General features: G+C 44.8%; 1 long non-coding RNA gene and 1 pseudogene across 3 annotated transcripts; both read right to left on the reverse strand.

Annotated features, from left to right (window-relative positions):
• Positions 1 to 8701: 8701 nt before the first annotated feature.
• On the reverse strand, positions 8702 to 19897 carry LOC129135401 (small ribosomal subunit protein eS24-like; annotated as a pseudogene).
• A 4711-nt stretch (positions 19898 to 24608) lies between these two features.
• Positions 24609 to 104448, reverse strand: LOC107974188 (uncharacterized). Of its 3 annotated transcripts, none has more exons than XR_008547432.2 (5): positions 103403 to 104448; positions 95854 to 96115; positions 86456 to 86571; positions 43860 to 43997; positions 24609 to 25009 (listed from the first exon to the last, which is right to left on the reverse strand). It is a non-coding gene; the product is annotated as an uncharacterized LOC107974188 (long non-coding RNA). The 3 variants fall into 3 exon arrangements; XR_010156457.1 differs by lacking the exon at positions 103403 to 104448 and adding an exon at positions 99063 to 103394; XR_008547431.2 differs by lacking the exons at positions 43860 to 43997; positions 103403 to 104448 and adding an exon at positions 99063 to 103394.
• Between the last annotated feature and the right edge of the window lie 7768 nt (positions 104449 to 112216).

Raw genomic sequence — 112216 nt, forward strand, 5'->3', positions numbered from 1 at the left:
AGCCCTTGACTCTGTAAGGCATATGGGTTTGTGCACGTGTGTGAGCACGGCCGTGGCTTCTCTGAGTTTCAAGCTCGAGGTTGTGTTTATGCAGGGTTAGGCTTGCCAGGTAAAATACAGGAGGTCCAATTAAACCTGAATTTCTTATTAACCTTTTTTTTTTTTTTTTTTTTTTTTTTTTTTTGGTGCAAATATATCCCATGCAATATTTGGGACCTGCTTACCCTAAAAAATGATTTGTTGTTTATCTGAAATTCAAGTTTAACTGGAATCCTGTCTTTTCACTTGCTACGTATGAGAGTTCCGTGTGGGGGTTATCAGTGTGCATTTGTGAGTTCCCATGTGAAGGACTCTCTCCAAGTGTCTGTAGATGCCAGGATGGAGATGGACAGAAAAGATCCTCTTGGGCTGCTTTAGTGGTACCTAGAGGCTGTGGGGTTGGACACTTCAGCCCCAGGGACCTGGGCAGCACTGTCCAGCACCTGCCTGCTCCTGTCTTCTTCACGGGGGCTGAATTCCCTGCCATGTTTCTCCAAATACGGTGGCAAGAGCTATCCCATCCACCCCCATCTGGAGCTCAGCTGCCCAGCCAGACAAGATGGCAAACAGTGTGCAGATGGCTTCAAAGCTTTCCCCAGCTCCTTCTGCAAGGGGCCTGCAGATGAAATGGAAGCCCTCATCCTCACTGCCTCCCCCTTCCAGAAAACCCAGGCAACAGCCACCTCTGAATGCTGCTTTAGAAGCTTCTCCCTCCTGGTGATTAAACCACTCCAGACAAATAAAAAACTGCGTTTCCACCATAGGCTTGTTCACATGCATGCAGCCAATTGTCTTGGATCCGCCTGTGTGCCTGATTCATCACGGGGAGGGGTTCTCCTCTGAGGTGCTTGCAAAGAGCTGCTTGCAAAGAGCTGCTTAATTTTCATCTGAAAGACTCTCTGTAGAAACCAGGCCCAGCTTTGGAAGGAAGCCCTTTCTCCCCCTTTAGCAAATTCTGTGTCATTCTTTTTTTCTTTCTTTCTTTTTTGAGACAGAGTTTCACTTTTGTTGCCCAGGCTGGAGTGCAATGGTGCAATCTCGGTTCACTGCAGTCTCTGCCTCCCGGGTTCAAGCGATTCTCCTGCCTCAGCCTCCTGAGTAGCTGGGACTACAGGCACCCACAACCATACCCGGCTAATTTTTTTGTGTTTTTAGTAGAGAGGGAGTTTCACCATGTTGGCCAGGCTGGTCTTGAACTCCTGACCTCAGGTGATCCACCTAGGCCTCCCAAAGTGCTGGGATTACAGATGTGAGCCACCATGCCTGGCTGGAATTCTGTGTCATTCTGGATACTTATCACGACTTCAAGCATCCAGGACTCTGTCCTGGGTATCCTGAGCCTGAGGGTGTATGTGTGTCCAGCTGGCTTGGAGGTTGTCTACAGGCAGGTTGAACTTGGCCTCTGTGTCCATGGCAGCCTCACATGGGAAATACCACCAAGGAGCCTCACGCTGCGCTTTTAGGAGATAGTTTCTATTTAGTCATTGCTGAATCTGTTACAGACAGGGTCTCAATTTCTTGCAAGTCCTGTATGAGGTGAGTGCTGTGATTATCCACATGTTCACTTGTTCTCTCTGGCCTCTTTCAGGCTCTTGCACTTCCTTTGCTCTTTTCCTGCCACAGGGCCTTTGCACATCCTGCTCTTTCTGCCTGAAAGATTTTCCCTCTCTCTGCCTCTTCACCTGGTCACAGTCTCATCTGACAGTGAAGTCACTACATCCTCAGGGACACCTGGCCACACTGAGTCAGTCACAGCAACCCCCTGTTATCTGCTTTCATGACACCAGGTGCCTTTCTGTGGTAGACAGTAGCTCAGCTACGGCTTCCTATTTCTGAGCATGTCATCCTTCTCCTTCAAGACTGTGGTCACCATGAGGGCCAGGGCCATGCCTGTTCCTGATTCTCACTTGTGTCTCTTGTGTTTAGTATATGCTCACCTAGAGTTTGATTAATGAATGACAGCATACCCATTTTACAGATGAGAAAGTTGAGGCTCAGGAACATTATGTAACTTGCTCAGTATTAGGTGGTGATGGTTTGAAGCCATCTGACTGGTCGCTGGGTGCACACTCTTAACCACTTCACCATGGTTCTTCTCTCATGGTAGCTCTCCAACAGCAGGAGTGAGAGACAACTTTAGGATAGGTGTAACCAGAATCTCAGGGCTTATCCTAGAAGGTGGTGTCAGGAACATGCTTGCCTATGGGCCTTCTTACTGTATTGCATAAAATACTCCATTTTTCTGACTCGCCTTTAGTAAAGACCTTAGCAATATTTGAAGCACAGTTGTCAATAGGAAAGGGTGGGTGTTTACACTTTTTTAAAAAGGAGTCTATATCATATTTATCTTGTGGTCTGCCATGCCCCCCGATCTTCTTCAGCTTCAGTTATGCAAAATTAACACTTCTTCTCTTGACAGCCTCTCTCTTACCTGTTCAGTTTCTTTTCTGTGTTCGAGATTGCTTAGAATTTTTCCCTATTACTACAGCCTGCTTCCCACCTGCATCCCCCACCCAGCTTGTTCTGGATTTTGTCAACAACAGTTCCAGCATTTAGTGAGGGCTGGATTGAAGGAAAAACTTGGAAAAGGATGTGTGATGAAAGATGAAGACACCTAATGGGCAGGCAGTCATCAGGGTTAATTCAAAGGCTGGAAGAAGGGCTGACCTGGAGGACTGGAAATGTCTTTGAGCTGAAGGTCATGTGCAGGTGGAGTGAAGAGTGTGAGCCTTTTGGGGTGAACTGCAAGTATTTGATAAGATCCCTGTCCCCATGGTTGGGGAAGTCTTGATAAGCATCCTTAATGTGATGCAGGGATTAAGGAACCCCTGGCTCTACCTGCCCAGCATGGCAGTAACATGACATGGCCAAATTATTAATTATTGGTTGTCCAGCTATCGTCAGATCAACATCTTCTGTTAGTTATAGCTGTAATTTGCATTAGTTGTCAATGCCAGTTTTGACTTTCCTGGTCAATAAAGTGTTCTGAGAGTGGTGACTAAGGCTGAGCACTACCCATTATCATGAGTATTACAGAGGCAAGCCCTCTTGCCCACCCACCTGCAGGTGATGAGACACCCTAGGGAAATCACTCAATTCTTTGAAGGACCCTGAATAAATGCTCAAGTCCATCTGTTCTTCTGTCCATCCATCCGTCCATCCTTCCTTCCATCCATCCATCCAACCATCCATCCATCCATCCATCCATCCAGACATCCATCCAGACATGTATACATCCATCCACCCACCTACCCATCTGTCCACCCACCCACCCATCTATCCATCCAGCCCACTCTCTTATGCACCCAGCTATCATCCATCTACCCACCTACCAACCCATCTATCCATCCACTCACCCATGCATCTATCCACCCATTCACTCATCTACCCATCTATCCACCCACCCGCCCATCCATTTATCTATCCCTCCACCCATTCACCCACTCATCCATTTCTCCACCCACTCAGCCATCCCTTCACCGACTCAACCATCCATTCATTCGTCCACCTCCCTGCCCACCCATCTTTCCATCCACCCATCTATCCACCCACCCACCTATGTATCCGTCCATCTGTTTGTCCTTCTGTTCATTTATTCCACAAAGACTCATTAACCACCTACGAGATTCTGGGGAGGTATCTGCTCTAGTAATTGAGAACACGGTCTCTGGAATGTGATTCCCTGGGCTCCAACTGAGCTGCCTCCTAGCTAGCTGCTTGGGTAAGTTATAGAAACTGTGCTTTGATTTTCTTATCTGAAAATTGGCTATTAATAGCTTCTACTCTTGCAGATATAGTGAGGATTAAATAAGATGTCACATTAAAAGTTCATCATCGACACTCAATAGAGATTAGGTTTTACCATTCATTATTCTTGGCAGATGCTGCAGATAACGTGGAGAGCATACGAAAGACATATGTTTGAACCAATACTGACATACAGGTGCTAAGTTCTGCAGTAGGGGAAGGGCAGAGAGCCATGGAGAGGGTCTGGCCCAATCCTGGAGCCTCAGAAAAAAGTTCCCGTTGAATTGCTGTTTTAGCTCAGACTTGTGGGATGGGTAGTAGTTGGAGATCCCAGAGAGGAGGTGACCTAGTTAGCCAGGGAAAAATTGGGTCCTGGCACCTCTGGCAGAGTTGAGCGATCCAGTACTTCTGTCTCCTCTGGCTGGAAGTCCACCAGATCTGGGAATGTCCGGTTGGGGGAGGGGGCTGACAATGATCATGACATTCACCTGTCCTCACATGTCCTCGGTGTGTCTGTAAAGCCTCTTCCTCAGTCTCCTGTTCTGGAAAGTGGGATTGGAAACCACATCTGCTTCTCTCCCAGGACTGCTAGGAAGACAAGATTAGATGGCAGGTGAGAGCTCTTTGAAAATGAAAACATTCTGCTATTTGAATGCAAAGTGTTCTTCTTTGCCTGTGATATTTCCTAATCAGTGAACTCATACTGGACCTCGAAGCTGTCTATTAACAAAAATAGCAAAGTGGCTGGTCAGGGTGGCTCATGCCTGTAGTCCTAGCACTTTGAGAAGCTGAGGGCGGTGGATCACTTGAGGCTAGGAGTTCGATATGAGCCTGGCCAATATGTGAAACCCCATCTCTACTAAAAATACAAAAATTAGCCAGGTGTGGTGGCGTCTGCCTGTAGTCCCAGCTACTCGGGAGGCTAAGGCACAAGAATCATTTGAGCTCAGGAGGCAGAGGTTGAAGTGAGCTGAGATGGCGCCACTGAACTCCAGCCTGGGCGACACAGCGAGGCTCCGTCTGAAAAAAGAAAGAAAAAAAAAAAAAAGGCAAAGTGAACACTTCCTCCATCTCTCCCCTGGGGGAGGCAATTTGTCAAAGATTGTTGTTGGATTTTACACACAGGGAAATCTAAGGAAGGTGTGGAAACCAGACCAGGACTCCAGACTCTGGTCTCCCTGTTTACAGGGTCTTAAATGGGGGAGACACTTTAGGTTCTTTCCACAAGATTGCTTTGTAAATAAAAACAAGAAACAAACAAACAAACAAACAAAAAACTCAAAAAAACAGCCCTGACCTAAATATTCACAAGGGACCTTAGGCAATATCTGCAAACAAAAGTGAGTGATGAGTGGAATCTGTCATCTTTACAACTAAGACAGCTCCAGAGTTGAAGCAAGTGGAAATATTTCTAGAGACAGAGATTTGGGCAGGTTTTGCCAGTTACAAAGTATGAGAACCTGGGCAGGTTTACCTCTCTGAGCTTCTGTGACCTTGTAAAATAGGCTGCATTGCGCCAAACGTGCAGGAGGAATCCCAGCATCCTCCTGTGCACAAGGCTGGTTTCTTCCCATCCTTTTCCTTGTTCTGCCTCTCTCCTCCTCTCCAAGAGATGAATACATGTGGACCCAGCAGGGGCCTATGTTTGCAAAAGCTTGCAGATGATTCTCATGCAGCCAGCCTGGCTCTGGCACTGAGTTCTTGGACACTTCTGGGGGCGCATTTACTAGTGAGGAAAGTCACTGTGTGTGAAAGGCATGATTCATCTTCCATTCCTTTCTTCCATGAAGCAAGGCGCATGGGTCGACTGAGCTGGGAGAGTCCACAGAGTCAGCCTCCCCCATGCTTCCCTCCCTCCTTATTCCTTGTGTGCTGTACTTTGTCTTGATTTCCTGTACTCTGCACCAAGCCAGGAGATGGTAAGATCTCAAAAAAAATCATTTTTTTGGGAAATGGGATCAAGAGGGTTTTTGTTTGCTTGTTTGTTTGTTTGAGACAGGGTCTGTCACCCAGGCTGGAGTGCAGTGGCATGACCTTGGCTCACTGTAGCCTTGACTTTCTGGGCTCAGGTGATCCTCCCACCTCAGCCTCCTGGGTAGCTGGGACTGCAGGTGCACACCACCATGCCTGAGTAATTTGTCTATTTTTTGTACAGAGGAGGTTTCACTATGTTGCCTAGGCTGGTCTCAAACTCCTGGGCTCAAGCAGTCCTCCATCCACCTCGGCCTCCCAAAGTGCCGGAATTACAGGCATGAGCTGCTGTGCCTGGCTAAGGTTTTTATTATTATTATTATGAAAAATTTTCAATATACATAAAAGTAGACTAGTTTAATGAGCTATCATATACCCATCACATAGGTTTAAAAACTATTAACATTTGCAATATTTACTCCATTTGTTTTTCTGAACTATTTAAAAAAGAGTTTACAGTAGTTATGTAATTGCATCATGATATTCACCCCTACGTAATTTACTTTCCCTCTAAAAACATGAGGGCATTTTTTATATGATCATTGTCATACCCAATCAAATTACCAGTAATTCCTTAATATCCTTTAAGATCAAGTTTACATTCAGATGTCTTGTCCTCAAAATGTCAATTGTGATAATTTTTTTCTTTGAGCAAAGATAATAAGATCTCAATATTTAATGACAGAGATTCCATGTTAGCCCTGATGTCTAAGCTCTGTGGTCCATTGTGGCTTTACTTGAAAGTCTCAGGCTAGGCGTGGTGGCTCACACCTGTAATCCCAGCACTTTGGGAAGCCAATGTAGGTGGATCGTGAGGTCAAGAGATCAAGACCATCCTGACCAACATGGTGAAACCCTGTCTCTATTAAAAATACAAAAATTAGCCAGGCGTGGTGGAGGGCGCCTATAGTCGCAGCTACTCAGGAGGCTGAGGCAGGAGAATTGCTTCAACCTGGGAGGCGGAAGTTGCAGTGAGCTGAGATTGCACCACTGCATGCCAGCCTAGGTGGCAAGAACGAGACTCTGGAAAAAAAAAAAAGTCTCTCACTGTGGTCTCATAATAAAAGGACACTCCATTTCCCATCTGGCCCCTGCTCCTTAATGTTAGCCCCCTCCTGTGGGGAGGAGGGGGTGACCTTCAGCGCAGGTTCAAGCATTCCCAGGGCTGGCTCTGTTCCCGATAAAGCCCATCGTCATGAATGAGTGTTTTCCTTGCAGGTTATTCTAAGTATTGTAAATAGTGCACATGGAGCATCCTCATGATGACTGGGATGGTAGTGAATATTTATAGGTTTCTTTTAGTACCTTTTTTTTTTAGCATTTTCCATAGTTCCATGTTTCTACAACCCATGGGAACATCAGAATCATGTGTGTGTGGGTGCTTATTAAATACACCAATTCCTGGGCTCACTCCCAGTGACTCCCAGTCTGATGATTGGGGGCTCAGCTAGGACCTATGTTTTCAAAAGCTCCCAGGTGATCTCATGCAGCCAGACTGGCTCTGGCTCTGGCTCTGGGAGCTGGGTTGGGAACTAGTCTTTGGTACTATTCTGCTGAAACTTCAAGTTGGGCTCTTTGACTCCATCTTGTATTGTCATCACTTGTATTCAGGTCTGTTCTTCCTCTGGATTGTAAACTCCTTGATGTATGGGTCATCTCAGCTCATGAGCTGAGCTTTCAGTGGGTGCTCAGTGGAACAGGTGCTGGATGCAGTCAGGCTCTAGGGAGGCCAGCGTGTGTTGATAAGTGAGTGAAAAAAATCATTTTAAAAAGAAACTTTTTGCCCTTCAGTTTTGTTTGCCTTGAGTTAATGTGATTTACTCTAGTGGAAGCCAGTGCAGCTTAAGTGGAGGTCTTGCCCTGAAATGGAGCCAGGTTATGGATCAGCAGAGCTGCCAAAAGCATTTTGGGGGAAATGTTTCTCTGTCACCCTCAGTTGACTGAACTCAAGTTTTCACTCCCGTTTAACACCACGTGGGGGCCATTCTGACTTCTGCGGAGTGAGTATGATCAGATCTTCTGTAAAAGTGTAAGTGAGGAGGCTGGGCGCGGTGGCTCACATCTGTAATCTTAGCACTTGGAAGGCTGAGGTGGTCAGATCACTTGAGGCCAGGAGTTTGAGACCAGCGTGGCCAACGTAGTGAAACCCTGTCTGTACTAAAAATACAAAAATTAGCCAGGCATGATGATGCATGCCTGTAATCCCAGCTACTAAGGAGGCTGAGGCAGGAGAATCGCTTGAACCTGGGAGGTGGAGGTTGCAGTGAGCTGAGGTTGCACCATTGCACTGCACTCCAGCCTGGGTGACAGAGCGAGACTCTGTCTCAAAAAAAAAAAAAAAAAAGTGTATGTGAGGAAACAGGGATAGAGTTTGAGGATGTTGGGGGATGGAGGTACTTCATCTACTGAACAACAGAAACCATGGGATACCAATGCTGGAGGAAGAGGCATCATCCTCAGTTTCTACTAACTCAACCACGCATGAGATGGGGACTTGGTGTCCAAGAGAAGAGCCTCTTTTTAGGTCTTCAGCCTTGATCAAACCATTTCTGAATTCCTTACACACATATAATCAGGTGCTATGAGTGGTACCGATTGGATAATCTTTCTGTCTTTTCCTGTGCTAGGAAGGAAAATACATGTACAGCCAACTTCCTTGAGGGTTCATTCTTTTGCATCAGGGTGTCTCAAACTCCTGCCCTTAAAACACCTGTAAGAGAATCATCCAGGCGGCTTGCTCACTCTGCATGCAGGCCCTTTAGAATCAGAGTCAGAATCCGTGGGGCTGGAGCCACAAAATGAAATGACATTTCAACAAGTTTGTCATCACATAAGAGAGAATAGGTGAATATTTGGATACCTAAAATACAAAGTAGATTCAAAAAGAATGACTTGATTATTTTAAATGTTGTGTTTTAAAAAATTTAATACAGAAAAGGCTGGGCATGTTGGCTCACACATGTAATCCTAGCACTTTGGGTGGCCAAGGCGGGTGGATCATTTGAGGTCAGGAGTTCAAGACCAGCCTGGCCAAGAAGGTGAAACCCCATCTGTACTAAAAATATAAAAATTAGCCAGGCGGTAGTGGTGCACGCCTGTAATCCCAGCTACAGGGGAAGCTGAGGCAGGAGAATCGCTTAAGCCTGGGAGGCGGAGGTTTGGTGAGCTGAGATCATACCACCGCACTCCAATGTGGGTGACGATTGTTTAACCACCACCAAAATGGGTTCTGAGTCCAAATATTAATATGAAGGACATTGGTGACATTGTCTCAAAAAATTACTGAATACAGAAAAGTACACAAAGGGAGAGAAATCACCCCAAATCTCACGACCCAAAGAAATAAACCTCCTAATATTAAATGAACAGCATTCCTTGCTATGCCCAAAGATGGCTAGAGACATGAACAGACACTTCTGATCACACAAAATGAGATTTTAAAAACAAGAAGTAGCAAATTGAATGCTGGGTAAATTTATCAGAAGAAAAAGAAATGGAAGTGAAACTGAAGGAACTGGTCAACTCAGATAAATGTAGTTTTTCCTACTAAAAATCAGTTTCTAGAACATCTAAGAAATCAAAGATGATGAAAAATGTTAAGATGTTTTATATATATGTAGAAGTCCTTACAGTTGAGTGATCATCTCATGAAAAATTTGTACAGTCACTGCAAATAAAGTCATTGCAAAATCTTTACTCCTTTTGCTTTTTGCCAGCACTGACATTGGCCTTTGCAGTCTCTGGACGTCATTCTGCCCTTGCATTCCTTTTGCTGTTTTCATGAGGTCATCTTCTTCTCATGCCAGCCGTGTCTTGCAAGTCTATGTTTGAGTTTATTTTTCTTTGCATAGTTCAAAGAACCAGATAGCATGCCAAAGCCCATTGTTTAACAACCACCAAAATGGGTTCTGAGTCCAACTATTAAAATGAAGATGACATCCATTGTGGTCTTGGACATTTTGTTGCCTTCCCGGGGTGAAGGACATTGGTGACCATTTGTTTCCTCTGGAGTGGTCGATTGGTCATGAACTTCCTGGTCCAGATAGTTACTGTGTCATTCATCATGGTGGTTGATCCTCAGGTAGTTAGGGAGGAAAATAAACAAGAAGTTATATATTTAAAACCACGTTTCAATTTTAGACCTGATTAATTGACTTAATAAAGGGCATTAGCACTTCTACTTCCTACAGTCCCTCCCTTTACCTCTGGAAACTAGTTATTTCTAGGTTGTTTTATATTGTTGAGGTTGACCACCTTTTCTTTCTGTTCTGCAATCATAGTCCTATTTTTAAATGGATTCACCTCTCATCACTAGCCTTTTGTCATGGTCATTCAATTCACAAGTTGCTTATTTTTTAATTTCCTGGCTGACTAAATTTTATTATGGAGACTTTTTTTAAAAAAAAGAGCTCAGAAATACTGTATTCTTTAAGTTCTTGAACATGTGATAGTGTCTTTTGCCTATTTTGATTGGGCAAAAATTTAGCTGGCTATAAAATTCTTGGATTATACTCTATTTCCCTTAGAAATTACAGGCACCCATCCACTGACATTTCATTGTGCTTTCTTTCTTTTTCTTTCTTTCTTTTTTTTTTTTTTGAGATGGAGTCTTTCTCTGTCACCCAGGCTTGAGTGCAGTGGTGTGATCTCGGCCCACTGCAAGCTCTGCTTCCTGGGTTCACACCATTCTCCTGCCTCAGCCTCCTGAGTAGCTGGGACTACAGGTGCCCACCTCCATGCCTCGCTAACTTTTTTGTATTTTCAGTAGAGACGGGGTTTCACCGTGTTAGCCAGGATGGTCTCGATCTCCTGACCTCGTGATCCGCTGACCTTGGCCTCCCAAAGTGCTGGGATTACAGGTGTGAGCCACTGTATGAGCCCAGCCTCATTGTGCTTTGTACTAACCCCCTTTCCCTGTCCTCTTCCAGCTTGTCTTCTTCTATCCCGGTAGTTTCTTCATGAAGAGGCCATGTGCTATATTCCATGAGATATTTCACACTCAAAGAAGACTTCTTTTATACTCTTTTGATAATTTGTCTGAGAATCACTGTCTTGATTTATAAGGGAGTTTGTAGTAAATACAGTAAAAGAGAAACACACAAAGTATTTTGAGACATCAGAGAAGGGAGAAACCAATTCTATTAATATTTGAGGCTAGCAGGGAAGGCTTAGTTAAGAGGTAACATTTGAACTAAGCCTTGAAATAAAGGAAGGATTTGGCCATGCAGTAATGGGGAGAGAGTAGAAGCAAGACATGATGGTTAGTGTTATATATCAATTTGACTGGGTTGTGGGGTGCCCAGATATTTGGCTAGACATTATTCTGGGTGTGTCTCTGTGGTATTCTGGATGAGGATAACATTTAATTGCTAGACTGAATAAAGCAGATTTTCCTCCCCAGTGTGGGTGAGCCTCATCCAATCCACTGAAGACCTGAACAAAACAAAAAGGTAGAGTCACGGAGAATTTGCTCTTTTTACCTGATTATATTTGAGGTGGGACATCAATCTTCTCCTGAGTGTAGATGTGGACTCGAGTTGGAACTATATCATTGGCTGTCCTGTGTCCCCAGCTTGCTGGCTGCAGACTCCAGGACTCCTTAGCCTCCATAACCATGTGAGCCATCCCTTACAACTAATCAATCTGTCTCTCTCTATGTGTATAGCTCTACCTCTATCTCTCTGCTCTTTCTCTGGAGAACCTGGAGTAATATACAAGGTTATATTAGAGAAGAGGATGACCCAAGGAAAAGCATGCAGGCAGAAAAATGCAAAGAGGGTTTGGGAAGACTGGGGTCCTGATGGGGAGTTTGGATTTCACTGTGTGTAGCATGGAGAATCCTTGAAAATATTCAAGAGGTGAAAATCGTATCTGTGGAAGAACACCAGGAGCATGTGAAAAGAAAAACACACAATTTTAACTCCACTGAAGGGGACATCAAAGGGATGCACTGGGGACATGGGTTGGAGGGTAATTGAGGCCATATCTGGAGGATCTTTACTTCTAGGTTGAGTCTGAAGTTATCTTTCTGGGAAGTGGGAGATTACAAATCTTTGAGCTCCACTCAAGAGATGGTTTTGCTAACAATGGCAGGGCGACGGTGATGGTGGTGGTGGTGGTGGTGGTGGTAAACTGGTAGCATGAATTCTAATTGGGCTTCTGTTATTCTAGCTGAGAAAGTTGGGGAATGGACTTTCAGTAGAATAATACAGATCTGGGAATCAACTGCATGGAGGAGGTAGTTATAGGTGAAGAGATGGATCAGGGACAAACTTTGTTAGAAGGAGAAAAGATACTAGGCTGGTACAAAAATAATTGCTGTTTTTGCCATTACTTTTAATGGCAAAATCCGCAATTACTTTTGCACCAAACTAATAGGATGCAAACTTCTGAGCCATCTGCATCAGAGGGATTGATGAAGATCAGCAAAGTTTGGGAACACAGGAAAGGAGCGGGGAGGGTAATGACTTGAGGGCATAGCAGGGTAATCAAGGTTTTTCTTGTTAGCATGTGGAGACTTAAGCGTGATTATGTGTTAAACGCCTGGCACATACAGGGTGAAAATATTTATAAGTGAAATGAGGAGTGTGAAGTTGGTGAGTCATGGGAGTTCCAAGGGAATGGGTGATAAAGGGAGGTCTCAAATGAGGCACAAGTGGAGAAGGTAGCTTGGGAAAGGAGAATGATGCTTCTCCTTATAAGATGGGAAAGGCAGAGGAAGAGGGTCAAGATACAGTGATCTAGGGGTGAGATGGAAGTGAGTTGAAAGAACTCAACTCTGGGCTCTGAAACCCCTAGGTTTGGGGGGCTTTGAGATACGGAAGAGGTTTAAAGTCAGTTGTTCTAGCAAATATGGTTTGGAATTTATTTGTGATGCTTAAAAATATTGCTGAAGAGAAGTGAAGTCTACCCTAGAGTTGGATGGTGAGATTATTTAGCGGAACTACCAGATCCATGTTGTGATTATTTCCAGTATCATTCAGCAGCCCTTGGGCAGTTGCGAGGCAAGTCATCAGTGGGGTATGGAGATTTTCCAGGTGGGTGTGGTTGAAGGAACGGAAGAACGAGTTCAGGAGCACATTACAAAAAGAAGGTGACTGTAAGGTCCAGGCTGAACAGGAACGTAAAGCAAGAAAGAAACATGAGGTTGTGAAGAGAAGTTTAGAGGGATGAGGAGGCAGGAGAGTTGAACAGTTGCAGGATGTAGCTAGAGTGGCGATGTTAGATCTTGGGGCCAGAGAGCTTTACAGTGATGATGAAGATCAAGTGGCATTAGAATCAAGCTATAAAGAGCCACTGTTTGATGTTGGGATGTGAGGATGCTGCAGGTGGATGTCTGCACATTGATGGTGAGAACATGGTCACCCTGGCCCTGCTGGGTCTTTGCTAAAGAGACTGTACTCTGTTCTTGGGGCCGTTTTCATCACCTGATTAGAGCAGTGGTCCCCACATGGTGTTCTTTGGACCATCTGTATAAAATGTTCGTAGGTCAAGGATAAAATGGAAAAACAGAGAAAATATCAGAGAAGTGTGCCCATTGGTGAGAGACCACCAGCTGTCCTTTTTGGAGGATTGTTCTTTATTCTAAAAATGTATATATTCTATTCTATTAAAACATATTTGTATTTGCATGTTTTCTCTTTTATGAAATGCCATGGGGTAGAAATTTGTGATGTATTCAATTCTCCTGACTTCATGCATTGCCCTGTGGTGGGGAAGGGGATGTGGCTAGTATTGGCCAAGAGGCTGGGGGCAGAGGTGCAGTGTGAGACTTCTAGCCTGGAGCATTTAATTCTTAGTACAGGGCTCTCTAGCATTCTTCTCCCTCTGTTCCCTGCTTGGTGATACTCGAGGTAATGCAACCCCCATTAGCCTTAGTCTTAGGGCAAGTTTGATGGAAAACAGAGCACCCCACACCTCCCTGCAGATGTAGCATGAGTGAGGAAAACAACTTCTGATGTTTGAAGTTGCCAAGACTTAGGAATTGTTTGTTATTGCAGCAAAACCTAACCTATTCTGACCAATCATGGTGTAATTTCTGTATGTGTGTGTCATGTTTGTGTGTGTGTGTGTGTGTGTACAAAACTGGTAGTTTAAAAAATTTCCTTCTTACAAAAAAAAAATAGCAACTTTATGTTGGTTCTCAAATTAAAAAAAATATTTTTACTGGTTTATAAAATAGAAAAATCTGAGAATCTGTAGCTTAGAGACCTACAGTGTGGGATGTCTGTAAAGACCAGGTTATTTTATCAGCTCCTAACACCCCTTGATAGAAGCTTAGCCAAGACTTGCACTATTTCAGTCTTTCCCATTCCACATTCCATGGAATCTTGAAGAGACATTCATAAAATGGTGCAGCCATGAACCAACCTAACTGAATCCTAGTGTCAGAATCCCCCTTTTACTGCAGAATGAGCTGCTTGCTACAGTGATACTTGAACCCCTTAGATATATTCTCTACTAATTGTATTAAAACACGGCCAATGCTTTTGCTTTGTTTTCCCCCAAATTAAACACCTTAATCATAAGAACCCAGAGAATTGGATTTAGTGTGACTGATTCCCAACTGTCAGTAAGAACATAATTAGATTATATTTTTCTCCAGTCCAAACAAAAGAAAATTGACAATAAAATGCTGATCAATATGTGTAGCTGAGGAGGTAGAGCCTGCTTTGAGATGCAGAAGTGTTTGTTTTTTTTAGATCTATATTCTTGAGTAAAGAAAAAATTCATCTCTCTTTCCTAGAGGGGAAGACTTTCAGAGCGGGCTTGGCAACAGCCTATCAGAGGCTGAATTAAACCAATAGTTACCTCCCTGGAGTGAATGGTGCATTTCTCCTTTTTGGGGGACTGTGCTTTTATGGTGGAGTTTGCTTTCTGTCTTGGTCTCCGAATGTGTGTATCTGTGGGGGGATGTCTGCATGTAAATGGCAGTGTATACCTGTGTGGGTGTGTACAAAATTCCCATGTGAATCTCAGCTTTGTGGGAATCTCTGGGTGTTGAGCCCAGCAGATGCCATTTGAAGAAAAATCACTTGAAAATGAGACAGAAGGAATGGAAACCAAATCCTAGCTCTAAAGGCACCAGGCTGATTAAAAAAAAAAAAAAAAAAAAAAAAAAAAAAAAAAAACTCTGGATTTTCTTTGTTTTGGACTCTACCTGCCTGCAAATGACATTTCTGTTTCCTATGAAATGATTAGAATGAAAGAGATCCTGAGCACGAAAGAGCAGATACTGTGTGATTCTGTGTATGTCAGGGTGTCAGCTGTGACGCTGCTGACATTTCGGCTCAGCAATTTCTCTGTTGTGTGTGTGGGGGTTCCCTGTGCATTTTAGGATGTTGAGCGGCATCCCTGGACTCACTGGACGCAGTAACACAACTCCCCCCAAGTAGACACAACCCCCAGTGTCTCCAGATATTGCCTAATGTCCCCAGGGGGCAGAATAGCCCCCATCTGAGAACTGCTGCTTTCATAAAGTACAATGGTCAGGTGAAATAGGTGGAGGCTGTTTGTAGTCAGGGGTTTGTAGAGATGGAGGAGATCCCAGGAATATCCTGGAAGGGGCTGTAATATTTTGTTTCTTGAATTGGTTCTCGGTAATATGGAGATGTGTTTTTGTTGTTGTTGTTGTTGTTGTTGTTGTTTTTGAGGCAGGATCTTGCTCTGTCACCCAGGCTGGAGCACAGTGGCACCGTCATGGCTCACTGCAGCCTCTACCTCCTGGGCTCAAGCAGTCCTCCCACCTCAGCCCTCCTGAGTAGCTGGAACTACAGGCATGTGCCATCACTGCTGCCTAATTTTTGTATTTATTTATTTTTTGTAGAGAAGGGGGGGGTCTCACTATGTTGCCCAGGCTGGTCTTGAGCTCCTGGGCTCAAGTAATCTGCTCACCTCAGCCTCCCAAAATGCTGGGATGACAGGCATGAGCCACTGCGCCTGGCCAGTATGTTCAGTTTGTAAGAAAAGTACTGTGTTGACCTCTTCTATGTGCACATTTCTTTAAGTAATAATTCAATAAAGCATTTAGAAAAATTGGTCATAATAGGAGTGATTTGTAGAGTGATTGGCATGAAAGCTGATCACCTTAATTTGAACTACTCTGAAATGAGCACCAGGGGCCACCAAGAGGACCCTTTCAAGGTGTCATAGCCAAGGAGAGGAGTGTGTTGTGTACATCTCTGCCTAAAGGATTTGCTGGTTACATGGAAGGATGAAGCCTCCTTCTGAGGACAGAGGCAGCAAAGCAAGTGGAAGCCCAAAGCATTGAGCTTTCTAAATGGACTTTGCTAAAATCTTGTGAATGACTCATGCCTTTAACATACACCCATGTACATATTGTCCATATAAATATTAATTCTGTAACAAGGCCCACACATAAGGGTTTTTTTTTTCTTTTGAGACAGTCTTGCTTTATTGCCCAGACTAGAGTACAGTGGCATAATCGTGACTCACTGCAACCTCCACCTCCTGGGTTCAAGCAATGCTTGTGCCTCAGCCACCCAAGTAGCTGGGACTACAGGTGCACACCACCATGCCTGGCTAATTTTTGTATTTTTAGTAGAGACGGGGTTTCACCATGTTGGCCAGGCTGGTCTTGAACTCCTGGTCTCAAGTGATCTGCCCACCTCAGCCTCCTAAAGTGTTGGGATTACAGGTGTGAGCCACTGCACCTGGGCCCACATGTTAGGTTTCAGTTGAGATAGAGAAACTCTGGCAGGACTGAGGAATTTGGCCACAGTCTCTGGGAAATATGCACAATTTCTGGAATCTTCTCTACTTCCAGAGTTCCCACTTTCTATATGTCTCCTATTTATTCAACAAACTTGTATGGAACCACAGTGTGTCTAGAACTTGCCAGGTGTGGAGGATAAAAAGATGACTAAGGTCGGGCATGGTGGCTCATGCCTGTAATCCCAGCACTTTGGGAGGCCAAGGCAGGTGGATCACTTGAGGTCAGGAGTTTGAGTACAGCCGGGCCAACATGATGAAACGTCTCTACTAAAAATACAAAAATTAGCCGGGCATGGTGACATGCACATGTAGTCCCAGCTACTTGTGAAGCTGAGGCAGGAGAATCGCTTAAACCCAGGAGGCAGATGTTGCAGTGAGCTGAGATCACACCGCTGCATTGCAGCCTGGGAGACAGAGCGAGATTCCATGTCAAAAAAAAAGATGACTGAGATACAGACTCCATCAGAGTTGACTCTAACACAAATTTGGTAAGAGCCCAAGGTCTGGCTGGGCAAGAACCTTGATTGGCTTCATCCTGCAGCGTCTACTAGAATGAAGAACACTTTTTTCTTTACCCATGAAAATGTTTTGTGCTTCGTACCTGCAAGTGCAATTTGTGTTAATTCTGCAAAATTTGCCGAATAACTGTGCCTGTATTCTTAGCACTTTTCCTTTGAGAGGTTTTTCAGCACATCATCTCTGGACTATGTGGAATTGGAAATTTACTTAGAGTCAAAAACAAGTACAGGAAAGTCAGTTCTTAGTCAAGAGTTAGGTTTTCAAAGACAGTGGATAAAATAAAAATCTAGTACAGTCAAGATTATACGTGCAAATCCCCTCATCACTCATACAGTTTAGCAGTCAGTCTTACCGTGGCTCACCAGGTCCAATCCACACTTCTTCCTCCACGATTGGAGCAGAGGGTGATTTTTTTTTATGAGCAACTGATGAAGTCACTTTGAGGCCATTTGCAGTAGGAGCCCTGTGTACTAGAGACCAATCAATGCGCCCTCATGGCAGCATTTCCACCTCTCTCCCTCTTTGTTCTTGCCAAGTACCCATAGTTCATTTTCCATAGATTGAAAGAGCCCAAGTTGGGCCTATACCTAGGAGTACAATTGCTGGGTCATTTGGTAACTCTATGTAGAATTGTTTGGGAAGTTGTTAAAGTGTTTCTCACAGTGGCTGCACCATTTTAATTCCCACCAGCAGTGTAGGAAGGTTCTAGTTTCTCTGCATCCTCACCAACACTTGTTATTTTCTGTTTTTTTTTTGTTTTGTTTTGTTTTGTTTTTTTTAAATGAAGTCTTGCTCTGTCGCCCAGGCTGGAGTGCAGTGGCACAATCTCGGCTCACTGCAACCTCTGCCTCCCAGATTCAACTTACTCTCCTGCCTCAGCCTCCTGAGTAGCTGGGATTATAGGCACCTGCCACCAGGCCTGGCTAATTTTTTTATTTTTTTATTAGAGACAGGGTTTCACCATGTTGGCCAGGCTGGTCTCAAACTCCTGGCCTCAGGTGATCCGCCCTCCTTGGTCTCCCAAAGTTCTGGGATTACAGGCATGAGCCACCGCACCAGGCCAATTTTCTGTATCTTCGATTCTAGCCAACCTTATGGGTATGATGTGGTATCTCATTGTGGTTTTGATTTCTGTTTCCCTGATGATGTATTTCATTGAGCATCTTTTCATGTGCTTATTGGCCACTTGTATGTCTTCCTTGGAAATGTGCCAGTTTTTCATATTCAAAAATGAAAGCACAGGTCCACCCAAAAACTTGTAAATGAATAATTACAGTAGCATCACTCCTAATAACCCAAAGAGGGAATTAATCCAAATGCCCATCACCAGATGAAGAGATACACCGAATGTTGTCTACCCACATGGTGAAATATTATTTGATCACAAAAAGTAGCAAAGCACATATGCTACAGCGTGGATGAACCTTCAAAACAGATGAAAGATCACATTCTACATGATTTCATTCAGATGGAACTCTATAGAAATAGGAAGTCGATTAGTGGTTGCTTAGGGCTGGTAGGAGCATGGGAGGATAGGGGGTGTGAGCTAAAGGGTATGAGGTTTCTTTTTGAGGTCATGAAATGTTCTAAAATTGAGTGGTAACGTTTGTGTATATCTCTGAATATATTAAAAACCATTGAAATGTAAAAAATGCAAAGATAAAACAGCCCAAGTTGCAATTTTATTCAACGCTTGATTGGCTTTAAAAATAGATTTCAGGCTGGGCATGGTGGCTCACACCTGAAATCCCAGTCCTTTGGAAGGCTGTGGTGGGAGGATTGCTTGAGGCCTGGAGTTCCAGGCCAGCCTTGGCAACATGGCAAGACCCTGTCTCTACAAAAAAAGAAAAAATAAATAGCAGCTGGGTGCAGTGGCTCACACCTGTAATCCCAGCACTTTGGGAGGCTGAGGCGAGCAGATCACCTGACGTCAGGAGTTGAAGACCAGCCTGGCCAACATGGTGAAGCCCTGTCTCTACCAAAAATACAAAATTTAGCCTTTTGGTACTCTGAGCAGCACCATGGCGGTTGTTAAGAACAAGTGCCTTATGAAAGGTGGCAAAAAGGGAGTTAAGAAGAAATTCATTGGTCCATTCTCTAAGAAAGATCAGTATGATGTGAAAGTACCTGCTGTGTTCAATATAAGAAATATTGGAAACACTTGGTCACCAGGACCCAAGGAACCCAAATTGCATCTGATGGTCTCAAGGGTCTTGCGTTTGAAGTGAGTCTTGCTGATTTGCAGAATGATGAAGTTGCATTTAGAAAATTCAAGCTGATTACTGAAGATGTTCAGGGCAAAAACTGTCTGACTAACTTCTATGCCATGGGTCTTACCTGTGACAAAATATGTTCCATGGTTGAAAAATGTTCAACAATGACTGAAGCTCATGTTGATGTCAAGACTACCGATGGTTACTTCTTTCATCTGTTTTGTGTTGGTTTTACTAAAAAACACAACAATCAGATACTGAAGACCTCTTATGCTCAGCACCAAGAGTCCCCCAAATCCAGAAGATGATGGAAATCATGACCTGAGAGGTGCGGCAAATGACTTGAAAGAAGTGGTCAATAAAATGATTCCAGACAATATTGGAAAAGATGTAGAAAAGGTTTGCCAATCTATCCTCTCCATGATGTCTTCATTAGAAAAGTAAAAATGCTGGAGAACCCTGGGTTTGAAAGGCATGGAGCTTCGTGGTGACGGTAGTAGTTCTGGAAAACCCCCTAGGGATGAGACACATGCTAAAGTTGAATGAGCTGATGGATATGAACCACCTGTCCAAGAATCTGTTTAAAGTTCAGACTTAAAACAGTGGCAAATAAAAAGTCCTATTTGTGAAAAACAAACAAGAAACAACAATGAAAAATGCAAAATTAGCCTGGTGTGGTGGCGCATGCCTGTAATCCTAGCTACTCAGGAGGCTGAGGCACGAGAATCACTTGAACCCGGGAGACAGAGGTTGCAGTGAGCCAAGAATGCACCATTGCACTCCAGCCTGGGCAACAGAGTGAGACTTTCCAAAAAGAAAAAAGAAAAAAAAAAGTACCGGGGCTTGGTGGCATGCGCCTGTAGTCTCAGCTACTCTGAAGGCTGAGGTGGGAGGATGGCTTGAGGCCAGGAGTAATTTGAGGCTGCAGTGAAGTATGATTGTGACACTGCACTCCAGCCTGGACTGCAGAGCAAGACCCTGTCTCTTATACATACATACCTACATACATGCACACACACACACACACACACACACACACACACACACACACACATACACATACACATACATACATACCCAGGCTCTACCTCTGGTGATTCTGACTCAGTAGGGCTGGGTATCCCCTAGGGATCCTGCTGTTCAGCCTGATCTGGGATCCACTTTTCACTGGGAACTGAGACACTGGCTGTGAGCCTTTCTGCCCTGTGATGTAGAGGTCATGGCAATGCAAGTTCAAGCTTAAGGAGACCTGACTGTGCGTTAGGTATTGTGCTGAACATCATCTCTTACTCTCACAGCAACATCCTTAGAAGGTTAATGATGTGTCCCTGCTCTACAGATGAGGAACTGAGCTTTCAGAGGAGTTTAGCTTGTTCAAAACTTATTCTTCCTATTGGAAACTTTGTACCCTTTGACCAGTGTCTCCTATCCCCTACCTTTCCTCCACCCCAGCCCCTGATAACCACTGTCCTACTCTCTATTTCTGTGAGTTCAACTTCTTTAGATTCCACATATAAGTAAAATCATGCAGTATTTGTCTTTCTGTGCCTGGCTTATTTCACTTAACACAAATGTCTTTCAAGTTCATCTATGTTGTTGAAAATGACAGGATTTCTTCCTTTTCTGAGGTTTAATAGTATTCCGTTGTGTGTATATAGTACATTTGCTTTATCCTTTCATCCACTGATGGACTCTTAGGTTGATTCTATATCTTGGGTATTGTGAATAGAGCTGCAGTGAACATAGGAATGTAGGGATCCCTTCGACATATTGACTTCGATCTTTTTTGGTCTACACCCAGAAGTTGGGTTGCTGGATTATATGCTTTGAAATCTATAGCACAGCCGCGTGACTATAGTCAATAATAATGTGTCTTTCAAAATAACTAAGTGGGTACATTTCAAATGTCTCATCATAAAAATTGTCAGTAAATTAGGGGATGGACGTGTTAATTAGTTTGATCTAATCATTCCATATTGTATACACATATCAAAACATCACATAAATGTGTACAATTATGATTTGTCAATTAAAATAATGTTAGTTAAAAAAATAAGTAACTTGTTCAAAGCCCCAGTTGGGATTGATGGAGCTGGGACATGCACCAAGGCTGTTGCTCTCAGGCCCGCAGAGTCCTTGGTCCACGAATGTTGAAGCCCTACCTGAGATTACTACTGAGATCAGTGTAGGGATTCAATGTCTCAGAATCATCCCAACCTCCAGGGCCCACAAGTCCATGACCGCTGCCTCTATCCCCAACCCTACTGACCTGAAATGTGGCCCCTGCTTTCATTTCCAGGAGCATACAACATTTACACCAAGCATTGATGGGTTTTGTTGACTTCATTTGAGATGTGGGGCCGTGGAGAGGGTCTCATGGTCCTTGCTTGGTGTTGGCCAACTCATTGACTTCTCTCCTTTGACTTCACCCTTCCCTTTTCTACTCACCTCCTCTGTCATGGATTGCTCTGGGAATTCTGAGCCCTGGTTCCTTTATTTTGCAGATATCTTTCACTCTTCTCTGAAACGAATGCCAAAAGTGTGTAGTTGAGCTGACTGCAAGGTGCTTGACACGCAAGAGACTCCACAAATGGGATTGGGCCTCTGGAAAGTGGTGGTAGTTCCAGATTTATGTGGATGTTACTTTGTTTTTCCCTATAAAATCTATTCTTTAATCTATCAAGCTCTTGGCTCCTGGCTGCAGTCCTTTGCTTGTGGCAGTGTGCTGGGTACTGCTACCAGGGAGAAATGCTGACCACTTAGAGAAAGAGAAACTGGTTCTCTTTAAGAGGCAGAGGGAGGTTTCCAGTGCCAGTTTGTTTGGGGGCAAAGTGGCTGTTGTATTAAAATTGCCCAGACTTGGGCTAGTGCCTTGTGTGTTTAGAGCTCAAAGCCACGATTGTTTTCACTTTTTTGTTGTTGTTGTTTTTGGTCAGTTTTCCATCCTTTTGCTTGGCAGGTTTCTGTTAATAGCTTCAACCTCAAGAGTCCCATTATACAGACACTAATAGCACCTACTATGTGTCAGTCTGTAGTGCCTACTATGTGCCAGGCATTGGAGATAATATAATGATGAACAAGATAAACATGGCACTTGGAAAAGAGAGTCTAGTTCCCACTCTCAGCCCACCCCAAAGAGAGGCCAGAATTGGGCTTCCAAAGATCTCAGATGCCCTTGCATCACCTCCCTGAAGAGGGCGGGTGAAGCTTTGGTGTCTGAAGAGAATTTGGCTGGACAATCCCCCAGGTTTGGAACGATGGGAAGGAGCTGCCATCTGTGTTTAAGGCGAGAAGTGGGGCAGTGGCTGGATATCAGAGGAAGCCAAGATGAAGAGAAGGTTTTTGTGAGTTCCTATGCATAGTGGAGACCTGTTCTAGTGAGGGTCCCTGGGGATGAGCCTGTGGGTCAGTGGAATGATGCTGTGAGGAGGGTCTTGTTATAGCAGATGGCCCAAAAAAGGCTGATGGATCATGAGCAGCTGGAAGAATGGAGAGTTTGGGGGACGTAGTTCCTACCTGGCTTTCCAAAAATGTGTAAGCCCGGAATTCTTACATAAGTCCATGGAGAAGGGAAAGGAATGCTGGTAACGACAAGACTGAATTCTCCACCTGCCAGGCATCCAGAGACTCAGAGCAGATTTAACTGAAGTTACAGAAATAGGAATGTGACATTTCCTACATCCGGGTGTGCTGGAGCAAAATGTATTCCGTCTCAGGTTTGTGGGGAAAGAGAATGCTAACAGACAAGACTCCAGGTTTTTGCTGTTAAACCTGGTGCCTAGAAATGCATTTTCTACTGGATGCAGATAGAAGCTCCATATAGACATATCCGTCGCTGCATCTCTCCTGCCTTGTGTTCTCCCTAATTTTCCCTTTTTAACCCACAGAGGAAGGAAGTTCCAGCATCACTTCTGGCCTCTCAAGAGTGAGTTAGGTGGCCAGGTGGAGTTCTTCATGCCTGTAATCTCATACTGAAGGGGTGGCCTGCCCCTCCACACCTGTGGGTATTTCTAGCCAGGTAGGATGAGAGACAGAAAAGAAATAAGACACAGAGATAAAGTATAGAGAAACAACAGTGGGCCCAGGGGTCCGGCGCATAGCATACCAAGGACCTGCACTGGCACCGGTCTCTGAGTTCCCTCAGTTTTTATTGAGTATTATCTTCATTATTTCAGCAAAAGAAATGTAGTAGGAGGGCAGGGTGATAATAAGGAGAAGGTCAGCAACAAACATGTGAGCAATAGAATCTATGTCATAATGAAGTTCAAGGGAAGGTACTATCACTGGACGTGCACGTAAGCCAGATTTATGTTTCTCTCCACCCAAACATCTCAGTGGAGTAAAGAATAACAAGGCAGCATTGCTGTAAACACGTCTCGCCTCCCACCATAGGGCGGTTCTTCTCCCATCTCAGAATTGAACAAATGTACAATCGGGTTTTATACCAAGACATTCAGTTCCCAGGGACAGGCAGGAGACAGTGGCCTTCCTCTCTCTCAACTTCAAGAGGCTTTCCTCTTTGACTAATCCACCTCAGCGCAGACCTTTTACAGGTGTCAGGCTGGGGGACCGTCAGGACTTTCTCCTCCCATGAGGCCACTTTTCAGACTATCACATGGGTAGAAACCTTAGATAATATGCCGCTTTCAAGGGCAGGGCTCCCTGCCGCTTTCCACAGTGTATTGTGCCCCTGGTTTATTGAGACTAGAGAATGGCAATGACTTACTAAGTATACTGCTTGGAAACATTTTGTTAACAAGGCAAGTCCTGCACAGCCCTACATCCCTTAAACCTTGATTTCATACAACACATGTTTTTGTGAGCTCCAGGTTGGGTCAAAGTGCTTGGGTCAAACTGGCTGGGGCAAAGCTACAGATTAAGAACATCTCAGCAAAGCAGTTGTTTAAAGTACAGGTCTTTTTCCAAATGGAGTCTCTTATGTCTTCCCTTTCTACATAGACACAGTAACAGTCTGATCTCTCTTCCTTTTCCCTGCATATCCCCCTTTTCTTTTTGACAAAACCGCCACCATCATCATGGTCCCTTCTCGCTGGTCTCTGTCTCTCTGGAGCTGCTGGATACACCTGTAGACTAACAATAGAAAGGACAGATATACACGGATTAATACAAAATTTGCAGCAGTGGAATTTCCTGTGGTTTTAACCCAAGTGACAGGGGGCAAGAGGACGGTGTGGGTGCTGTGGCACCCAGGCAGTCTCCCACCTCCTTTGTGTCTTAGTTGCTGTTTCTCATAGTTTTCGGTCTTTCTCCTCACCTGTTCTCTCACACCTTTTATCTCTTTGTCTCCCTTCTCTTACAGTCTCTCTCTCTCTCTCTCTCTCTTTTATACTATCTCTCTCCCCAGTCTCACTTTCTGTGTCTCTCTCTGATCTCTGTCTCTTTTTCTTTCTCTTCCTCTCCCTGGCTCTCCACATGTGCCGTTTTCTTGGTGGTTGGCAACGTCATCTGTTCTTCTGATATCACCATTTTGTTCACCCTGCGAGTCGATGATGCTCGATTGCGGGTTTTCTGTCTCTGCGGAGGCACTTTCATTTGCATCTCTGATGGGTTCATTGTAGAACTTCAAATGTCTAGTGGGTATCCAAACAGGAAGCTGATTTTCTCCTGGTGAAACACAAGCAAAACCTCTCCCCCATGTTATCACCTTACCTATTTCCCATGTTTTGTTTTTGTTGTCTTTCCACCAAATCAGTTTTCCTCATGTGGGCTGTTCTTTTTACCAGTAAAATGTTCTGCAGAAGTAGTGGTCTGATTTCTATGTATGTCTAGAAAATTTAAAGTGTAGAGTGTTAGATTAAGTTGCATCTGGGGAGTGTTATACTCCTTACTGTCTTTTTCCTTTTTTTGTTTAGCCAATTGAGCTTTGAGTGTTCTAAGCAGGACAGGTAAGATCTGCGTCTGGCACAGCCAGCCATGTCTTTTACCCTGTGCTTCCCTTTCTGCCTGTGACTGAATGGGCATGTCAAGGTCTAGTAGGGGATCCAGGAGGAGGAAGCCTCATTAACTTCTATTCTGCAGCAATTGATGGCCACCCAACTTGAACAGTGGGGGCTTATCACCTCATATACTAAGACCAGAGATAGCTGATGCCAATGTTGGCTAAATTAGTAGCTTGAGATGTTAGGTTTTTTATTGGAGGTTTCTATGCTGCTATTGTCTTCTGCTCTTGGACACAGAGGCTGCCACAATCTGCATGTCAAGTCCTCATGTGACAATATCCAGAGACAGCAAGGAAGAGGTACAGTGTATTCCTGCATGTTTCTTAAAAAAATGTTTTTGATAGAGAATAATTGTACACATTTATGGGGTCCATGTGAGATTCTGGTACATGCATGCAATGTGTAATGATCAAATCAGTGTCTTTAGGATATTAATCACCTCAAACTTGATCATTTCTTTGTGTTGGGAATATTTCAAATCTTATTGCTATTTAGAAATATACAATAAATCCATTTATCAGGATACAAAATCTATGTACACAAATCAGTAGCAGTGCTATACACCAACATCTTCCAGGCTGAGAATCAAATCAAACCCTTTTATAATAGCTTTAAAAATAAAATACTTAGGAATATACCTAACCAAGGAGGTGAAAGACCCCTACAAGGGAAACTACAAAACACTGTTGAAAGAAATCATAGATGACAAAAACAAATGGAAACACATTCCATGCTCATGGATGGGTAGACTCAATATTGTGAAAATGACCATACTGCCAAAAGCAGTCTACAAATTCAATGCAATTCCTATCAATGTACCATCATCATTCTTTATAGAACTAGAAAAAAACAATGCTAAAATTCATTTGGAACTAAAAAAGAATCTGCATAGGCAAAGCAAAACTAAGCAAAAAGAACCAATCTAGAGGCATCACATTACCCAACTTCAAACTATGTTACAAGGCTATAGTCACCAAAACAGCATGGTGCTGGTATAAAAATAGGCACATGACCAATGGGACAGAGTAGAGAAGCTAGAAATAAAGCCAAATACTTAACAGCCAACTGATCTTCAACAAAGTAAACAAAAACAAAGTAGGGAAAGTACACACTATACAACAAATAGTGCTGGGATAATTGGCAAGCCACATGTAAAAGAATAAAACTGGATCCTTATCTCTCACCTTATACAAAAATCAACACAAGATGGATCAAAGACTTAAATCTAAGGTCTGAAACCATAAACATTCTAGAAGATAACATTGGAAAATGCTTCTACACATTGGCTTAGGCAAACAGTTCATGACCAAGAACCCAAAAGCAAATGCAACAGAAACAAGGATAAATAGATGGGACTTAATTAAACTAAAAGCCTCCTGCACAGCATAGGAAATAATCAGCAGAGTAAACAGATGACCCATAGAGTAGGAGAAAATTTTCACAAACTGCATCTGACAAAAGACTAATATCCAGAATCTACAGGGAACTCTAATCAGCAAGAAAAAAATAATCCCATCAAAAAGTGTGCCACGGACATGAATAGACAATTCTCAAAAGAACATATACAAATGGCCAACAAACATATGAAAAAATGTTCAACATCACTAATTACCAGGGAAATGCAAATCAAAACCACAACTCAATACCACGTGTAAAATAAACAAAAAGAGGGCCAGGCGCAGTGGCTCATGCTTGTAATCCCAGCACTTTGGGAGGCCAAGGTCGGTGGATCACAAAGTCAGCAGTTTGAGACCAGCCTGACCAACATGGTGAAACCCAGTCTCTACTGAAAATACAAAAATTAGCCGGGCATGGTGGCGGTTGCATGTAATCCCAGCTACTCAGGGGGCTGAGGCAGGAGAATTGCTTGAACCCGGGAGGCAGAGGTTGCAGTGAGCTGATATGGCACCACTGTACTCCAGTCGGAGCAAAAGAGTGAGACTCCATCTCAAAAAAAAAAAAAAAAAAAGCAAAAATTGATATTGGCACAGACGTGGTGAAAGACAACGCTTTTACACTGATGGTGGGAATGTAAGCTAGTACCACCACTATGGAAAGCAGTATGGAGATTCCTTAAAGAACTAGAAGCACATCTACCATTTGATCCAGCAATCCCCTTGCTAGGTATCTACCCAGAGGAAAAGAAGACATTATTTGAAAAGGATACTTTTGCACACATGTTTACAGCAGCAAAATTCACAGTTGCAAAACTATAGAACCAGCCCATATGCCCATCAATCAATTAGTGGATAAAGAAAATGTGTTATATATATATATACCACAGAATACTACTTAGCCTTAAAAAAGGAATGAAATAATGGCAGTCATGGCAACCTGGATGGAGTTGGAGATCATTATTCTAAATGAAGTAACTCAGGAATGGAAAACCAAACATTGCGTGTTCTCACTCGTAAGTGGGAGCTAAGCTATGATGATGCGAAGGCACAAGAATGAAACAGTGGACTTTGGGGGCTCAGGGGGAAGGTGGGAGGGGGTGAGAGATAAAAGACTATACATTGGGCAAACTGCTTTGGTGATGGGTACGCCAAAATTTCAGAGATCACCACTAAGGAACTTCTCCATGTAACCAAATACCACCTGTTCCCTAAAAACTATTGAAATTAAAAAAAAAGAAATATACAATAAATTGTTGTAGTCACTGTGATAATAAACACTAGATCTTATTCCTTCTGTTATATATTTTTATACACATCAATCAACCTCTTTTCAAACCCCTCCTATTCCCAGCCTCTGGTAACTATCATTCTACTCTTTATCTCCATGATATCAATTTCATATAGCTCCAGAGCACACAAGTCCGTAACTGCGGTCTCTATCCCTGACCCTACTGACCTGAAACCTGGCCCCCACTTTGATTTCCAGGAGCATAAACCGCTCATATAAGTGAGAACATGCAATAGTTTTCTTTCTGTGCATGGCCTAGTTCACCTAACATTATGACCTTTAATTCCATCCATTTAGCTGAAAATGACAGGATTTCATTCTTCTTTATGGCTGAATACTATTCTATTGTGAGTATATTCCCATTTTCTTTATCCATTCATCCATTGATTGACATTTAGATTGATTCCATATCTTGGCTATTGTAAATAGTGCTGCAGTAAATATGGGGGTACAGATATCCCGTTGATACACTGATTTTTTTTTTTTTGGATATATACCCAGGAGTGGGATTGCTGGATCATATGGTAGATCTGTTCTTGGTTTTTTGAGAAATCTGTATACTTTTTTTCATAATGGCTGTACTAATTTACATTCCCACCAACAATATACAATAATTTTCTTTTCTTCACATGCTTGCCAGCATTTGTTGTGCTTTGTCTTTTTCATAATAGCCATTCTAACAAGTGTGAGATGATATCTCATTGTGGTTTTGATTTGCATTTCCGTGATGATTAGTGATGTTGAATATTTTTTCATAAACTTGGTGATTTGTATATCTTCTTTTGAGAAATGTCTTTGTTTTTTAATAGTTTCTTTTGCTGTGCAGAAGCTCTTTCATTTAATTAGATCCCATTTGTCAATTTTTGCTTTTGTGGCAATTGCGTTTGGCATCTTCACCATGAACTCTTTGCCCATCACTATGTACCGGATGGTATTGCCTAGGTTGTCTTCCAGCGTGTTTATAGTTATGGGTTTTACATTTAAGATTTTAGGCCATCTTGAGTTAATTTTTGTGTATGGTGTAAGGGTAGGGTGTTGTCTTTTCACTCTGTTGATTGCTTTCTTTGATATGCGGAAGGTATTTAGTTTAATATAATCCCATTTGTCTGTTTTTGTTGCTTGTACTTTTTAAGTGTTAACCGTACAATCTTGGTTCTCAAGCGTTTCTCCTGTGTTTACTTCTAGTAGTTTTATAGTTGTGGCTGTTACATTTAAGTCTTTAATTGATTTTGAGTTTATTTTTGTAAGTGATGAGAGATAAGGGTCTAGATTTATTCTTCTGTGTTTGGATATCTAGTTTTCCTGGCACTATTTAATGAAGAGGGTGTCCTTTATTCAATGTATGTTCTTGACTGCTTTCTTGAAAATCAGTTAGCTGTAAATATGTGGATTCACTTCTGGATTCTTTAGTCTGTTTCCTTTGTTTTTGTGTCTGTTTTAATACCAATACACACTGTTTTGGTTACTATAGCTTTGCAGTGTATATATATAAATAAAATATATATATAATTTATAAAATATATATATCTTTATAAATATATTTATAAATATATAAATTTATAAATATAAATTTATAAATATATAAATTTATATATATAAATTTATAAATATATAAATTTATATATATAAATTTATAAATATATAAATTTATATATATAAATTTATAAATATATAAATATATAAATATATATATATATATATATATTTTTTTTTTTTTTGAGACGGAGTCTTGCTCTGTCACCCAGTCTGGAGTGCAGTGGCACGATCTTGGCTCACTGTAAGCTCTGCCTCCCAGGTTCATGCCATTCTCCTGCCTCAGCCTCCTGAGTAGCTGGGACTACAGGTGCCCACCACCACACCTGGCGTTTTTTTTTGTTTGTTTGTTTTGTTTTGTTTTTTTGTGGGCACGGGGCTCCACCGTGTTAGCCAGGATGGTCTCGATCTCCTGACTTTGTGATCCACCCGCCTCGGCCTCCCAAAGTGCTGGGATTACAGGCATGAGCCACCGCACCCGGCCGCTTTGCAGTATATTTTTAAATCAGGTAGTGTGAGGCTTCTAGCTTTGTTCTTTTTGCACAGTATTGCTTTGCCTATTTGGGGTCTTCTGTGGTTCCATATGAATTTCAGGGGTTTTTTTTCCTGTTTCTGTAAAGAATATAATTGATAGGGATTGTACTGAATCTCTAGATTGCTTCGGGTAGCATGGTCATTTTAACAGTATTAGTTATTCCAACCCACGAGCATGAGATGCCTTTCCATTTGTTCAAGTCCTTCTCAATTTATTTTATCAGTGTCTTGTGGTTGTCATTGTAGATGTTTTTTGGGTTTTTTTTCCCCATCCTTGGTTAAGTTTATTCCTAGGTATTTTATTTTTGTAGCTATTGTAAATAGAATTTCTTCCTTGATTTCTATTTTAGCTAGTTTGTTACTGGTATATAGAAATATTACTGATTTTTGTATGTTGATTTTGTGTCCTGAAGCTTTACTGAATTATACATCCGTTTTTAAATTTTTTTTTTCTTTTTTCTTTTTTGAGATAGAGTCTCACTCTGTTGCCCAGGCTGGAGTGCAGTGGTGCTGGGATTATAGGCACCTACCAGCATGCCTGGCTAACTGTATTTTTAGTAGAGACAGGGTTTCACCATGTTGTCCAGGCTGGTCTCAAACTCCCAACCTCAGGTGATCTGCCCACCTTGGCCTCCCAAAGTGCTGGGATTACAGGCATGAACTACCATGTCCAGCCTAATTTATCCATTTTCAGAGGTTTTTGGTGGAGTCTTTAGGTTTTCCTGTTTACAAATATAAGATTATGTCATCTGCAAAGTGAGACAATTTGACTTCCTCTTGTCCATTTTGGATGCCTTTTATTTCTTTATCTTGTCTGATCACTCTGGCTTGGATGTCCCATACTGTGTTGAATAAGAGTGGTGAAAGCGGGCATCCTTGTCTTGTTCCAGTTCTTAGAGGAAAGGCTTTTCAATTTTTCCCAGTGAGTAGGATGTTAGCAGTAGATTTGTCATGTATGCCTTTTCTTATGTTGAAGTGTTCCTTCTATGCATAATTTGTTGAGAGTTTTCATCATGAAGGAATGGTAAGTTTTACTGAGTGATTTTTCTGCATCTGCTGAGATGTTCAGATAGTTTTTGCCTTTCATCTTGTTGATGTGATGTATCACATGTATTGATTTGTGTATGTTGAGCCATCTTTGCATTCCTGGGATAAATCCCACTTGATCATGGTATTTTATCTTTTTCATTCACCATTAGATTTGGCTTGGTAGTATTATGCTGAGAATTTTTCCATCTGTGTTCATTAGGAATATTGGCCTGTAGTTTTCTCTTTGTGTTGTGTTCTTGTCTTGATTGGATATCAGGGTAATGCTGGCCTTATACAATGAGTTAGGAAGAATTCCCTCCTCTTCAATTTTTGGGATAATTTGAGAAGAACTGTTGTTTGTTTTTCTTTATAAATTGGGTAGAAATCAGCATAAAAGACTAGTCTAGGGCTTTTCTCTTTTGGGAGACTTTTTGTTACTGATTCAAACCTGCTATTCATTTTGGGTCAGTTCAGGTTTTCTGTTTCTTCCTAGTTCAATCTTGGTAGGCTCTGTATGTCTGGGAATTTATCCCTTTCCTCTAGGTTTTCCAATTTGTTAGCATATGGTTGTTCATGATACCCTCTAATGATCCTTTTTATTTCTTTGGTAACAGTTGTAATGTCTCCTTTTTCATTTCTGAATGTATTTATTTGGGTCTCCTTTTTTTTTTTTTTTTTTTTTTTTGGTTGTCCTCACTAGTGGTTTATCAATTTTGTTTAACTTTACAAAAAACCAAATTTGTCTTGTTGATTCTTTGCATTTCTTTTCTGACTGTGTTGCATTTGGTTCTGCTATGTTATTACTTTTTCTTTCTACTAATTGTGTGCTTGGTTTGTTCTTGCTTTTCGAGTTCCTTGAGGAGCATCATTAGGTTGTTTACTTGAAATCTTTCTACTTTTTTGGTGTAGGCATTTATTGCTATAAACGTTCTTCCTAGTGCTGCTTTTGCTGTATCCCATAGGTTTTGCATGATGTGTTTCCATTTTCTGTTTAAAACAATTTTTGATGTCCATCTTAATTTCTTCATTGATCCAATGATCATTCAATAGCATGTTTAATGTCCATGTATTTGTAGAGTTTCCAAATTTCCTCTTCTTATTGATTTCAAGTTTTATTCCATTGTGTTCTGAGAAGATACTTGATATGATTTTAATTTTTAAAATTTTATTGAGCCTTGTTTTGTGTCCTAACATATGGTCTATCCTGGAGAATGTTCCATGTGTTGATGAGATGATTGTATATTCTGCTGCTGCTGGATGAAATATTCTGAAAATATCTGTTAGGTCCATTGGTCTAAAGTGCAGCTTAAATCTAATGTTTCTTTGTTGATTTTATGTCTAGATGAACTGTCCAATGCTGAAAGTAGGATATTGAAGTTCTCAACTATCATTGTATTGGACTCTATCTCTTCCGGTAGATTTAATAATATTTGCTATGTGTGTCTGGATGTGCTTGTGTTGGTTGTGTGCATATTTAGAATTGTTATACTTTGTTGCTGAATTGATCCCTTTATTACCATATAATGACCTTCTTTGTCCTTTTTACAGTTTTTGACTTAAAGTCTGTTTTATCTGATGTAAGTTTAGCTACTCCTGATTACTTTTGATTTCTGTTTGTGTGGTATATCTTTTTCAGTCCCTTCACTTTCAGTCTGTGTGTCTTTACAAGTGAAGTGAGTTTCTTGTAGACGTTGTTGGGTCATTTTTTATCCATTAAGCCTGTCTCTATCTTTTAGGTAGGTAATTTAACCCGTATTTGAAGTTATTATTGATAGGTGAGGACTTATTCCTGTCATTTTATTCATTGTTTTCTGGTTATTTTGTATATCCTTTTGATATGGTTTGCCTGTGTCCCCACTCAGATCTCATCTTGAATTCCCATGTGTTGTGGGAGGGACCCAGTGGGAAGTAGTTGAATCATGGAGGCAGGTATTTCCCATGCTATTCTTTTGATCGTGAATAAGTCTCATGAGATCTGATGGTTTTAAAAGGAGGAGTTTCCCTGCTCAAGCTCTCTCTTTGCCTGCTGCCATCCCTGTAAGATGTGACTTGCCTCTCCTTGACTTCCGCAATGATTTGAAGCCTCCCCAGCAATGTAGAACTGTAAGTCCATTAAATCTCTTTCTTTTGTAAATTTCCCAGTCTTGAATGTGTCCTTATCAGCTGTGTGAAAATGGACTAATACAGTAAATTAGTACCAGAGTGGGGTGTTGCTAAAAGATACCTGAATATGTGGAAGTGACTTTGGAACTGGGAAACAGGCAGAGGTTGGAACAGTTTGGAGGGCTCAGAAGGAGACAGGAAAATGTGGGAAAATTTGGAAGAGATTTCCTAGAGGCTTGCCCAAAATGCTGATGGTTATATGGACAATAAAGTCTAGGCTTAGGTTGTCTCAGATGGAAATGAGGAACTTGTCAGGAACTGGCACAAAGGTGACTCCTGTTATGTTTTAGCAAAGAGACTGGTGGCATTTTGCCCCTGCTGTAGAGATTTGTAGAATTTTGAACGGGAGAGAGATGATTTAGGGTGTCTGGTAGAAGAAATTTCTAAGCAGCAAAGCATTCAGGAGATGACTTGGGTGCTGTTAAAGGCCCTCAGTTTTATAAGGGAAGCAGAGCATGAAAGTTTGGAAAATTTGCAGCCTGACAATGCAATAGAAAAGAAAATCCCATTTTCTCAAGAAAAATTTGATCTGGCTGCAGAAGTTTGTGTAAGTAACGAGGAGTCAAATGTGAATCCCCAAGACAATGGGGAAAATGTCTCCAGGGCATGTCACAGATCTTCATGGCAGCCCCACCCATCAAAGGCCCAGAGGCCTAGGAAGAACAGATGGTTTTGTGGGCTGGACCAACGGTACCCCTGCTGTGAGCAGCCTAGGGTGCCTTAGTCCTAGCCACTCCAGCTGCAGCTAAAAGGAGCCAAGGTACAACGTGGGCTGTGGCTTCAGAGGGTGCAAGTCCCAAGCCTTAGCAGCTTCCACATAGTGTTGAGCCTATGGGTGCACAGAAGTCAAAAATTGAGGTTTGGGAACCACTGCATAGATATCAGAAGATGTATGGAAATGCCTAGATGTCCAGGAAGGAGTTTGCTGCAGGGGCAGGGCACTCATGGAGAACTTCTACTAGGGTAGTGCGGAAGGGAAATGTGGGGTGAGAGCCCCCACATAGAGTCCCTACTGCAGCGCCACCTAGTGGAGATATGAGAAAAGGGCCACCATCCTCCAGACCCCAGAATGGTGGATTCACTGACAGCTTGCACTGTGTGCCTGGAAAAGCTGCAGACACTCAATGCCAACCCATGAAAGGAGCCAGGAGGGGGTTTATACCCTACAAAGCCACAGGAGTGGAGCTGTGGCTTTTTTTTCTCCCAAGGCCGTGGGAGCCCACCTCTTACCTCACCATGACCTGCATGTGAGACATGGAGTCAAAAGAGATCATTTTGGACCTTTGAGATTTGACTGCCCCACTGGATTTTGGGCTTCCATGGGGCCTGTAGCTCCTTTGTTTTGGCAATTTTCTCCCATTTGGAATGACTGTGTTTACCCAATGCCTATACCTTCATTGTATCTAGGAAGTAACTAAATTGTTTTTTATTTTCCATGCTCATAGGTGGAAGGGATTTGCCTTGTCTCACATGAGACTTTGGACAGTGGACTTTTGAGTTAATGCTGAACTTAGTTAAGACTTTGGGGGACAGTTGGGAAGGCATGATTGGTTTTGAAATGTGAGGATATGAGATTTGGGAAGGGCCAAGGGCAGAATGATATGGTTTGGTTGTGTCCACACCCAAATGTCATCTTGAATTCCCACATGTTGTGGGAGGGACCTAGTGGGAAGTAATTGCATCATTGGGGCAGGTCTTTCCCATGCTGTTCTCATGATAGTGAATACGTCTCACAAGGTCTGATGATTTTAAAAAGGGTAGTTTCCCTGAAGAAACTCTCTCTTTGCCTTCTGCCATCCATGTGAGACATGACTTGCTTCTTCTTGCCTTCCAACGTGATTGTGAAGCTTCCTCAGCTATGTGGAAGTGTAAGTCCATTAAACCTCTTTCTCTTGTAAATTGCCCAGCCTCAGTCAGGTATGTCTTTATCAGCAGTGTGAAAACAGGCTAATACACCTTTGTTCCTTTTTTCTCTCATTATTTATGGTTGCAGTTTGGTGGTTTTCTTTAGTGATGTTGTTTGAATCCTTTCTTCTTTGTGTGTCTGCTCTACCAGTGAGTTTTATATTTTCATACATTTTCATGATGGTAGATATTGTTCTTTTGCTTCCCAATGTAGGACTCCCTTAAGCATTTCTTGTAGGATCACAACAAACAAGACCCAAACAAACAGTCTTTTGCTTATCTGGGAAATACTTTTTTCCCTTTTATTTATTTATTTATTTTTTTTTAGCAATGGAGTCTCACTCTGTCACCCAGGCTGGAGTACAGTGGTGTGATCATAGCTCAGTGCAGCCTTGAACTCCTGGGCTCAAATGATCCTCCTGCCTCAGCCTTCTGAGACTCTGAAATTACAGATGTGAGCGACTGTGCCAGGCTCCTTCATTTGTGAAGGATAGCTTTGCTGGGTATAGTATTTTTGGCTTTTTTTTTTTTTTTTTTTTTTTACTTCTAGTATACATCTCCTTTTCTCCTAGCCTGTAAGGTTTCTGCTGAGAAATCCCGTCAGCCTGATGGAGATTCTCTTATAAATGACCTGATGTTTTTCTCTTGCTGTTTTCAGCATTTTCTCTTTGTCTTTTGACAATTTTACTATAATGTGCCTTGGAGAAGACCTTTTTGAGTTGTATTTATTTGGTAATCTTTGAGCTTCCTGTATTTGGAAGCTTTCAGGAAGTTTTCAGTTATTATTTTATTAAATAGGTTTTCTATGCCTTTACCCATCTCATCTCCATCCAGAACTCCCAGAATTTCAGTTTTTGGTCACATATGTGTCCCATATGTCATGTAGCCTTGCTTCATTCTTTTTTCTTTCTTTTTGTCTGACTGGATTATTTTAAAAGACTATTCTTCAGGTTCAGAAATTCTTTGTTTTGCTTGATCTAGTCTATTGTTAAAGCTGTCAATTATCTTTTGCATTTCTTTCAATGATTTATTCCTTCCAGGGTTTGTGTTTGGTTCTTTGTTATGCTGCCTATCTCTGTTGAATTTCTCATTCAGATTATGTATTGTTTTCCTGATTTTTTTGTATTCATTATGTGTGTTCTCTTGTATCTCCCTGAGTTTCTTTAATAACATTATTCTGAATTTTTTTCAGGCATTTCATAGATTTTCTTTTCATTGGAATCTGTTGCTGGAGAATTATTGTGCTTCTTTGGAGATGTTATGCTTCCTTTTTCATATTTCTTGCATCCTTATGTGACTGTCTGTGCCTCTGACATAACAGTCACTTCTTCCAATTTTATGGATTGGCTTTTATATGGGAAAGACCTTTTCTTATAGCTGTATCTACAATGCTCATTGGATATCACACTTTGGGTTTGATTCTGGGTGTGTAGTGGTATAGTCTGCATATGATTTCTTCAGCTGTAATTGGCATGAGTGATGTCTGTGAGTCATTCAGTGGCTTAGACTGTAGTGGGTTTTTGTTGTTGTTGTTGTTGTTTTTGTGGTAGAGATGGAGTCTAGCTCTGTCACCAGGTTGGAGTGCAGTGACACAATCTCAGCTCACTGCAACCTCTGCCTCCCGGGTTCAAGTGATTCTCCTACCTCAGCCTCCTGAGTAGCTGGGACTTCAGACACGTGCAACCATGCCCAGCTAATTTTTGTATTTTTAGTAGAGACGGGGTTTCACCATGTTGGCCAGGCTGGTCTCGAACTCCTGATCTCGTGATCTACCCACATCGGCCTCTCAAAGTGCTGGGATTACAGGCATGAGTCACCATGTCTGGCCACACAGCAGTTGTCATTGGAGGCTGTGATGAGGCTTTGCTGAGGATGGGGATGCCAGGAAGTCTTGTCCTTCAGCATCACTGGTAGTGGTGGTGGACCAGGTTTGTCAGTACTAGGGACCATGTGCAGTGTATATGGGCACTGATGATAGGCTGTCTGGGTGGGCCAAACCCTGGGCCTCCAGGTGGCTTCTTTGGTTGCTGGCAGTGGCAGCACTGGACCAGATGGGCAGGTGCACCACTGGGCTCCTGGGTGGTGTGTGTGGCAGTCTGATCTCTAGTTCTCCAGGTGATGTGTGCAGGTTCTGGTGGTGGGTAGGCAGGTGTTTCCTCAGGCCTCTCAGTAGTAAGTGTGAGCACTAGCTCTGGAGGCAGGTGAGTCAATCTCCAGGCCCCCAGATGGTACATTCAGGCACCAGCATATTCCTATGCATTTCTAGATAAAAGTATTTTTCAGAAAACCTGAGCATATGTCCTATTAATACAACTTACCCTCATCAGCTCTGCATGAGAAGAAGGGGGAATTCCCTCAGTAGAACAGTCAGAATGGAATCACAGACTTGTTTTGTGCCAGTCACTGGTAAGGGGGATTAGGCTAAAATGATAAGCTCAGAATCTAAACCTTAGATTAGGGAATGGCAAACTTTTTCCATAAAGAGGCAAACGGTAATATTTTAGGCATTTGCTCTAGATAACCTCTGTTGCAGTGATGCAGTGCTGCTATCATAGCCTAAAAGCATATGTAGGCAATGCATAAATGAATGGACCTGGTTTTATTCCAGTAAAACTTAATTTATACAAACAGTCAGAGGGCCAGATTTGGCCCTTGGTCTATACTTTGCCAACCCTGTTTAGAACAGTCACAATTTATTCCCTGGGGCTGGGTCAACTTTTTCTTAAAAAAAAAAAGTTAGCAACCCATCGTCAGAATACAATAGGGTTTCTATTTAAAAACAAGAAGAGGCTGGGTGTGGTGGCTCATGCCTATAATCCTAGCACTTTAGGAGGATGAGGGAAGAGGCCTGCTTGGGGCCAGGAGTTTGAAACCAACTTGGGCAATATAGTGAGACCCTGTCTCTGCAAAGAATAAAAAAATTAGCCAGGCATGGTGGCACATGTCTGTAGTCTTAGCTACATAGGAGGCTGAAGGGGAAGATCACTTAAGCCCTGGATTTTGAGGTTACAGTGAGCTCTGACTGTACCACTTGTACTCTAGTCTAGGCAAAGAGGGAGAACCACCCACCTCCCCCCCCCAAAAAAAAAGGTTGGTTGGGGCGGGTTGGAGAAGAAAGCATTTCTGAATTTCTGGGTAGATTACTGGTAGTGTCAGGCCAAAATAGCTCTACAGTCTTATTCATTATATGTAAAGGCAACTAGAAGATCTCCATCTAGCTATTAAAAATTGGTTAAAATCTACAGAGACAAAGGACAGTGACCCTTGTATCAGTTAGTTGTTGTCACAAAATGCTGCATAACAAGTCACTCCAAATCTCAGTGGCTTAATACAACAATCGTTTATTTTCATGGATCTATGGGTCAGCTGAGGATTGGTTAATCTAGCATGAGCATGTCTGGGAAGCTCGACTTTGCTCTTGGTGTCTCTTATCTTCTGCTGGAAGCAGCAGTCTGGCCTGGGCTTGTTCTCATGGTGATAGCAGGAGTGAGACAGCACAAATGAATGCACACTTTCCAAATTTTTGGTCATGCAGATTAATATTCCAGTGACCAAAGCTAGACACATGACTAAACCCAACATTAGGGGCTGGAGAAATATACTCCGATTCTTCAGTGGGAGGAACTGCAGAGACAAATGACAGAGTCTTGGATACAGGGAGGACATGGATCCATTAATGTACCTTAATCAACCACAACCCTCCAACCACCAATACAATTAAATAAGTATTTGTTGAATGCACTAGTGCCTGAATCCTTCTGGCTGCAGCCCAGGCAATGGGGGGCCTGACGGGGAGGGACCATAGCAGGGACTCGATGTCCTGCAGGTCTGCATATAATTGTGTACGGCCGACTCCACATTGGTCATGGCTGACTTGCTTTGTCCTGTGTCCCCAAGGGGCAACGATTGGCTGATTTTATTTCTGAACAATTTTGACAAAGTTGTTTTCAGGAGCCCAGGAAGCAAATCAGTTGTAGATTTGAATTTTGTAGGGGGTCAGAATTGTTGAATATATATATAGTCTTTTGCATGCTGATAATTATTTCCATACCACAAAGAAGGCCGGCTATTAGGAGGCTGCTGTTCAATTCCTTTGCCCCGTGAACTCATGAGCTGTGTCTTTGTGGGGGGGCACTCACTTGTTAGAGGCGTTTCCCTTCATAATAACGTCAGCCAACATTCTAAATAGATGCAGGAAATTAAATAGTCTTCCCCAGACAGGTACTTTGGCCTTCTAAAGTGAATTACACATTGTAAAATAAAACACAGTCACATTAAAAAACCAAAAGGTCTTTGTGTCAGGTTGGTCTGGCTTCAGCAAAGATGATATTTGCCTCCAGAGTAGAAGATCCTTGGAATCCACGGTATTGCATATGGCAGCCCCACATCTTGTTTCCTTTTCTTTTCTTTCTTTCTTTTTTTTTTTTTTAACTAAAAGAGTTGACAATTTTATTTTCACATTTCCCAATACAAATGAAAACTGCATCTTTTTTCGTCCCACTTCTCCCCTCCAAAACTATTCTCTTTGATAGGGCAAGGGGGTAAGTCTTCCTTATGCAGTTAAGAAAAGCCAGCATCACAGGGGCATGATCTCCTGGTGAAGGGAACAGGCAAATATAAAACTCATATAGGCCGGGCACAGTGGCTCACGCCTGTAATCCCAGCACTTTGGGAGGCTGAGGCAAGCGAGTCACGAGGTCAGAGATTGAGACCATCCTGGCCAACATGGTGAAACCCTGTCTCTACTAAAATAAATAAAATTAGCCGGGCATGGTGTGCACGCCTGTAGTCCCAGCTACTCAGGAGGCTGAGGCAGGGGAATCACTTGAACCCAGGAAGTGGAGGTTTCAGTGAGCTGAGATCGTGTCACTGCCCTCCAGCCTGGGCAGCAGAGGAAGTCTCTGTCTCAAAAACAAAACAAAACAAAAAAACCCACAACAATAACAACAAAAAAACAACACTGATGTAATGAGGCCTCCCATCTATCCTTATCTGTCTGGTTGAGTCATTCTGGGCTGACTGGGCACCATCATGAGATGGGCAGGAGGTCTCATCATTGGGCACCCAGGCATCACAGGCATGTGGCCTCCCATGGGCAGCCTCATTCCAGGAGCAGGTCCCACTGGCATCATCCCAGGAGGAGGAGGGCCCATCACTGGCATCATGGGAGGGCCCCCATATGGGGTGCTGCCATCATGCTGAGATGTGCGAGAAGTGTCAAATACACATTAGATTGTGAAGCCTTAATATTAACAGAAAGCAAAGTATTTTGTCAAAGTTAAAATATTTTATACAAGTAGACCTGGTATTTTGGATAGATTTGTTTAAATGTGTGATATTATTCCAATTACCTTCACTTCTTTTGTTTTACTTTTTAAAATGTTGTTACTACAAAATGAAAAAGTAAATATGTGGCTTGCATCATATTTCATCACATTTAGTGTGGACCCTGAGGGTCTAGGGGAGTTATGATCCTTAAGCTGAGGGTGACCCAGGTCAACGTGCATTGCTCTGAAAGAGAAGCAAGGGCGTAAAGAGAACGTATAAATGGAGAGAGGGAGCTCAGTCTCACAGGGTGAGGAAAGGCTTTCTGTCTTACACAGTCTGGCACTTCTTCAAAAGCTTAAACAGAGTTCTGTGACCCAGCACTTCCACTCCAGTTTATGAAAGAAATGAAAATATGTGTCCGTGCAGAAACTTGTACACAAATACTCATAGCAGCATTATACATAACAGTGCCAAAGTGAGAACAACACAAATGCTTGTCTACTGATGAGCAGAGAAATAGAACATGGTTTGACCATGCAATGGACTATTATTCAGTCATCAAAAGGAATGAAGTAGTAACACGTGCTACAACACGGATGAACCATGAGAGTATTATGCTAAGTGGAAGAAACCAGTCACAAAAGGTCACATAAGATTTCATTTATATGAAATGTCCAGAACACGCAAATCTATGAAGACAGAAACCCTGTCTCTACTAAAAATACAAAATTAGATGGGCGTGGTGGCACGTGCCTGTAATCCCAGCTACTCGGGAGGCAGGAGAATTGCTTGAACCCAGGAGGTGGAGGTTGCATTGAGCCAAGATTGTGACACTGCACTCCAGCCTGTGACAGAGACTCTATCTCAAAAAAAGTAGATTGTCAGGGCTTAGTGGGAGGAGGAAATGGCACATACCTGCTAATGGATACGGGGTTTCTTTTTGGGGTGATGAAAATGTTTTAAAATTGATCATGATGGTGGTTGCTGAGCTCTGTGAATGCACTGAAACCATTGATTTGTTCACTTTAAATGGGCAAATCATACGGTACCTGAATTATATTGTAATAGTTATATTAAAAAAGTAAAATCTTCCTTGAAGAGATGACACTTAAGGAGAGGCCTAGGGGGTGGGAGGAGTTCACTAGGTGGAGAAATGAGGAACAGCATTTCAGGGTGAGGAACAGCATTTCAGGGTGAGGAACAGCATAGTGAAGTCCCTGAGGTTGATAGGCATAGAGCAGATTTAAGGGGCTTTTTTGTGTGTGTGTGTGATGGAGTTTCACTCTTGACGCCCAGGCTGGAGTGGAGTGGTGTGATCTTGGCTCACTGCAACCTCCGCCTCCCGCGTTCACGCCATTCTCCTGCTTCAGCCTCCCGAGTAGCTGGGACTACAGGCACCCGCCACCATGCCCAGCTAATTTTTTTATATTTTTAGTAGAGACGAGGTTTCACCGTGTTAGTGAGAATGGTCTGGATCTCCTAACGTCGTGATCCACCCGCCTCGGCCTCCCAAAGTGCTGGGATTACAGGCGTGATGCCCTGCGCCCGGCCTAGCTTTTATCATTGTTAACCCACAGAGCAGTGGGAGCCATTGAAAGTGAGTGATCTCTTTGGATGCACCTTCTGAAGTGATTGCTTTGGTCCCTGTGAGGAGGGCAGATTGTCACAGGGCCAGGGGAAAACAGAGGCCAGTGAGGAGGCATTTGCAGTCAAACAGCTGGAGGTGATGGTGGCTTGGTTTATGGTGGTGTCAGGAGAGTGGCTGAGCAGTGAAGGATATGAGAAAGATTTAGGAGGTAAAACCGACGTGACTTGGTCACTGAATGTGGGTTGGGTGGGCTGGAGGGAAGGTAAGAAAGAATGAGAAGAAAAACATACGCAGGTAGGCCCTCCAGCCTAAGGTTACTTGAGGTCCCTTTGTGAAGAGGAATGTTTGTGTTGATGATGAAGATGTCTAGACTTTGAAACGCCATTTGCGGTACTTTTGTTCTTTTTTTAACAGCCAACAACTCCTCCTTCCCTATGCCCTAAACATATGAATTTTTTTGCCCTAATTTATCGGAGAGGGATGGACGTTCATTTGCTTTAATGAGAAATGCGGAATGCTGTTAAGAAAGCATATTAAATTAATCTGGATTGCTGGGAGGGAGTTAAATCTGTTTAGATGTGCACCAGTGTTACTATAATAGTTTGGTCTCAACCCATTTCTGGCCTGCGGCTGCAGGAGTTTGACTCCCAGCTTGCTTTCATTTGAAAGATCCCAGCAACAAGCACATTTGGCATTTCCAGCCAAACCCACTTTGTGCAGCGAAGGAAAAGTTGAGGAGTGCCTCTGTTGTTTTCCCCCAAATCATTTGGCAGAAATGTGGCTGGGAGGTTCATTGCTGATGTTTTCAGTTTTAATATTGCTGTGGAAAGCCTGTACCAACACTCAGCCACGTTATTCATCCACAGCTCCAGTCTGGGCTGTGATGTTTTTCCTTTGAGTGACACAACCTTATTTTCCATTAAGACTCAATGCAAATAGACACTCATGCACCATCAACATCACTCCCCCTGCTTGGCGGAGGGAAGTCGATGGAGTGATTCTAGTTTGGTGTTCATATTGGAGGGTTTTATTTGTTTATTTATTTTGAGACGGAATCTGTCTCTGTCACCAGGCTGGAGTGCAGTGGCACCATCTCGACTCACTGCAACCTCTGACTTCCTGGTTCAAGCGATTCTCCTGCCTCAGCCTCCCGAGTAGCTGGGCTTACAGGCATGTACCACCATGCCCGGCTAATTTTTTGTATTTTTAGTAGAGACGGGGTTTCACCATGTTAGCCAGGATGGTCTTGATCTCCTGACCTCGTGATCTGTCCGCCTCGGCCTCCCAAAATGCTAGGATTATAGACGTGAGCCACTGCGACTGGCCTGGAGTTGTTTTTAAAAGCACGTTTCTCTCAAATTAAAGCCAAGGTGTCCCACTGTGACTTGGGCAAAGGTTTGGATTTCCTGGAGGTGGAAAGTCAAACTTCAAATAGAATTTGGAGGCTGGGCACTGTGGCTCATGCCTGTAATCCCAGTACTTTGGGAGGCTGAGGTGGTTGGATCATTTGAGGCCAGAAGTTCGAGACCAAACTGCGCAACATGACGAGACCTCGTTTCTACTAAACATACAATAGTCAGGCGTGGTGGTACATGCCTGTAATCCCAGCTACTTAGGAGGCTGAGGCAGGAGTTATCGCTTGAATCTGGGAGGCAGAGTTGTCCTGTGTCCAAACCCCATGAGGTGTATCAGCTGGCTGAAGATAAAATCGGTCACGCTGTGTTGAGATTGGGGTTGCTGTTATCATACCTCATCCCCACCCCTGCTAGGCATCCACAAATAGTCATCTTCAATGAGACGTCCCTCCTGCCCCTGGCTGCCTTATTTCATCTGTACCCAACCATATCCATTGCTTGTCAGTGGGTCTCAACCTTGGCTGCACCTTGGAATTTTCTGGGGAGATGAGACAATACCAAGGCTCTCTCTCACTTAGCATGATGTTTCCAAGGTCCATCCACATGTAGTACTCACCAATACTTCCACTGTATGGATACAGCACATTTTGTTTATTCATTCATCAACCAAATGGCCAGCTTGGTTGTTGCTACCTTTTGGTTATTATATATATTACATGATTCCATTTATGTCAAAGGTCCAGAATAGGCAAATCTGTAGAGGCAGAAAGCAGGTAAGTGACTGCCAGGAGCTGGGGGAAAGGGGAGGGGATTGAGAGTGCTCGATGGACACAGGGTTTTTTTTGTGGGGGCAGGGGGTGTTAATGAAAATGTTTTAGAACTAGACAGAGATGATGATTGCTTAACATTGTGAATGTATTTAATGATACTGAAGTGTACGGTTTCACACAGGGACTGGTATGTTATGTGAATTTTGTCTCATTAAAAAATACTGCTAGGAGCAATGGTTCATGCCTGTAATCCCAGCACTTTGGGAGGCCAAGGCGGGTGGATCACGAGAGGCTGGGAGTTCAAGACCTGCCTTGCCAACATGGTGAAACCCTATCTCTGTTAAAAATACAAAAATTAGCTAGTCATGGCGGTGCACGCCGGTAATCCCAGCTACTCAGAAGGCTGAGGTAGGAAAATGGGTTGAACTCAGGAGGCAGAGGTTGCAGTGAGCTGAGATCGCACCACTGCACTCCAACTTGGGTGACAGAACAAGATTCCATCTAAAAAAAAAAAAAGAAAAAGAAAGAAACACACACACACACACAAAATACTGATGCCCATGTTTCATCCCCAAGAGATTCTGTAATAATTGATCTGGGTTGCAGAGCCTGGGCACTGGGGTTTTAAAATCTCCCCAGCTGATTCTGACGTGGAGCTGTGGTTGAGAATCTCCTTCTGGAATGAACTTATTCATGTTTTACTTGTGTTGTTTTCTAGCCTGCCTTTGACTTTTAATTTCCCTTCACGTCTTTGGGGGGTAATTTTTACAATGCAGTCTAACAACCAGCTGTCTCAGAATGCACTGGGATCCCTGGTAACCAGGTAGCTCCCCATCTCCAACTCTGACCTGCCAAATCAGAATCTTGTGGGTGGGGCCGAGGACTGTACATATTGAAACAGGCAGTGACCTGGGAACTATTTCTGAACACCCCTATGTTTCCCTTGTGTTTGCCCTTTCCTTTCACATTTGGACCCCTTTGGGTGCTGACCACAGGGCTGTTTCACGGGGACATAGCATAAAAAAGACAGGCCAGGTGCAGTGGCTCACGCCTGTAATCCCAGCACTTTGGGAGGCCGAGGTAGGCAGATCACTTGAGGCCAGGAGTTCAAGATCTGCCTGTCCAACATGACAAAACCCCGTCTCTACCAAAAATACAAAATTACCTGGGTGTGGAGATGCACTCCTTTGATCCCAGGTACTCAGGAGGCTGAAGCTGGAGAAGCCCTTGAGCCCAGGAGGCACAGACTGCAGTGAGCCGAGATTGCACCATTACACTCCAGCCTGGGTGACAGAGTGAAACTCTTAAAAAATAAAAATAAAAAAAACACGGAGATGCTCCTTCCTTTATGGAGCTCTCATTAAAACAAGAAAGCTCACGATGTCCTGGCATTTGTCAGAAATACATTTGGTATATGTAGCTGGGGTCACATGCTTGACATGCCTATTGAAAGCTTCTGGGTAGGAAGAGAACAATCATCACAGCATCACGGCCTGGCATAACTGTCTCCCAGGACAGGTCTCCCTGGGGAGACTGAGACCACAACTCTGAAATCAGAGCTCAAATCCATGTTCTACATTTCCCTCAGTAATGTACATTATGTAAGACAGTTTTTATATTAGTTATCTATTGCTGTGCAACAATATTACTGCAAACTTTGTGACTTGAGACAGCACACAGTTATCACTGCACAGTTTCTGTGGGTCAGGAATCCAGGAGTGACTCAGCTGGGTTCAGTGCAAGGCTGCAGCCATAGTGTCAGCCAGGGTTCGGTACTCATCTGGAGGCTTGACTGGTGATTGATCTGCTTCCCATCTCATCTGATTGTTGGCAGCATTCAGTTCCTTGCAGGCTGTTGGACACAGGGCCCCAGTTTCTTGCTGCCCTCAGCTTCTTGCCATATGGGCCTCTCCATCTGGCCACTCATGACATGGCAGCTCACATCTTCAAAGCCAGCAAGACAGACAGCCTCCTAGCAAGATAACTTAACGTCCTATCTAACATAATCACTACATCCCATCACCTCTGCCATATTCTCTTGGTTATAAGAAAGTCATAGATCCCTTTGTCAGATGAATAGATTGCAAAAATTTTCTGCCATTCTGTAGGTTGCCTGTTCACTCTGATGGTAGTTTCTTTTGCTGTGCAGAAGCTCTTTAGTTTAATTAGATCCCATTTGTCAATTTTGGCTTTTGTTGCCATTGCTTTTGGTGTTTTAGACATGAAGTCCTTGCCCGTGCTTATGTCCTGAATGGTATTGCCTGGGTTTTCTTCCAGGGTTTTTGTGGTTTTAGGTCTAACATATAAGTCTTTAATCCATCTTGAATTAATTTTAGTATAAGGTGTAAGGAAGGGATCCAGTTTCAGCTTTCTCCATGTGGGTAGCCAGTTTTCCCAGCACCATTTATTAAATAGGGAATCCTTTCCCTATTTCTTGCTTTTGTCAGGTTTGTCAAAGATCAGATAGTTGTAGATGTGTGGCATTATTTCTGAGGGCTCTGTACTGTTCCATTGGTCTATATCTCTGTTTTGGTACCAGTACCATGCTGCTTTGGTTACTGTAGCCTTGTAGTATAGTTTGAAGTCAGGTAGTGTGATGCCTCCAGCTTTGTTCTTTTGGCTTAGGATTGACTTGGCAATGTGGGCTCTTTTTTGGTTCCATATGAACTTTAAAGTAGTTTTTTCGAATTCTGTGAAGAAAGTCATTGGTAGCTTGATGGGGATGGCATTGAATCTATAAATTACCTTGGGCAGTATGGCCATTTTCATGATATTAGTTCTTCCTACCCATGAGCATGGAATGTTTTTCCATTTGTTTGTATACTCTTTTATTTCCTTGAGCAGTGGTTTGTAGTTCTCCTTGAAGAGGTACTTCACATCCCTTGTAAGTTGGATTCCTAGGTATTTTATTCCCTTTGAAGCAATTGTGAATGGGAGTTCACTCATGATTTGGCTCTCTGTCTGTTATTGGTGTATAAGAATGCTTGTGATTTTTGCACATTGATTTTGTATCCTGAGACTCTGCTGAATTTTGGTATTTTTAGTAGAGACGGGGTTTGCTGAATGCAGCCCCCAGTCACATACTCCCTGCTTGATCAATCGATCATGACCCTCTCACACAGACCCCCTTAGAGTTGTGAGCCCTTAAAAGGGACAGGAATTGCTCACTTGGGGAGCTGGGTTGTTGGAGATGTGCACCACCATACCCAGCTAATTTTTGTATTTTTAGTAGAGACGGGTTTTCACCATGTTGGTTGGCTAGGATAGTCTCGCTCTCTTGACCTTGTGATCCACCCACCTCGGCCTCCCAAAGTGGTGGCATTACAGGCATGAGCCACTGCACCCAGCCCAGAGAAGGCTTTTCATACTTGCTTCGCAGCCTCCTGCATGCTACCCCAGCACCAGGCGCTCACCACCTGTGTGCTGGGCTCATCCGTGATCATCTCTCCCCAGGCCTGCTGTTCCTCGAGAAAGGAAGTTGTTATGGGCAGAATTCTAGGACAGCCCCCAAGAGACCCACTCTCTTATATCTGCTCCCTATATCACCTCTTCTTCTTGAGTGTGTGCAGAGCTTGTGATTTGGACAAGGGGAAGGAATTTTGCAAATGTGATTATGGTCACACTTGCTTTGTTAAGCACATTTGCTCAGCTGACTTTGAGTTCATCCAAAGCAGGATGATCTTAGGTGGGCCAGACCTAATCAGGTGAGCCTTTTAAAGGTGAAGTTTCACAGATTCAACCCTTAGCCTCCAAGGAGACACAAATGGCCATGTTGTGAGCTGTTTTTGGAGGTGGCAGCTCTAGGAGCTAAGGGCCTTCGTTCAACAGTTGCAAGAAATTGAATTCAATCCACAAACTGAATAAGCTTGGAAGAGGACCCTGAGCACCTGATGAGACCCCAGCTCCAGCTGACAATCTGGTTGCAGTATTGTGACCCTGAATAGAAGACCCAGTTAAACCCTGTCCATGAAAACAGATAATAACTGGGTGGTGTTTTAAGCTGCTCAGTTTGCACTGGTAAATCCACCAACAGGAAAGTAATATACAAGTTAAGTGGGCCGGGCGTGGTGGCTCATGCCTGTAATCCCAACACTTTGGGAGGCTAAGGAGAGTGGATCACGAGGTCAAGAGATCGACACCATCCTGGCCAACATGATGAAACCCTGTCTCTACTAAAAATACAAAAATTAGCCAGGTGTGGTGGCACGCACCTGTAGTCCCAGCTACTCAGGAGGCTGAGGCAGGAGAATCACTTGAACCCAGGAGGTGGAGGTTGCAGTGACCTGGGACCATGGCACTGCACTCCAACCTGGGCAACAGAGAGAGACTCCATCTCAAAAAAAAAAAATAGAAGTAGTTAAATGAATACTTTTGACCATTGATGGAAGTTGCTTTCATTCCCTCTTACTTAATCATCTTTATCTTAGCCCTGAAAGAGGGATGCTTTAACCCCATTTGTAACAAGTGAGTCTGAGGCCCAGGAAAGTGATAGAATTTAGCAAAATCCACCTTGCTACCTGGTGGCCCCAGCTAGAACTCAGCCCCAGGTCCATATACCTAAAGTCATTACAACATCCACGGAATTTTGTCCCTCTCTCCATGCCTTTCTCTTTAGAAGCCTGTTCCTTCAAGGATAGATCCCAACCCAGTGTTACAAGGTACTGAACTCTGATTTTCACAAAATAGAGTAACTACCCCCCAAAATTAATAACAGTATTTTTGAGCTGGGCACGGTGGCTCACGCCTGTAATCCCAACACTTTGGGAGGCTGAGGTGGGCGGATCATGAGGTCAAGAGATCGAGAGCATCCTGGCCAACATGGCGAAACTCAATCTCTACTACAAATACAAAAATTAGCTGGGAGTGGTGGCGGGTGTCTGTAATCCCAGCTACTCAGGAGGCTGAGGCAGGAGAATCGCTTGAACCCAGGAGGCAGAGGTTGCAGTGAGCCGAGATTGCATCACTGCACTCCAGCCTAGCAACAGAGCAAGACTCCATCTCAAAAATTAAATCTATTTTTGAGTCCTTATGTGTCAACAACTGGGCTATCCCAACACCAATAGATATTATGATTATGATTATTTTTTCCATTTTATTGATGAGAAAACCAACACATAGAAAGGTAAAGGAACTTGCCAAAGGTGACAGTCACACAGCCAAAGAGCTGTAGAAGCAGCACAGGAATCCCAGCAAACTCACAGCCAAGCTCTGCTTTTCACCTTCACATCATACTGTCCTCAGACTAAAACCCTAACTCTGACCTTCCAAATCAAAAATCATACTCAAGGCTGGGCGCGGCAGCTCACGCCTGTCATCTCAGCACTTTGGGAGGCCAAGGCATGTGGATCACCTGAGGTCAGGAGTTCCAGATCAGCCAGGCCAACATGGTGAAACCCCATTTCTACTAAAACTACAAAACTTAGCCAGTCGTGGTGGCGGGTGTCTGTAATCCCAGTACTTTGGGAGACTGAGTCATGAAAATCACTTGAACCCGGGAGGCAGAAGTTGCAGTGATCCATGATCATGCCACTGCACTCCAGCCTGAGCAACAGAGTGAGACTCTATCTCAAAAAAAAAAAAAAAAAAAAAAAAATTGTGCTTAATAATAGCTTGGAAGTGCACGTATCTTCTCTGAAGGTTGATGGACTACAATTAGCTTCAAAACACAAATAAGTAACTGCGCTTAAATGAGGCCTTCTGTGTAATAGCTAGGGAAAATCAATGTAGCTATTCATATTTTGGTTCCCCTTCCAGGCACAGAGAAGTTGTCCATGACTCTGTGATCCGTTTTTTCCAATGAACCATGAGCAGGAACAACTTGAGTCACCTTCAGGTGGAAGTGTTTAGAGGCTCTGTGATCCACCACATTACCTTTCCCCTGAAGTGGTGATCAAGGACACATGCAGAGATGGGGCTTTTGTCAGCCTGGATCCCTGAGTGAACACAATGAACAGACCACCCCACAATGCCCTAACACAGCCTAGACATTCAACGTGACCAAGAACAAGCCTCACTGTGGCCGGGCATGGTGGCTCATGCCTGTCATCCCAGCACTTTGGGAGGCCAAGGCAAGTGGATCATTTGAGGTCAGGTGTTCAAGACCAGCCTGGCTAACATGGTGAAATCCTGTCTCTACTAAAGTACAAAAATTAGGCAGACAGTAGTGACATGGGCCTGTAATCCTAGCTACTCAGGAAGCAGGAGAATCGCTTGAGTCTGGGAGGCAGAGGTTGCAGTGAGCTGAGATTGTGCCACTGCACTCTAGTCTGGGTGACAGAGTGAGACCCTTTCTCAAAAAACAAACAAACAAATACGTCACTGCATGGAGCCACTGAGATTTGGGGATTGTTGTTACTGCACCAGAACCCAAATCATCCTGACGACTAGACTGTCTTAACTAGGGTTTCTTACCAAAAGCAAAGGCATTTTTAAAGTTCGTGACATTTAAACAAAAGAGCACATACCAATATCTGTCACTTTGTCAGGCTAAGAAACCCAAACAAAGCCAACAGTCAGAAGTTAAAAGAAACAGATCATTAGGTTGAAAACAGAACTGTGAAAACAGGCACAATTGACTTCATTTAGTGACTGCAAAGAACATCAGGCAAGACACAGGTGTGGTATATGACACACAGGTGTGGTCATATCATTATGCTTAATTGCACATGTTTGACTAAGAAAAGCACAAAGTATTTAAGCTCATCTGTAGTTCAAACTGCCTATCTGTGTATTTGTCCATTCATCCTGATTCATTTATTGAGAAATTCTTTTGTGCCAGGCACTGTGCTGGGTGCTGGTAATGCAATGATGAAGATGGCAGGCATGACTCTGCCCTCCAGGAGTTTCTAGGATGCAGAGGGAGACAAACAAAAAATAAGTAAATCCATGAAAGAGGTATTGGTGGGACCTGCCCCCAATATTTCAACATAGTTTCTTTCTATTTTCCATAAATGTCAGCCAGCTGAGAAATAAAGAGACAGTACAAAGAGAGGCATTTTACAGCTGAACCACTGGGGGTGACATTACATATTGGTAGGACCATGATGCCCCCTGAGTCTCAGACCAGCAAGTTTTTATTAAGGGTTTCAAAAGGGGAAGGGGTGTAAGAACAGGGAGTAGGTACAAAGATCACATGCTTCAAAGGGCAAAAAGCAGAACTACTACTAAGGGTCTAACAAAGATCACATGCTTCTGAGGGAACAGGACAAAGGCAAAAGCAGAACTACTAATAAGGGTGCAGCAAAGATCACAAAGCAAAAGCCAAAAGCAGAACCACTGATAAGGGTCTATGTTCAGCGGTGCACGTACTGTCTTGATAAACATCTTAAACAATAGAAAATGGAGTTCAAGTGCAGAGAACTAGTCTGACCACAAATTTACCAGGGTGGAGTTTTTCCCCACCCTAGTAAGCCTTTGGGTACTGCAGGAGACCAGGGCGTATCTCAGTCCTTATCTCAACAGCATAAGACAGACATTCCCAGAGTGGCCATTTATTGACCTCATCCCAGGAATGCATTCAGTTCCCAGGGTATTAATATTAATATTCCTTGCTAGGAGAAGAATTTAGTGGTATCTCTCCTACTTGCATGTCCGTTTATAGACTCTTTGCAAGAAGAAACATATGGCTCTTATTGCCCAACCCTGCAGGCAGTCAGACCTTATGATTGTCTTCCCTTGTTCCCTAAGAATCACTGTTATTCTCTTCTTTTTCAAGGTGCACTGATTTCATATTGTTGAAACAATCAATTTGTACAGTTAACAAAATTTTCACAGTGGTCCTGAGGTGATGTACATCCTCAGCTTATGAATATAACAGGATTAAGAGATTAAAGTAAAGACAGGCATAAGAAATTATAAAAGCATTATTTGGGAACTGATAAATGTCCATGAAATCTTCACAATTTATGTTCCTCTGCTGTGGGTCCAGCCACTCCCTCCATTTGGGGGTCCCTGACTTCCCACAACAAGAAATAATAAGAGGTTAAGGTGGAGAAGAGCAAGGAAGTCCACTTTATAAAGGGGTCAGGAAAAAGCTCTCTGTGGAAGCACAATTTTAGCTGAGACCTAAAGGATGGTCTAATTTGGGGAGGTGCAGAGGAAAATCATTCCAGGCTGAAGCAGCAAGGGCAAAGGCCCTGTTGTGGAGAAAGGTTTGAAAGTCCAAGGAAACAAAGGAGGCCAGAGTGTCTGAAATAGAGTAGGCCAAGGGGAGGAGACAGGAGAGGGCTGGAGAGGCAGCAGGAACAGGCAGAAGACTCGGGGTCTCAATTTTATTCTATGTGCCATGGGCAGGAAAGGCAGAGATGAGACTCAATGGACACCTTAAGATCACTGAAGCTGCCAGGTGGGAAATGGATTGCTGAGCATGGAGAGCAGGTGCAGAGGACAAGTTAAGACCAGTTAGGAGGCTGCTGCTGTAACCCAGCTGGGATAGCTGTGTCCTAGGCAAAGATAACAACAATGAGGATAGAGAGAGTGGACAGGTTGGATAAAGTTTAGAATCACGGAACTTGCTGACTGGAGAAGAGGGCAAAAGCAGAGTTAGCACAACACATGAGTTATGACCAGCTTGAGCAGCTCAGCAGGGGGTGGTGCCATTTACAGAACAGAGATGGCACGGACAGAGCCCATGGAGAAGGAGGAGGAAAAAGAGAGTTTGGCTTTGGGTTTTTTTTTTAAGACGGGGTCTCTGGCTCTGTCACCCAGGCTGGAGTGCATTGGTGCAATCATAGCTCTTTGCAGCCTCAAACTCCTGGGCTCAAGTGATCCTCCTGCCTCAGCCTCCCAAGTAGCAGGATTACAGATCCTACAGATGCACATCACCATGCCTAGCTAATTTTTTTTTTTTTTTTTTTTTTTTGTAGATAGATAGGGAGTCCCACTGTGTTTTCCAGGCTGGCTTCAAACTCCTGGCCTCAAGTAATCCTCCCACCTCGGCCTCCCATAGCACTGAGATTACAGCCATCACCTACCACTCCAAGCCATGAGTTTGGCTTTGGATGTAACAAGGTTGAGGTTCATGAGTTGACAAGTGGAAAAAACAAGAAAGAAGTTGCGTGTTTAAGACTGCTGTTTGAAGGAGAAGTCTAGTCTCCAGACAAAAGTTCAGGACTCATCAGCTGAGAAATGGCACCGAAGATTATGCAAATGGATGAGCTCAGCTAGCAAACAAGTCCAGAGAGAGCAAAAAGTCCAGAGAGAGCAGCACTGGGCCATGCACCTGGCCTAATGCCACCCCACTCCTCCCAATCCCTGTGTTATGCTGGAGAGGGTTCAGCCTCTGGTGAGTTTCAACAAACCCCCACATCTCTTTCTTCTGAGACCTTCTCTAAGATCCCCTCTTTTATACTTAGTGAAATGGGATTCTCTTTTTCCCATCCAGCTTAAGCAAAAACTTTTGATTATGAGAAGAATGAGGATGCATTTAGTATCTGTTCTGCACAGCTAAGTCCATCAAAGATTTCTCATTATTCATGCCTGGCAGTCTCATTTTCTCCTTTCACCTATCAGAGCACAGTCGTAGCCTTAATTACTGAGTTTTTCACCCCTCTAACACTAGCGATTTCCCTCATCTCAGTTCTCAGGAAGTTCTGTTCACAGATTTATCTCCTGAATCCTCACCTGGGGATAGAAATTTTTCTCTGTGGCCATGTCTTCCCCTCTAATTCTTATCAAAAAACACAGTGATCTCTGTGCATCAAATATTAAGCTCAAGCTTAACAGATCATGCTTCTGGCTTGTCTCTCTCTCTGGCTTGTGGGTTAACAGGTTTGCAACCTTTGCAGAGAAGACACCAAATTCTCAGTAGGCCAGAGTTTCCAAGGGTGCTGGTCACTCTTGCTCTTTTTCTCATGCTCGAAATTCAGCACTAGAGAGTGTTACACCATTGCACCTGCAGAGGAGTTCATCTGACTCTAGGGACTACAGAGGAGGGAGGCGGGTAAACTAACAGGCATTCAGAAAATGGCTACCACAATGGGGAAGAAAATGAAAGTCAAACCAAATAAGCAATGGTCAAAAAAAAAAAAAAAATCTAGAGGGCAGCTGCAGTGGCTCACACCTGTAATCCCAGCACTTTGGGAGGCTGAGGCAGGTGGATCACTTGACATCAGGAGTTCGAGACCAGCCTGGGCAACACAGTGAAATCACATCTCTACTAAAAATACAAAAATTAGCCAGGTGTGGTGGTGGGCTCCTGTAATCTCAGCATTTTGGGAGGCTGAGGTGGGTGGATCACCTGATGTCAGGAGTTTGAGACCAGCCTGGCCAACATGGTAAAACCCTATTTCTATTAAAAAATACAAAAATTAGCCAGGTGTCATGGTAGGCGCCTGTAATCCCAGCTACTTGGGAGGCTGAGGCAGGAGAATTGCTTGAACCCAGGAGACAGAGGTTGCAGTGAGCAAAGATTGCACCACTGCACTCCACCCTGGGCAACAGTGAGAATGTGTCTCAAAAAAAAAAAAAAACAAACAAACAAACAAAAAAAAACCTAGAGATGTCCATCCAGGCTGAAGAGAATATTCCAGAGAAGGGGTTGGGACACTATGGCCCATGGGCCAAATCTGACCTGCCTGCACATGTTTTTGTCAATAAAGTGTTATTGAAACACAGCCATTCCCATTTGCTACGTATTGTCTATGATTGCTGGATTACGCTGTTCTCTCATGCTATAAAGAAATACCTGACACTGGGTAACGTATAAAGAAAAGAGGTTTACTTGGCTCACAGTTGTGTAGGCTGTTCAGGGAACATGACAATGACATCTGCTGAGCTTCTGTGGAGGCCTCAGGAAACTTACAATCATGGCCGAAGGTGAAGTGGGAGCAAGAGAGTGAGGAGGGAGGTGTTACACACTCGTAAACAACCAGATCTTGCAAGAACTCACTCACCATTGCAAGGACAGGACCAAAAGCATGATGCTAAATCATTCATGAGAAATCCACCCCCATGATCCAATCTCTTCCCACCAGGCCCCACCTTTAACACTGTTGATTACATTGTAACATGAGATTTGGGCGGGGACACATATTCAACCTATATCAGCTGCTTTCATGCTATGGGTGGCAGAGTTGAGTAACTACTACAGGAGACTGTATGGCCCATGAATTCTAAAATATTTACTATCTGATGCTTTCAAGAAAAAGTTTGCAAACCCTGCTCTTGAAAAGGAAGGGAGGGAAGAGGAGAGGAGGAAGGCAGGAAGGAGCAGAGAGGGACACGGGGCTGTATTCAAACATCTGTTGTTAAGAAAGAGAAATTCAATTTATCTGGCATGGTCCAAGTTATCAAACTAGGAGCACTCCATTGAAGTTTCAGGACAAACACTGTGCTGAATATAAGGATGACCCCATCTGTAATGCCTAACTTTGTTTTTATTAACTTTGTTCTTAGACTTTCCTTTTCTTTTAATCACTTAGCCTTGTTTCTACCTGAATTGACTGTCTTTTAGCTAAGAGAGCTAGACAGACTTTATCTTGCCTCTTTCACCGGCAGCCCCTTCCCTCAAGGACTTAACTTGTGCAAGCTGACTCTTAGCACATCTAAGAATGCAATTAACTGATAAGATACTGTGGCGAGCAATATCCGCAGTTCCCAGGAATTCGTCCGATTGATAATGCCTAAAGCCCCGCGTCTATCACTTTGTAATAGTCTTAAAGCCCTTAGACCTAGAACTGTTTACTTTCCTGTAATAATTTATCCTTTTAACTTTTTTGCCTACTTTACTTCTGTAAAATTCTTTTAGCTAGACCCCCTTCCCCTTTCTAAACTAAAGTATAAAGGAAAATCTAGCCCCTTCTTCGGGGCCAAGAGAACTTTAAGCATTAGCCGTCTCTTGGCCGCCGGCTAAAGAAACAGACTCTTAATTCACCTCAAAGTGTGGCATTTTCTCTAACTCGCTCAAGTACAACATTTGGAGGCCCGAGCGAGAAACGCCACCAGGCGAGAGCCGGGCTAGCTCCGGGCCTGCTGCGGGCTCCCCTGGAAGGACGGCCGGCTTGTAGCGGGGGCGCCACCTGAAAAAAATTTTCAGGTCCCCGAAAGGTGACCATCTTCCAAAGGAGAGCGGATCGACTACTGTGTGGGTGCCCACAAAAATTCCACCTCTGAGTCCTCAACTTCTGACCCCAAGGTCAGGTAGGTCAGATCTGACTTCAGTTCTAGTAAGAGGGAAGCGGCCCTGATGAGGGCGTCCCTCTTTTGACTCTGCCTGTTTCTTTAGGACGCTAGAAGGTAGAGCCCTGGTTTTGTGTTAGGCACCTCTGAGTCTCTGTCTAGGAGGGAACTGGCCCTGACAGGGACCCTCCCTTGACTCAGTCCACATCCCAGGATGCTGGAGGACTGAGTCCTGGTTTCTGGCAGGCTGGTCACTCTCTCTCTCTCTTTTCCTATCTCTAGTCTTTCTCTTGTTCAAGTTTCTTGAAGAATCTCCAAGAAAGAAAAAAAAAAAAAACTGTTATAAACTCTGTGTGAATAATGAATGAATGAGGGAAGACAAGGGTTTGCGCTTGTCCTCCAGTTTGTAGCTCCACGGCGAAAGCTACGGAGTTCAAGTGGGCCCTCACCTGCGGTTCCGTGGCGACCTCATAAGGCTTAAGGCAGCATCAGGCACAGCTCGATCGGAGGCGGAAGTTTATACCGGCCTGCCAATGCTAAGAGGAGCCCAAGTCCCCTCAGCGGGAGCGGCCAGGCAGGCATCTGACTGATCCCATCACAGGACCCCCTCCCCTTGTCTGTCTAAAAAAAGGGACAAACTGTCATAACTGTTTACATGCCCTAAAGTCAATTGTTTGTTTATGTTGCTTGTTCTGTTCAGTGTCTATTGTCTTGTTAGTAGTTGTGAAAGTTTTCATGTCAAGAGGGTGATATTGCCCAAGACGTCTAAGTAAAAACTTCTTCAAAGTCCTTAGTGCTGATTTCTTGTCACAGGAGGTTAAATTTCTCATCAATCATTTAGGCTGGCCACCACAGTCCTGTCTTTTCTGCCAGAAGGAAGTCAAGTGTTGTTACAAGAACAAGTGAAAAACATTTGCCTGATTAAGATTTCTAGCACCAGGAAAGTTGTAAGTATTTAGATTGTCGTACCCCACGTCCAAGTGATTAGACCTCCTCTAAAGTAAACCAGTAGTAAGTTCAAAACAGCCACCCTGCAGATTTCCTTGCTCACCTCTTTTGTCATTCTGTAACTTTTCCTGTGCCCTTAAGTAGAACACTGTGTAAGAAACGTAAGCCCATACTGCTTTACTTCGCTTAGATTCTTACTCTGTTACTCTGTGGTTGCTCTCCCATCTTGAAAATGATCTGAGTAGTCCTTTTCCGCCTCGTTCCTGCCCCCTACCCCGCTCATCTCATTTTCCAGTGTGACAAGAAGTTCAGCGTCTCCAGGACTTGGCTTTGCTCTCACTCCTTAAACCCTTAAAAGAAAAAGCTACGTTTAAGCTATTTGCCTTTAAGTCATAAAGACACCAAAAGTATTTAAGGTACAGATCTAGAAGAAGAAGAAGAACGCCTAGATCAAACTGACCCAGAAGATCTCAGGCTGTCTCTAGTCCTCCTCCCTCAATATTAAAGCTACAGTAGTGTAGCAAGTAGTATTAGCTGTTATAGTTTTTCTGCTCTTTCTAGTCATGTTGATTCTGTTCTTTCACTACTCCAGTCCCCCAATAAATAAGTTTCTCTGTCCATGCTAAGTTTAATATCTATGCTCAAATCTTATTAAATTGCCTTCAAAAAAAATAAGAAACACTTCCTCCCAGCCTTGTAAAATTTAAAGCCCTCTCCAATGTGTGATGCAGAATTTTCCTCTCAGTTTCTCAGAGGATTATAAAGACCGCCTTAAAAAAGGCAAGCTCCAGACACTCTGCAAAATAAAATGGCCAAAGTGTAAAGTCAAGTGGCTGCCTGAAGGGTCATTGAACCTCACAATTGTTCAAGCTGTGTGGCAGGTTGTTACTAAAAATCCTAGCTACCCTGATCAGTTTCCCTACATTGATCAATAGCTAAGTTTAGTCAGGAGCCCCCTCCATGGCTCCGCTCATGCGCCATTCATAATTCTACCTCCAAGTTCTGCCTAAGCCAGACCGCGTTTTTGCCTCGACCCTCAGCCGGTTCGGCTTCCCCCGTACTGCCTCCCTCTGAAGAACAGAGTCTCCCTCACCCAGTCCCACCGCCTTACAACCAGCCTGCTCCCTTAATGTTATCCCATGTCTCCTCGGGGACGTCCCCTGTAGGCTCGCCACCCATTGCTTCTCAATCGCGACTGCGGCAGGAAGAAGTAGCCCCTCTACTACCACTGAGAGAGGCACAAGTCCCTCCAGGTGACGAGCGCTCAGCACCCTTCTTAGTTTATGACCCTTTTTCTTCTTCTGTCTTATATAATTAGAAAACCCATAATCCTCCCTTCTTTGAAAAGCCCCAGGCTTTGACCTCTCTGATAGAGTCCGTACTCCGGACACACCCGCCCACCTAAGATGATTGCCAACAGCTCCTTTTAACCCTTTTCACCTCTGAAAAGAAAGAACGTATCCGAAAAGAAGCCAAAAAGTACTTCCTCACATCAGCCAATAGACCGGAAGAAGAAGCTAGAGACCTCCTTGAGGAGGTCTTTCCGTCTACCTGGCCTAACCAGGACCCAAATTCCTCAAGTAGAAAGAGAGCTTCAGACGATTTTCACCGGTATCTCCTCGCAAGTATTAAAAGAGCCGCTCAGAAACTCATAAATTGTCTAAGACGACCGAAGTTGTCCAAAGGCCGGATAAGTCACCAAGAACGTTTTTAGAGCGCCTCCAGGAGGCTTATCGGATTTACACCCCTTTTGACCCGGCAGCTCTAGAAAATAGCTGTGCTCTTAATTTAGCATTTGTGGCTCAGGCAGCCCCGGATATTAAAAAGAAACTCCAAAAACTAGAAAATTTGCTAGAATAAATATCCGTCAGCTTTTAGAAATAGCCCAAAAAGCTTTTGACAATCACAAGGTTAAAAAACAAAAACAAGCAACACAGGCAGCTGAAAAGGTCGCTGATAAAGCATTCAAAAGACAAACAAAAATCTTAGTGGCAGCTATCCAAGAAGTACAGAATGAAATAGCCCATTAATTTAGCATTAATTGAAGCCCCTGCTTTAGCCCTCCCTAATATCTCCATAAAAGCCAAGGAGTTGCTAAAGACGTGCTTACTCAGACTCTAAGACCCTAAAGATGCCCAGTGGCCTATTTATCTAAGAGGCTAGATCCTGTGGCCTCTAGATGGCCAAGTTGTCTGCGAGCCATAGCGGCTACAGCAAGCCTAGTCCAAGAAGATGGTAAGTTAACTGTAAGCCAAAATTTAACCCTTACAGCCCTTCAAGCCGTAAAGACCTTACTACGAAGTGCTTCTGGCAAATAGATGTCAAATGCTCGCATCTTACAGTATCGAAGTTTACTGTTAGATCAGCCTCGTTTGACTTTCTCTCCCACAAACTGTTTCAATCCAGCTACACTACTTCCTGACTCAGACTGCACTATTCCTGCTCATGACTGTCAAGAACTGTTAGAAACTATCGAAACTGGCCGATCTGATCTTCAAGCTGTGCCCCTAGAAAAGGCAGATGCCGCCGTGTTCACAGAAGTAGCAGCTTCCTCAAGCAGGAAGTAGGAAAAGCCAGTGCAGTTGTTACCATGGAGACAGATGTGTTGTAAGCTCAAGCTTTACCAGCGAACACCTCAGCACAAAAGGCTGAATTGATCGCCCTCACTCAGGCTCTCTGATAAAGTAAGAATAAACGTATTAACATTTACACTGACAGCAAGTACGCCTTTGCTACTGTGCATGTACATAAAGCCATCTACCAGGAAAGCAGGCTACTCACCTCAGCAGCTAGCTGTGATCCACTGCAAAGGACATCAAAAAGAAAACACGGCCGTTGCCCATAGTAACCAGAAAGCTGATTCAGCAGCTCAGGTCGCAGCGCGACTTTCAGTCACGCCTCTAAACTTGCTGCCCACAGTCTCCTTTACACAGCCAGGTCTGCCTGACAATCCCGTATACTCAACAACAGCAAAAAACTGGCTTCAGATCTCAGAGCCAATACAAATCAGGAAAGTTAGTAGATTCTTCCTGACTCTAGAATCTTCACACCCTGAACTCTTAAAGAAACTTTAATCAGTCACCTACAGTCTACCACCCACTTAAAAGGAGCAAAGCTACCTCAGCTCCTCCGGAGCCATTTTAAGATCCCGCGTCTTCAAAGCCTAACAGATTGAGCAGCTCTCCAGTGCACAACCTGCGCCCACGGAAATGCCAAACAAAGTCCTAAACCCAGCCCAGGCCACTGTCTCTGAAAAAACTCGCCAAGAAAAAAGTAAGAAATTGACTTTACAGAAGTCAAACCACACCAGGCTAAGGACAAATACCTTCTAGTACTAGTAGACAACTTCTCCAGATAGACTAAGGCATTTGCTACCGAAAACGAAACCACCAACACAGTAGTTAAGTTTTTACTCAATGAAATCATCCCTCAATATAGGCTGCCTGCTGCCATAAAGTCTGATAATAGAGCAGCCTTCACCTCACCTATAGCTCAGTCAGTCAGTAAGGCGTTAAACATTCAATAGAAACTCCATGGTGCCTATCAACCTCAGAGCTCCAGGCAAGTAGAACGCATGAACCACACATTAAAAACACTCTTACAATATTGATCTTAAAAACCAGTGTAAATTAAGTAAGTCTCCTTCCTTTAGCCCTACTTAAAGTAAAGTGCACCCCTTACCAGGCTAAGTTCTCACCCTTTGAAATCATGTATAAGAAGGCGCCGCCTATCTTGCCTAAGCTAAGAGATGTCAAATTAGCAGAAATATCACAAATTAATTTATTAGAGTACCTATAGTCTCTCCAACAGGTACAAGAGATCATCCTGCCACTTATTCGAGGAGCCCATCCCAATCCAATTCCTGACCTGACAAAGTCCTACCATTCGTTCCAGCTAGGAGACCTAGTGTTTGTTTAAAAGTTCCAAAAAGAAAGACTCACTCCTGCTTAGAAAAGACTTCACGACTCCAACTGCTCTGAAAGTAGACGGCATTCCTGCTTAATCACTCCCACGTCAAAAAGGCCAACAGAGCCCAGCTAAAAACATAAGTCCCCAGGCCTAAGTCAGGCCCCTTAAAACTGTGCCTAAGTCAGGTGAAGCCATTAGATTCATTCTTTTTATCTACCTCACTTATTTGTTTTTGCCAGTTACGTCCTCTGTGCCTTCCTACTCCTTTCTCCTCACCTCTTTCATGACAGGATGTGTATTTGCAAACACCACTTAGAAGGCCAGTACCTCCAAGGAAGTCTCCTTTGCAGCTGATTTATGTGTACTGTTCCCAAAGCCAGCCCGTACCCACGAAAAGCAACACAATCTGCCAGTCCCAGGAGCAGGAAGTGTTGGCCTTGCAGCAAGATTCAGACACTCCAAGAGCCAAACTAAATGTAGAAGCTCCAAAAGTGCAGAAAAAAGTCTCCAAAATATTGACTTTTACCTCTGTCCTAGAAATCACCCTGACGCTAGCTGTCAAGATGCTCATCAGTTTTTCTGCCCTGGTTAGACATGTGTAACTTTAGCCACCTACTCTAAAAGATCAACCAGATCTTCAACTGTTTCCATAAGTCCTGCTGCTCATCCTAAATTATGTATTAGAAAAAATTGTAATCCTCTTACTGTAACTGTCCATGACCTTAATTCAACTCAATAGTATCATGGCATGTCATGAAATTAAGATTTTATATCCCAGGATTTAATGTTAAGTCTATGTTCACTGTCCAAAAAACCCTAGTCTCATAAAGTCCACCCAAGCCAATCAGGCCTTTAACTGAACTAAGTAATCCTATGTTCCAGAAATACCCTGAAAAAGTTGATTTAACTGTTCCTCTACCATTCTTAGTCATAAAACATACACTCCAAAATGTGCAAGAAAATCTAGACAAGCGCCAACAAGAACAAGAAAATAACATCTCCTAGTATCAAAGCATGTTCAACTGGAACCCATAGTTAACTACTCTAATTACTAAGTTAGCCAGACCCCCTCCCCATCCTACTATTAAGTCTAATTTTTGGGCCTTGTATATTAAATTAGTGTCTTAATTTTGTAAAACAACGCATAGCTTCTGTCAAACTTATGTATCTGAAGACTCAATATAACCCCTTGTTATAAATGAAGAATCAATGATTTGATTCCCCAAAAACACAAGTGAGGAATGTAATGCCCAACCTTGTTTTTATTAACCCTGTCCTTAGACTCTCCCTTTCTTTTAATGACCTAGCCTTGTTTCCACCTGAATTGACTCTCCCTTAGCTAAGAGAGCCAGATAGACTCCATCTTGGCTCTTTCACTGGTAGCCCGTTCCTCAAGGACTTAACTTGTGCAAGCTGACTCCCAGCACATCGAAGAATGCAATTAACTGATAAGATACTGTGGCGAGCAATATCCGCAGTTCCCAGGAATTCGTCTGATTGATAACGCCCAAAGCCCCACGTCTATCACCTTGTAAGAGTCTTAAAGCCTCTAGACCTAGAACTGTTTACTTTACTGTAACAATACATCCTTTTAACTTTTTTGTCTACTTCTGTAAAATTGTTTTAACTAGACCCCCCTCCCCTTTCTAAACCAAAGTATAAAAGAAAATCTAGCCCCTTCTTCGAGGCCGAGAGAACTTTAAACGTTAGCCATTTCTTAGGCGCCGGCTAAATAAACAGACTCTTAATTCGTCTCAAAGTGTAGCGTTTTCTCTAACTCGCTTAAGTACAACACATCCAGCAGGCACGTAATCCACTCTAAAATGCTGTCCTGGGGTAGTGAAGATGATGTTGCTGGAAATATCCTTAAACGGCATGTGGATGAGTTCCCCAGAGGCATACATGTTGAGCTAAATACTTTGTTGATGAAGGGTACAAGTTGAAGGGGTTTTGAAAGGCAGAGTGAGGTTCCTCAGAAGGCTGTTGCTACAGAAAGCCAGGAGGAGAAATTACATGGCCGGATAGAGTGGCATGATCATTGGATAAGAGTTTTTTGTTTGTTTGTTTTTGAGATGGAGTTTTGCTCTTGTTGCCCAGCGGGAGTGCAACGGCATGATCTCAGCTCACCGCAAACTACGCCTCCCAGGTTCAAGCGATTCTCCTGCCTCAGCCTCCCTAGTAGCTGGGATTACAGGCATGTGCCACCATGCCCGGCTTACTGTGTATTTTTCATAGGGACGGGGTTTCTCCATGTTGGTCAAGCTGGTCTTGAACTCCCGACCTCAGGTGATCTGCCCGCCTTGGCCTCCCAAAGTGCTGGGATTACAGGTGTGAACCACAGCGCCCTGGATGAGGGTCTTTAGCAAAGATGGAAGTTTTGGTACCTTGCAGTTTAATCTCTTCATTTATGTCCTCCTGAAATCTTCAGGAATAGCACTATTTTGTCAGTGCTTCTGGGGTCGTACTTGGGGGACTTAAAGGAGATGTGATGTGGTAGCCTTTGACTCAAGGGAGTATCATACTAGCTCAAAGAGATCTGGGTACATGCCAGTTGAAACAACTCTTCTGAGGATGTGATAGATCCTGGGAGGCCACTCTGATCCTGCCAACCTTGAGGCCAGATGAGTCCTGGAAAAACACTGTTTGGCTTATCACCAGCACTCAGTCTAACACCCACCATGAATCTTGATGAAGTGAAGCTATATAAATACCTTTTCAAAAGATTTTTTTCATTCCAGATCCTTCTTAGAAATTCCTAAGGCTCAATGCTGTGTGGAAGATTCTAAGAAAGAAAATAATTTCCGATCTTTGGGATTGCCCTGAGATGGTCCAATACGCAAAAAGTTCACTGCCATTTCCATCAAGGACACTGAGAACAGGAGTCTTATCCGGATTGGATCTTGGGAATTGAGAAGCTTCAGCAGGTGGGAAATGCACCCTCCACCGGCTCAGCCCTTGTGGGCTATTTCAGTTACCTACTGCACCCTAAGATTAGAAGCTTTAAACCACCACAAGTCATTATTGCTCATGACCCTGTGAGTTGCATGGGGACTTCCTGTCTGGTTTAACCTGGGCTCATTTGTGTGGCTACCTGCAGCTGGAGGGCCAGCTGGGCGGAACATCCAGGAAGGCCTCACGAATGTGCCTGGCAGTTGGTGCTGGGTGTCAGCAGGGGAACATTGTTTTCCTTCATGTGGCCCCCTTACCCTCCAGAGCCCCTCTCCAAATGGCCCTTTAAGCAGGATAGCCAAGGCTTGCTTGGTGCCAGCATCCAAGAGGGCAAAAATATGGAAACTACGAGAGACCTCTCAAGGCCTAAGACTATATGCACCCCAAAAATCTGAGGTCTCAGTTAATTCAGAAAGTTTATTTTGCCAAGGTTGAGGACACAAGCCTGTGACACAGCCTCAGGAGGTCCTGACAACACGTGCCTAAGGTGGTAGGGACACAGCTTGGTTTCATACATTTTAGAGAGACAAGAGACATCAATCAATATGTGTAAGATGTACATTGGTTCAATCAGGAAAGGTGGGACAACTCCAGGTGAAGGTGAGACAACTAAAAGCGGGGAAGGGGCTTCCAGGTCATAGGTAGTTAAGAGACAAATAGTTGCATTCTTTTGAGTTCCTGATTAGCCTCTCCAAATGAGGCAATCAGATATACATTTATCTCAGTGAGCAAAGGGGTGACTGAATAGAATGGGAGACAGGTTTGCCCTAAGCAGTTCCCAGCTTGACTTTTCTCTTTAGCTTAGTAACTTTTTTTGGGAGGGGGGACAGAGTCTCTCTCTGTTGCCCAGGCTGGAGTGCAGTGGTGGGATCTCAGCTCACTACAACCTCCAACTCCAGGGTTCAAGCAATTTTCCCTGCCTCAGCCTCCCGAGTAGCTGGGGGTACAGGCACCTGCCACCACTCCTGGCTAATTTTCATATTTTTTAGTAGAGATGGGGTTTTGTGATGTTGGCCAGGCTGGTCTGGAACTCCTGACCTCAGGTGATCCGCCTGCCTCAGCTTCCCAAAGTGCTGGGATAACAGGCGTGAGCCACCGAGCCCGGCCTAGCTTAGTGATCTTGGGGCCCCAAGGTTTATTTTCCTTTCACGGCTAGAAGTTGGTCACCATCACTTTGGCAGCATTCCACTGGCCAAAACAAGTCATAGGCAGCCCAGATTCATGTAGAGGAATATAAGCTCTACCTCTTAAAGGAAAGATTGGTTCAGTTACACTGCACGAGCATTTGCAGAAAGTTGTACCCATCTTTGGAAACCACCACACACACACACACACACACCTTTACATGCAACCCTCCCTTGAGGTGCATCTATTTCCAGGCAGAAACAAAACTTGACAGTACTTGACAGAAGAAAAGTAGTGTCCTAAATGCCAGTTCTCTTCTTACTCAACTTCAGCCTCATTATATGCCGATTCTTACACAGTTTATCTTCAGAAACATTGTAAATAATCTTTGGAATTTAAGAATTTGAATTCATAGCAGTAGCCTGTGCATAGGAAATATGCATATAGTAAGCTTTTCCTTTCTGATAAATCATGCTGAGGGAACCACAATGTAACCTTTTTTTTTTTTTTTTTTGAGAAGGAGTCTCACTCTGTTGCCCAGGCTGGAGGGCAGTGGCATGATCTCAGCTCACTGCAACCTCCGCCTCCTGGGTTCAAGCGATTCTCCTGCCTCAGCCTCCTGAGTAGCTGGGATTACAGGCACACAAGATGGGGTTTCACCATGTTGGTCAGGTTGGTCTCAAACTCCTGACCTCTGATCTGCCCACCTCGGCCTCCCAAAGTGCTGGCATAATAGGCGTGAGTCACCGGCTCACGTATACTGTAACTGTATATTGAAAGTTTCTTTTTTTTTAATAATTAACAGGTTTAACAGAATGTATCTCCTAATCTATTCCTTTCACTGCAGACATCTATTGCCTTTTCAGCCTAGCAGCCCTCCCTTCTATAGAAACTCACACTTCCTACTCCAGTCACTTGGCTCTCATGGGGGCTGCCATGTTCTCACATGACTCTACCCCTCTGGCCTCAGTTGATTTGTCCAGGGATGAGCATCTGGCCTAAATTGGCCAATCAGAATTCTTCCCTTGAATATTTTTCCAAACTGGAACTAGACCAAGTTAATCATTCTCTGTGATGACAGGAACTGTGTGTAGTGAGAAATACAGGAGCTTTTGTGGCCACATTTCTCGCCTTATGGAGAAAAGGCTTGAGTAAGAAGAAATTAAGCCAGGATGCAGACAAAGCTAAAGACAGAGATGGAGACAGAGATCTTGTGGTAAGCCCCTTGGTTTTTATCATTCTAGTACATGCTTGCTACTGCATACTACCAAGACTTTCACCTGAGGGCTTTCTCAAAATTAGGCATGGAGTATGTCAGAAAAGCCACAGAAGTAGGGCGCAGTGGCTCGTGCCTGTAATCCCAACACTGGGAGGATGAGGCAGGTGGATCACGAGGTCAGGAGTTCGAGACCAGCCTGATCAACATGGCAAAACCCGTCTCTACAAAAAAATTAGCAGGGCATGGTGGCAGGCGGTTGTAATCCCAGCTACTCAGGAAGCTGAGGCAAGAGAATTGTTTGAACCTGGGAGACAGATGTTGCAGTGAGCCCAGATCACGCCATTGCAGTCCAGCCTAGGTGACGGGGCAAGACTATGTGTCAAAAAAAAAAAAAAAAAGAAAAGCCAGAGAGTTAATGCCCTGGGACCAGTCCTCAGCCAGTGATGGATGGGAACCAGGCTATAAATCCTTCAATATCTTTGCCCCCTGGATGGAACAACTTTGAAATGTATTCCACATCACCTCCCAGAGGTCCCCAGTGGGGTCAAATCCTAGTTGCCTCTAGTGGTAAGCTGCTCACTGAAGCCCCCTGTGTGACCTCCTGCCTTTCCATGAATCATTTCCTCACTCCCCTATTAGTGTTCCCTGGAATCATCTCCTAAATAAACAACTTGCAATCCTGTCCCTCTTTGAGCATCTGCTTGGGGTTGGGGTTGGGGAGTGCAGACCAAAACATGATCTGTTTTCCACTCCACACTAGTAAGATGAGTTTCTGTCACTGGCAACCGAGTTCTGACTATTACCTCCTTCTGAGATAATTCCTAAAATGTATTTGGGAATTTCCCCCCCTCCACCCCACTGCCTATGTCATCAATATGTAGATTTCTTAAAGTTTAATGGTATTCTCTTATCAACCTCAAGTTTCACAAAACACACTGCACTTTCATAAGGGATCCCCATGACTGACAGATCGGCCGTTCAAAAGAAGAGAAGTGTCAGAGATGGCTCTGCTAGACTCACGTATTTTTCAATAGAATCTGGGTTAGGATGGTGTGGTTGGGAGACGCTTCTGGAACTCTGGGACCCACAAGCCTGCGTGTTGCATGGTGGAGTATTAGGACAACTTGAAAACAGTGGCAGGCAGAGGCTTCCTCCCTCCCTGCAGTTCATCCTCCACCATACCCAACGTGCTTAATAGATATTGATTAAATGAATAATGGGGCTGGGCATGGTGGCTCACGCCTGTAATCCCAGCACTTTGGGAGGCTGAGGCAGGTGGATCACCTGAGGTCAGGAGTTCAAGACCAGCCTGGCCATAGAGGCAGGAGAAGCACTTGAACCTGGGAGGCAGAGTTTACAGCACGCTGAGATGGCACCACTGCACTCCAGCCTGGGCGACAGAGTGAGACTCAAAAAAAAAATAATAATGATGATGGATTTATTCCTTCCAAACTGCAACTCACCAAAAGAAGACCAAGACGCATCACAATGTTGTGGCCACAATCACCACAGTGACGATAATGAATATAATCTACTCTTGAGCCAGCCAACTCCACTAAACCCAGCGGATCGCATCTGGTGTTTCACTTCGGGGATGTTTTAGTGGTAGTGGTAGATGGTTGCCTGACCGCTGACTGTTTCTACTGCATTTCAGGAATATAGAGATGTATACGGATGACCTCTAAATTAATTAGTGTGCAATTCTCAAAGAGCCAAACTCTACCCCAAAAGCTACTGGAATGAAAAAAAAAAAAAGTTTTTACTCTCAAAGAGACAAACTAGATAGTAAAAGCATTTATGTTCCCTTGGAGAATCTTCCCACCAAGGAGACAAAGTTGTCTCCAGACCAAGGAGTGCCTGGGGCCTTGGACACTCCCAATTCTGGTATCACCTCCCATTCTCCTTTAGGTCCAGTTTTCTCAGAGGAGCATACGTTGTTCATTGCCACCAAGGGTATCCAAGGACACAAACTGAAGATAATAGTGCTTTCTTCTCTCTCAATCATCTGTCTCTCCCACATGCTGGAAGGAGAGCCAAGTCCAATTTATCCAATTAGAAAATAGGAACATTGGCATCATGAGATCAGCTAACAAAACTTTCAGAGGCAATCTATTTTCCTACCAAAAGTAACCAACATCTGTGGAGCACTTACCATGACTAAGGGTCAACATAAGTGGTTTGCATGCTGCATGTGTCAGGATGGACTAGGTTATGCTGCAGTAACAAATTAACCCCAGAGTCTCAGCAGCTTAGCAACAAGGTTGATTTCTTACATTCCATGTCCTCAATGGGTTGGCTGGGTATGGTGTGCTCCATATGGACACTCAATGATGGAAATTCTACCATCTTAATGCAAGGATTCTCCCATAGTTACTGCATCAGGAGATGAGAGAATGAGATGGTTATTCTCAAGCCCTCAAAAGCTGTAGAATAGAGGTGATGTCAGTGACTTCCACTTATATAGCACTGGACCCTGGCATGGATCCATCTAACTATTGGGGGAATGGGGAATACGGGGAGCACATGGAAATCCCATGAGCAGTAACCATTCCTGCCAGCATACATTATTTCATCTGAACCTCATAACCCCATGGAATATAGAACAGAGGCTTGGAGAGTGATGGGACCTGCCCCAAGGCGTCACAGATAATGAGTTGCAGAGCTGAGATATGACCCTCGGCCTGGCAGGATTCAAACCACTATGCTGCATACTCATCACAAAATTCTATGAAATTCCTCATACAGCAAAACACCACACCAAGTGAAAAGAAAGCCAAGTTGTGCAAATACACAACAGAACTCCCCTGACACTTCACCTCCTCACCCACCCCACCCCCACCGAAAGAATCAACCCACGCAAATAAATGGAACGAAATTCTCAGGCAATTTCAGCAGGGGAAATGGGGTTATCTCATCTGGGTCTCACATCCGACCTCGTCAAGACAAGACCTTCCCTAAACTTCACCTGAACACCTGGGCACACCGTCACGTCTTGCCACTTCTTATTACTGGAAATCCAATGATGACGTCCTTATACAATTTACAGGTCTTTCTATAAGTGCCAAGATAAATGTCATCCCCGTACCTGCATGTCATTCAGAGGTAGGCAAGCCTCTATGTACAGTGCTAGATAGTAAATATTATCAGCTTTGCAGGACACATCTGATCTCCATCCTGTATTCTTTTTTTTTTTTTTTACAATTTTTTTTCTTTCTAGATAGTGTCTAAAAAGAAAATAAAACTTATCCATGCTGTGATATGGATGAACGTTAAAAACATGCTCAGTGAAAGAAGCAGACATGAAAGGTCATGTATTGTACAATTCCATTTATATGCAATGTTCAGACTAAGCAAATCGACAGAGATAGAAAGTAGATGACAGGTTTCCAGGGGCTGCAGGAGGGGTATGGAGAGTGATTGCTGATTGGATATGAGGCTTCCAATTGAGGTGTTGAAAAAGCTCTGAAACTAGGTAGTGGTGATAATTGCACAACAAGATAAATGTACAAAATGTCACTGAATTGTACACTTTCAGATGCACAAAATGGTAAATGCTGCATATATTATACCACAATTTTATTCATTTATTTTAGAGATAGAGTCTCACTCCATCACCCAGGCTGCAGTGCAATGGCACAATCATAGCTCACTGCTGCCTTTTCCGCCTGGGCTCAAGCAATCCTCCCACCTAGTCTTCCAAGTAGCTGGGACTACAGGTGAACGCTACCACACCCAGCTTTTTAAAATTTTTTTATAGAGTTGCATTAGAGTTGCATTCTCATTATATTGCCCAGACTGGCCCAAACTCCTGGCTTCAAATCATTCTCTCATCTCAGCCTCCTAAAGTGCTGGGACAACATGTGTAAGCCATCACGCCAGGCAATTTTTAATTCTTATGTGAAATTTTCAACTAATAAATTCCTAGGGTTAAAAAAATGTTGATCAACATGGGGATTAGAGGAAAAAATAATTTTAAACAAGAGAAAAATTAAATGAGATGATGTATATGTGTACAGTGCCTGGCCTCATGATCACTGAGTCCACTGCGGCTTTTTTTTTTTTCCCAGACAGGGTCTCTCTCTGTCACCCAGGCTGAGTACAGTGGTATAATCACGGCTTACTGCAGCCTCAACGTCCTGGGCACAAGTGATCCTCCCACCTCAGCCTCTCAAGTATCTGGGACTACAGGTGCACAAAACCACACCTAGTTATTTTTGTTGTTGTATTTTTTGGTAGTGACAGGTTCTCACCATGTAGCCCAGGCTGGCATCTTGAACTCCTGGGCTCAAGCGATCCTCCTACCTCAGCTTCCCAAAGTGCTGGGATTACAGGTGTGAGCCACCATGCCCATCCTGTTGTAGCTATTTTAATAGTGCTGGTGAACAATAATTTGCTCTCCCCATAAAAACAGGACATACTAAGCCAAGGAAAGCACCAATCTAGTTTGTTCTCCCCAGATCTTCAAAATGTTGGAATTAGTATAAAAGCCCAAAATATTTCACATGTTCTTTTTTTTTGGAGACGGAGTCTCGTTCCATCGTCCAGGTTGGAATGCAGTGGCGCGATCTCGGCTCACTGCAACCTCCGCCTCCCGGGTTCAAGCAATTCTCCTGCCTCAGCCTCCCAAGTAGCTGGGTTTACAGATATGTACCACCACGCCTGGCTAATTTTTGCATTTTTAGTAGAGATGGGGTTTCTCCATGTTGGCCAGGCTGGTCTTGAACTGCTGACCTCAAAAGATCTACCCGCCTCGGCCTCCCAAAGTGCTGGGATTACAGGTGTAAGCCACCATGCCCGGCCAGTTTGATTTTTTATTGTGGTAAAATACATACAAAATATATTATTTTAGCCATTTTCAAAGAAAAATTCAGTGGTGTTAAGTGCATCCACCACATTGTACAGCCATGTCCCCCATCCATCTCCAGAATGCTTTCATCCTGTCCTGCAAATATGCGGCACCTTGCTACACTCCGGGTTGTTTGTCCCACAACAGAGCTGGGCTGAATTATTAATGTGGACTTTGTTCAACAATAGACTGAAGAGGGAGAAGCCCATGAACTCTGTGAGGAGTGCATGACAGGTGCTCGTGAGATGACAAAGCTCAGGGCCCTCCAGCTGCTGCTGCTGCTGCCTGTTCTGCTGGGCGGCCACCCCATCCCAGGGAGGAAGAGCACTCACAGCTGCTGCTGATCTCCTTGGAGGGCTTCTGCTGGGACAAGGATCAGGATGTGGACACCCCCAAACTGGACCGTCTGGCCCGGGGGGGCGTCAAGGCCAAGTACCTCATGCCACCCTTTGTCACGATGACCTCCCCGTCCCACTTCACTGCCATCCCGGGTAAGCACCACTCTGCCCATTTCACCCGATGCCCATCAAAACCCCAGGGCTCATCATACCCCAGAATAAGAAGCAGAGCTCGGTCAGCTCTAGGGAGGCTGAGGCAGCTCCAGGGACTCACTGTGTTGCCCAGGCTGTAGCTCAATGGCATAGTCACAGCTCAGTGGAGCCTCAAACTCCTGGTCTCAAGCAGTCCTGCCTACCTCAGGCTTCCCAGTAGCTGGGGATACAGAGAAGCCACGTGCCTAATTTTCTCATTTTTTAAGAGATTGGGGCAGGGGGTGTCTCACTATGTTGCCTAGGCTGGTTTTGAACTCCTGGCCTCAAGTGATCATCCTGCCTCAGCCACCCAAATTGCTGAGATTACAGACATGAGCTACCATGCCTGGCCTGATCTTTTTTAAAAAAGTAAATAAGGCTGGGCATGGTGGCTCACCCCTGTAATCCCAGCACTTTGGGAGGCTGAGGCAGGTGGATCACCTGAGATCAGGAGTTCAAGACCAGCCTGGCCAACATGGTGAAACGTCCTCTCTCCTAAAAACACAAAAATAAGTTGGGCATAGTGGCAGATGCCTATAACCCCAGCTACTCGGGAGTCTGATACAGGAGAATCACTTGAACCCAGGAGGTGGAAGTTGAAGTGAGCTGAGATCATGCCATTGCACTCCAGTTTGGGCAACAGAGCAAGATTTTGTCTCAAAAAATAAAAAGGTAAATAACTAAAATCACTTTTACAGAATTGAATAAAAATACTAAAACATTGACATTTACAGAGCTCTGTTAGATGAGGTGACTCATACACTCCAATGGTGTCCTGGTTCTCTTACATGAGAATTCAAATGTCTTTCTGTGGCCCAAAAGATCCCATGCAGCCTAGCCCCTGGCACATCTTCTGCCAGCCTCCCTCATTTCTCTCCCTCTCCTTCACTTCCCTCCAGATCACAAAGGCCTTTTGCCCGTGCCTTCTGCCCTGCTCCCTCCAGCCCCAGGGCCTTGACCTGTGCTAGTCCAGTCCCTCCATCTCACCAGGAGCATGCAGTCCAGTTGGGGAGACAAATACCAGGCACCCTAACAGGCACATACATCCCATGACAACTCGGGAGGCACCAAGGAGGAAAAGGAGTTTTCCAGGCACAGACTACAGGGGTAAACTCGCTTCAAACTAGAGAGGGACAAAGGGGCTCTCTGAGCATGGGGCAGTTGAGCTGAAAGAGATCTCAGGGGACCAGAGCAAGGTAAAGTGTTCCAGGCAGAGGGAACAGCATGTGTGAGGTCTCTGAGACAAAGATCTGGACATTTCAGAATCCCAGTGGCCACTAAAATAGAGGGATTCCAACCTAAAAAGGAGGGAGAGGAGGCTGCTGGAAAGCAGAGGACTCTGTGTAAGAATCATAATAGCGGGGGTGGAGCCAAGATGGCCAAATTGGAAGAGCTCCAGTCTACAGCTCCCAGCATGAGCGACGCAGAAGACAGGTGATTTCTGCATTTCCAACTGAGGTACTGGGTTCATCTCACTGGGGAGTGTCAGAAAGTGGGTGCAGGAGAGTGGGTGCAGTGCACCGAGCATGAGCCCAAGCAGGGCGAGGCATTGCCTCACCCGGGAAGTGCAAGGGATCAGAGAATTCCCTTTCCTAGTCAAAGAAAGCGGTGACAGACGGCACCCAGAAAATCAGGTCACTCCCACCCTAATGCAGCACTTTTCCAATGGACATTGCAAACAGCACACCAGGAGATTATATCCCGTGCCTGGCTCAGAGGGTCCTAAACCCATGGAGCCTCACTCATTGCTAGCACAGCAGTCTGAGATCAAACTGCAAGGCAGCAGCAAGGCTGGGGGAGGGGTACCCGCCATTGCCTAGGCTTCAGTAGGTAAACAAAGCAGCTGGGAAGCTCGAACTGGGTGGAGCCCACTGAAGCTCAAGGAGGCCTGCCTGCCTCTGTAGACTCCACCTCTGGGGGCAGGGCATTGCCAAACAAAAGGCAGCAGAATCCTCTGCAGACTTAAATATCCCTGTCTGACAGCTTTGAAGAGAGTAGTGGTTCTCCCAGCATGCAGCTGGAGATCTGAGAATGGACAGACTGCCTCCTTAAGTGGGTCCCTGACCCCCAGGTATCCTAACTTGGAGGCACCCCCTAGTAGGGGCAGACTGACACCTCACATGGCCGGGTACTCCTCTGAGACAAAACTTCCATAGGAACGATCAGACAGCAACATTTGCTGCTCACCAATATCCACTGTTCTGCAGCCTCCACTGCTGATACACAGGCAAACAGGGTCTGGAGTGGACCTCCAGCAAACTCCAGCAGACTTGCAGGTGAGGGTCTTGAGTGTTAGAAGGAAAACTAACAAACAGAAAGGACATCCACACTAAAACCCCATCTGTACGTTGCCATCAACAAAGACCAAAGGTAGATAAAACCACAAAGATGGGGAAAAAACAGTAGAAAAACTGGAAACTCTAAAAATCAGAGTGTCTCTCCTCCTCCAAAGGAACGCAGCTCCTCACCAGCAATGGAACAAAGCTGGGCACAGAATGACTTTGAAGAGTTGAGAGAAGAAGGTTTCAGATGATCAAACTACTCTGAGCTAAAGGATTAAGTTCAAACCCAGGGCAAAGAAGTTAAAAACCTTGAAAAAAAAATTAGACGAATGGCTAATTAGAATAACCCATGCAGAGAAGTCCTTAAAGGACCTGATGGAGCTGAAAACCATGGCACAAGAAATAAGTGATGAATGCACAAGCTTCAGTGGCCGATTCGATCAACTGGAAGAAGGGGTATCAGTGATGGAAGATGAATGAAATGAAGTGAGAAGAGAAGTTAAGAGAAAAAAGAATAAAAAGAAATGAACAAAGCCTCCAAGAAATATGGGACTATGCGAAAAGACCAAATCTACATCTGATTGGTGTACCTGAAAGTGACAGGGAGAAAGGAACCAAGTTGGAAAACACTCTGTAGGATATTATGCAAGAGAACTTCCCCATTCCAGCAAGGTAGGCCAACATTCAAATTCAGGAAATACAAAGAATGCCACAAAGATACTCCTCGAGAAGAGCAACTCCAAGACACATAATTGTCAGCTTCACCAAAGTTAAAATGATGGAAAAAGGTCGGGTGCAGTGGCTCATGCCTGTAATCCCAGCACTTTGGGAGGCTGAGGCATGCGGATCACAAGGTCAGGAGATTGAGACCATCTGGTTAACATGGTGAAACCCCATCTCTACTAAAAATACAAAAAATTAGCCAGGCACGGTGGTGGGTGCCTGTAGTCCCAGCTACTCATGAGGCTGAGGCAGGAGAATGGCATGAACCCAGGAGGAAGAGCTTCCAGTGAGCCGAGATTGTGCCACTGCACTCCCGCCTGGGTGAAAGAGAGAGACTCCATCTCAAAGAAAAAAAAAAAATGAAGGAAAAAATGTTAAAGGCAGCCAGAGAGAAAGGTTGGGTTACCCACAAAGGGAAGCCCAACAGACTAACAGCTGATCTCTCAGCAGAAATTTTACAACCCAGAAGAGAGTGGGGGCCATTATTCAACATTCTTAAAGAAAGAATTTTCAACCCAGAATCTCATATCCAGCCAAAGTGAGCTTCATAAGTGAAGGATAAATAAAATACTTTACAGACAAGCAAATGCTGAGAGATTTTGTCATCACCAGTCCTGCCCTACAAGAGCTCCTGAAGGAAGCACTAAACATGGAAAGGAACAACTGGTACCAGCCACTGCAAAAACATGCCAAATTGTAAAGACCATTGAGGCTAGGAAGAAACTGCATAACTAGCGAGCAAAATAACCAGCTAACATCATAATGACAGGATCAAATTCACACATAACAATATTAACCTTAAATGTCAATGGGCTAAATTCTCTGATTAAAAGACACAGACTGGCAAATTGGATAAAGAGTCAAGACCCATCAGTGTGCTGTATTCAGGAAACCCATCTCATGTGCAGGGACACACATAGGCTCAAAATAAAGGGATGGAGGAAGATCTACCAAGCAAATGAAAAACAAACAAAAAAAAGGCAGGGATTGCAATCCTAGTCTCTGATAAAGCAGACTTTAAACCAACAAAGATCAAAAGAGACAAAGAAGGCCATTACATAATGGTAAAGGGATCAATTCAACAAGAAGAGCTAACTATCCTAAATATATATACACCCAATACAGGAGCACCCAGATTCATAAAGCAAGTCCTTAGAGACCTACAAAGAGACTTAGACTCCCACACGATAATAATGGGAGATTTTAACACCCCACTGTCAACATTAGACAGATCAACGAGACAGAAGGTTAACAAGGATATCCAGGAATTGACTCAGCCCTTCACCAAGCAGACCTAATAGACATCTACAGAACTCTCCACCCCAAATCAACAGAATATACATTCTTCTCAGCACCACAACACACTTATTCCAAAATTGACCACATATTTGGAAGTGAAGCACTCCTCAGCAAATGTAAAAGAACAGAAATTATAACAAACTGTCTCTCAGACCACAGTGCAATCAAACTAGAACTCAGGATTAGGAAACTCACTCAAAACCACTTAAATACATGGAAACTGAACAACCTGCTCCTGAATGACTACTGGGTACATAACAAAATGAAGGCAGAAATAAAGATGTTCTTTGAACCCAATGAGAACAAAGACACAACATATCAGAATGTCTGGGACACATTCAAAGCAGTGTGTAGAGGGAAATTTATAGCACTAAATGCCCACAAGAGAAAGCAGGAAAGATCTAAAATTGACACCCTAACATCACAATTAAAAGAACTAGAGAAGGAAGAGCAAACACATTCAAAAGCTAGCAGAAGGCAAGAAATAACTAAGATCAGAGCAGAACTGAAGGAAATAGAGACACAAAAACCCTTCAAAAAATCAGTAAATCGGGACTTTGCACCCAAGACTGTGTGGTAGATAGAGCTCCCTCTCCCCTCTCCCCTCTCCCCTCCCCCCTCTCCCCTCTTTCCACGGTCTCCCTCTGATGCCGAGCCAAAGCTGGACGGTACTGCTGCCATCTCAGCTCACTGCAACCTCCCTGCCCGATTCTCCTGCCTCAGCCTGCCGAGTGCCTGCGATTGCAGGCGCGCGCCGCCACGCCTGACTGGTTTTCGTATTTTTTTGGTGTAGACGGGGTTTCGATGTGTCGGCTGGGCTGGTCTCCAGCTCCTAACCGCGAGTGATCCGCCAGCCTCGGACTCCCGAGGTGCCGGGATTGCAGACGGAGTCTCGTTAACTCAGTGCTCAATGGCGCCCAGGCTGGAGTGCAGTGGCGTGATCTCGGCTCGCTACAACCACCTCCCAGCCGCCTGCCTTGGCCTCCCTAAGTGCCGAGATTGCAGCCTCTGCCTGGCAGCCACCCCGTCTGGGAAGTGAGGAGCGTCTCCGCCTGACCGCCCATCGTCTGGGATGTGAGGAGCCCCTCTGCCTGGCTGCCCAGTTTGGAAAGTGAGGAGCGTCTCTGCCCGGCCGCCATCCCATCTAGGAAGTGAGGAGCGCCTCTTCCCGGCCGCCATCACATCTGGGAAGTGAGGAGCCTCTCTGCCCGGCCGCCCATCGTCTGAGATGTGGGGAGCACCTCTGCCCTGCCGCCCCGTCCGGGATGTGAGGAGCGTCTCTGCCCGGCCGCCCTGTCTGAGAAGTGAGGAGACCCTCTGCCTGGCAACCGTCCCATCTGAGAAGTGAGGAGCCCCTCTGCCCGGCAGCCACCCCGTCTGAGAAGTGAGGAGCGTCCTCCCTCCTCGTCCGGGAGGGAGGTGGGGGGGTTAGCCCCCCGCCCGGCCAGCCGCCCCGTCCGGGAGGTGAGGGGCGCCTCTGCCTGGCCGCCCCTACCGGGAAGTGAGGAGCCCCTCTGCCCGGCCAGCCGCCTCGTCTGGGAGGGAGGTGGGGGGATCAGCCCCCCGCCCGGCCAGCCGCCCTCTCCAGGAGGTGGGGGGGCGCCTCTGCCCGGCCGCCCCTACTGGTAGGTGGGGAGCCCCTCTGCCCGGCCAGCCGCTCTGTCTGGGAGGGAGGTGGGGGCGTCAGCCCCTGGCCCGGCCAGCCGCCCCGTCCGGGAGGGAGGGGGGGGTTAGCCCCCCGCCTGGCCAGCCGCCCCGTCCGGGAGGTGAGGGGCGCCTCTGCCCGGCCGCCCCTTCTGGGAAGTGAGGAGCCCCTCTGCCCGGCCAGCCGCCCTGTCCGGGAGGGAGGTGGGGGGGGTCAGCCCCCCACCCGGCCAGCCACCCCGTCCGGCAGGGAGGTGGGGGGGTCAGCCCCCCGCCCGGCCAGCCGCCCCGTCCGGGAGGGAGGTGGGGGGGTCAGCCCCCCGCCCGGCCAGCCGCCCTGTCCAGGAGGGAGGTGGGGGGGTCAGCCCCCCGCCCGGCCAGCCGCCCCGTCCGGGAGGGAGGTGGGGGGGTCAGCCCCCCGCCGGGCCAGCCGCCCTGTCCAGGAGGTGAGGGGCGCCTCTGCCCGGCCGCCCCTACCGGGAAGTGAGGAGCCCCTCTGCCCGGCCAGCCGCCCCGTCCGGGAGGGAGGTGGGGGGTTCAGCCCCCCGCCGGGCCAGCCACCCCGTCAGGGAAGTGAGGGGCGCCTCTGCCCGGCCGCCCCTACTGGGAAGTGAGGAGCCCCTCTGCCCGGCCAGCTGCCCTGTCCGGGAGGGAGGTGGGGGGGGTCAGCCCCCCGCCCGGCCAGCTGCCCCGTCCGGGAGGTGAGGGGCGCTTCTGCCTGGCCGCCCCTACTGGGAAGTGAGGAGCTCCTCTGCCCGGCCACCACCCCATCTGGGAGGTGTACTCAACAGCTCATTGAGAACGGGCCATGAAGACAATGGCGGTTTTGTGGAATAGAAAGGGGGGAAAGGTGGGGAAAAGATTGAGAAATCGGATGGTTGCCGTGTCTGTGTAGAAAGAGGTAGACATGGGAGACTTTTCATTTTGTTCTGTACTAAGAAAAATTCTTCTGCCTTGGGATCCTGTTGATCTGTGACCTTACCCCCAACCCTGTGCTCTCTGAAACATGGGCTGTATCCACTCAGGGTTGAATGGATTAAGGGCGGTGCAAGATGTGCTTTGTTAAACAGATGCTTGAAGGCAGCATGTTCGTTAAGAGTCATCACCACTCCCTAATCTCAAGTACCCAGGGACACAAACACTGCGGAAGGCCGCAGGGTCCTCTGCCTAGGAAAACCAGAGAACTTTGTTCACTTGTTTATCTGCTGACCTTCCCTCCACTATTGTCCTGTGACCCTGCCAAATCCCCCTCTGCGAGAAACACCTGAGAATGATCAATAAAAAAAAAAAAAAAAAAAATCAGTAAATCCAGGAGCTGGTTTTTTGAAAGATCACCAAATTGATAGACCACTAACAAGACTAATAAAGAAGAAAAGAGAGAAGAATCAAATAGACACAATAAAAAATGATAAAGGGGATATCACCACCAATCCCACAGAAATACAAACTACCATCAGAGAATACTACAAACACCTCTACACAAATAAACTAGAAAATCTAGAAGAAATGGATAAATTCCTCGACACATACACCCTCTCAAGACTAAACCAGGAAGAAGTTGAATCTCTGAATAGACCAATAGCAGGCTCTGAAGTTGAGGCAATAATAGCTTACCAACCAAAAAAAGTCCAGGACCAGATGGATTCACAGCCGAATTCTACCATAGGTACAAGGAGGAGCTGCTACCATTCCTTCTGAAACTATTCCAAACAATAGAAAAAGAGGAAATCCTCCCTAACTCATTTTATGAGGCCAGCATCATCCTGATACCAAAGCCTGGCAGAGACAAAACATAAAAAGAGAATTTTAGACCAATATCCCTGATGAACACCGATGCAAAAATCCTCAATAAAATACTGGCAAACCGAATCCAGCAGCACATCAAAAACTTATCGACAATAATCAAGTGGCCTTCATCCCTGGGATGCAAGGCTGGTTCAACATACACAAATCAATAAACATAATCCAGCATATAAACAGAACCAGTGACAAAAACCATATGATTATCTCATTAGATGCAGAAAAGTCCTGTGACAAAATTCAACAACCTTCATGCTAAAATCTCTCAATAAAGTAGGTATTGATGGGACGCATCTCAAAATAATAAGAGCTTTCTATGACAAACCCACAGCCAATATCATACAGAATGGGCAAAAACTGGAAGCATTCCCTTTGAAAACTGGCACAGGACAGGGATGCCCTCTCTCACCACTCCTATTCAACATAGTGTTGGAAGTTCTGGCCAGGGCAATTAGGCAGGAGAAGGAAATAAAGGGTATTCAGTTAGGAAAAGAGGAAGTTAAATTGTCCCTGTTTGCAGATGACATGATTGTATATCTAGAAAACCCCATCATGTCAGCCCAAAATCTCCTTAGGCTGATAAGCAACTTCAGCAAAGTCTCAGGATACAAAATCAATCTGCAAAAATCACAAGAATTCTAATACACCAATAACAGACAAACAGAGAGCGAAATCGTGAGTGAACTCCCATTCACAATTGCTTCAAAGAGAATAAAATACCTAGGAATCCAACTTACAAGGGATGTGAAGGACCTTTTCAAGGAGAACTATAAACCACTGCTTAATGAAATAAAAGAGGATACAAACACATGGAAGAACATTCCATGCTCATGGGGAGGAAGAATCAATATCATGAAAATGGCCATACTGCCCAAGGTAATGTAGATTCAATGCCATCCCCATCAAGCTACAAATCACTTTCTTCACAGAATTGGAAAAACTACTTTAAAGTTCATATGGAACCAAAAAAAGAGCCTACATTGCCAAGCCAATCCTAAGCTAAAGGAACAAAGCTGGAGGAATCACGCTACCTGACTTCAAACTATACTACAAGGCTACAGTAACCAAAACAGCATGGTACTCATACAAAAAAAGAGATATAGACCAATGGAACAGAACAGAGCCCTCAGAAATAATTCCACACATCTACAACTATCTGATCTTTGACAAACCTGACAAAAACAAGAAATGGGGAAAGGATTCCCTATTTAATAAATGGTGCTGGGAAAACTGGCTAGCCATATGTAGAAAGCTGAAACTGGATCCCTTCCTTACACCTTATACTAAAATTAATTCAAGATGGATTAAAGACTTAAATGGTAGACCTAAAACCATAAAAACCCTAGAAGAAAACCTAGGCAATACCATTCAGGACATAGACATGGGCAAGGACTTCATGCCTAAAACACCAAAAGCAATGGCAACAAAAGCCAAAATTGACAAATGGGATCTAATTAAACTCAAGAGCTTCTGCACAGCAAAAGAAACTACCATGAGAGTGAACAGGCAACCTACAGAATGGGAGAAAATTTTTGCAATCTACTCATCTGACAAAGGGCTAATATCCAGAATCTACAATGAACTCCAACAAATTTACAAAAAAAAACAAACAACCCCATCGACAAGTGGGCAAAGGATATGAACAGACACTTCTCAAAAGACGACATTTAAGCAGCCAAAAGACACATGAAAAAATGCTCATCATCACTGGCCATCAGAGAAATGCAAATCCAAACCACAATGAGATACCATCTCACACCAGTTAGAATGGCAATCGTTTAAAAGTCAGGAAAAAACAGGTGCTGGAGAGGATGTGGAGAAATAGGAACACTTTTACACTGTTGGTGGGACTGTAAACTAGTTCAACCATTGTGGAAGTCAGTGTGGCGATTCCTCAGGGATCTAGAACTAGAAACACCATTTGACCCAGCAATCCCATTGCTGGGTATATACCCAAAGGATTATATATCATGCTGCTATAAAGACACATACACACGTATGTTTATTGCGGCACTATTCACAATAGCAAAGACTTGGAACCAACCCAAATGTCCAACAATAATAGACTGGATTAAGAAAATGTGGCACATATATACCACGGAATACTATGCAGCCATAAAAAATGATGGGTTCATGTCCTTTGTAGGGACATGGATGAAGCTGGAAACCATCATTCTCAGCAAACTATTCCAAGGACAGAAAACCAAACACCACATGTTCTCACTCATAGCTGGGAATTAAACAATGAGAACACATGGACACAGGAAGGGGAACATCACACACGGGGGCCTCTTGTGGGGTGGGGGGAGGGGGAGGGATAGCATTAGGAGATATACCTAATGCTAAATGACGAGTTACTGGGTGCAGCACAACAACATGGCACATGTATACATATGTAACTAATATGCATGTTGTACACATGTACTCTAAAACCTAAAGTGTAATAAAAAAAATCATAATAGCTTCCATTTCTCAAACACAGGCTTGGTGCTGGCACTATGTGAAGTCCTTCACTTTCGTGATCTCTGATACAAGGAGATAGCAGAGTCAGTGTCCCATTCTACAGATCGGAAAACTAAGGTTCAGAGATGCTGAACAGGCTGGGTGCAGTGGCTCATGCCCGTAATCCCAGCATTTTGGGAGGCCGAGGTGGGCGGATCATCTGGAGTCAGGAGCTCGTGACCAGCCTGGCCAACATGGCAAAACCCTGTCTCTACTAAAAATACAAAAAGTAGTCGGTTGTGGTAGTTCATGCCTGTAATCCCAGTTACTTGGGAGGCTGAGACAGGATAGTCGCTTGAACCCGGGAGGTGGAGGTTGCAGTGAGCCGAGATCATGCCACTGCACTCCAGCCTGGGTGACAGAGCAAGACTCTGTATCAAAAACAAAAAAAAAAAAAACAAAAACAGATGCTGAATAACTGACCAGTTGCTCTGCTAGAAAGTAGGGAAGACAGACTTGGAATTGGGGTGTCCCTGGCCACACGGAACTGGTTCTACCTGCTTTTCTGAGCCTGGAAGTCCCCCTTAGGCAGTGCACCTCAAACAGAGAAAGGCGAGGCAAGACAGAGTGCCTGGTGGCATGAGCCTCACTCCTATCCAGACAGCCGCTTCTTCAGGGGCCCAGGAAATCTTCTGGAACCTTGGAGATTCCAGGCAAATTGCAGGTGGTTCTTCTGGGGAGAGGGTTTATCACTTTCATCAGACTCTCAAAGGCGTCCTCGAATCAGAAACTTAAAAAATAGGCTGGGTGCAGTGGTTCACACATGTAATCTCAGCACTCTGGGAGGCCAAGGCGGGCCGATCACCTGAGATCAGGAGTTCAAGACCAGCCTGGCCAACATGGTGAAACTCCATCTCTACTAAAAGAAATACAAAAATTAGCCAAGTGTGGTGGCCCACGCCTGTAGTTCCAGCTTCTCAGGAGGCTGAGGCATGAGAATCGCTTGAACCCGGGAGGCGAAGGCTGCAGTGAGCCGAGATTGCGCCACTGCACTGCAGCCTGGGCGACAGAGTGAGACTCTATCTTAAAATTTTTTTTTTTTAAAAAAAGAATAGAAATTGAAAAAACAAAGCTGAACAACCATTCAAAGGAAGATTTGCTGAGGTAGATTTTTCTACATGCAAACTCTGAGAGGCAAGTCATTTGGGGGCTCTTAGTGTCAGGAAGCAGGAGCCAAATGTCCCTTTTCTAGAGAAAGGGGAAGCCACTTCCCGGTGGCGTTAACTTCATTACACTTAAAAGATCTCCCGTGGGCAGATCCTGGATGGATCCCTGAGTGCTGAGAATATGATGGGCACAAACTATCATACAGCGTGTCCACCTTTTATTTATTCCCAGATTTTGATGAGAAGATATAAACAGAGAGAGCACATTTTTAAAATTACCGAATCACCCCACTGCTCTTCTACATTCAGGCTGGGCGCGGTTGCTTATGCCCATAATCCCAGTAGTTTGGGAGGCCGAGGCGGGCAGATCACCTGAGGGTCAGGAGTCCATGACAAGCCTGGCCAAGATGGCAAAACCCCGTCTCTACTAAAAATAGAAAATTAGCTGGGCATGATGGCATGCACCTGTAATCCCAGCTACTTGGGAGGCTGAGGCAGGAGATTTGCTTGAACCCAGGAAGCGGAGGTTGCAGTGGGCCAAGACTGTGCCATCAGAATCCAGCCTGGGCAACAAAAGCAAAACTCCAACTCAAAAAAAAGAAAAAAAAGGAAAAGAAAGAAAAGAAATGTGTATGGCTTCAGTGAAGTGTAATTTGGCAAAATCAGATAGTGCACTGAACACAGGGGCTCACACCTATAATCCCAGTGCTTTGGGAGGCCAAGGGGTGAGGATCACTTCACCCAGGAGTTTGAGACCAGCCTGGGCAATATGATGAGACCCCATCTCTACAAAAAATACAAAAATTAGCCAGGCATAGTGGTGAACATCTTTAGTCCCAGCTACTCTGGAGGCTGAGGTGGGAGAACTGTTTGAGCCTGGGAGGTTGAGGCTGCAGTGAGCTGTGATCACACCTCTGCACTCTAGCCTGGGTGACAGTGCAAGATCCTGTCTCAAAAAAAATTTTTTTTTAATGCATGAACTTTCTTATTTGGCGATTCCACTTGTAGGACTTTGTCCTGCTGACATATTTGCTTGGTGGTAAGGGATGTACATGCAAAGCTATTCATTGCCTACAAACAACAAACTGTTGTAACATAAAATATTTTTCATTCACTCATTGTGGAAACAACATGTTCCTGTGTGCCTCTTATTTATAACCAAATAGACCACGTATTGAACTGGGGAATATTTACTCTGCTTCAACATTAAAACCGCTTTTTGGCCACACGTGATGGCTCATGCCTATAATCCCAGCACTTTGGGAGACCAAGGCAGGAGGACTGCTTGAGCCTAGGAGTTCAAGCCCAGCCTGGGCAACATAGCAAGATCCCGTCTCTACAAGAAATTAAAATAAAAAGTTAGCCAGGTTTGGTGGTGCACACCCATGGTTCCAGCTACTCAGGAGGCTGAGGTGGGAGAATTGCTTGAGCCCAGGAGGTCAAGCCTGCAGTGGGTTATGACTGTGCCACTGCACTCCAACCTGGGCAATGCAGTGAGACCCTGCCCCCACCTCCAAACCAAGAAATAGGTTTGTTGACCTCAGCACTATTGACATTTGGGGCAGGATCATTCTCTGTTGCATGGGGCTGTTCTGGGCACTGTGGGATGTTACTAGCTTTCCTGCCCTCTACTGACCAGATGGATGCCATTGGCACCCCTGTTCCCATCGTGACAACCAAAAGTATCTCCAGACACTGCCAAGTGCCTGCTGGGGGTGCAAATTCACCCTCAACTAAGAACCAGTGCCTGGAGATAACTATACACCATGTTGAACCCAGTACCTGGCTTCAGAAAATGTCCAGCAGGTTCCACAATCATCAGCTCCTTTTCAATTCTCTAAACAGTGATAGCAAGTCAGGCAGGTTCCTTCCTTAAAGGTGAGAAATCAGAGGCTGAGGTCACACAGGTGGGGAGAGGCAGGGCAGGATTCCAACTCAGCCCTGGATGGTTCCAGGAACTCGGTGGCCCATCCCTGCCTCTGCCACCCCCCACCGCCCTCCTCCAGCCTCAGCCCTCATGTGTCTTTAGTTCTAATTAAGTCCTCATTACAAACCCCTATGAATGTCACCCACCCCCAAGCTTCCAGGCAACAGATATATATCCCGAATATGATGCTTTAATGAAACAGAGGGCACCTGGGAGCCGGCAAAACCACTGGCATTTGTCTTCATGTGGCTGGGCTCAAGCCGACCTCTGGGTGACTCCAATGTGGAAAGGAATTATCCGTAATAGAAAAAATAATGGATAAAAATTGGTACTGCCAGCACCCAAAGACTTCTTCAGATTCCAGGGGGTAGGCTGCACATAAACTATGATAAAGGGGGCTCCCTCAGCCCAGCGAGTTATTAACTGCAGTTTAAAACAAGGGGGATTGCTGGTGAGGTGGGGTGATCCCTGTTTCACGTCTGAGCTGCAAGACCATGCATAGGTCCAGTTAGGTTTCAGGTCCAAGAAGTCACGTAGACAGCCCTCCAAGCTACCTAGACAGAGTCCTGGGGGTACCAGGAGCTTGGTGGTCCCAAGCAGGAAACAAAGCCAGCAGAGTCCAATCCCCCTGGCACAAGATCCCTTCTGGGAGAGACTCCCCAAGAGAGCTGACTTGACTGCCCAGATTCTCCCTGGGGCACATGGTATCTCTGCAAAGCCAAGCCGATGGTACCCGCCATGTGCCTGTGGAGGTGCACAGTGCAGACATCTCAGACCTCACCTGGGAGGCAGGGTCACATGACCCTCATTAGCTTTCCCTGCTGCTGATGAAGGAAAGTCTTACTGGAGAGTTCTTTGAGAAGGCTGATGCTGTATTCCTTCTTTCACTCGGGGAATACTTTGAGCATCTACTTTAGTCCAGGCAGTGGGAATGGTGGCAAATGATAGAACTCATGTATCTTGGGAATGGTGCCATCTTCCCAGGGCTTGTCCCATGACATGGGGCACAGGTCCCCTCCACTCTGTGATCCCATAGACCTTTCTGTGAGAATGGCTTCCTTTTCGCTGTAGTTCAGCTCAGGGAGAAGGATTTAAAAGTCCCTTTTGGGAGGATGCTTTCACTGCTTCATTTCCTTTCTCTGACAGCTCAGGGAATCAGAAGACAAGGGAGATGGCATTTGTTGTTTTTGTTGTTGTTGTTGTTGTTGTTTTGGAGACAGGGTCTTGCTCTATTGCACAGGCAGGAGTGCTGTGGTGCAATCCCAGCTCACCACAGCCTTAAACTTCTGGGCTCAAGCAATCCTCCTGCCTCAGCCTCCTGAATAGCTGAAACTACAACTATGCACCACCACGCCCAACTAGTTTTTTATATATATATATAAATGGGATCACGCTGTGTTGCTCACGCTTGTCTCAAACCCCCTGGGCTCAAGTGATCCTTCTGCCTTGGCTTCCCAAAGTGTTAGAATTACAAGTGTGAGCCCCCACACCCAGCCAAGACTGTGTTCTTACTCACCTTGTATCCTCCAAGACTTTCCCGATGCCCCAACTCCTCTGTGGCTCCTGGAAGGGGCTAAGCTTGTGAAGCTCCAGGCCAGGGGGAATCTCTGTTTTTCTCCAGCACATTCTTTCCTAGAAGGAAGGAGGCCGAAGGTGCCAGCTATTTGAGTGAGGGAAAGGCTCAGGGAGAGAGGATTTTTAAAAACATTGGCTGTTCAATAAACGTAATCCAGCATATAAACAGAACCAAAGACAAAAACCACATGATTATTTCAATAGATGCAGAAAAGGCCCTTGACAAAATTCAACAATGCTTCATGCTAAAAACTCTCAATAAATTAGGTACTGATGGGACGTATCTCAAAATAATAAGAGCTGTCTATGACAAACCCACAGCCAATATCATACTGAACAGGCAAAAACTGGAATCACTCCCTTTGAAAACTGGCAAGAGACAGGGATGCCCTCTCTCACCACTCCTATTCAACATAGTGTTGGAAGTTCTGGCCAGGGCAATTAGGCAGGAGAAGGAAATAAAGGGTATTCAGTTAGGAAAAGAGGAAGCCAAATTGTCCCTGTTTGCAGATGACATGACTGTATATCTAGAAAACCCCATCATCTCAGCCCAAAATCTCCTGAAGCTGATAGGCAACTTCAGCAAAGTCTCAGGATACAAAATCAATCTGCAAAAATCACAAGCATTCTTATACATCAATAACAGACAAACAGAGAGCCAAATCATGAGTGAACTCCCATTCACAATTGCTTCAAAGAGAATAAAATACCTAGGAATCCAACTCACAAGGGACGTGAAGGACCTCTTCAAGGAGAACTACAAACCACTGCTCAACGAAATAAAAGAGGATACAAACAAATGGAAGAACATTCCATGCTCATGGGTAGGAGGAATCTATATCGTGAAAATGGCCATACTGCCCAAGGTAATTTATAGATTCAATGCCATATCTATCAAGCTACCAAGGACTTTCTTCACAGAATTGGAAAAAACTACTTAAAAGTTCATATGGAACCAAAAAGACCCCACATTGCCAAGTCAATCCTAAACCAAAAGAACAAAGCTGGAGGCATCATGCTACCTGACTTCAAACTATACTACAAGGCTACAGTAACCAAAACAGCATGGTACTGGTACCAAAACAGAGATATAGACCAATGGAACAGAAGAGAGCCCTCAGAAATAATACCGCATATATACAACGATCTGATCTTTGACAAACCTGACAAAAACAAGAAATGGGGAAAGGATTCCCTATTTAATAAATGGTGCTGGGAAAACTGGCTAGCCATATGGAGAAAGCTGAAACTGGATCCCTTCCTTACACCTTATACTAAAATTAATTCAAGATGGATTAAAGACTTAAATGGTAGACCTAAAACCATAAAAACCCTAGAAGAAAACCTAGGCAATACCATTCAGGACATAGGCATGGACAAGGACTTCATGTCTAAAACACCAAAAGCAATGGCAACCAAAGCCAAAATTGACAAATGGGATCTAATTAAACTCAAGAGCTTCTGCACAGCTAAAGAAACTACCATGAGAGTGAACAGGCAACCTACAGAATGGGAGAAAATTTTTGCAATCTACTCATCTGACAAAGAGCTGATATCCAGAATCTACAATGAACTCCAACAAATTTACAGGAAAAAAACAAACAACCCCATCGACAAGTGGGCAAAGGATATGAACAGACACTTCTCAAAAGAAGACATTTATGCAGCCAAAAGACACATGAAAAAAGTGCTCATCATCACTGGCCATCAGAAAAATGCAAATCAGAATCACAATAAGATACCATATCACACCAATTAGAACGGCGATCATTAACAGTCAGAAAACAACAGGTGCTGCAGAGGATGTGGAGAAATAGGAACACTTTTACACTGTTGGTGGGACTGTAAACTAGTTCAACCATTATGGAAGTCAGTGTGGTGATTCCTCAGGGATCTAGAACGAGAGATACCATTTGACCCAGCCATCCCATTACTGGATATATACCCAAAGATTACAAATCATGCTGCTATAAAGACACATGCACACGTATGTTTATTGCAGCACTGTTCACAATAGCAAAGACTTGGAACCAACCCTAATGTCCAACAATGATAGACTGCATCAATAAAATTTGGCACATATACACCATGGAATACTATGCAGCCATAAAAGATGATGAGTTCATGTCCTTTGTAGGGACATGGATGAAGCTGGAAACCATCATTCTCAGCAAACTATCACAAGGACAAAAAATCAAACACCACATGTTCTCACTCATAGCTGTTAACTGAACAATGAGAACACATGGACACAGGAAGGGGAACATCACATACAGGGGCCTTTTGTGGGGTGGGGGGAGGGGGGAGGGATAACATTAGGAGACATACCTAATGTTAAATGATGAATTAATGGGTGCAGCAAACCAACATGGCACATGTATACATATGTAACAAACCTGCACGTTGTGCACATGTACCCTAAAACTTAAAGTGTAATAATAAAATAAAAACATTGGCTATTGACTCCAAATATCCTGCTTCATCATCTCTCCACTCCAGAAACTTTTCACATGCTTAAAAAGGGTGTTCGTTTCTCCTATATTTGCCCCCCAGCCCCACCTGCAAGAAGGTGGAAGTAGGGCCTCTGCCTGGGATGGTAACTCTCAAATACAAGGCAAGACCTGTCTCTCCTCCAATAACCCCAGGACTGAAGGGCTGTGAAAGTCTGCATATTGATCAAGCTTCTCCCTCCCTTTTCTGAAGGGACTTACTTCCTTCAAGACACTTTTCCTCTTCCCATCTAGCTCCATGTCCCCATCCAGTCATCTTCCAACCCATCTCTCCCCACCTCCATGCCACACAAGAGGGGCTTGACAACAGCACCTGGAAGTTCCTTAAAATTGAATGATGTGTCAGGCTGGGCGCGGTGGCTTATGTCAGTAACCTCAGCACTTTGGGAGGCTGAGGCAGGCAGGTCACTTGAGGTCAGGAGATCGAGACCAGCCTGGCCAACATGGTGAAACTCTATCTCTACTAAAAATACAAAAATTAGCTGGGTGTGGTGGTGCATGCCTGTAGTCCCAGATACTTGGGGGGCTGAGGAAAGGGAATCACTTGAACCCAGGAAGCAGAGGTTACAGTGAGCTGAGATTGTGCCATTGCACTCCAGCCTGGGCAATAGAGTGAGACTCTGTCTCAAAAAAAAAAAAAAAAATTGAATGGTGTGATTAGCTTATGATTTTTCAAAAATGGAATGATGTATTCATTTTCTAAGCTGCATAACAAATCAACACAAATTTAGCAGCTTTAAACACCCATCTATTACCTCTCCTTTCCTGTGGGTCAGGAGTCTGGGGGTGCGGCTTTAGCTGGGTCCTCTGCTCAGGTTCTTACAAGGTTGTGATCAAGGTGTCGGCTGGAATTAGTGTCTCATATGAGGCTTGGGGTCTTCTCCCAACCTCACATGGTTGTTGGCAGAATTTATTTCCATGCAACTATGGAACTCATGTGGCTGGCTTCTTCAAAACCAGCCAGGCATGGTGGCTCACGCCTGTAGTCCCAGCACTTTCGGAGGCTGAGGCAGCTGGATCACCTGAGGTCAGGAGTTCGAGACCAGCCTGGCAATATGGTGAAACCGCGTCTCTACTAAAAATACAATACTTAGCCGGGCATGATGGCACATGCCTGTAATCCCAGCTACTTGGGAGGCTGAGGCAGGAGAATCACTTGAACCCGGGAGGCAGAGGTTGCAGTAAGCCGAGATCATGCCACTGCACTCCAGCCTGGGCAACAGAGTGAGACTCCATCTCAAAATAAACAAACAAACAAACAAACAAACAAAAACCAAAAACCAGGAGGAAGGAGTCTCTCTCCTCCAGAACCTCACTGAAGATCTCACCTGAAGACGTCAGGCCCACCCTGAATAATCTCCCTTTTGATTAACTCAAAGTGAACGGATTAGGGGCTCAGTTACATCTGCAAAATCCCTTCAACTTTTCCATAGGTATAGACTAGAAGCAAGCCACGGGTCCTGCCTACACTCCAGGGGAGAGGAGATTACACTTGACATTTATCCAGGGCAGGAACCTAAGGGGTCATCTCAGAATTCTGCCTTCCAAATAGATCCTCGGTGGAGCTCACATTCCTGGGCAAGCACCAGCCTTTGTTTAAAGGCAACAGAGAATGCTGCCCTGTCTCAGATCTCCAGCAAGCCCCCAGAATGATGGTCCAGTCTCTGAGCCCAGGGCCAAGGCAGCAGGAGCTTTCGGCGCACATGGGAACTGGCTTCCCCCACTTTGAAGTGAGTCATCACATCCGTATTAAACCCTAGCTGTTGCTTAGGCAAAAATGATCATTTAGAAGAAGATGGAGAGAAAAGGAGGGTTAATTTAAAAGCACTTATATTTGGCCGGGCGCAGTGGTTCACGCCTGTAATCCCAGCACTTTGGGAGGCTGAGGCAGGCGGATCACGAGGTCAGGAGATGGAGAACATCCTGGCTAACACGGTGAAACCCCGTCTCTATTAAAAATACAAAAAATTAGCTGGGCTTGGGGGCAGGTGCCTGTAGTCCCAGCTACTCATGAGGCTGAGGCAGGAGAATGGCATGAACCCAGGAGGCGGAGCTTGCAGTGAGCTGAGATCGTGCCAGTGCACTCCAGCCTGGGCGACAGAGTGAGACTCCGTCTCAAAAAAAGAAAAAAAAAAAAAAAGAAACTACTTATATTCATTCCCTAGGGCTGCCGCAACCAAGTACCACAAGCTGGGTGATTTGAAACAAGAGAAATTGATTGTCTTGTGGCTCTGGTGGCCAGCAGTCTGAAATGGAGGTGCCAGCAGGGCCACACTCCCTCCTGCACTTGTCGGGGAGTCCTGCCTTGCCTCGTCCTAGCTTCCTGTGGTCTCCTGGCAGTCTTCAGTGTTCCTTGGTTTGCAGACGCATCAGTCCAATCTTCCGTCCGATCCATGGCCTTCTTCCCTGTGTCCCTGTGACTCAGCCTGTCCTCTCCTGTTTTATAAGGACACCAGTCATTGACTTAGGGCCCTCCCTACTCCAGGATGTCTTCATTCTAATCAATAGCATCTGCAATAACCCTATTTCTTTCTTTTTTTTTTTTTTTCTTTTTTTCTTTTTTTTTTTTGAGACGGAGTTTCACTATTGTTGCCCAGGCTGCAGTGCAATGGCGTGATCTCAGCTCAGTGCCACCTTCGCCTCCTGGGTTCAAGCGATTCTTCTGCCTCAGCCTCCCAAGTAGCTGGGATTACAGGTATGCGCCACCACACCCAGCTAATTTTGTATTTTTAGTAGAGACAGAGTTTCTCCATGTTGGTTAGGCTCGTCTCAAATTCCTGACCTCAGGTTATCCACCTGCCTCGGCCTCCCAAAGTGCTGGGATTACAGGCATGAGCCACCACGCCCAACCTGCAGTAACTCTATTGCTAAATAAGGTCACATTCTGAGCTACTAGAATTTAGGATTTCAACATCTTTTGAGGAGGACTCAATTTAACCCATAAGAATACTATGTGGGCCACACATGGTGCTTCACATCTGTTATCCCAGCACTTTGGGAGGTTGAAGCAGGAGGATCATTGCTCAGGGCCTAGGGGGACACCAGGTGCATAAGACCACAGTGTTGACTGGTGTTGGGGGCTCACACCTGTAAGTTTGGCAAGCTAAGGCAGGGCGATCACTTGAGCCCAGGAGTATGTGGCCAGCCTGGGTGACATAGTGAGATCTCATTTAAAAAAAAAAAAATTAATTAGCTAGGCATGGTGCTACTCGCCTACAGTCCCAGCTACTCAGGAGGCTGAAGCAGGAGGGTCGCTTGAGTCCAGAAGATCAAGGCTGTGGCGAGCTGTGATTGCACCACTGCACTCCAGCCTGGGCAATAGAGCAAGCCCTGTCTCAAAAAAAAAAAAAAAAAAAAAAAAAATCATCTCCCTTGTCTTCTGATTCCCGGAGCTGTCATAGAAAGGAAGTGAAGCAGTAAAAGCATCCCCCCGAAAGGGACATTTCAAAACCAGCCTAAGAAACATAGTAAGACCTTGCCTCTAGGAAGTATTTAAATTTGAAGGAAAAAAAAAAAGCAGTACTATGGCACAGAGTTGACAGCTACAGGTGTGGCTGCATCCAGGTCCTCAAACTATATCATCAGAATGACCCCTCACCCTCCCCCCACTTTCCATTTTACTTTTTTAAGCATGAACATGAAATTTCCAAGACTGTCTTTCCTTTGGCTAATCTGCTTCTCAGACCCTATCACTGTGGCCAGGGTGGTGGAAGGATATTGACATCCAGGCTGGGACCACATGCCCCAGCCCCAGATCAGGGTGGGGAGTGGCCAGTCACACACATACCGTGGGGTACTAGTGACTCCTCGGTGGAAAATCGGGAACTGTCATTGGAGAGGAGCGATGGAAGAAAGACTGACACACTGCAATGTATCTCCTGCACCAGCCTGGGCCTCGATGTCTTGAGAATGGCGGTTTGCAATCTGATGAGCCAGTACTCAGTCCAGGGCAATCCCAACTCCATCTGTGGGGCTGCCCACAGTACATGGACCCCCTCACTGGATTTGATGACCACACGTGCAAACAGCCACCTCCCAGCCCCACTTCCCGCAGTCCCACTGAACCCTGTCGAAATTCCCCTCAGTTCTCACCAAGAATAAAAGCAATTCTGAGGGTGAGTGGCTCATTCTGCTAGTTTAAATCTCTCAATTCCTTCCCTCTGCAGAACTCTGTACTTACTGCTCCATCACTGGTAATGACAATGAACATTTTCACAAGCTCAGTTTTTATTGCAAAGTGATTGAGGACCAGTTAGAATAAGTTATGCTACAGAAACTAAAGAAATCCCGTCAAACAAGTGGTGTGTAATAGAAAGTCTTAGGGCAGCCGTGTATATTTTCTCCCCCAATGAATCAATTGAAAATGAGAGGCTCTTACCGCCATGTTCCGGGAAGAAGCTATCAAAAGTGAAAGCCATGATGTTATAATTTGATCATTTTACATCCGTCAAATGGATATGGCCCAGGGGTGAAAAGTGGATGCTCCGTAACTAGATGATGATCAAGAGTTATAAAAATGAGGTCCTTTCTGTTCAGCATTTCTCCTTTCTTGAAAGGGTACTCAATGTCATGCTCAGGGCCTCTAATGGCCAAAAATAAAGTTCCTCCCAATTTCAGAGCACCCCAGGGTAACCCCAAAACCAGAGCAACTGCTTATAGCCATGTAGACTATGTACTGTGCAATTCCTGGGGTGGCATTTTCATAAATATGTGGGTGGCGCCCCCTGGAGGTGTGCAATGCACAACTTGCCCAAATGGTAAGTCATCGTATCCTAAAGTCCACCAAGAAGAGGTAAACAAAATTCCCATCGATGTTGCCATCAGTCATGAGTCTGCCTTTTCTTCATGGGACAGTAGCAAAAACAATTTGGCCAAATGTGCTTGGATGATCTCTAAGATGGATTCAGGGTCTCTCACTTTCAGCACTATTGACATTTGGGGCTGGATCATTATTTTGTCTTAGTGGGAGTTGTCCGGGGCATTGGAGGATGTTTAGCAGCATCCCTGGCCTCTACCCACTAGATGCCAGGAGCACCACCTCCTCCAGCTACAACAACCAAAACTGTCTCCAGACATGGCCACATATTCTCTGGGGGGCAAAATCACCCCCTGGTTGAGAAGCCCTGAAGTAAAGACACAATATGCAGATCACATGTAAGTAAGAGAGCCTAAGGGTCACACAGGTGATGCTGTACCCATTACAAAGACAGAGTCTTAAAGAGGTTAGAGAGGTGGAGAAAGAGAAAGGAAATGAAGTCCCAGCTGCCAAGAGAAACAGATGCTGACTAGATGTTGTTGATAGTCATCTTTAAACTGAGTTAAAAGATGCTGAGAAGCCATCAGCTCCCATCCTGCCCTACAGGGACAATGCTACTGAAAAAGGCCTGGGGATCAACAAAATGCCAAACACAGGTGCACTGAGCAAAGAAACCAGAGATTTAGACAAAAAAGACATTCCCTAGAAGACTAGTCATTTCCAAGAGGGGAGAAAAAGTGGAGTCATGAAAAACAGTTGAGGCTGGGTAGAGTGACTCACACCTGTAATCCCAGAACTTTGGGATTACTCCCAGGCTGAGACAGGAAGATTGCTTGAGCTCAGGAGTTCAAGACCAGCCTGGGCAACACAGCAAGACCTTGCCTCTAGAAAAAGGGAAAAAACTAACCAGGTGTGGTGATACAGGCCTGTGGTCTCAGTTACTCGGGAGGCTGAGGTGGGAAGATCGCTTGAACCCAGGAGGTAGAGGCTGCAGTGATCCGGGATCACACCACTGCACTCCAGCCTTTGCTACAGAGTGAGATCCCGTCTCAACAAATAAAAAAATTAAACAACATTAAGGCTGGGCACGATGGCTCATGCCTGTAATCCCAGCACTTTGGGAGGCCAAGGTGGGCAGATCACGAGGTCAGAAGATCAAGACCATCCTGACACAGTGAAGCCCCATCTGTACTAAAAATACAAACAATTAGCCGGACATGGTGGTGGGTGCCTATAGTCCCAGCTACTCTGGACGCTGAGGCAGAAGAATGGAGTGAACGCGGGAGGTGGAGCTTGCAGTGAGCCAAGATCATGCCACTGCACTCCAGCCTGGGCAAAAGAGCAAGACTCCATCTCAAAAAAAAAAAAAGAAAGAAAAAGAAAAAGAAAATTAAAAAATTTTTTGAGACCAAGTCTCACTCTGTCGCCCAGGCTGGAGTGTAATGGTGCGATCTCGGCTCACTGCAACCTCCGCCTCCTGGGTTCAAGTGATTCTCATGCCTCAACCTCGTGCCTCAACATGACTACAGGCATGTTGTCACCATGCCTGGCTAATTTTTGCATTTTTAGTAGAGATGGCGTTTTGCCATGTTGTCCAGGATGGTCTTGAAGTCCTAGGTTCAAGCAATCTACCCACCTCAGCCTCCCAAAATGCCGAGATTACAGGCATGAGCCACCGTGACCGACCTCTAACTTTTCATTATGGAAATTTCCCATACGCACAAAAAGCAGGGAGAGAATTGCACCATGAACCCCCATGCACCCATCATCCCACTGCGAGAATTTGTCAACAGTTCGCCAATCTCATTCCAGTTCCCGCTTTTCTTTTCCTTCTTGCTATTTTACAACATTTTAAAGCAAATTCCACATATTTCTTTTCACCCACATCCATAACACACCAGGGTGCATTCTTGATGTAAGGATTGTTTTGTTTTATAACCCCCATGCCATTGCCACAGTTAATAGATTTAACATGAAGAAACTAAGATTCTTGCAAGTGAAGAAAAGATCTAATTACCACCTTAAAGCCTCTCCTACCAGCACTTCTCAGATCTGAAGGTGTACACAAATTACCTGGGTATCTTGTTAAAATGCAGATACTGGCCCAGCAGGTCCTCCCGGGTGAGCCCTGAGAGTCTTCAATTCCAAAAGCTCACAGGTGATGCAATGCTGCGGGTCCATGAATCACACAAGAGGAAGGGTCGGCCAAACACCCAAAACTACTGGGTGCAAAGTCCTGACTGTTCCCGACTGCAGGGCCTTCAGTGAACGGGGAAGCTGGGGACCATTTGGGAAAGAAGGGAGGTTTTTCGTATCAGCTCCAGGCCCTGTAGAACTGCCAGGGAATAACAGACACAAGGTCAGCAAAGTTCAACCAACAACATGAGTGCATTCATATTCCACAACCACTGCAGCAAAGAACCATGAAATTGGTGGCTTCAAACCATGTCTGGGCCTGGTGCCATGGCTCACACCTAAATAATCTCAGCACTTCGGGAGGCTGAGGTGGGTGGATCACTTGAGGCCAGGAATTCGAGACCAGCCTGGCCAATATGGCAAAACCTCATCTCTACTAAAAATACAAAAATAAGCCATGCATGGTGGCACGCACCTGTAGCCCAGCTACTTGGGAGGCAGAGGCTAGAGAATGGCTTGAGCCCGGGAGATGGAGGTTGCAGTGAACCGAGATCGTGCAACTGCACTACAGACTGGGCAACAGATCAAGGCTCTGTGTAAAAAAAAAAAAAAGAAAAAAAAATGTCTGGAGGCCAGAAGTCCAAAATCAATCAAATGTCAGCAGGACCATGCTCCTTCAGAGGTTCTAGGGGAATATCCATTCCTTGCCTCTTCCAGCTTGTAGAGGCTATTAGAATTCCTCAACTTGTGGCTGCATGATCCAATCTCTGCCTCTGTGATCACCTTGCCTCCTCCTCTTCTCTTCTGTCTCGGTCTCCTCCTCTGGAGAAGAGTGCCAGGCCTCTGAGCCCAAGCTAAGCCATCATATCCCCTGTGACCTGCATGTACACATCCAGATGGCCAGTTCCTGCCTTAACTGATGACATTATCTTGTGAAATCCCTTCTCCTTGCTCATCCTGGCTCAAAAGCTCCCCTTCTGAGCACCTTGTGACCCCCCACTCATGCCTGCCAGAGAACAACCCCCCCTTTTTCCTTTACCTACCCAAATCCTATAAAATGGCCCCACCCCTATCTCCCTTTGCTCACTCTTTTCGGACTCAGCCCACATGCACCCAGGTGAAATAAACAGCTTTATTGCTCAAACAAACCCTGTTTGGTGCTCTCTTCACACACACCCATGTGAAATTTGGTGCTGTGACTCGGATGGCGGGGGGGACCTCCCTTGGGAGATCAATCCCCTGTCCTCCTGCTCTTTGCTCTGTGAGAAAGATCCACCTACGACCTCAGGTCCTCAGACTGACCAGCCCAAGAAACATCTCACCAATTTCAAATCTGGGAAGCAGCTTCTTTTTACTCTCTTCTCCAACCTCCCTCACTATCCCTCAACCTCTTTCTCCTTTCAATCTTGGCGCCACACTTCAATCTCTCCCTTCTCTTAATTTCAATTCCTTTCATTTTCTGGTAGAGACAAAGGAGACACGTTTTATCCGTGGAGCCAAAATTCTGGCGCCTGTCACAGACTAGGGAAGGCAGCCTTTCCTTGGTGTTTAATCATTGCAGGGACACCTCTCTGATTATTCAGCCAGGTTTCAGAGGTGTCAGACCACGCAGGGACGCCTGCCTTGGTCCTTCACCCGTAGTGGCAACTCCCGCTTTTCTGGGGGAAGGGGCAAGAACCCCTCAACCCCTTCTCCTTCTCCCTTAGCAGCAAGTCCCGCTTTTCTGGGGGAGGGGCAGGAACCCCCTCTTATCTCTGTGCCCTGATCCTTTATTTCCATGCCCCAAACTCTTATCTCTGTGACCCTATCCCTTATTTCCGTGACCTGACCTCTTAGCTCTGTACCCCAACCCCTTATTTCTGTGCTCTGACCTCTTAGCTCTGCACCACAACCCTTTATTTCTGCACCCCAACCCCTTTCTCGCTTTTCTGGAAGGCAAGAACCCCCCCACCCCTTATCTCTGTGTCTCTACTCTCTCTTTTCCCTAGGCTTACCTCCTTCACTATGGGCAAGTTTCTGCCCTCCATTCCCCCTTCTTCTCCCTTAGCCTGTGTTCTTAAAAACCTAAAACCTCTTCAACTCACACCCGACCTAAAACCTAAATGCCTTATTTTCTTCCACAATGCCTCTTGACCCCAATACAAACTCGACAGTAGTTCCAAATAGCCAGAAAATGACACTTTCAATTTTTCCATCCTACAAGATCTAGATATTTCTTGTCGTAAAATGGGCAAACGGTCTGAGGTGACTGACGTCCAGGCATTCTTTTACACATCGGTCCCTCCCTAGTCTGTTCCTAGTGCAACTCGTCCCAAATCTTCCTTCTTTCCGTCCCACCTGTCCCCTCAGTCCCAACCACAAGCGTCACTGAGTCTTTCTAATCTTCCTTTTCTGCAGACTAACCTGACATCTCCCCTCCTCGCCAGGCTGAGCTAGGCCCCAATTCTTCCTCAGCCTCCGCTCCTCCACCCTATAATCCTTTTATCACCTTGCTCCTCACACCAGCTCCAGCTTACAGTTTCATTCCATGACTAGCCCTCCTTGACCTGCCCAGCCATTTCCTCTTAATAAGGTGGCTGGAGCTAAAGGCACAGTCAAGGTTAATGCTCCTTTTTCTTTATCCCAAATCAGATAGGGTTTAGGCTCTTTTTCATCAAATATGAAAATCCAGCCCAGTTCGTGGATCATTTGGCAGCAACCCTGAGATGCTTTACAGCCCTAGACCCTAAAAGGTCAACAGGCCGTCTTATTCTCAATCTACATTGTATTACCCAATCTGCTCCTGACATTAAATAAAGCTCTGAAAATTAAATTCTGGCCCTCAAACCCCACAACAGGACTTAATTAACCTCGCCTTCAAGGTGTACAATAATAGAGTAGAGGCAGCCAAGAAGCAACATATTTCTGAGTTGTAATTCTTTTCCTCCACAGTGAGACAAACCCCAGCCACATCTCCAGCACACAAGAACTTCCAAATGCCTAAAGGGCAGTGGCCAGGTGTTCCTCCAGAACCGCCTCCCCCAGGAGCTTGCTACAAGTGCCAGAAAGCTGGCCACCAGCCCAAGGAATGCCCACAGCCCGGGATTCCTCCTAAGCCATGTCCCATCTGTGCAGGACCCCACTAGAAATTGGACTGTTCAACTCACCTGGCAGCCACTCCCAGAGCCCCTGGAACTCTGGCCCAAGGTCCTCTGACTGACTCCTTCCCAGATCTTCTTGGCTTAGCAGCTGAAGACTGACAATGCCTGATCGATCACTTCGGAAGCCTACAGGACCATCACAGAAGCTCTAGGTAACTCTCACAGTGGAGGGTAAGTCCGTCCCCTTCTTAATCAATACGGAGGCTACCCACTCCACATTACCTTCTTTTCAAGGACCTGTTTCCCTTGCCTCCATAACTGTTGTGGGTATTGACGGCCAGGCTTCTAAACCTCTTAAAACTCCCCAACTCTGGTGCCAACTTAGACAATACTCTTTTAAGCACTCCTTTTTAGTTGTCCCCACCTGCCCAGTTCCCTTATTAGGCTGAGACACTTTAACTAAATTATCTGCTTCCCTGACTATTCCTAGACTATAGCTACATCTCATTGCCACCCACCTTAACCCACAAGTAGGAGATACCTCTACTCCCTCCTTGGCGAGCGATCATGCACCCCTTACCATCTCATTAAAACCTAATCACCCTTACCCCTCTCAATGCCAATATCACATCCCACAGCATGCTTTGAAAGGATTAAAGCCTGTTATCACTCGCCTGCTACAGCATGGCCTTTTAAAGCCTATAAACTCTCCTTACAATTCCCCCACCTTACCTGTCCTAAAACCAGACAAGCCTTACAAGTTAGTTCAGGATCTATGCCTTATCAACCAAATTGTTTTGCCTCTCCACCCCATGGTGCCAAACGCATATACTCTCCTATCCTCAATTCCTCCTTCCACAACCCATTATTCTGTTCTGGATCTCAAGTATGCTTTCTTTACTATTCCTTTGCACCCTTCATCCCAGCCTCTCTTCGCTTTCACTTGGACTGACCCTGACACCCATCAGGCTCAGCAAATTACCTGGGCTGTACTGACGCAAAGCTTCACAGACAGCCCCATTACTTCAGTCAATCCCAAATTTGTCCCTTATCTGTTACCTATCTCAGCATAATTCTCATAAGAACACACGTGCTCTCCCTGCCAATCGTGTCCGACTAATCTCTCAAACCCCAACCCCAGCTACAAAACAACTCCTTTCCTTCCTGGGCATGGTTGGATACTTTTGCCTTTAGATACCTAGTTTTGCCATCCTAACAAAACCATTATATAAACTCAAAAAAGGAAACCTAGCTGACCCCATAGATCTTAAATCCTTTCCCCACTCCTCTTTCTGTTCCTTGAAGACAGCTTTAAAGACTGCCCCCACCCTAGCTCTCCCTGACTCATCCCCACCCTCTTCATTACACACAACCGAAGTGCAGCGCTGTGCAGTAGAAATTCTTACACAAGGACCACGATTGCCTCCTGTAACCTTTTTGTCCAAACAACTTGACCTTACTGTTTTAGGCTGGCCATTATGTCTCCGTGCAGTGGCTGCTGCTGCCCTAATACTTTTAGAGGCCCTTAAAATCACAAACCATGCTCAATTCACTCTCTACAGTTCTCATAATTTCCAAAATCTATTTTCTTCCTCACACCTAATGCATATACTTTCTGCTCCCCGGCTCCTTCAGCTGTACTCACTCTTTGTTAAGTCTCCCATAAGTACCATTGTTCCTGGCCCGGACTTCAATCTGGCCTCCCACATTATTCCTGATACCACACCTGACCCTCATGACTGTATCTCTCTGATCCAGCTGACATTCTTGCCATTTCCCCACATTTCCTTCTACCCTGTTTCTCACCCTGATCACACTTAGTTTATTGATGGCAGTTCCACCAGGCCTACTCGCCACACACCAGCAAAGGCAAGCTATGCTATAGTACAAGCCACTAGCCCGCCTCTTAGAAACTCTTATTTCCTTTCCATTGTGGAAATCTATCCTCAAAGAAATAACTTCTCAGTGTTCCATCTGCTATTCTACTACTCCTCAGGGATTATTCAGGCCCCCTCCCTTCCCTACACATCAAGCTCAGGGATTTGCCCCCACCCAGGACTGACATATTAGCTTTACTCAACGTGCCCCGATTCAGGAAACTAAAATACCTTCTGGTCTAGGTAGACACTTTCACTGGATAGGTAGAGTCCTTTCCCACAGGGTCTAAGAAGGCCACCACGGTCATTTCTTCCCTTCTGTCAGACATAATTCCTCAGTTTGGCCTTCCCACCTCTATACAGTCCAATAGTAGACTCGCCTTTATTAGTCAAATCAGCCAAACATTGTTTCAGGCTCTTAGTATTCAGTGAAACCTTTATATCCTTTACAGTCCTCAGTCTTCAGGAAAGGTAGAACAGACTAATGGTCTTTTAAAAACACACCTCACCAAGCTCAGCCACCAACTAAAAAAGGACTGGACAATACTTTTACCACTTTCCCTTCTCAGAAGTCAGGCCTGTCCTTGGAATGCTACAAGGTACAGCACATTTGAGCTCCTGTATAGACGCTCCTTTTTATTAGGCCCCACTCTCATTGCAGACACCAGACCAACTTGGACTGTGGCCCAAAAAACTTGTCATCCCTACTATCTTCTATCTAGTCATACTCCTATTCATCGTTCTCAACAACTCATACATGTCCTGCTCTTGTTTACACTGCTGGTTTACACTGTTTCTTCAAGCCATCACAGCTGATATCTACTGTTGCTATCCCCAAACCTCCACTCTTAACTCTTAAATACATAATCTTTGCTGGCAAGGCTATGCTGAACCTCCTTAGGCACTCTCTAATTAGATGTCCTAGGTCCTCCCAATTCTTAGTCCTTTAATACCTGTTTTTCTCCTTCTCTTATTCTGTTTAGTTTTTCAATTCATACAAAACTGTATCCAAGCCATCACCAATTATTCTAAATGACAAATATTTCTTCTAACAACCCAACAATATCACCCCTTACCACAAAATCTTCCTTCAGCTTAATCTCTCTCACTCTAGGTTCCCATGCTGCCCCTAATCCTGCTGAAAGCAGCCCTGAGAAACATCGCCCATTCTCTCTCTATACTATCCCCAAAAATTTTCGCCGTCCCAACACTTTACCACTATTTCGTTTTATTTTTCTTATTAATATAAGAAGACAGGAACGTCAAGCCTCTGAGACCAAGCTAAGCCATCATATCCCTTGTGACCTGCACGTACACATCCAGATGACCGGTTCCTGCCTTAACTGATGACATTCTACCACAAAATAAATGAAAATGGCGTGTTCCTGCCTTAACTGATGACATTATCTTGTGAAATTCCTTATCCTGGCTCATCCTGGCTCAAAAGCTCCCCTACTGAGTACCTTGTGACCCCCACTCCTGCCTGCCAGAGAACAACCCCTTTTTCCTTTGCCTACGCAAATCCTATAAAACAGCCCCACCCCATCTCCCTTCGCTGACTCTTTTTGGGCTCAGCCTGCCTGCACCCAGGTGAAATACACAGCTTTATTGCTCACACAAAGCCTGTTTGGTGGTCTCTTCACACGGATGCACGTGAAAAAGAGTGTCCTTCTTTTTTTTTTTTTTTTTTGAGATGGAGTTTCACTCTTGTTGCCCAGGCTGGAGTGCAATGGCATGATCTCAGCTCACTGCCACCTCCTCCTCCTGGGTTCAAGCAACTCTCCTGCCTCAGCCTCCCCAGTAGCTGGGATTGCAGGCACGCGCCACCATGCCCGGCTAATTTTGTATTTTTAGTAGAGATTGGGTTTCTCCATGTTGGTCAGGCTGGTCTCAAAGTCCTGACCTCAGATGATCCACCCGCCTCGGCCTACCAAAGTGCTGGGATTACAGGCATGAGCCACTGTGACCCGATGAAAGTGTCCTCTTATAAGGACACTTGTCATTAGATGTACAGCCTACCTAAAATACTCCAGGATAATCTCATCTCAAGATCCTTAACTTAATTACATCTGCAAAGACCCTTTTTCCAAATAATGCCACCTCCACGGATTCTAGGCACAAGGATCTGGATATATCTTGTGCAAAGTCACCATTCAGCTCACTACACTAGAAAGAGGAAAAACAATGAAGTAACAAAAGGTGCAGAAGAAAGAACAGGTGCAGCTTGTGTGGCAGTGGCCATCAAGGCAGGCTGGGGTAAAACTGTATCAACAGAACCCCCTGATGGAACTCAAGTGCGGCCGTCTGCTCCCAGCTACTCACAGAGAACCTTTCTGTTTCTGACAGCAGAGTAAGAGAAGAGGTGGGAAGAGAGAGAACCCATTCTCTGTTGGCCTAATTCCTAACGAATCATGCCTCTGCCTTCGGGCCAATCTCAAGTCTTGTTCAAGGATAAAATGATTTATTGATGGCCGTAATTATAAAGCAATGCCAACAGAAGCAGCGTCAGCATTTTTCATTTGTACTTACACATGAGCAAGAGCAGTTTAGGGAAACGGGTGCCTTCAGGTTCTGTTTTCTCCATCTAGAAAAGGGCTGCCTTCATGGAATGCTGGTCCTGGGGAGAAGCCTCATTTCTGTAGCAGGAATTGACATAGTTTTAAATTCCGATTGGTACATGGAGCTACTCGTCCTCATTTCAAGCACTTCTGGTTTGTTCTGGGTTCAGTGGGTGAGCAATGAGTAGAACTCTGGGGAGGAGGATTTGGGGTGAGCGTGGTTTTGATACCCAGAGAGAGCTGTTTTTCCATCAGTGTCTTGAATGTGATTCAGAATGGGCTTCTCCGCTCAAGATGGAAGTACTGGACTGATTTAAGGCGGGTGATTGACTTGTTTTGGTGGCTTTTTTTATACTAGCTGGTTAACAAGCTATTTTCTTCATTAGTTTCAGGCATGTGAGCTTAATGAAGCATTGGACCTCCCAAATTACAAGGAAAATAAAGATTTAGCTTATATGGTAGGTTCGAAGGAGTTAGTGAACAAACACAGTAGGGCCACAAATTATTGTTAAAGACATGAATGCATGAAAGTGTATCTATGTCCAACTGGACTCTCTGCAACCATACTGTTCCACCTGAAAATTAGTAGATAGAAATTCAGCAAATGCTTGGACAGGGGATACTCTCAGAAGTATTCTGACTAAATAGCGTGGTTTCTTTTCATATCATTAAAGTAATTTCTTCCCAAATTGACTCTGGACTAAATCTTATGATACCTACTTGTTCCGATTATACTTAGTCACCTGCAAATAAGGTGGGGGCAGTGGTAAGAGGAGCTGTTGAATGAAATTAAACATTTGTTGGATGCCTACTGAGGATAAAGCCCTGTGCTTTGTGCCAGGAAGATTCCAGAATAAATGAGACACAGATCTACTCTCAGGAAGCTTTTACAAACTAATGGAGAAAACACATTTGCAGGCAATGACTTATGGTATAAGAGGAAATGGGGCCAGGTACGGTGACTCACACCTGTAATCCCAGCACTTTGGGAGGCCAAGGTAGGTGGATCACTTGAGGTCAGCAGTTAAAGACCAACCTGCCCAACATGGCGAAACCCTGTTTCTACTAAAAATACAAAAAAAAAAATGAGCCAGGCTTGATGGTGTGTACCCACAATCCCAGCTACTTGGGAGGCTGAGGCAAAAGAATCACTTAAACCTGGGAGGTGGAGACTGTAGTGAGCTGAGATCCCACGACTGCACTTCAGCCTAGGAGAGAGAGTGAGACTCTGTCAAAAAAAAAAAAAGGAAATAAGATTGGTGTTGAATGGGAAATCTAAGCAGGATGGAATGGCAGGAGAGTGCCCACTTGCCCAGCTCCAATAACACTTTTGACAGCCATGACAATATTGCAGGGAAGCCCATTCCTCATGGTATCTGAAGCCCCATGAAGGCTTGTGTCTGGAGGCTGCTTCAGTCTTGACTTTAAGATCAGGGGATACAAGGAATGATTTTCATCTATCCCAAGCCAATAGTCCAGCCAAAAATCTAGCTCTGAGATGATGAGAAACAGCAAGTCATGAACCATGTCAGCCACTTCATCATCATCATCGTCATCATCATCATCATCATCGTCATCATCATCATCATCATCATTGAAAACAAAAAACAGACCTGTAACCGTCTTGTGTGCCTGGCTCTTGTCTTAATTCAAAATGTAGAAGTAAATTCTATGGCCAGTGAACAATGACCAAAATAGCTCTTATCACACTTGTCTGCCACCATTTAAGATGTGCCTTTTGCCTTCCACCATGATTTGGAGGCTTCTTCAGCCACATGGAACTGTGAGCCCATTAAACCTCTTTTTCTTTATAAATTACCCAGTCTTGAGTAATAAAAGAGTGGTTTGTCCACAACATCAATGAACAATGCTGTCACCTGTTCCAAACGCGTATCGTTTAAGAGGTTTGGAAAAACAACAACCTAAAATAAATAAGCACTAACCAAACTCATGGCTACATAATCCCTGTGGTGAGGTAACTGACAATGGATACAACTGGGACAGTTTAATGTTAAATCACGTCTATCTACATGTGCCCAAGCAGTGAGATACTTGGTTTTAATCCTAAAAAATCACAGTGCACATTTACTCCTGCCTTCCAACTGGGCTCTAACGTCACCTCCTCAGAGAAGCCCTCTTTTCTGTGCTTCCATTCTGCTTTTTTTCAGCATTTAGTAGAGCATCAGTCACCACCCATATCTGGGAACAATGACTGTAAGTAACAGAAACCCATTAGCATGAGCTGGAGGGAAAGGAGCACACCTTATCTCTAACAGGCAAACTCATGGGCACAAGAAACAAATGAGAGGCCATGAGAGAATGGAAACTGCAGTTACAGAAACCAAAATGCCTCTTTCTGGCTCTCAGAGGCCCATGGTCTCTTTTTTTTTTTTTTTTTTTTTTGAGACACAGTCTTGCTCTGTCGCCCAGGCTGGAGTGCAGTCGTGCTATCTCAGCTCACTGCAAGCTCCACCTCCCAGGGTTCATGCCATTCTCCCGCCTCAGCCTCCCAATTAGCTGGGACTACAGGCACCCGCCACCAAACCTGGCTAATTTTTTGTATTTTTAGTAGAGATGGGGTTTCACCGTGTGAGCCAGGATGGTCTCGGCCTCCTGACCTCGTGATCCACCCGTCTTGGCCTCCCAAAATGCTGGGATTACAGGCATGAGCCACCGCTCCCGGCAGCCCTTGGTCTTTCTTATCAGCCTTGTGGACTTTCTTATCTCTGCTTCTCTCACTCACAACCAATTTTCCCTTTTTGCTGGTGGCCCATCATGGCAGCCAGCAGAACCCACCACCAGCTGATCAGTCTGTTACTGGATATCTTGGAGAGGGAGGGAGGGAGAGAGGGAGAGGGAGAGAGAGAGAGAGACAGAGAGAGAATGATAATTGGGCTTCTGGCCAACCAATTGAGTATAGGGAGGGGAAGCACCATGGTACAAATATGGCGCCAAGACCTGCTTTCTAGCATGGCCAATGAGTAGGGAAATTGAGGGAAGGTAACTGCAAACACAGCAGACATCTCAGAACATGCTCTCTGTTCTTAGTTCTCTCTCCTGCCTTCTCCTAGATTGTAAATATCACAAGACAATCTAGAATAGTACCTGGCTCAAAATATTTGAGAAAGAGAAAAAGGAAGGGATTGGATCAAACTCTGGACTTCATGGTTTCCTGAATTCACTCTGCAAGTTTTTGGGTTGTTTTTTGAGACGGAATCTCACTCTGCTGCCCAGACTGGAGTGCAATGGCATAATCTTGGCTCACTGCAACCTCCACCTCCCAGGTTCAAGCAAATCCCCTGCCTCAGCCTCCTGAGTAGCTGGGATTACAGGCACACACTGCTACATCAGTTAACTTTTGTATTTTTAGTAGAGATGGAGTTTCACCATGTTGGCCAGGCTGGTCTCGAACTCTTGACCTCGTGATCCACCCACCTTGGCCTCCCAAAGTGCTGGGATTACAGGTGTGAGCCACCACACCTGGCTGACTCTGGAAGTATTTAAGTGAATGAATGTCAGTCCCTGAGAATCAGAAGAAAGGCATTAAATCTCTGTTAGGTTTAATCATGGTCAACAGCTGTGGGGTGTCCTGGGTTTGGGATCAGTGGGATGAGGAACAAGCAGGTTCTCCAAACCACCACTCAGGGAGGGGAGGTGTTAACTAGGCCAAAGATAACAGGTGGGTACGTGCCTGGGTTTCAAACAGCTTGTGCCAGGCCTAAAAACTGACGCTGAGGCAGAAACTGTATTAAGCAAATTTATGACACAATGGAGGGGGTCAAAAAGTTTAATATTGATCAGAAGAATACAAATATTAATCATGCAATATGTTATGGCTATCACGCCATCTCCTGCTACACGCCAGGTTTCCTTTACCATGAGATAGAAGAGATTTGTGGATCTGACCTAACCCTCCAAATTGTAAGGTCCCTGAGAGTGGACTCATGACATTCATGTTTTATAAATGTGGCCTAAAGGCTCACGCTGGCTGCCATGTGGCCCAATGCCAGTTTGATGCTGCATTCAAAGAACCATCATTCCAGCATCCAAGCATACTTAAAGGCAATTGAAATGTTTACCGACGTCCCTCAAGAAAAACACCAAAGAAAAATTATTTTCAAAAGGCATAGCAACATTTCTTAAAATCTTATTTTCCCGTTTCTTTCTGTCTCTCTACCACATTCCCAAGAGTTTCCCAGGAGTAAAACTATCACAAAGACCCAGGAGCAAAATGATTAATGACTTCACTATATCTGATTCTGATTTAGTTGGTTTAGAGTGGTGTCCGGGCATACGTATTTTTTAAAATCTTGCTGGGCACAGTGGCACACACCTGTAGTCTCAGCTACTCAGGAGGCTGAGGCAGAAGAATCACTTGAGCCCAGGAGTTTGAGTCCAGCCTGGGCAACATAGCAAGACCCTGTCTCTGAAAAAAAAAAAAAAAAGCGAAAACAAATCTCTCTCAGCTACAGTCAGGGTTGATAACTAGTTGATCTAATAATTGTGCTAGCCATCCTTCACAATAGACCTTAATATTCCCACCTCCTGGTGTTATTCATTGTGGAATCTGTCTTAGCTAGTCCTCAATTGGGTCTGGTATCCTGGCCCCACCTTGAGAGTCTAGTCCCACCTCCTACCCCACACATGGTTTTACACTTACTTTCAAGACTGGTCTAAAAATGTAAAATGTACTTGTTTTGACCTTGTTTCCAATAAAACAACTATTCTAAACATTCATTTAGGATGGTTAGGGAAATTTGAACACCGGCTAAATATTAGAAGATATTTGCTTCAAAATAACCCAGCTTGGTAATGAGATGATGGCGGCTGAGGCTGGTGATAGGCACAGAGGGCTTCATTATCAAATAGAAACAAGTGGAAAAAATAGAATTTGTCCATAATAAAAATGCAAGGTAAACACGAAAATGTATTGAGTGCATAAAAAGAATCTATGGTCTCACAGGCATTAGCTTATAATTTGAACATCAAAAATAAAAGTGACGGCCAGGTGCAGTGGCTGATGCCTGTAATCCCAGCACTTTGGGAGACCGACGTGGGTGGATCACTTGAGCCCAGGAATTTGAGACCAGCCTGAGCAACATAGTGAGACCCCCATCTCTAAAATAAATAAATATAAATAAAAGTAACTAGAATTGATTATAGAACATCAACTCAATTTGAGTCTATAAAGATTCCTGGTGGAGGGGGGCAATGGGGAGAAGGAGAAAGAGAATATATTTGTGACCTAGATTATTTTCTTTAGTTTTGAGAGAATCTTCGGGTCTCCTGGGTCTTCTAGCCCAGTATTTATTTTTATTTATTTATTTATTTATTTTTTATTTTTTTAGATGGAGTCTCACTCTGCCACCAGACTGGAGTGCAGTGGTGCGATCTCGGGCCACTGCAACTTCCGTCTCCCAGGATCAATCTATTCTCCTGCCTCAGCCCCCCAAGTGGCTGGGACTACAGGTACCTGCCACTTCACCCAGATAATTTTTTTTTTTTTTTTTTTTTTGAGACAGAGTCTGGCTCTGTTGCCCAGGCTGCAGTGCAGTGGTGCAATCTCGGCTCACTGCAAGCTCCACCTCCCAGGTTCATGCCATTCTTCTCCCTCAGCGTCCCGAGTAGTTGGGACTACAGGCACCTGCCACCACGCCCGGTTAATTTTTTTGTATTTTTAGTAGAGGCAGGGTTTCATCGTGTTAGCCAGGATGGTCTCGATCTCCTAACCTCATGATCTGCCCGCCTCAGCCTACCAAAGGAGGCATTACTGTAATCAAGGATTACAGGCATGAGCCACTGTGCCCGGCTGCACCCAGCTAATTTTTGTATTTTTTGTAGAGATGGTGTTTCACCATGTTGATCAAGGCTGGTCTCGAACTCCTGATCTCAGGTGATCCGCCCGCCTTGGCATCCCAAAATACAAGGATTACAGGCATGAGCCACCACACCCTGCCTATTTTCCTTAGTTTTCAGAGAACCTTTGTTTCCCCTGGGTGTTCTAGCCCAGTATATCTCAAACTTTGCTGCACCGAGGACATTGTTGAAATGCAGGTTCTCATCTGGGAGGCTCAGTGGGCCAGCAAGTCTGCATTGGTTTAGGAAGCTCACCCTGAGTATCAAGCTTCAGTGAGGACCAGACAGGCCCCTGCCTGCCAACCCCCTCTCAGCTGGGCTTAACTCTGGCTCTCTCCTGCCAGGGTTCCTCCCCTCAAAATAGGAGCTATTTTCAAAAAGTCTCTTGGAAAAAAAGCCCTGTTTTAAAATTGGGGCGTTCAGGATTGGCCATCTGCTCATCATGGGGTTTTAAGACCTTTGCCCAGACCCCTGCAACCAACTTAGAACTGACATCTTTACTCTTGAAGGCCCGACTCCACATCATATTAAATTCATTAAAATCAACCCCCATTACAGGCATATCTCAGGCATCACGCCCTCAGAACGGAGTTGCAGCTGACCGCTTGACAGTGTTGTAAAGCATTAAACATGCATTCATTTCAGCCTTGCAGTTTGCACATTTAGGAGCCAATTGTCTTAGGTCTAAAGCATTTATGTCCAAGCATTGTTATGGGCCCCAGACACTATGCTTCCCAGCCTTCATGGCCTCTGCAATGCTGGTTCCTACTGCCCCACCCCTGGGTTCTGGCCGGCTAGCTCATGCCACCTCACTGCTCCCCCATTCAAGTGTGCCTTCGATGTGTGGTTTCCAAACTCATCTACACTTTAAGGTCACATGGCATTTTTTAAAAATCTTCCAAAACCCAGGCCACACCCAAGAACAATTGAACCCTAACCTCTGGAATGGGACAGAGCATCCGTTTTTTGTTTTGTTTTGTTTTTGAGACAGGGCCTCGCTCTGTTACCCAGGCTGGATTGCAGTGGCACAATCATAGCTCACTACAGCCTCCAACTCCTAGGCTCAGGAAACCCTGCCACTTCAACCTCCACGGTAGCTGGGATCACAGGCAGGCACCACCACGCCTGGCTAATTTTTAAATTTTTTACAGAGGCAGTATCTCCCTATGTTCTCCAGGATCGTCTCAAACTCCTGGGCTCAAGCAATACTCCCGCCTCAGCCTCCCAAACTGCTGGGATTATAGGCATGAGCCACCATGCCTGGACATCAGCATCTGTATTTTTTGAAGCACAGATGAGTTTGGGAACTACCGCCCTAGACTGAGCTCGGTTTCCTAGCCCTGTCTGACCGTAGGATTCGGCTGGTCTGCTTCTGAAAACAGAGCTCCCCAGGCTCCTTCCCAGGTAATTCTGATTCATTAGGTCTGGGGTGGGCCCCGGAATGTGCATTTTTTATGAGATCCCTCTGGATGAATCAGGCTAAAGCCAGTATGGGATCTGAGACCTTGGAGATCATTCCCCAGCCTCCCTCCTAACCCAGTTCCCAGCTTGACCCACCTCACCCAGGCTGTGTCACGTCTGACTTTGCAGATTACACCTGAGAGGGAAGCCCCAGCCATCACAATGTGAGAACATTTTACAATGACGAGGATATGCCAAACACATTTTAAAATTCATTCAGGATTAGCGTTCACCTTAAACTTGACAGACTCTGAGAACGGGCTGGCCACGTGCTGTGCACAACCCTTAGTGCTCTTCTGTGACTAATATTTGGATAATTGATAGTTGGAAGCTCAGGAAGCCTCTCTCTCTCAGAGGGGTCGAGGTTAACTTCTTTATTTCTGAGATAGGGAAGAAAATGAGGATGTTCTGCCTTTTGCCAGACTGAATACTGTCCTCCAAAAATTCACATTCACCAGGAATCCCAGAATGTGGCCTTATTAGAAAATAGGGGCAGGGCATGGTGGCTTATGCTTGTAGTCTTCACACTTTGGGAGGGTGAGGCAGGAGGATTACTTGAGGTCAGGAGTTCAAGACCAGCCTGGCTAGCATGGCAAAACCCTGTCTCTACTAAAAACACAAAAATTAGCTAGGCATGGCGGCATGCACCTGTAATCCCAGCTACTTTGGAGGCCGAGACTGAAGAATCACTTGAACCCAGGAGGCAGAGTTGCAGCGAGCTGAGATTGTGTCACTGAACTCCAGCCTGGGCAACAGAGCAAGACTCCATCTCAAAAAAAAAAAAAAGAAAAGAAAATAGGGTCACTGCAGATCTAATTACAAAGAGGTCATATTGGAATAGCGTGGACCTTAAATCGAGTAACAATGGCATCCTCATGGAAAGATAAGAAGAGACAGAGACACACAGGGGAGAAGGCCACATGAGAATGAAGGAAGAGAATGGAATGATATGGCCACAAGCCAAGGATTGCCAGCAACCACCAGAAGCCAGAAGAGGCAAGGAAGGATTCATCCCTAGAAACTTCAGAGGGAGCACAGCCCTGCCCGTTTCAGACATCAAGCTTCTGGAACTGGAGAGAATGACTTTCCGTTGTCTTGAGCCACCGATTTGGGGAACTTTGTTAGAACAGTCACAGCCAGGTCATGTGCTCCTGAATGCATCTCAGGCATTAATAAGCACTGTCTTGGTCAGTCAGGGTGGCTCACCCCTGTAATCCCAGCACTTTAGGAAGCTGACGTGGGTAGATCACCTGAGGTCAGGAGTTAGAGACCAGCCTGACCAACATGGAGAAACCCCATCTCTACTAAAAATGCAAAAATTAGATGGGCGTGGTGTTGTGCACCTGTAATCCCAGCTACCTGGGAGGCTGAGGCAAGAGAATCACTTGGACCCTGGAGGCAGAAGTTGCAGTGAGCCGAGATTGCGCCATTGCACTCCAGCCTGGGCAACAAGAGCGAAACTCCGTCT

The sequence above is a fragment of the Pan troglodytes genome, chromosome 3, assembly GCF_028858775.2.
Source record: "Pan troglodytes isolate AG18354 chromosome 3, NHGRI_mPanTro3-v2.0_pri, whole genome shotgun sequence".
NCBI lineage: Eukaryota > Metazoa > Chordata > Mammalia > Primates > Hominidae > Pan > Pan troglodytes.